The sequence below is a fragment of the Cavia porcellus genome, unplaced genomic scaffold (assembly GCF_034190915.1).
Source record: "Cavia porcellus strain 051 isolate PalLab524CR breed Dunkin Hartley unplaced genomic scaffold, mCavPor4.1 scaffold_11, whole genome shotgun sequence".
Taxonomy (NCBI): domain Eukaryota; kingdom Metazoa; phylum Chordata; class Mammalia; order Rodentia; family Caviidae; genus Cavia; species Cavia porcellus.
The window spans coordinates 37,558,213-37,702,391 of record NW_026947494.1 but is presented as its reverse complement, the minus strand read 5'-3'; the positions used below and the strand labels follow the sequence as shown (position 1 = coordinate 37,702,391).

Sequence of the window (144,179 nt, the reverse complement as noted above, 5' to 3'; positions counted from 1 at the left end):
CTATATCTACATCTGTTTACCTACAATATTTTTCCACAATACCTATGACCCTGGAGTCAGATTATCTCCATGTTAAATAATGGATAAGACATGACTCTGTTGCCTTATCTTCCCACTGCATTCTTGGAAGCTGTTTAACCTGATTGACATAACTAAAATTATGCAGATTTGCTGAGAACCAGTGTGTATATTCTATCTGATCTTAACTCAAAATGTCAATTTGTCCCCAATTTTCCCTTCATAATCTATTCTTGTGTACCAAGAGGTAGAAGTTCCTGATCCACTTTAGATGATCTCTCAGAAAATGAGATACATGTATTCTCCTTTCTAAGGAAACCTTTGGTTTCTGTAAAGAATTCTCTGGGCTTATCTCTTCCTTAAGCAGAAAGGAGTTATTACTCCCTTTGTTGAAAAGGGAAGTAGATAAAATCCTACTGCCAGGTTGCAAATCCATGAACTTTATCATGTACTGTACTCTGTATTAAGTGCTACTCCTCTGTTTATAGAGCCTGGGAGTTATCATGAGGATCAGAGTTAAACAACCAGGTCACTTTTTCTTATGCACTCAAGATGATGTCTGGCACCTCCTTAAAATGTTTTATATGACCAAGGAGATTATAGTGCCTATGAACAACTTTGGGCATTTAACTACAACCAATGCATACAACTATGTGTGTGCATATCCCCCCAACACATACATGCATGTGCACATTTTGGTATTCTTCTTATGCAAGCATAGACAAAATTCATTAATCTAACCAGAATTTAGTTTTCTCATATGGAAACAAAAATGGTTTACGGTAAGCATTTTGAAGTACAGCTATTAAAGTCACTAGGATAGATAGGGAATTATTTTGAACAAGAGGAAGAAAGGACACTTTGATCCTAACCTGTTTTCATACTAGGAACTAAGGGTAGAATTTGGTACTTTTTTTAAAGCACAAAATGCAATTTTGAGCACTGGACTATTGCTTTCATTTTAGAATGGCATTTCTGATTAAATGTAACATGCCTCCAACTGCACTGATCAAACATGTAGGTCCCCATTAGACCAATTTTAGAGCACTTCCAATTTGTGAAACCCATAGTACTTACTCTTCAGAATTTTCCATCCCCAACTACTCCTTTCACGTCACAGGAAATCTATTCCATTTAAAATAAATAAAAGGTTTTAAATTAGGTCACAAAAGATCCCGAGAACTCTAAATTCAGTCCAGTTCTTCTCTGAAACCACAACTGATGAAAAAATTTTCTTTTGCTAATTTCAGTTCATGTTACATCCTTAATTGTATTTAAATGTAGGTATTTTGTAATTTTCATTTCCTTTCCTGTATAAAAAAAGCTGTCCAAGGGAGTCATGGATAGAAAGCTTTATGAATTATATGTATCCTGAAATAGTTAGTTTATACATCATGCATTTCCTTTATGAACAAGATAGACCTGACCAGGTACAGATACTCTCTGTTTATAGCATGTAATTTTTAAAAATTTGTATGTATTGTGTTTACAAAAGAGTAAATATAAAATAATTATTTATCACATTATAAATCCTCCTTTAGGTTTTATAGAGGACAATTTTCCATTTTTGTTTTTGTCTGATTCATAAACCACACCACACACTAGAAAATAACACTTGAGAATCTGGAGGAATTTCAAGGGTCAAATGAGAGTTCATATATATCAAATGGTACCTGCTAAGTAAAAAAATACAATAAGAAGAAAAATTAGTATTTTTTAGGTTAGGCAGCTGCTTCTATTTTCTGGCTACATCTCATATTTGATTCTAATATCTGATTGCTCAAAGTTATCTTGCTGATGTTAGGTGTGGATCGAAGTCTCACAGGATGTCCAGACTTGAGAAGCCTCAAAGACTGCTTAACACAAGTCCACATTCTTTCTACTAGTTAGCTCCTGTAGCTTTAGAGGGGAAAGCAGGAAAAAACAGATATAATGACTCTATCACTTTAATCACATTTTAAGTTGGGTATCTATAATATGGTAAATTTTTCAGAGAAATTAGAAGGCAAGAATTAGCTGACTTTTATTCTATGGTATATTGACGAAGAAAATGCCTTTCTAGATAGTGTGGAAAAGAAACTTAAACAGGAAATAGAAATGTGAGAGGTTTTGAGCAGAAAAAGGGAAGTAAGAGTATTTGCAATAAAATTAAGGGGAAAATATTCCATAGAGAGAAAGGAGAAGGAAATTTGATCCATTGGAAAAATGCTTTGTTCAGAGATACATACTTTCTAAAAAAAAAAAAAAAAAAAAAGCAGGATGCTCTATTTCTTTGAAAAGAAAGAGGTTTGTTTGCAGTTAAGAAATGTAAAAATTTAGTTACTGGATCTACAAGAAAAACTAGAACAGAAAGAGCTATTTGTAAAACTGACAGTAGTTGTTCCCTCTTCCCAAAATGGTAGCCTTAATCTTCACAGAGTGTTGGCTGGGGTTACTAATTCACTGGCTTAGTACTCCATGTGTAACAAAGTAGTCAACAACAAATGTAGTCTGATGATGAAAAGGTTAACTAATATGTGCTCTGGCTCACCATCACTTACTTATGTTGAATGGAGATAAAGTATATAAATAGAAGAAATTTGGAAAACAACTCTAAAAATAAGTCCTACAGAGGAAACTGAAGGATTTATTGTAACAACATATTATCTAAGTTCCTATTTTAGAGTCGGAGATTTTGTAGATAGAGGATTAGAAAAATAATGGTTTGCTAAATAAACAGAAGTACAGAACAGGATTGAACTGCTTTACGAGGATTATTCTGCAAGATTGATGAACACCTGGAGTAAATTGCACAGAACAGTCTGGAAGCTTGCCAGATGTATAGAGTACAATCAGAATCTAGGGGAAAGGAGAGAACACTATGGATAAAATCATATGGAGATAATGACAGCTATCAGTTATTATAATAGAAAAAATTTGATAAGTGGCACAGGAGAGACAGAGAAAAAGAGAGAGGTGAGAGGGAGAGGGAGGGAGAAATTTTTAAAAGACTAAAAAAGGAAGAAAAAGGAACATCAGTAATTTTGCAATCAGGGCTGAAGATTTAGCTCAGTGGCATCAGCGCCTGTCTGACAGGTACAAGGTCATGAGTTTGATCCTTAGTACCAATAATAATAGTAATAATAATTTTGTAATCAAAACCCAGAGTACAAAAAACATTTGGAATGTAATTCAAGATAGCAAAACACTAGGAATATAATTGAAGATAATAGAACACTACAATTTGTTATTTAAAATGTGTGATCATAACAATGGAAATTTCATAACTTTTAAGTCATGTCTTGGAAAATAAATGGATTATATACACCATAAAGATAAAAATTTATGTGGAATTCTTTAATTCTGCTTTTGATAGCAGAATTAAATGGAAGAAAATAATCTCAGAAAGAAGAAAGAGAACAAAGTGAAATGACAGAATATAATATAGTATGTAGTTCAGTTACCAAAAGTTTTATTACCTCTTAGAATTACGGTGAGACTGCACTCCGGAAATACGTCCATAGATGAACCCAATCAAGATGATCAGGGCAAGGTCGTACTAGGAACAGTGTTTATCTATGGAGTTGAAGGCTGCTGAAGGAAGAGCCTCGATCTTTTAGGAAAGTATTACTGAGTGGCAGATTAAAAAATAAAGCGACAGAAAGTAGAAGTGTTCATAAGTCAGGAGGATTAAGGCCCAGCTAGTACATAATGAAAAAGTTTGTGGCAAGCAAGTCATGACTAAGGTGGTGGACAGAGAGCAAGAGGATGTTGGATCAGCCTCCTGGAGGATGTTTAATGGATATAAGATGAGCATGGCCAGGAATTGTGAAAGGTGTCAATAGCAGGAGTGTAAAGGAACCAAAAAGCCCAGGCCTGAGAGGCAGGATACATATAATGATGTTAAGTTTTCAGCTTCCCTGTAGTCTGTTAAAAATCTCATTTGTCATGGGATAAGAAAATGTAACATAGTTATATAAGGCACAGATTTTAGAGTTCAGTAGCTTTAATACAAAACCTTGCTTTGCAGGTCTATGAGTTCTTGGGAAAAAATTAAACTTTACGTTTGTTTCAAATTTCTCAGGTGTGTGATGTCTTCAGCAGCACATATACTAAAATTTCTCTTCTGTAAAACTGGAATTTTAATAGTACTACATACATCACTGCAATATTTAGATGACTAAATAAGGTGACAAACTTAAAAACTTGAAACCTGCATTTTGTAGTCTCCATATAAGTGTTAGCCTGCACTTATTAATATTCAGCTAAATGTAGTTATTATGTTTTAAGTTCTTTTTCTTGAAGTAAGTTGTTTTCTACCAGAAGTTAATCAATCATAGTATCAGAGAAGATTTTGTTATAGGACACAAATGAGGGGACCTCTGAAGAAAGTGACTATTTTGTCATCTAAAACAGTGCTTTTATAATCAATTTGCTTTTGAGGCACCTGACATCCTTTTTAACATGATCATTCTGATTTGGGTGGCCTCACATGGCTACAAGTACAGCTGGCACTCAATAAATAGTGTTGCATAAATGAATAAAATGATGCGTGAGGGTGAATATAATGGGAAGGATTTACTTGAGAAAAATCTTGCTGTTTTCCAGATGTGCAAAATTTAAAAAGTTCTTGTATATTTTATAGTTTAAAGAATTATTTATCAAAAATAAATTTAACTGAGCATTCTGTATTTCATCTGGCAACTTTATACAGAAAAACAGAAGTCTTAAGGGACAAAGTATGTAAGTTGTTAGCATTTACCTCTGGTAAAGAAAATATAAATTTTCTTCCAAGATTATATAAATAAATGTAAGACAATTATGCGTGTTAAATTTTTTTAAAAACTTGTAATTAATCAAAAGCAAAAAAGACAAATCTTTTAAAAATACAGATTGCTTTTTAAAGATCTTGCTAGACTCAGAGATGTTATGACCTATCTCACCATGTGTACATGTGGGTGTGTTTTGGGGTAAACCCTAAAGCAGCTTGTAAGTGTTTTCTATAATTTGTCCTTCTCTACTTGGAGGTCATCAGGCAAGAGTTGCTATTGGTTATAAGCACTGCTTTATGCTTTGGGTTTCACAGTAGTATTAGTAGAATTATCACATTAAAAGTAAAATAAACACCTATTAATACTGAAAACTAGTTGACAATTTTCTAATATTAAGGAAATCCTCCTAGATAAATCTTGGTGATCCTTCAAGGCTCAATTTAGCAATTAGCAAAAGCAAAATATTAGTTGTGATGTTGCATGTCTCCTTAAAGATATCACACACTACAGAACAGTGTGTAAATTGTACATGCTTTTCACTTACTCAAATATTCATTAAATGACTCAAATTTTAGGATAAGTAAAGCATAAATAGGACTATCACTATCTTTTCTTTTTGTTGGACTTTTACCTGTATACTTTTCAGCTCTTTCATCCCACCTTAATATGTATTGAATAAATTAATTAGTGAAACACTGGTTCCTTAATTTCTTCTGGTACAATGACAATAATAATATACCTCTTCCATAGTTTTGTATGAAGATTAGTTAACAGATAAGGTGATTTGGGGGCTGGGGATTTAGCTCAGCGGCATAAGCGCCTGCCTTGAAAGCAGGCAGTCGTGAGTTCGACCCCTGGTACCGATAAAAAGGAAAAAGACAAAAAAAAAAAAAAAAAAGAAAAGAAAAAAAAAACAGATAAGGTGATTAAACTAGTGTCCGGCATGTAGCAAATATTTCCATACCATTGTCATTTACAATGGCAGCATTATTTACAGATGAGTGTTTTTCCAGTCAAAGGTTCATACTGGTGCTCTTTTGTCCTTTTAGTCACTTCTTTAAGTAGAAACATGGCCTCACGTTGTATAGACAACCTGTTTCATTCCTGGGGTTGAATGCAGAGCTAGTTGAATGCAGGGCTGGAGCTACCTCCTTAGTCTATGTAATTAATTAATTTATTTATTTATAAAATTTTGATACAGGGCTCCCCTTAGTCCCTACATTGCCCAGGCTGGGCTGGAAATCACAATCCTCCTATCTCAGAGTTCTGACATTCATCCTTGCACCACCATGCCAAGCTCCCCTTTGGACTTTTAAAATAAGCACACACATCCCTACCCTGCATCTGAAAGGGCCTAGTGGAAAAAATTTCCTTAAAAACTTGCCATGCTTGTTTTACTGTGTGTATTCCTCCTCTTTTTGCTTCATTGGAATCCTCTAGTGAATGCGGATCGTAACACTTTAAATTGGTTTCATTGTGCTGTTGGGTTGTCGATGTTCCCCTTTCATTCTAAAAGACTTTTGTGATATCGTCGTATCAGCTGATTTTAATCAAAACCACTCAATTGGAAATTAAGAATGTTTCAAACCACCTTTAACAGGTGATATCTGTCCATCAAAGAATAAGATGTTTTGTACTACACTGATTATTTAACCTATCAGCTATTGCTTAGAGTCAAGTTAAGAGAAGCAAATTAGAGTTTATTATATGTGATGGGTTGGAGGATCCAGTATACAAGTTAATGCTCTTCTTTTGTATGTACAAATTGTCATCCTCAAGCATCCCGCATAATGTTTGAAGTTAGAAGACTTTCTATTGGGCTTTCTTACCTTGGCACTACTACTGGCTGACATAATCACGTTCCAAATCGGTGGGACTAGTGTTTCATTCCCTCATCGCTGCTATGTTGAACCAACGATGCTTATTTTAATAAGTCATCTTCAGGTTACTTCTTTTTAATTATCCCAAACTAGATGATTTAAACCATTGTCTCTTAATCTTGGCTCTGCAACATTTTAAAAATACAGATGTCCCAACTTACTCCCTGAATAGTTAGTGGAAATGTTTATAGGTGGATATTCTGATGCTCACTTTCGAGAGTCTTCTCATTTTATCTTATTAAGTAGCTCACAAACTAGTAATGCAATTTATGCTTTGTTTTTAGGCTGAAAACACTTATTGAAATGTATCTTTACCCACAATAAAAAAAAATCCATCAAATGTCCAGAGAAGAAAAAGGCATACATGGGGTTTTTTTTCCTTTATATAGTTTCATATCATTTTATAACTGATTAGAATATCCCCTTGAAAAATCTTTGTCTCTTGTGAAGAATGATAGTAATAATGTTGGAAAATTACCTGGGATAGTCTTGAAAATATCAATTACAGTAGAGTTTTTGGCTCTTCAAATGCCTTGTTGTTGTTGTTTTATTGTTGCTATTTTGGCTTTGTTATGTTGGTTGGTTGGTTGGTTGGTTGATTTTATTGCCTATGAATTTTGCTTGTTAAAAGGAGCTAACTAATGTATGGTCACATTATGTAAATGAAACTCTTTCAGTTAATTATTAGTAATAATTTACAATGTGATGAAAAGATGCATTCATTTGAATTTTAATGATCAGTTTTTATTTAGACACATTAAAAATAACTTGCAGCTTGAGAACAGAATATATAATTACGTTTAGAAACTTTTTCTTAATCCCAAACATATTGTATACATTTTAAATAATGTTAGACTGAAGATACCATATCATTATGCTTCAATTATGCATCTTAACTTCAATAAAAGTCAGAGAATTTACTAATCAATATGCATCGTGATTAAACAGTTAAAAATCCTAAGTAACTTTCGAGCCAAACTTTTAGAAGAAGTTAGTCTTAGTAGAGGGGAGAGAACTTTTCATGGAAAAGTTATGCTCCTAAAATTAAATAATTCTGACTTGGTCTCTGAGTCATGTAATGTACATTAAAATCTACATACCATGATGATACCTTAAGATGGAATATAGACTGCTTATTCCTAATATTTATTCAAATGTAAGCTAATAACTCAATTATACTAGGACCTACTTTCCAGTTTATGAATTATTTATTCCTTTGTTTAGAAGAGTTACAATAGTTGTCAGAGCAAAGAATAGCAAAGCTCCAAAACGTGATGATAGTGTTTATGAGGTATTTAAATGTGGAAAGAAGTTACAAGTTACAAAACCAAGTAACTTTTGTTTTAATGAAAAGCCAAGTAGAATGCCTTAGGAATTCTAAGACTCATTCTAGGCAAATTATTATTATTATTATTATTATTATTGTTAGTATTATTATTATTGCTACCGGAGATGGAATTTACTACCTAGAATTTGCCAAGCAGGCGCTGAGCTAAATCCCCAGCCCATTCTAGGTAAATGATTGAAAAACAGAAAATGAATCTTCAAAATAGGTTACTGAAATGTAAGAAACTTTTAATAGCAACAAAAATTATGATAAACCTCACAGCAGCCATAACTATCATCAAAACAAAATTTACATACATACATACACACACATATGCACACTCTATCAGGTACAGTTGTTGGTAGATATTATTAATTTAGTCTGACTTGAAGTGCATATGTTTAAGACATGTAAACAAAATTTAGTTAAAAATTATAATTAAGATTTTGTAAATTTTTGAAGGTTTTATGGATATATCTTACTGCCAGATAATAACAAATGGTCAAATGAAGAAGCTATGACATATGTAAGCGCCCAAAATTTTCAATCTTTTCCATTAAGTCATTTTATCAACATCCCTCTGAGTCTTATCAACCAGTAAGAAAGATTTATAACTACATTTGCCTAAACATGCATTTTCTTTTAGGCAATAGGACTGGCATATCCTTTATTAAAATATAATTCTATTAGATTTAACTTTCCTAATGAATGAAGAGTAAACTAATTGCTGACACGACCCTGTTTGGGAACATTCAACATCACCAAAAATCTAGGAACGTTATTGTACAACTTTGTGTGCTTAAAAGTTATTTTAAGCTATCATTTAGTACATCATATTTAATTAATCTTACCTGAGATATTTACTGACACTGTAACACCACTCTAACTCATAGAAAACATTCTTCTATTGAAACAACAATAGAACTACACAGATGACTCATGAGATGGAAATAAAGACTCAAAAACTGTCATTTACAAGCCATGTATAGCGAATTTTATTTCTTGGACCAATTTAAGCCTTGAGAACGTTTGTGACAAATGCAGCCTGAACTACTCATAAAGTGCTTGCTTTTTAAAAATCTTTATTTTAGCAATACTTCTTTTAAATATTCTGTAGACTGAATTTAGAGATGGTTTTTGCCTTTTTTATAGTTCTATTGTCTGAACAAATATAATGCTTAAAATCAAAAATTGGCTTTTATGAAAAAAAAAAACCTTTTTAAATAAAATGTCAATGACATCATTGCTCAAATACCACTTTCTGGACATTGTTACTGCAGCACTTAAGTGAAAAATTACATTGTGTCTATAAAGTTGAAGGTGTTTTTTCTTCTAAATTCCAAGTGAACATAGACATTTTTAGGAAGGAATTATAATGTCCTTATAACTGAGAAGCATCAAATAGAAAACTAAGCTATTTAAGTGCCAACAAGAAAAACTCATATACATTTAAAAACACTCAAACCATCTCAATTTCATTTCTCTGGTCTTCTAACCCTTGAAGAGAACAATTGTTTTTATCATTCAGATTCTTCTAAAGTGGTTAAAATAAATGTTCTTTTTAATGTTCCTCTACTCAAGTTGGAATGTACTAATCATGAACTACCAAATACATTTCAAAACACTTATTTTCAATCCCTTTATCTTAAGTTGTAATAAATATTTGATAATAACAACTTACATTTTAAAATTTAGAGATCATGAACTTAAACACCACCAGAGAAAAGGAAGATAGTGTTAATTTGTAAAGTAACCAAGTGAAAGTAGAAAAGAGCAGGACCTATGGTGAACGGAAGTACATCAAGGCATTCCAATTCAAATTATTAAAAGTAAGCAAAAGATGTCAGAGTTATTCCAGCAAGAGAAGTAATGAGACTAGTTTCAGTTAAATTACTGCCATAGTGCAAGTACTAGGCTAGATCATGATTGGCTGTATATTATAGTCACTGGATGAAAAAAAGCAAACTGCAATTGTATATGCCTGTCCTCTTCTTCCTCAATTTAGGTTAACTGGACTAAAGTGAGCTTAGAGTATTGGGATTTTTTAACAAGTTCCCTAATACCAAAGTTGAGAGCCTCTGATCTCAAGACATAGACTTGGCTATAACACTTGCAAAGTGTTTATGTTTTTCTGTTTAGATGTTAATTACTATGGTTCAGGAACAGGCGAGTAATTTGCATACTTAAAGGAAATTTAGATACTGTTTTAAAATGTCAAGAAGCATCTCCCTCTGCACATTTATTTGTTAGACACCTGAAAGTAGTAACAGAGTTACTTGAGAACTTAACCTCTGTGTCTGTGTTAGTCAGGGTTCTCTAGAGAAACAGGACCAGGGGGCTATATGTATGTATCTGTGTGTGTAGTTGGGTGGATTATTTTAAAGAACTTGATCATGTCAAGAGAGACTGTATAGAGACTGACAAGTTAAAAATCTGCAATGTAGGCCAATAAGCTAGAAACCAAGGGTAAAACTGATTTTGTAGATTTAGTCTGAAAAGTGTTTGGCCATAGAATTCTGTTTTCCTCAAAGAATGACCTTCTTTCTTCTCTTAAATTTAACTGACTGATTTAAGCTACTCACATTTTAAAGGGTAATTTGCTTTAGTTAGTGTGTGCTGAGTTAAAATTTAATATCTCTTAGAAAATACAGCAACATATGTACAGCCAGCCACTTGATCAAATATTTGGCTATAATCATTCAGCCAATTTGGCACATAAAATTAACATCATCGGATGTCAATTATTATACACATAAGTTATAGAACCACTTGCGTTTTACACACCAAAACTCTTACTTATATTTTCTAAGTAAGTCAAACTAAAGAATTGAAAATATTTGATTTTCTTTATTTCCAGCTCCTATTGATTTCATTATATTTAACTATTTTTAGAAGCTTCTATCAAGAAAATACTTTTTATTTAGATTTAAAAATCCATTGCATTAGACTTATAATAGGATCAGGTATCAAAAATAACTTAGAGAACTATTGTATTGGAATATATGAGAGTTTGAACTATGTTAATATGAATTCGGTAGTTTTACAAAAAGGTTACAGTTCTCTCCAAACTAGTTGTAGAATCGATGTTGACTTTTAATCGAGAGGCCTTCTAACTGCTTTAACTAATAGAGTACAACAGAAATTCTGTGATGTGACTTTCAAGATTAAGTTCCAGCTACAGGAGCATTTTTATGAGTCTTGAATTTCTCAAATTTTCCCTAATACAATATTTTTACACTTACTATGTTCATGGTTTGGAATATTCCTCACAGGTGTGGGTCCTAATTTTCACATTTCTTGATAGTCTATATTGAAGAATTCTCTTTATTTCCCCTTACAATACCAATTTCAATATTTGTCATCCTACTTACTAATTTTTATGCTGTTGATTTTCACTACTGGTCTAGAGAGAGGTCTAGAGAGCAACAGAGCTGCCTTCTGTCTTAATACATCATTGGAATTAGATTGCCTAGCACCATGCCATAGCCATAACAGATGTTCCATGGGTATTTCTGCATGTTTGCGTAATTCAAGATTTGACACTTTCATTACATCTGTAAACAATAGAGTGATATGCATGCCTAGATTTAGCTAAAACATATAGTCCATTATAAACTACTGATTTAGTTAACTAGATCGTGCTCAGTAAGTGTTTTTGGTTGTCATCAGCATATATCTTGTCTATTGATTCAGTCATTTGTTCAATGCTCACATTGTGCACCATTATAGGATAACACAATTGAGTGCACATGAGCTCTCCAGCCTATGACATATCTTAGGTCACATTAATATTATCACTTGAATATTACTATTTCCAACTCTCTGGTTGTTCATTCAGAAACTCAGAAGCCTTGACCCTCCATCTCTTCAACAAGAAGGTTCTTATGTTCTCCACATGCTCTTCAGTAGTAGTTGAATTGCACCTTTCCAACTCCTGCTATTCCAGCTTCTACTTTCAATGTTATTGTTCTCTGGTTACTTCACACAGGCCTCTGAAGTCAGTAGATGCGTATTACTACCTTCATATCTGCAGCATTCATATCTCAATCTTGACAGTACCGCACTGTGTTAGCACACTTTGCTATATTTTATCCCATCATTGTTGGAGTCATTGAAGCTGAATACATGTGCAGGGCTGTGGCGTGGCCCAGGCATGGCTGAACTGAAAACAAGGAGACACCTCAGGGGGCAAGATAGGCCACAGCTGAGGCCACCAGGAGACTGTCTGCATAGTTTTCCTTAATTACCATCATCTGTTGCTCAGAGGGGTCCTTGAACCCCTCCCAAGATTCTACTCAGGCTTCTACACTTTTCACTCAATTCCTTCTTTGTTTTGAATAAATACTGGCCACCCAGAGACAGTCAGTCAACTGGCTATCAGAGTTATGAACTCTGCAGATGATTTTAGTCCTTCTGGAGCCCTAAATATCATGCCACTTGGTTCATTTATTTTGGCCTTCACTGTGCACTCATTTAGGAGACTGGAGATCTAGGCACAAACTCTGACAGCTGGCACCTGCACAGCAACTTGACAGTGGAGACATCTGCTGTGGGGGTGACTTCCCTTCACTGTGTTCCTTGGGTGGAACACAGCCCCCTGTGTGCATCTATTTCATTTTACTTCATTTTCTTCAGAAAATCCCTTTGGTAGGTAAGTCATGGGGAATTCCCTGTCTGAAGTGTAGCCTAAGGTGGGCCATGCTGCCCTTAAGCTTATTCTCAAATGGCTCAACTGACTTTAAAAGCTTGGAAAAGAATACCTGGGGCAACTCCACTCAAGATTCCTTAGTACTATTAAGCAGGAGGCCACTGAATCTTTTCTCGCCTTTATAGAGAGATTAAATAAAGCTATTGAATGCCAGGTGGACAATACAGCAGCAGCAAACTCTATTTGTTAAAACAATTGGCACATGAAAATGCAAACCAAGACTACAAAAATGCTTTAAAAGGTATTTATATGAAACCTGTTATTACCTTGGTCCAAATGATATCAGCTTGCCAAGTGTAGGCTTGTTGGCTGCTGCTTTACACACCTCCCTTACTTGTTTTAATCGTACAAAACTCAAGACATTTATGCAAAGGTTGTAAGGCAAAACATAAATATAACAGATGGGATACCCCGTGTGCCATTTGCAAAAAGGGATATCACTGGGCCAGCAATGTATTCAAAAAAGAATAAAAATAAAAATAGTAATAAACAAGATCAATCATTGGAAACCAGATGGCGGGCGCACTCCCAGCCCAAGAGCAACAGGGAACTCTTCACATCCCTTCCTTCAGCAATCCATTCATGCCATCAAGGGGAGCTCTGGCATAGCTTTACTGTTAGCTGAACCTATCAATTTGGAAATGCCTGGTACTGTTTATAAAGTTCCTACTACTTTTCATGGTCCTTTACCTCCGGGGTTCTTTTGTGATTCCTGGGATCATCGATGCTGATCATACTGGAAAATTGTGGTCTCTTTTACCCATTCAATTAAAATGTCTTGAATCTATAGCTCAACTAACTGTCTTGCCTTATGTCTCCTCTACAGCTCATGATTTTACTCATGGAAATCAAGGATTTGGCTCTACCATGGTGGCCACTGGTATTCCCTGGGAGATGAACACCCAAGCCTCTCTTTGACTATTGACGATGTTTTTCCTTTCCAGGTTTTAGTTCCTGTATTTGATGCTTTACAGGGTCACACAGATTCTGCTGATCTCTGTGATCTCGGACTCTCCTTCTGTGATCTCTGACTCTCCTTCTCTGTAGCAGGCCCTTCAGAGAACTGCTCACACACACACCACAGTTACGGTGAATCAAGTCCCAAAGGACTGCCCTCTCTCCTTACTCATTTTTCATTCATCCCTTTTGCCCACAGGAGCTCTTGCTGACATCCGGAGCAATAAGGTATTTAGTGTAACACTGTCACATTTACCCCACTCGCCTGGCAGTACTTTATTTCCCATTACTGATGTCTTTACCTTCCTAATAGGACTTGGAATTGTTCTAGTTATCCCTTTATTTTCCCCTTTGCTTGCAGAACCCCTACAGTCCTTTCCAAAATTCTTTTATATGAGATCTCTGCTAATTGGTCTCTAACAAGTCCAACCGGTTGATTCATAGTTATATTTTCTAAATTTGCAAGAAGTTATTATAATTCAATTTGTTTTAGGATGTGTTTAAGTGTACTCTGATTTTGTAGGATGTTTGTCAGTCTGCCATGTATTGGTTGTCTGTCCAGACTGTTTGTGAGCAGTTGTTGGGAGTTCCTGAGCTAGCGATCATTCACACATGTGGACAAAAAAACAAGTGCCCATGTAAGAGTCCCCAAGTGGCACAGAGCACCTGGGAAATGCCCCAAGGGCATGGGGTGCTGGAGGTGAACAGATGTTCTCGCACTGAGAGTACAGAGTGTAGGAGGTGAGCTAGTTTAGCAAATGATCATAAATATATAAGTACATAAATAGTACAAGTACACAAATAACCCGTATGGAACTTACAGGCTGTGTGCTTGCTTCCGTGTTTGAAGCTGTACAGATTGTCTGTAAGATAGTCTGTCCATGTCTATTTGTTCACTCTGTAAAGAGTTGTTCCTTTATTTTGAGCTCAATGATTTTTCTCTTTTTTCCTTTTTCTTTCACATTTTTGGATCATTTGATCAAAAATTTGTTTGGGTTATAGATTTACAAAGCATTCTTTTGCCTTGGTTGCTAGCTGATCCAAATGATGCAAAGACTGGGTATATAAATGTAAAATGGTGTTATTTATTATGGACTTGAGAGTCTCATTATTTAGAAAAAAATATTATCGAGATGAGCAAACAAAATCCCTTTGGGATGGAATTGTTGGACAAGACTCTAGTGGATGAATAGGAAAGCAGCTACCTTGCAACATTTTTTTGACCAGTTCTTGTTCATTGATTGGAGGCCCCAGTGTTCTCCATGGCCTTGTGGGAGACACTTCAGCTAAAGTTATAAAGTATATTATTTTTATATGTTCACACTGGTCATTATCAAAAGAAATGATATAATAAGATTAGGTTTGAAGATGTCTATGCAAAGGTTTCATATGACTGACAGTTGAGTGTTATTAACTTCGTGATACAGTGGTTATGTTCATGGCTCCAGATGTATAGGTTTCCCAAATTGTAAAATGGGGATTATTTATGGTAATAGACTTTTGTTTCATGTTCAGACCTCTGCTGGTACCAAAGCCTTGTGAGATTCACATTCCACTAAAGGTCAGTAAGTTGGATAGAAGTTTCTTGTGTATTAAATATGAATGGTTGACTAAAAGGGGAATTTTATGTCAAAAGAGAAATTTGGTTATTGCGAAAATGTCATAATTGTCAAGATACAATGTTATGTATGATTTTGATTCTTGATTTACTGTGTAAAATGCATAACTGTTAATACACTGTAGGTATTCAAATGTTAAAGTATCCATGGATAGTAGAGAATAATTTCATTTAATGTTTTAAAGTGCCTCATATTTAGATAAGACAGTAATGTTAAGCTTCCTGGTTCTAAAATACTGTATTGCTATCAATTTTTTCTTCTAGATATTCAACAACGGAGGTTTAGAGACCAAAAATTAGAGAGAGATGGGCTAAGAGGATAACCAATATTTTGGCCCCGTCCCTTCCAGATCAATACTGTCATTCTCTTGAATGATTTTACATTGCCTTGATATGTTTGATGCTACAGTATACAAAGTTATACTCAAAGATTTCAAGGAAAGAAACACTATGGTAACTACTTTTATGTCAGGATATCTGGTGGTGAAACACTATTTTGCTTAAATGGTTATGTTTTGACCTGTGCTGTTTCATTGTTATGTCCTTTTTTATCTCAATCTCCTTTTTTTATTATTTACTTTTTTATTTTATCTTTGTAATTAAGGGAAAAATAAAAAATAGCAGGATATATTATAGTAAACCACTTTGATTTCCTACTAACTTGATTTGAAACCCTGTATTGCTCTCACAATCTGGTTTTGACTGATTTTACTCTATTCTGTCTTGCTTGAAACTAACAAGTTCGAGAGTATAGGCAACAACTGTGAAGATAATAAGATTCATTATGACGCCCATTCTGGTTTGACTATTATCTTCTTTTGAAGTCCTGTAATGTCTCCAATATTTTGGTTTTATTGGTTTTGTTCTTTACTGTTTTTTTCAATTTTATTATAACTTATGATATAGGCAATTTTTTAAGATAGCAAGAGGCATTATGGTAACCAATGTAGATCACTTTGTATTTTGTTTTTACAGTATATATTATGTTCATCCTTTTGATTTGACTGACTCTGTTTTGTTACGTTACATTTGGTTTTATTGTCTTCAAAAAAAAGTAGTAAGAACTGTGGGAGTAATAAAACCCAAAATGTGTAATTGTCATTGTACAAAAGAGGGGAAAAGAAAGTGCTCTAAAGGATATAATTGTATGTATATTTAAGTGTATAAGATAGATAACCATATTACTGAGTTTTGTTGGATCATTGAACAGAACTGTTTGCACTCTCACTGTTTCAATGTCCACTTTGTATGCTTTGATTTTGTAACTTGAACAGCTATTTCTAAGATGACAATATGTAATCTGTTAGCTAGTGATTTCCTACTGTTTGTTTTTTCTGAGATTCTATATAACGTGTACCCTTTTTCTGTTTTTTTTTTCTTTTTCTCCTTAAATAAAATTAAAAAAAAAAAAGATCAATAAGGACCCAGGATATAAAAGAACCTCTGCTTATGTCATCCTAAGATATTCAGTGAGTACCTGGTCTTCTGATCAAGATGATGACACCACAGAGGAAAGTGATCTTAGATGTATGGTGTGCTTAAGGAGAGTCACCAGGAAAAAAAAAAATTTCCCAAGCTTTCACAGAAAGCAACTTGGTCAAGCAATGGTCATGACTCATCCAGATGGCTGACCTCTGGATAGAAGAAGCCAAGAGGTGCTATGCATGGTTCTAGGATAATTCCTGAAGAAATCTTACTGACCTTGATAGAAAATAAAAAACTGATTGTATTTCATGCAGGTAGTTAGCTTGGTCTTTAACCTCCTGCAGGAAAGAATGGCTTCAGGAGGTATAATGCAATGTAAAAGCTCAGATCACTGACATCCTCTGACAATTACTATCTATACTGGTAACTGATTATTGTTATGAACTGATGGATTGTGCAGGGTTTAAATTGTGGGAGTTCTCCTAACACAGCTTCTCCAGCTTCAGCAGGCCACCTGTCCCCTGCAACAACAAAACAAAAAAAAGAAGAATAGGTTGGAGTGGTTGCAGCTGAAAACACATGCAGGGCTGTGGCATGGCCCAAGCATGGATGAACTGAGAACATGGAGAAACCTCAGGGGACAAGACAGGCCAAGGCTGAAGCCACCTGGAGACTTTCTGCATAGCTTTCCTTAATTAGCATCATCTGTTGCTCAGAGGAGTCCTTGAACTTCTCCCAAGATCCTGCTCAGGCTTCCTGCATTTTCCACTCAGCTCCTTCCTTGTTTTGAATAAATATGGGCCACCCAGGGACAGTCAGTCAGTTGGCTATCAGAGATATGAACTCTGCAGAGGACTTTAGTCCTCCTAGAGCCTGAAAGATCATGCCGCATTCACTTGGGCCCTCACTGTGCAGTCATTTAGGAGATTGGGGATCTCGGCACAGACCTGATACACCATATTGGTAGAGAATAGGATTCCAAAGCAAAATTGGCTTGCTAATCTGACCCAATTGGAATAAATTCATTGTTTTACCAAATAGACTCAAAAGGGCATGAGGCTCATAAGGAATAAAATTCTATTTCCTGATTATCTGACAGTACTAGGTAAGAGGACAGTTGGTAGGCAACCATTTCTGAGGTTGTCTCAGAATGAAAAACATGGAGAATCATGTGGGCATTTAAGGAGCCAGGTGTGGAAGAGCACTATGTCTCCTATCATGTTCTGCTGAGTAGAGCCCTGTTACTTGATAACACCTAAAACACAAGGTGTGTTGCCCATACCATCAGACGTAATAAAAATGTTGATTCCCTATTATCTTGACTTGAAGTCCTGTATTACTTTCATTGTTCTGTTTTGATTGGATTTATTCTGTTTTGTTTTATTTGGTTTTATTCTCATTAAAATAAATAGATAAACATATAATTTTAAAAAGAAAAACACACAAGACATGGTGGGTTGTATAATACATACCTAGAATTTCAGTTTCCCTCAAAAAGTAATGAATGTTTAATACATAATTGACTGCACCTGCCACAGCAGATGAGTGTTTCAGGATATAGTAGTCTATCTTCTGCAGTTCACACGCAGAACCCATCATGTAGGCTCTTCATGTAGACAAATGTATTGGGACTGGTTTGGGGATGTAGCTCCACACCATGTCCAGAACTCCTATTTCTCTCAGTCTGTCATCCATGTTAACAAATCTGCAACTTCTATTCGAGGTTGTAATTCAACCTGCAGCTAACTGCTTTTCAGAACCTTTTATAGAAATACAAGTTATATCAGTAACATTTGGATCACGTATAGTTTTCTGCCTCCAAAGAAACATTTTTCTTAACTTTTATTTTTTATTAGTACATTTTTGTAGCACATAATGGTACATTCTTTTCAAGGAAACTGGGCTGACATCTCATCTGAACCATGCTGGGATCTTTGATAGGAATTTGAGATGAGGCTGGATATTGTTTGAAATTTATGTAGCCATGATGGCTAAAGAAGGAGTTACAGATAACAGGTAAGACTTGACAAAGATCATCAGGAATTCATTCATTCATTTGTTAAATATGTAGACACACACAAATAATAAATATATTTGTGATTATATGTGAGATTATATATATATATATATATATGATTCAAAGAAAGAAAGTGATTTTAGATTTATAAACCAAATAAAATATTCTTTATAAGCCAAATATAACATTCTTTACCAAATATAAACTGCCTTACTATATATTATTATTTTAATGACCTTCATAAAATTAATTACAAATCCTTTTTTACTAACTAAAAAAGAATAAAATAATTGAGAGTGACACTTAAGTTTTAAAATCATACTTGGAGTTTTTATATCCTGATTTCATTGATGCTGATATCTTACAGTCAGGTCATATACAAGATTAGAATAAATGTAAGTAAACTGACTGTAGTTCTTTTCAAGATGAAATCAGAAAACAACAAAAATAAGTCCAAAAATAAGAATAATACTTTTAACAATTAAAACTATAGGCAATAATCCAGTGTTTGTGAAGTTTGATCTTTAGAACATGAGTTAAATAGTGACATTTGGGAAAGTTAGCAGACAGCAACTTACCAGTCCTCCTCCTCTCTGAAGGAAACTTGGATGGCCTGGACTATCTGGCACCATTTTGAGGGGTGGCCTCAGAAGGTATAAGCACCTCTTGTTTGAATCTGTTATGTATGGTGCCAGAGTCTAAATACCAAATTATATTCCAAGAAGTGATGTTAAGAGTCAACTTGCAGAAATGGGTCCAAATGTGCTGTCAAACCAAAGAAGTTTGAGAATCAAAGACAAAAAATCTAGAGAAGACAATGCTAAAACACGGTGGCTCAGAACTTGCAACTGGTAGATAATGATATGAATCTAATGCCTTGGGCTATCGTTCTTGTAGGTGAGGTGTAAGGTAAGATAATTCAATATATTTAAACCTAGGACAGGGAAAAACAGAAAGCAAATTGACTTTTAAAAATTAGCTAGAAGTTAGTTCTGCCATAGAAGATTTATAAGAATGCAAACTAAGTGGTAATAAGTGTAACTTGAGTCTATAATAAATACAACTTGAGTCTGTAATAAATGTAACTTGAATCTAACTCTAAAATGCTAATATAGCTTGGCTTTTCCTAAACATACTCTTTGTTGATGCAATTTTCAAAGAATATGGATTTTAAAATAATAAAGTAATTGACATAAAATAAGAAAGTATTGCCTGATTTATATAACATATTAGAATTCTAACAGCACACTGATTCATTAATCCCCCTTCAAACAATATAACTAGTTGACACTCAGGGACAAAAAGCAGAGATGCTGAAAGAGTGAAGGATCTGGCGTTTACTAGTTACGGGTATTTTGCATATTACATTATTATATTATTTACAGTTTGCTTGGTTGGTTGTTTGTTTGAGACAGGGTCTCCCCATGTAGTACACTGTCATTTCTCCCTGTGTTGCCTTCACTCCTCAGTCACAGTGTCATTAACTATAATTATGCTAGTATATTTCTGATTCCTTTTAATATTCCATTTATATATCCATGTACCTCTTACCAATGCTACCTTGCTTTAATTACTATGACTTTATAGGAAATATTAAATAGGAAAAGCATCAGCCTTCTGATGTTACTGTTATCTTTCAATATTTCATTGGTTCTTCTGGGCGATTTGACTCTCCATATAAACATTAGAATCAAATTTTGAATGTTTACAAAATGCCCCCTTGGGAATTTGTTGGAATTGCCATGAAAATAAGCATCAGGTTGAGAAGAGCTGCTCTCCTTACAGTATCAAGATTAATTTTGTGTAAACATAGAGTTGCTTTCAATTTGAGTTATTTTCTTTCTTTCACTAGAGTTTTGCAGTTTCCCTCACAGAGATTTTGAACATAGTTTGCTAGTTTTACACCCGCTATTTCTTTGTGATAGATGTTAATGTAAATTAAACTGTGTTTTCACTTTCCAAATCTTATTCATGGTTTGTAGGACAGTAAGTGACTTTCATATATTAACCTTGTATCCTACGACATTGCTATAATCACATATTAGTTCCAAGGGTAATTTTATCATTTCACTTAGATTTTCTACATAGATAATAGCATCATCTAAAATAAAAATTTATTCTTTCCTTCTTGCTTTTTATTTTTATTGCTTTTTATTTTTATTTTATTGCATATTTATTTTTATCTTATTGCATTAGTGTGAACTTCCGGTATAGAGTTTAAAATTAGTGATGAGAAAAGACATCCATGCTTAATTAGGATCTAGATGAAAAAGCCTCAGATTTTTACCCTACGGTATGATGTTAAGTATAAATTATGAAGTTAACTAAGTTCCTGTTTATTCCTATTTTTGAGGAAATTTATCATGAATCAGAGGGAACTTCAACCAATGCATTTTCTGTACTTGTTGATTTGATCATGTTATTTTTCTTTGACTCATTGATATGATGGATTAGATTAATTAGTTTAAAATATTGATTAGACTTGAATATCTGGCATAAGGCTTGTTTGTGGTGTATGGTTTTACATGGTTGGATTCAACTTGCTAAATATTTTATTGAGAATATCTCTATCTGTTTAATAAGAAATATTAGTCTGTAATTTTTTTGCAATTTTCTCACTTGGTGTTAGTATTTGAATTAAATAATGCTGGTCTTAGTATGACTCAGAAAGGATCCCTAGTGCTGCTATCTTCTGCAGAGGGTTGTGAAATATTGGTAGAATTTCTTGCTTAAATGCTTGGTAGAATTTCCCAGTATATCCCAATGTATTTGATCTAAGTGTTTTCTATTTTGGAAGATTATTAGTTATTGCTTAAATTTATTTAGTAGACATAATCCTACTCAGATGGTCTGTACTTTCCTGAATCATGACAAATAATGTCTTTCAAGGATTTCAAATAATGTCTTTCATCAAATTTGATAGCTTAAATTACTAAATTTGTGGTTATAGAATTGTAATTATCCTTGTAATATTCATGAGATATAAAGCAATATTTTTTCTGATACAAATGATACATACGTTCCATCTACTCAGGCTGCCAGATATGTCCATCCGAAAACCAGTCACCAGCTAAAGTATGTATAATGTTTGGTACTGTAAATGATTCAGCCATGAAGAAGAAAGTAAGTTCATCAAATAGAGACTCTGTCACAAAAAGAAAAGCTCATAGCATGTCTTGGATAGGCATCCAATTGTTTACTACATGAACCTCTCCATTGCAGAATTCCAGGAAGCATTTCTCTATGTAAAACTAACACAGTACTTGTTATGTTCATAACATGGTGCCACTAAAATTAAATAATAGCCAATTTAATAAAACTAGAATTGATAAATTCATAAAATGAAAAAATCATTTTGTGTTTTTTTTTTTAAGCTGTGGAACCATTTAATGGGAGTAATGTCAGTATCCATTTAGAAACAGAGTTAAGAATGCTCTAAGTGGCTGGGAGTTTAGCCCAACAGCACAAGCACCTACCTGGAAAACTCAAGGTTATGAGTTTGACCGCTGGTACCAAAAAAATAAGAATAAAAGAATAATCTAAGCATGTGTATATAAAGAACAAAGAAGAAGTCTAGAAGAAAAGTATAAATGAATAGATGATTATTAAGATAAATGTAGGCAAGGAGATTCTACTAAGTTGAGGTTTTCTTTAAAAACCTACAGTAAGTTTTCAAAAAAAAAAAAACACTGTATTTGTGTTTTCCCAAGAAATAGAAACAATATGATAAATAGGTGAAAGAGAGAGAAAGAGATTGCCTCACACTGTTACGGAGGATGAGCTGCCCTAAGATTACGGTCAGAAATGTAAACAACCAAAAGAGCTTATGGTGCAATTCTATTTCAAGTCTGAACTCACACAATGGTATAAGTTTCAATATGAAAGCCATAGGTTTCCCAGGCTCTGACCGCACATGGGTTGAATCCCAGCACACGGCAAACCATGGAACTTTGCTCCCAGGTGGTAAGACCATGCCCCGCACCTGAAATCACCCTAAGAGGCAAAAGAAGTAACCAGGAAACTAATTGGGCCACACCCAGGAACTCCAAGCAGCTAGCAGGGGCCAAATTCAGTTCCAGACCCTGACCTCGTACGTGGGTTGAATTTCAACACACAGGAAAGCCTTGGAACTTCGCTCCCAGGCAGTAAGACCACTCCCTGCATCTGAAATCACCAGAGGACACATGGGAGTCCCCTCAGAGCCCAACTGGCCCACGCCCAATGAGCTCCAAGTGGCTAGCAGTTGCCAGCCGTCTGCCCAGGAGCCAAAAGTGATTCCCAGTGCAAAGGGGAAGCTTTGAAACTTCGCTCAAAAACCAGAAATATCGGAAAATGGCAAAACAAGAGCACAACACAATCTCAGCCCAACCCCAGCAAGCATAGGAGACTTGAACACAGGAGAAAATATAAGCCATACACCTGAAATTCCTGAAATGATATCAATTGAGGTAAAGAAACAACTCTGGGAAGTTATAAAAGAACTCAAATCAGAAATTGTCTCCCAGGTAAAAGAAGAAATGATAAATGTAATGAAAGAAATGCTGAACTCTAAAGAAGACATAGCTAAAAAAAATAAGAGGAACAATGCAAAAAGATGGCAATCTGAATGAACAATATAAGAAACAATGCACGAAGCAGATTCAAATAGATATATGGGAAATCAAAAATTCTGTTGAAAGTTGTCAAAACTGTCTCAATAAAAGTGAAGATAGGAACAATACCTATCAGTTATAACAATAATGTAAATGGATTCAATTCACCAATTAAAAGAAACTGAATAGCAGAATGAATCAAGAAACAAAACCCAACCATGTGCTGTATACAGAAAACCCATCTAACCCAAAAGGAAACTAATAGACTGAAAGTCAAAGAATGAAAAACAATACTCCATGCAACAGGATCCTCCAAAAAAGCAGGGGTAGCTATTTTGTCTGCAAACAATGTGAACTTCAAAACAAGAATGATCCGGAGAAATAAAGAAGGCTACTACATACTAACAAATATTAACAGAAATGAAAAATCAAATAAGCAGTAACACAATTATAAAAGGAGACCTTAACACACCATTGACACTAAGGGACTGATCAACTAAACAGAAAAACAGCAAAGAAATAACAGAACTGAATCACACCTGTGTACAAATGGATTTAGTAGATGTATACAAAGTATTCCATGCAACAACATTGGAATATACATTCTTCTCAGCAGCACACAGAACGTTCTCTAAAATAGATCATATACTAGGTCACAGAACATGCTTAAGTAAATGCAAAAGTACCCAATTATTGCATGCTTGTTATTGGATCATAGCGCCATGAAACTAGAAACTAATGACAAAAGAAACTGCAAAAACCCCACAAACACATGGAAATTGAATAATACACTCCTAAGCAATCAGTGAGTCACAGAGGAAATTAAGCAATATTTGCAGGCAAACAGAAATACAAATACAACTTACCGGAACTTGTGAGATACAATGAAAGCAGTACTCAGAGGAAAATTTATTGCAGTGAACTCCCACATCGAGAAAATAGAACAAAAAAAAAAAAAAAAAAAAAAAAAAAAAACTGATGCTACACCTCAAGCATCTAGAAAAAGAAGATCAAGTCATGCCCAAAGCCAAAAGAAGGGAGGAAATTATAAAGATCAGAGCAGAAATCAATGCAATAGAGACTAAGAAAGCAATACAAAGAATCAATGAATCAAAAATTTGGTTCTTTGAAAGAATAAATAAAATCGACAGGCCTCTAGCCAACCTTATTTTTAAAAGGAAAGAAAAAACTCAAATTCATGCAATAAGAGATGAAAAGTGTGAAATCACTACAGATGCTGTGGAAATACAGAAGATCATCAATACCTACTTTGAAAACCTCTACTCTCATAGGCTTGATAACTCAGAAGAAATGGACAGATTCCTAGAAACATATGAAGTACCAAAGGTGAGTCAAGAAGATGTGAACTGCTGAATAACCCAATTTCAATTAATGAAAATGAAAATGTAATTAAATCCCTACCAACAAAGAAAAGCCCAGGACCAGATAGATTCACTGCAGATTTCTACAAGAAATACAAAGAAGATTTAATGCCACCACTCTTCAAATTTCTCAATGAAAATTAAAGGGAAACAAATATCCCTAACTCATTCCTGGAAGCAAATACTACTGTAGTACCAAAACCTGAGAAAGACCCAACTAAAAAAGAGAACTATAGGCCAATCTTCCTAATGCACATAGATGCAAAAATTCTCAATAAAATATAGGCAAACAGGATACAGCAAATCATCAAGAAGATTATACACCATGAACAAGTGGGATTTTCCCAGGAATGCAGGGATGGTTCACCATACACAAATCAGTAAATGTAATCTACCATATCAATAGAGCCAAACATAAGAACCACATGATCATTTCTATAGATCTAGAAAAAAGCTTATGATAAGATCTAACATTTATTCATGATAAAAAGCCTTACAAAAAATTGGAATACATGGTCCTCACCTCAATATGATAAAAGCCATCTATAACAAACCAACAGCCAGCATCATATTAAATGGCCAAAACCAGAAAGCATAATACCCTAAATTCAGGCACAAGACAAAGATGTCCATTATCACCACTCCTATTCAAATAGTGCTGGAAATACTACCCAGAGCAATTAGACAACAGAGAGAAATAAAAAGATAGGAAAATAAGTTAAATTATCATTATTTGCAAACGACATGATATTCTACATAGAAGACCCCCAAAACTCCATTGAAACACTCTTAGGCATAATAAATAAATTCAGTAATGTAGCTAGATACAAAGTCAACACTCAAAAATCAATAGCATTCCTATACAATAACAACAAAACCACTGAGAAATATGAGAAGCCACACCCTTTACCAAAGCATCCAAGAAAATGAAATATTTAGGACTTAATCTAACAAAAGAAACAAAAGATCTATTCAGGGAAAATTATAATATTCTGAAAAAAAGAAATTGAAGAGGACCTCAGAAAACGGAAAGACATCCCTTCTTTATGGATAGGAAGAGCAAACATTGTGAAAATGGCCATCCTCCCAAAATTGTTATACAGATGTAATGGAATCCCAGTCAAAATGCCACTAACATACCTCACAGATCTAGAGAAATCACTCCTAAAACACATCTGGAACCAAAAGAGACCTAGAATAGCAAAGGCAATTCTAAGTAGCAAAGGCAAGGCAGGAGGCATCACAATCCCTGACTTGAAGTTTTACTTGAAGTAATAAAATCAGCATAGTACTGGAATAAAAGATCAATGCAATAGATTAGAAGATACAGCTATAACTACAAACACACTCAGCCTCCTTATCTTTGATAAAGGAGTCAAACACATCCACTGGAAAAAAGTTAGTCTCTTTAATAAATAGTGCTGGAAAAATTGGCTCTCCATATGCTGAAAACTAAAACTAGACCCATGCCTATCACCATGTACTAAAGTATTAATGAATCAAAGATCTAAATATTAAAACAAGAAAAACTAAATTTGTTGGGAGATAAAGTAGGTAGAAATCTTGAACGCATGGGGGTAGGTAGAGAATTCATGAAAATGAATCAAACTGCAAGTGAAATACTTCACAGAATCAATAACTAGGATCGCATCCTATTAAAGAGTTTTTGCATGTCAAAAGAAATCTCCTGCATAGTGAAAACAAAACCCACAAATTGGGAAAATATCCTAGTGAACTGTCCCTCAGACAAAGGACTTTTGTCTAGAACATATAAAGAATTTAAAAAAAAAAAAATCAGATCCCAAAAATTCAAAGACCCAAACCAAAAATGGGCATCTGAGATGAACACTCAGTTCTCAGATGAAGAAATACAAATGGCAAATAAATACATGAAAAAATGTTCAGCATCATTAGTCATTAGAGAAATGCAAATTAAAACAACAATGAGGTTCCATCTCACTGCAGAAAGAATGGCCAGGATCAAGAAAACTACCAACAATAAATGCTGGGGAGGCTGTGGGGAAAAAGGAACTCTCCTGCACTGTTGGTGGGAGTGTAAACTGGTGTAACCACTGTGGAGGTCAGTCTGGAGGGTCCTCAATCAGCTGAGATTGTAGATCCCATTTGACCCAGCTATTCCACTTCTGACATATTCCCAAAAGAACTGAAAACATCATACCACAGTGATATATGTGCACCTATGTTTATAGCAGCACAATTTGGAATAGCCTGATCTTGGAAACAACCTAAATGCCCATCAACTGAGGAATGGTTAAAAAAGTTGTGGTATTTTTTATACAATGGAGTATTACTCAGCTATAAAAATGATCACATTGAGATATTCATAAGTAAATGGATGCAACTTGAGACCATACTCATAAGTAAAATAAATCAAACTCAGATGTGTAAATATTTTATAGCCTCCCTAATATAAGAAATGGTAAGAGTACATAAGATACAAAAAAACTCAATAAAAACAGTGAAAGGACAAGAGTCTGTTTAAAGGGAAAAAGTAATACCACAGGGAAACTGAGGAAAAAGAAAAAGGAAGGGAAAAGAAAACTATCTAAAATTATATAAGCAAACAGGATAGCTAAGATGATGATAAGCACTACAGATTCTGTCAGTTTTTGGAACAAAGTAGTTAACATTCATAGGATTGGAATAATTGTGCATATTATTGTATGGTGATCTGAGGAACTCTTGAAACTCATTATGTAAAATAACAACCTTAGTTACACTTATACCACCTTGTTTTGAAGGCCTATATGTCAGTGTTCTGGGCTCTTTGCTATTGTTGTTTGTATGTCTTTTTCATTTCATGTTTTCTTAGGAATTTGTTTTGTTTTGTTTTTCCCTCCAATACAGAAAAAATAGGTATACATGTAAAGACTCATGCCTGGATGGAACTTCTAAACAGTTTATGAGAATCAGTTATATAACGCATGATGAAATGAACAGATACTTTGAAGAAAAAGAGACACTAAGGTACCGAGGGCTGATTTTGTAGCATCATGATGTGAAATCCAGCAATGTTATTATTAAGAGTGATCTTAGTCTATTTTGTTTTGTTTAATTTCAACATACGTGACGGTATGGCAGCTATTCTGAAGAGAATGAGAGACATTATGGCAGCCATTGTTGACTTTCCTATTATCTTGTCTTTAAGACCTAAAATGCCTTCATCATCCTGCTCTGATCAGTTTTATACTATTCTGTTTTGTATGAATTCATTGTATGCGAAGATATGGATAACTATTTGGAAGAAAATGAGATAATGTGATAGACAGTGAAGATCTCCAGTTTTCTTGCTTTGAAATCTGTGTCTCTTACATTGTTTTCTTATGATCTGTTTTTTTCTGTTTAATTTTACCCTCCTTAAATTAAAATTTTAAAAAATAAAAAAAAAGAAACCCACAGGTTTGATACCCAAGAAGATCTGATTTTCCAGTTTGGGTCTGGAAATATAAAATTATATTTCAATATAATTTTATTATAGTTTATATTATAATTGCAATATAAAATTATATTTCAATGAAAAAAATATATTGAAAATGTGAGCGGTAGAAGTGACCAATGTGAGGGCAATACCAGGCAAGATACCTTAAAAAGAACATGGAAAACAGGGGCTGGGGATTTAGCTCAGCAGCATAAGCACCTGCCTTGCAAGCAGGCGGTCGTGAGTTCAATCCCGGTACTGATTAAAAAAAAAAGAACATGGAAATTGAATCAAATAGACTCTAGATAACACAAAGAAAACAAATCTAACATTCATCAAAAATTTTTAGACATCTTAAATGTCATAAAAAGCCTGTTTACAAAAATAACAGCAGAAAACTTCCCTAATATGAAGTATTCAATCTACAGACATGTGAAACACGGAACTCCAGATAACCATGATCAGAAAAGAAGTTATCCACAACACATAATAGTCAAAATTTCAGAAGTCTGACACAAGGATGGAATCTTAAAAGCTGTTAGAAAAAAAAATAACTTAAAAAAGTAAACCCATTAAAAGTAGAGTAGACTTACCATCACAGATCTTAAAGTCAGAAGACCTTGAAGTGTTCCAAGCCCTATAGGAAACTTGCAATCCAGAATTACATGTCTTGTAAAACTATCAGCTTAGTGTTACTTTTCTCACTGCTGAGACAAAATATCCAACACCCAAGATTAAAGGAAGAAAAGTTTATTTTGGCTCACAGTGTGTGGAAGTTTCAGTTCATAGCTGGCTAGCTGTAAGGCAGATTGGCATAGCAAAGAGGCATCACAGAGGAGAAGCAGTGAATGGTGGATGGAAGGCAGCGAAGCCATAAAATAGCAAAGAAGAAGCAGAAGCAGCGAGCCAGGGCAGCAGCCTTCTTCCGTCCCTTATATTCTAACCAAACTAACCCTCTTAGGTCAGGTAACACTCATGCTCAGGGTGGGCATTCCCATTACATACACCAGAAAAGGAAAGCATCAGCGAACTAATTTAGTAATCATGCAACCTTGCATCTAGATCCAGCCAACCCTGAAAAACCGCACTTGAGACTTTATGGGAGACATCTAGTCACCAGCCATAAAAACTATGTCTCAAAATTGAAGAAGTAGTGTCTTTCCATGACAAAGAGGACCTTAAGGAAATACTTAAGAATATGTCCAAATCCAGGAGTGGTGTCACACACCTGTAATACTGGCATTCAGGAGGCTAAAGTAGGAAGATTGCCATGAATTCAAGGCCAGACTGGGCTATATAATCAAGTTTAAGGCCAGCCCAAACTACGTGGCAGGACTTGGCCAAAGAAAGGACTGGCCAAAGAAAGGAAGGAAGGAAGGAAGGAAGGAAGGAAGGAAGGAAGGGAGAGAAAGAAAGAAAAAGAAATTAGCATCAGAAAAATAATACAATGCCAAGAATAAATCAATACCTTTCTGTGATAACTGTCTATGCAAATGGTCTCAACTCCACAAAGGATACAGATAAGCATTTACAATCTAAAAACAAAATCCAGTGGTATACAAGAAACACATTTAATCTGACAAGAATTTACAAACTAAAAAATCAAGGGATGGAAAATGATATTCCATGCAACATGAGCCAAAAAATAAGTAGAAGTAGCTATTCTATTTTCAGAAGAAATGGACTTCAAACTAACACTGATTAGAAGTGGTAAAATGCCTACCATATATTAATTAAAGGAAAAATTCAACCAGATAAGAAAATAATTATAAATATATATGCACTAACACTGGTACACTAACTTCATAAAGCAAATGCTACTGGACATAGAAGACAGATAAATATCACCATAATCCTATTGGCAGTAATCAACACCCCACTGTTACAAATACATAAATAAATGATACAAAAAGTCAACTAAGAAATATCAAAGTTGAGCCACACATACAAGAAAATGGACTTAATAGATATCCACAGAGTGTTTCACCACCAACAACAGAAGAACATTCTCCTCAGCAGCATGTGGAACTATCTCCAAAATAGAGCACGTACTAGCCCTGGAAGCAGGCTAAAGTAAATCCTGAAGAAACAAAATGATTCCATGCTTACTATTGGATCACAGTACACTGAAACTAGAAATAAACAACAAAAGTAAGCACATGAAAAATGCAAACACATGCAAATTAAACAATGCATTCTTAAATGATAAATGTGTCACAGCAGAAATTGGACAGTTCCTATGATCAAATGATAAATATCATGATCACGAACTAGGACCTAAGTAATACAATGAATGTGTCATAAAAGAGGTTTATATCAGTGAATTTCCACTAGAGTAAGCTCTAATAAACATCTAATGATGTACTTGAAGATCATTGTAAATAAGAACAAAAGAAATCCAAACCTTATACAAGGAAGAAAATTATAAAGATCAGAAATTAATAGAATTGAGATGAAAGAAATCTAAAGAATCAATGAAGAGTTGGTTCTTAGAAAAAACAAACAAAATAGACAGTCACCTAGCAAATCTCATCAAGAGAAGGAAAGAAAAGACCTAAATCAACGCAATTAGAAATGAAAAAGGCAAAATCACAACAGACACTAAAAGATCCAAAATTTTGTTAGTTAACTACTTTGCACATCTGTACTGCAATAAAATGTGCAATCCAGAATAAATGAATAGAATCCTACAATCATATAAATTATAAAAATCAAATAAGAAGATACTACAGCTTTGAATAAACTAATAATTGGGAATGAAATTAAAGTGGTAATTTAAAAACCGACCAACTGTGAAAAGCCCAGGATTCTAAGGATGCACCACTGAATTCTACAAGAAATTCAATGGAGCTCCAAGGCAAATGTTCTTCAAATTCTTTAATGAAATGTAAATCAAAGGAATATTTCCAAAAGTTATTCCCAGAAGGTGTAAATAACCTGATTTCAAAACCAGACAAGTACCCAACTAGAGAATAAAACTACAGGCCCATCTCTCTAATGAGCATAGATGCAAAAAATACTCAACAAGATATTGGGAAATGAAATGCAACAAATCTCCAAAAAATTCAACAACGTAAGTAAGACTTCATCCCAGGGATACAAGGATAGTTCAACATATGCAAAACTGATACATCATGTAAATAGAAACAAGAAAAAATTTCATATGACTATCTCAATAAAAAAACCTTTGAGAAAATCCAACATCCATTCATCATAAAAATCCTGAATACACAGATATAGAAGGACCTTATCTCTATCTGATGTAAACCTTTATGACAAACTTACTACCAACATATTATTAAATGTGGAAAATCTGAAGGTATTCGCTCTAAAATCAGAAACAACACAAGGATGTCTACTGTCACCACTCCTGTTCACTATATTTCTTAAAGCATTAGCTGAAGCAATCAAGCAAGAAAAATAAAAGGGGATATATATGAATATGTGTGTACATATATATATATATATATATATATATATATACACACACACACACAACTCAAATTACCATTCTTTACTGATGACATAGCCCTTTACATAGAAGATCCTAAAAATTCCACTAAAAGACTCCTCAAATTAATAATTAAATGAGCAATGTAACAGGACATAAAATCAACATGCAAAATTCAATAGTATTTCTGTACATCAAAAATCAAGGCACTGAAAAAAAAATTAGAAAACAATACCATTCCAAATAGTATCAAGAAAAATTAAGTACTTAAAAAATTAGCATAAACAAGGAGTTGAGGACCTCCACAACAAAAACTGGTTCTCTAAAGGCCATCAAAGAGGGCATCAGAAAATAGTAAGACACCCTGTTCCCAGGAAGGCAGAACGAATATTATCAAATTTATTAAACTTTTAATACTGATATATACATCAAATGCATCCCCAATTAACATGCCAACAATGATCTTCAAAGATCTTCAAAATATCATAAAATGCATATAGAATCAGATTAGACTCAGAATAGGGAATCCTGGGCAATAAGAGCAAAGCATGAGTTATCACAATCCTTGATTTCAAGCTTTATTATAAGGCTACAGTGATTAAAAAAAAAAAAAAAAAGCATGATGTTGGCCCAAAAACAACTATGGAGAGTGTATAACATGCCACAGAAAAATGCTTAGCATCTTCAGCCACCTGATCCTTGAAAATGGGCCAAAAAAATATTTGGGAGAAAAGATTTAGCAAATAATGCTCGAGAAATGGGTATACTCATGCAGAAGGTGGAATCTAGAGTGATATCTCTCACCATGTGGTAAACTAAAATCAGAATGGATCAAAAGCCTGTTAAAATAGAAACACTCAATCTGCTGGAAGACAAAATATGTAAAACCTCAAAGACAGAGGTATAGGCAAGAATTCTGAAGTGAATCCTGATTGCATAAAAAGTAGCATCACAAATGAACAAATGGGATCATATTAAGTGAAAATACTTCTTCAGAGCAATGGAAAAACCCAACACAGTGAAGAGAACCTGTGGATTGGGAAACATTTTTGACAGTTACACCTTAGACAGAGAACTAATATCTAGAATATGTAAAGAATTCTAAAAATTATCTCAAAATAAAAAGATCAAAAAATGGACAATGAAGATATTTCTCAGAATACTAATTACAAATGCTCAACACATACATAAAAATGCTCAAAATCTTGGTCATTAGAGAAATGCAAATTAAAACAACATTAAGATTCTATCGTATGGGGCTGTGGATACAGCTCAGAGGCACAGCATCTGCTTGGCAAGCCAAAGGTCCTGACGTTGATACCTTACCAAAGAAAGAAAGAAACAAACAAACAAGAAAAAAAAATGTTTCACTTTATTCCAGAAAGAATGACCACCATCAAGAAATCAAGTATAATGAATTCCCATGAGGCTGTAGGTACAAAGAAACATTTGTACATTTTTGGTGGTGAAGTAAATTAGTAAAGCCATTATGAATGTCAGTAAAAAGATTCTTCAAAAAACTAAAACTTACAATTCCATTCCATCCAGCTATTCTCCTTCTAAACGTTTTCCCAAAACACTTAAATACATATTACAGTGTTGCATGCATACTCGTATTTATAGCAGCATAATTCATAATAGCTAAATCTTGGAAAGTGTGTAGATATTCATCAACAGATAAATGGATAAGGAGAGGTATTTATCCACAATGGACTACTACTCTGTCATAAAGAAAGACAAATTGAAGTCATTTGTAGGAAAAATGGATGCACTTTGAGACCATAATGTTAAGTGAAATAAAATGTAAAAACAAATTTAAGTATTTCATGGTTTACTTTATATGAGAAATTGATGAGCAAAAAATAAAGAGCAAAATATAAAATAGATAATAGGAAATAGGGAGATAGAACTTTTGCAAAGGAGAAGGAGACCGAGAGAGAAAGAGAGGGATAAAGTGACCAAAAAGAATTAAGATGTGATATATATCTATACCAACTTCCCAAAATGAATTTAACCATTATGTACTGCAAATATATACTAATGAAATTAATTAATAAATACATTACTAGAAAAGAATATTTTAAAAGTTGAATCACATAGTCTCTAAAAGTTCTGTCAGTAATTAAGTGGATAATTCTTGTCAGGAAATCTTTCCTTTATGGCTCAGAATTATCTCATGTGCTCCTATATGGAAAATATGAAAAGAGTTTGGCATTAGGAAGACTTTTCAATTCCATCACCCCATTATTACATTAATGTGAATAATGGGGTCAGGCTTGGCAACACAATTGTCATAGATTTTTACCATTGCCATAATACAGTGGTAATACAATACACGATTCATTACTCTCTGTCTTATAGATGAAAGAATTTTAGAGTCAAATTTATCTAATCTATTGCCTAAACATTATTGCTATGTCACACAATTAGTCACCAAAAAATACTTCATGATATAATATAACCTACATTTCCTAACTTTTAAGCATTCTTCTTTCCTCTTATTCATCTGAAAAGGTAATAATTACAAAGTACAATAAACTAATAAATATTTTATATTATTCTCTCCTCTCCATGTGAACAGAGAAAATAGCATTAGTGAAGTTAATTAAAGCACAGGTTACAAGCACTAGTCATTCTGGATAAGATTCAACATTCTTTAGTTTATGAAGTCTCACACGTGAAGATCGAAAATTATACACTTTTCTAGAAACACTTTCAGGAAATGAGTTTTCATTAGAGAAAAATTTAAAATAATATTCAACAGCAAATATAGCACATGAAATGGCTGTTGAGGCAAAAACTTATTTCAAATGTCCACTTTGTAAAACATTACCTTCACCTTCTCTACATTTAAATCATTTTATTATGAAAAGTCATAAAAAGGAATTAAAGATTATGTTACTCTCAAATAACTTACGTTATTTTTATTAATGTTAATACTATACAATAGTCCTGGGGACAAAAGATTGCAAAAAAAAATAAATAAATAACATTAACTGTTTAAGGAAAAGATTTTAGGATGCTACAGCTTTGGAAAACATACTCCTAAGAGGAGCAACCGCTCCCTTCAAATAATACTTTTACCTTAGCCCTGAGCTCTTCCATTAGAGTCTCTGTTACTCCAATAATTTTTCCTTACCGAAAAGAAAAGTGCCTGGGCTCAGGCTCTTGATCTTGCAGCTCTCAGATGAAAGGTGAGGATCTGGAGACCTCCCGCCTCTGTTTGGATGGACCCAGCCCTGGAACACGCGCCTTCCCCTCCACCTCACTTAGCTTAATGTTTTTATTTCCAGCTTTAGCTCTGTCCTAATGGAACCTACGTCCACAGAGATTTCTCTTTCTCTCCTACCAGCATAACACCACCTACAAATTTCCACTTTTCTCATAGTAATTCATCCCTTTTTCAGTGCTGTATCCTTGGAAAAATTCACTTTGGAATAAAGTCAATGTAACAAGGAGAATAAAAGAGAAAAGATTCGTTCCAAATGACAGAAGCAAATATTTCTGAAACCAAAGCAATAATGTAAATGAAACTGTCTCCCAAAACTTTATACAACAATTAATTACTTTATAAAACATTTATCTACTGTCATGTAGATATAGCCATGTGTTCTTTTCAGTAGGCCTAAAAGGGTAGTGTTTATCAATAAGATGTTCCTAAGCACCAAAACTAATTATACTTTCTATTGCTAAATCTGGAAATCGCTTTATTTAAAAAAAAATCTGAAGTTGCTGTCTTTACCAAATATGTGGCTTCCTTACTGTCTGTATTTCATTTCCTTTGCTTTTTTGCTAAAGTATAAACTACTTACTGCTTCCTCAACCCCCAGATTTGCTTATTTGTAATTTTTTCAACCTATGAGCAATTTTATTTTGGGCTTTAATGTTGAGAAATTGATTTGTGGATTATTATGTTTGCTGTGATTTAAGATTTTACTTAATTTAAAAATGCATTCACTGAAATTCAACTGACATTGAAAAAGAAAAAGATTTGAAAATAATAGCAGTATTTGCACCTAAAATCTAAGTTTCAAAAATGAGTAAATAAAAATTTATTTGCAGTCTCCTTTTCTTTTACAAAAAAAGTGAATTAGTATCATGCCTCTAATTTTTTATGGTCATATTGTGATCCTCTCTTTAATATCTTTACTGAAGGAGACTCCAAATGCTCACAAGAAAGGTCCTCAACCAGCTTAGAGTTTGTTCACACTCATGATATAGGAGCTCTGTGCATTCATCAAGCCTTACAATTCTAAGTAAATTAAATGTATCTTTTATCTTCACATGAAAGTATTCCCCTGTCCCAAGAGAAGATACAGGCACTTGACACACAGACCAGAGACCCAGCTAATAGATATAATTACCCTCTTTACTGTAACTGTAGTGACATCTATCATAGAAGGAGGTGTGTATACAGAACAAAAACTTCTGCATTTGGGAATGGAACAGAGAAACAGAGGAACTGTTTTTATTTGGGTGTACATTTAGAAGCCAAAACTTTCTGAATGAACAATAAAATCAGGCACATACATAAGAGAAAAATACAAAGACATCAGTGCAAAGTACCACAGTCCTTAACACATAACTTTCTAGGACACATACCTCCAAACTTTGCTCTCTGGCATTTCTGAGGGTCAGATTACTAAATCCACGTATCCTTTGCTTTCCTTTGCACACGATCATGTCAGAACACAGGAAAGGTTCTGGTTAGGCCACTTGGAAAAATTATTCTACCTCTACCCTATCCGTCTCTACCTTCCTTGGAAATATGCCTCTAAGGTACATGCTCATTTCTACCCCTCTGCAGACTACAGGGCTATCCTAAAAACACTTACATTTATTTGATCAAGTCAAATATTGATAGTTGCCTTCCAATTATAATGGGCTTCTTTCCTTGTTTAACTAATTTTCTGTTAGGGTTATTTCTACTTCTAACAGTCTAGAAGTGGATCTCTAAAATAGAATCATGCATTAATTTTCATAAATAGCATTTAGGAGGCATAGGTAAGTATTGAACAGTGCTAAAGTTCTTTACGTAAATTGTTTATAACAGTTCTTGAACTTTCTTATTATTTTTTAATTATCAACAATCAAGTGGCTCAATGGCTCAAAGACTCAAAATAAAATGATGCCTAGCAAGCGATCATTGAGTATTTGTGTGGGTGTAAAAGAGACAGAGAGAGAGAGAGAGAGAGAGAGAGAGAGAGAGAGAACATTCAATGTACTATGAATTAAAAATGACTTGGGAAAATTTCACACAATTACCTTTCAAATTGCAGAAATGTAAGAATAAAATATGTCTTGTACATATTTTCCTTTTGTAACCACAGAACATATTGTATAGCTGAAATGGTAAATAAGAAAAACATAACTAATAAATAAATCCAGGAAATCTTTCTTTCTAGTTCAATAAAGGAAGAAGAATGTATCTTGGTCCAAAATAATATGGGTTCAGGAGTTAAAGACAAAAGAATAATTCTCAAAAGTTACCCAGAGAACTATTTCTAAGGTTGTTCTCTGCCAATAAAATTAATATATCAAATCAAAGTGTCCTAGTCTCTACTGATAACTAAAATAAAAACATGAAAGCTAGACTTTATACCTAAAGAACAGGCAAAAAAAAGAAGGTATTTTAGGTTTCTTGAGCAGAAATGAATTGGAAAATGGCAGATTTTTAAATTGTTGGCCTTACCTAAGATTTATCAAAGATAAATTCATTAGCAAAGATTGTATCGAGATGCTCTTCTGATTTAGAGATGGCCCAGTTTTTTCTCAGCCACAAGGACGTGATCTTCTAAAGATTCTTTGGAACAAACCCTGAGACTTTTCCGAAACAACACATGCTAAATAGCCCAGAGATTCTGAAATGTTCTCTTTCTCCATCCAATTTTACAGCCTCAGAAAGTTCTGCTGTTGTTCTTGGACGTGGATTCTATCCCTGTAGTGTCTTAAGGCTGAAATTCTTGCCATATGCATGCAGCGTAGCACGTCACTGCCAGCCCTGCCAGGTGAACAGCTCATTTCACTTGTCCAGGCTTTTTTTTTTTTAAGTAAGAACTATAAGACTAAGGGAATCAAAGTTTTTTCCAACTACAAAATTGTAAAATTCTGTACTTTTTCAGGATAAGAAAGACTTTTTCAGGATAAGAAAGTGCAATGATTAGTAATAAACTCAAGGCTATATGTTTGTAGACTCTAGGCTACACTGAATTCTGTAAGAAGACAATTGTCTACGCAATTTATGTAACTGTTGGGATAGTAACCAAACTAAAATATTCTGTCTATATATTTCATCTTGAGATTTTTGGTATTATTGTGAGGTTTTATTTTTAACTGTACAATTCAGTGTCAGTTATTCTTCAGTTTGAAAGAATTGTCCTTACATGAAAAGCAAATATCCAAAGAACAGCTCTCAGGGGAACAGAAAATGCTATTGATTTTCTACAATATATAGCTAACAATTAGTAAAATATATTTTTTCACAAAAAATAATGATTTTTAAACATTAGAAAATATTTATAGTAGGAGACATTTAAATTTTTATACTAAACTAAAAATAAGTAAGCTAATTTTAGAGTTTATAATGTCTCCTATACTGAATTCCTTTTCTGAATATTATTGATGGTTTTATGAAATTATTTTTATTTACATAAAAGCATTTCATTGAACATGTAGCAATCTAAATTATTTACACTTTGATTTTTAATCTCAAAATCAGTTAAATAAAAAACTCTTGATATAACCAATCAAACTGCAATACTAGGTAATATATTCCTTGAGAGAAAATGCTATGTGTCTTTATCTTTTGTATGGTTCAAAGAATCCAGCAACTCACCAAGCTAGCATTGGATGCTTAACAATGTGCTTTGTATCAAATTTCACTTCTCTGTTATCTTGTACATGCACTAAAACCACATTATCATGCATCACTAACTGTGGAAGATGCGTACCGTGACCTACAATCAGTGTCCTTACCAGAGGAGTGGTCATCCCAGCTAAGTCCACCAGACAGATTTTAATGAAGCTACCAGTTAAAGAGACGTAAACACAATGAAAGAAAAACAAGGGACTGCTAATGGTAATCTGAAGAATAACTGTTAACACTTTTTGAGTTTAAGAGGCAAGAAGAGGAAATATAATTTTACAGACTCGTCTAATTGCTGAAGTCCTGCAGGAAGGCTGACCAGTGAGAAGTGCAGGACTGGAGGGGAACAGCTACTGTCACACAGTGACACTGAAACAAAGAGGACCAGAAATACCTCCAGTTTTCTTTCATGTGTGCTGATCTAAAGATCCCATTCTCCCATGGACAAAGCCAACTGCAAGTCATCTGTCAAAGCAACAGAAGTGAGGCACAGAGCTGAGCAGAGACTAGGAAGCAGTGGGTCTGCAGACTGGTCCAAGAAAAGCCAATATAGAAAGCACTGCTTTTACCCCAACACATTAATACATCTCTTATTAATAATTCATACAAAATATATCTTCTTTGTCAAAGTCTGTAGAATAAAACGTATCAGATAGAATAAGTACCCAGTCAAATTATTTCTGATAAAATGTGTTTTAATAATAAGTAATATGGTGGGCTGGGGAATTTTATGGAGAAGTCATTAGTCAGCTGGAAAGCATAAAATATGCATCCAGGATCTCAGAGAAGGGAAGGAGAGCAGGTCAGCTGGGTTTGACAGAAAGAACTTCACCAAAATCCCCAGACTTTAGGAGAAATCTAGAGTAAGGTATTGTGCCAAGAGTATATAACAGGGAAAGTCTTAATCCTTCATGAAGCCAATAAACAAGTGTCACAGTTTTAGCTCTCTTTGTAGAGAATACTCATTTAAAAAGTACCAGGGACTCTTTTTCCTTCTAAACAGCTCCATGTTTCTGAGTCTAACATAACCCTATTATTGCCCATCACTAGTGATTAAGTGCCTAAAATCATTCATCCACTCATGCATACATGCTCTTCACATGATAATTTATTATTGTTTTTATTTACTGGAAAACCTGGTACTACTCATAATGTCCAACTAGCACATAGTAGGTACTCAGTAAGAACTGGTTTAATGAAATCAACTAATAAATCAATGAAAAAATGAACACATTGCGAATGTCTGTTGTGGGACAATATTAGAACTTTAAGAAACACAATTTTAAAACAAAGCAATTCACAAACAAAAATAATAACAAATATTAGGTTGAAATTTTGCCACATGTGACAGGACTAAGAGACCTAATGGGTGTGAAGTAGAAGGAGAAACTACAAAAGGACAGCTAGCAACACGGAAAACAAACAAAATGCTTCAGACTTCACAACTGTGTCAAAGGAAGGTTCTGTTTACCATCAGCTGGGAGGGACAAACAGACAGCAGCTTTGTGGAAATATGCTTGTTATGTTTGGAACCAAGATACAAGGTTCAGGTTTCAGAAATTCTGGAGATTTATTTGGATATAAAGATTCTTAAATAGAAATTTTCCCCTAAGATTCTTTTTACCATCTTGGTCCTACTTCATTCTCAGTGACAAAGTCTGTTAGGGCAAGAAAATAGGAAATTTACTTTACAATTTTTGAAAAAAAGGTTTAAGCAAACACATGCTTTGCAATATTATATTGCTTTATGAAAACTTAACAGAAAGGTTAACTAAATTATAGATCCACTTTTCTAGAAAGTGTCATCAATTTCCTGGAGTAGAAGTTGAGATGAATTTTTTTTTTTAAAAAAAAAGATCCTTGGATATTTTGGAAATATGTGGCATGCATTGCTTTTTAAAACATGTTTACTTCACATAAAATAACTCCCTTTGACAAACATATATCAATATGTATTCCATTTTGCATAATCAGTTGGTACTTAATAATTTAACACTCAGCTCTTCATTATTTTTATCTGGCTAATCTATTACAGCAAAGACATGTTGTGTGAAGCCTTCTGAACCTTCTTATCACTTCCACTCTTGAATCACAGACATAATAGAGTGGTGAATTGTGAGTAATACGAAAGGCAGCTGGGGGTTTGGGTATTACAAAATATTAGGGTCACAACCTTAGGTCTATCTAGGAGTTCTAAACTCTGGTCCGCCACTTGGTGGCATCTATATTCATTCATTCATCTATAACACACGTGAGTTGGTTTCAATTATTGGTTAAACATTCATAAGCGAAAAATCCAAAATCCAAATGATCAAAACCCAAAAATTTTTCAGTGGCAACATAATGCCATACATGGAAAATTCTACACCTGATTTCATTGAATAGGTTGCAGTCAAAAGACAGGTACACTAAAACACTGAATAAAATTAACTTGAAGATATTATTATAAGGTGTATGTGGGCACAATAAACTCAACATACACATATTCTTATGCAAACATATAATTATGCAAACATGATAAATGTATACATATTTATGCAAACATATATAATATACATGCAAACATTCCCAACTTCAGAAAATATGAAATCCAAAACACTTTCAGTCACGAGTCTTTTAAGGATAGGATATTCAACCCGTACTGCTAAGATTCCTACTGGTTCTGAAATACTGCACTGCTGTCTGTGGTGTCTGAGATTTTGCTTTCAATTGAAGCCCTTACTTTAAAAATAAGATTACTAGATGTCACTACTTCATCTTCCTCAAATGTCACAGATTGTTACCATCATTTCGAGCTGTAGTTCAAGAAGAAAACAAGCCCTACACATCCCTTACGACTGCCATCTCCTATGTCTAAAAGAAAAAAATAAGGGCTGGGCATATACTCGGTAAGGGTTGCAGCACAGGCTTCACAAATAAGGCCTGTGCACGTCTAAATTGTTGAACAGCTTGGCTGACTTTTGACCTGAGATAGCATTATTTGAAGCAGCTTACCGACACTGCCAATAACATCACACATAATAGAACACACATCTTGTAACTGAACCACAGATAATACCAAGCAACATAAAGAATTCAGGAAATATATGCTCGAAATGTAAACTGCTCAAACAGAACAGCTACTGAAGGATCTGGTGGAACATACACAGATTGCTTCTTTTATGCTTAAAAGCCACATGTTAGTATTCTTCAATGGCTATTGTCATGGTCTTGTTTTAAAAGCCTTCAATAATTTCTCAAGACAGCACATTTTCTTAAAAGACCACATCTATTTCTCTCAATAAAGATTTAGAGAAATAACAATAATATTATTGAATATTTTAAGGGCATAGAAATAAAGCATGCCTTCCAGAGATTGGATAAAAGAGAAAAACAGCCTTTTAGAATTAGTAGGTACCACTCTAATCTGAAGCTTGTACTGTCCTTTTCAATACTAGCAGAGAAACAATTAATAAAGGAACCCATTAAGACCTGATTATTGCTGCTAAAAAAGGAAGGTAGAATTTCAGTCCTTTGAAGTAACTGAGAATGATTCAGGCCTCATTACAGAGATATAATCTACATTCATACATTTATGTTAGTGATTCAAATCTATTGGGAGAGATTGAATTCCGTTAAATAGTGCATCTTTCCTGTGGAACTTTTCTCAGGCTTTCTCGAGCTAACCTAAGAGGTGACCTAACAATACAAAGTAGTGGGGTATTTAGGGACTCGACTGTGCTATAAAAGAAAGGCTGTACAGAAAAGAAAAAGAAGAATGAGATATAATCTAAAAAGCTATGTCAGCTTTTCCTTTGGGCTGTTTTGTAAATGCCCTTCCTGTCATCACGCCATGCAGAAGAGCTGAGCGAGGATTCTAGAACTTTCAAACACTGCACCTGCTGTAGCCAAGGTTTTAATGTGGAAGTTTTGAAGGTGTCTTTTTCCCCATTTTAGACAAAAAGGAAATAAAACTTCTAGCTAAAAGATATGAGTAGCTTCTACTGGAGCAGAAAGTTGGTAAATGTGTGGGAGGGGGGACTCATTAGTTGGGTTTGCAGGGGTGTCTGGAGTGAGTTAAAAAAATTAAATCCAAGCTGGCATCACTAGTGTTGGTTCCCAGTGTAGACAAACCCCAAAATAATAACTTCCTGTGTTTTGTAATTTTTCACAGCAGAATGTTTATTGTATGGTTTCATCAAACCTAATTTCTAAAAAACATGTAGTTTTAATTAGTTGTCAATTCAAACATTGGATTCTTCTAAACTATTGGGCTGAAACTGAAATCCTTTAGAAACAGTATAGTCTTTCAGGCATTTGTCCTCTCAGGTATAAAACTGTGAACTAGGAAATTGAAATTAGCACTGCGGTTTCAGTTTTCAATATCCATGCTTTAATTAAACAGTAAGAATAGTTTGACGTTTGCTCTTTATTTACTTAACTTTCCAATTAATAGCTACAGAAATCAGGGCTAATTCTATTAAGCTTAAAACTCTACTGTGATGTTCACCACACTGTTTAAATCTTCTGAATAAGCATTACAACGAGTTATAAATAACGCAATTAAAATTTGATTCTGGTATTAAATGGTTCTATTTCAAAGACTTTGAATCCACCGGAACCTATAAGAGTATGTATTTAAGCCATTTTTCAAGTCGCCCAGCAATACAGTTGGATAATCACTCCAAATGCCTATCTCTAATGCTTAATTTTTAATTTCTTTGTATTTTTTCCAGTTAGGAAGATTGAGGACAAATGCACATTACAGACATTCTGACTTCTGTATGCAAGCTCTTTTGATTAGTTCCTTCCGAATTACAGTTGCAGTTGTTAAACTCTCAAATCACCTTGAAATATTTTCGCCTGGGGCCGGCAGCCCATTAGATTGAATCATATGAAACTGCCACTTTTGTAGGGAGAAAGCAGTAAAATATTGGCAATTTCATGTGCGTCAAAAAGAAAAATCCACAAAGGTCCCACTTTCCTTACATAACGATACAGGCTCAAGCATTCTTTCCAGTAAAACCTCCCCTTAGTTTACAGTGTTTTCTAAAGAAGTGCTCTTCTAGGAACCCTTCTACTGGGATTGGAATGGATTCTCACAGTGCTTTCCCCCTTCTGACTTTTACTCTGAGCAGCGGCTTTCAAGACTTAGACTTGTCTGTCTCTACCTGGACTGAGAACTAGATTCCGTGAGCAGTTGGAGGAGCTGGGGAATGCTTGTGTGTTGGTAGGGGGTGACCGTGAGAGGTCAGCTGGTAACGCAGTTACACTGTAAAATAGAGCTCAGTTAGCACTAAAGTTAAAGGTAGGAAAACGCCCTTTTATGGCAAAGTGCAAAGTAAGTTGCACTTAAAAAAAGAAAAATCAGGGTATTCAGCCAAACTGGTAAAATCTTTGCGATCTCAGTAGTCTATTCGCTTTAAAGTGCACGCGCGACTCGGTGAAGGACTCATGTTAGCAATTAGAAATCGGTCTTTAGGTTCCCTGATTTCTTTTGCGCCAAGAGAGAGGAAACTTTTAACGGTGACAATAAATCTCCCAGAGTTTAAAAGGCAGAGAGGGCCAAAGTGTGAACTTTTTACTTCAGCAACGGAAGCAAGAAATCAGCGATTCATTAAAGCGGAGACCTCCTTGGAAGCTGGCAGACGAGGAAAGGAAGCTAATTATGTCTCCCTTTTCTGTGTTCGCTCCGACTAGTTTATAATCTGCTGTTTTGGGGGTGGGGAGAGGTATCCTCAGCATCTTCTGCCTTCTCCCCAGTCCTGCCCTCTCGGGGGAGGGAGTGTGGGAGGACTCAGCCAAGCACTGGGTTCCAGGTGGCTCTCCAGCACTGCCCTGCAGGGGAGGGGGGCACGCCTGCGCTGAAAAACAAGTGAGAAAGGGGCTCCCCAGCCGGGACTGGTTCAGGCTGGAAGCAACAAACTTGGGAGAGTACGCGAACCGCCAGCGCCGGTGGTAGCGCCGCGAGCTCCGGACGCATTAGCAGCAATTAGCTCGGCCCGAGGCGCACGCGCAGCCTGCGCCCGCGGCGGGGCGAGGAAGGCACCGCAGCCCCCGAGCTCCGGCAGAGGCAGCGCGCTCCCTGCTCGCTCCGCCGCGCTCCCCCTCCCGGCCCCTTCCTCCCTCCCTCTCCCTGGCGTTCCCAGCAGCCGAGGGTTTCAGATGTCCCACCGCCGTTTGACCCCCCTCCCCCCGCCTCTCCACCCCTGCAAATGAGATTTGACCAGCAGAGGCAGAGCCCACCTCTGGCTTAGAATCACTGACATTTAGACTCCAGGCTTCAACCTGTTTACAAGCGCGCTTCCCAAAGGAACGGGAGTGGGGGAGAAGGCCAAACAAAACCCCAGCCGCTGTCCCACCCACCCCCCAACCCCAAAGGATAAGTGACTTTCTGGAGGCTTCAAATCAACAGGCACCACCAAAAAGAGAAAGGAAGAGGGGGAAGAAAACAACAGCGACCGGGCAGCTGCCTCCAGTTCTGACAACTCCAAAGGGACAGTCTTTTAGAAGTGGCCAGCGGGCTGGAGATCTGCAGAGAGGGACCAGAAGGTGCCAACCGCAGGAGGGGCGCAGATAACTCCTCCGACCCACCCCCTACCCCAAACCCACTCCCTTTGGGTTTTGTTCACCGTGCTGTCATCTGTTTTTCAGACTTTTTTTTTCTTTTCATCTAACATGGTGAAGAAGAGAACAAAGTAACTCCCAGGGGAGCCAAGAGTGCTGGTGATCACCGCCGCCGCCGCCACCAGCTCCTGCTGCTGCGGCCACCCACGTCCACCGTTCACCGGAGACTCCAGAGGCGCAGGCGGCGGATCCCAGAGCCCAGCCACGAGAGGCAGCCGGCCCTTCCGAGGAGTTATGGATGTTGGCGCATTCACTTCTGGCCAGATCCGCGCCCAGAAGGAGCTAACCAGCAGCCACCATCTCCAGCTGTTTCCTCGCGGTGCACCAGGTCTTACCCTTCCAGTATGTTCCTTCTGATGAGACAATTTCCAGTGCCGAGAGTTTCAGTACAATGTGGAAATGGATACTGACACATTGTGCCTCAGCCTTTCCCCACCTGCCCGGCTGCTGTTGCTGCTTCTTGTTGCTGTTTTTGGTGTCTTCCGTCCCTGTCACCTGCCAAGCTCTTGGTCAGGACATGGTGTCACCAGAGGCCACCAACTCTTCCTCCTCCTCTTCCTCCTCCTCTTCCTCTTCCTCCTCCTTCTCCTCTCCTTCCAGTGCGGGGAGACATGTGCGGAGCTACAATCACCTCCAAGGAGATGTGCGCTGGAGAAAGCTATTCTCTTTCACCAAGTACTTTCTCAAGATTGAGAAGAACGGCAAGGTTAGCGGTACGAAGAAGGAGAACTGCCCGTACAGTAAGTAACCAACGCGCGCTCCCGTCCTTCCAATTATCCACCCCCACCCCACACGGGGGGAAAATCTGTTCCAGATGTGGCCAGCTAAATATTTACGTCCCCAAACCCTGTAAAATGATTAAGTGGAATACTTTCACACTAAATCACCCCCCACCCCGTGTATACATTGTGCCGCCGCCGCATCCCCTCCCCTGGGCGCGCTTCCTCCGCGCCTCCCACCTCTGCCACCAGGCCAGCCCTCCCTCTGGCGCTTGTCACTCTCGGGACCACGCAGGGCTCCCGAGACAGAGCCTGGCAGCTCGTAGGTGCTCCTCTCGGTCTGCAGCGCCTTCCCCACCCCATCTGAAGGTCCTCTTTCCCTTCCTTCTGGTAATGGCTCCAGTAAACACATTTTGTTTCCTTTCGCTGGCAATCGTAAGGCTTTTGGGACAGGCTCCTCAATCTGAAAATAATTACCCACCGTCAGTTATAGGAGCTTTATGGGAATTTTATTTAGGAAAGAAAGCTCATTTCCACTCCCTTCCTACTCCCGTCCCTTTGCCCTGGCAAATCTAGATAGGAGAGAAGCACTTTTCTGGTTTTGATTGCTTTTTTCCCTTCGGATCCCCGAGGTTGGTTTGAGTGATTGTAGTCCATGAAGTTAGCTTTTCAGGCACCACCGCTGCTATTTGTCTTCCGCCTGCCTCCTCTCATGGTAACACGATGCTCATGTCTGCATTGTCAATAGCATATGCAGTGCCTTGTGGTGTGCTGTTGTACTATTTCTTATGAAGCCTCTCATATTGCAGAGCCATACTACAGCATTGTAAACATCTGGGACTGGATTCGCGCAGACCTCACACAATTTCATTGTCATCTATTTTCAAAGTAAAAGTCATAAGTCTGTTTCCATGGCTATAGTTTATCCCATAGGGTGAGGTTTTCTCTTCCCTGCAAGTTCTTCCTGGGATTTCCTTCTCTATTTTTTTTTTTTTTTTCCATTCTCTTTGCTTGCAAGGGTGTGGGCTGTATAGGGGAGGGAGAACAGGAGAGAAGGGGCGGATACTGTGTCTCTTCTTGGAATTAATCCAGTCAAGCCAGATTTTGCTGTTGGCTTCTTTTCCTAGTTACTCTCAAGTGGTGAAATTTATTCATCCTCTATTGATTGTTATTTGAAAGGATCCCAAGGCTAGGTAACGGCATACTAAAGACAGTAAACAATAACACTCAAATATATTTAATGACCATTTAGCTCTATCTCAATGGTAAATTCCAAGTCATCTTTCAAAGGGTCCTTCAATTGTCAGTTGTTTGGAAATTCCAAGAGTATATTTGGCAGCTAATTTAAATGAATGGTTCCCACATTTCAAAATTCTTGGGCCCACAAAGTGTCAGGTACTAATGAAAATGGCAATTGACCAGAATTTAGGAATTTATTTTTTAAATAAAGATGTACAAGAATTAAGATTTAGTTTTCTTAAGGACTCATGCGTGTTCAACATTAATGTCTATTGCTCCTCAGCTACTCCTACTAGTTACTAAATTTAGCAATGTGTTTTCAAGTAGTAAAACTATTTGTAGAAGTAAAGTCTTCCATTTATATTTGATGCTGGAGAGTAAATACACAATTACATATACATGTTTATATATATATATTCATTTGGATTCATAGAGTGTGACTGAAATGTTATTAATGATAATTACTTTTATTCAAAAATCATTTGTTACTTGTATTGACTAGATATTTTACGTTGCCTTTATAATTGATGATTAAATTTTTATTTGATTTTGAAACAAAATAGTGTAGTGATATCCAGTTAAAAGGATGAGGAAGAAACTGTCCAAATACTGGGCTCAGCAGAATAAGCTGGAGATTTTGAAAAACTTCCTAGGGATTGGATTTCTTTGTATTTTTAGTTCATGGGAAAATTCCAAGTGATATAATAAAGTGTCAGAGAGGAAACTTTCATCTGTTTAAAAAAAATTGATAGTAACTTGATTTTGTCGTTGATATATTTTAAATGTCTTTATGACCAACCTTCACTATTTTAGTTTACGCAACTTACTATTTTGTAAAATAATGATCACTGTGGATTATTTAGTAAGATGCTTGGAACACACTGAACTTTTTTAAAGATACAACTATCTGAAAATAGAAGGCTTATAATTTTTATTGCATAAACAATGCCAAATTTGTAAACCAACTTCTAAAAAAATTTTTTTTAAAATACTTCTGCAATGAATAAGTAGGCTTAATGCGCTCTTAATTAAGGAATGCAGTTCTTATGTTTAAAAGTGAAGGGGGAAAAGTTTCCAGTGTTAAGTGCTGTCAAATTGTAAATTTAGGCTTTTCAAGAATATCTGTGTTAAAAACTAGCAAGTGAAGAGTACAGGTTGAAAAAAGTCCTAATTTTACATGTAGCACAGCAATTAGAATGCTATTACAATGTCCAGCTGGACTGATTCAGCTGAACAACATGGTATCACTAAGATACTGTCTAAATGTTGTATAATTACATCTGAACAAAGTTTTCATGTCTACAAGGTAGCCAGACAGTAAGTCTACTAAGTGGTAGTCTGTCAAATATTAGGGTACCTAACCTCTAAAGAGTGTCAGTTCTTGTCCAAAAACCACATTTCAGTATCATTTTTTAAACAAGTCATTAATTATTCTTAATACACAAAGCTGTTCTTCTGAGGTTTGCTTATTTCAAGATTAATTTTCTTTGTTACTTTTGACACTGGTATTATTGCTGCTGTAAAACAGTAACCACTTATCTAGGAGGTTATATATTTGTGATACACTTGGTAATTAAACAACTCTTTTATTAGAATTTTGCAAGCAAAATTCTAACAAGCAAAAGGCCAGTAAGGAAATCAGCCATTCGTATTATAAACTCATATTTAACTTCTACAAAAGTAATCACCAGAAATTGGATAGTTCTAAAAATACTACATGTAGTAAGGCAGAACTCTTTTCAATTTTAATAATTACTATAATATCCCTTTTAGAGATGGGATTTTTTTTGTTTGCTGTTTGCCACTATATGAAAGTAGAATAGAGCAGAAATGAGTTATGTTTCCCTGCTAGGATTCTGAGAAAGCTTGAATAATTTAGAATAGCTGTGGTGTGTCTGTCACTAGATATCTGCAGGCTCATTTAGGGTTTGTTTTATCATTCATTACATCTAGAGCTTTGCCCTTGAAACATTACCACTCAGCTCCATTTCTGGTCTCCTAGAAAGGCTGGATACAGCTGTTAGGTACCCTTGCAACTGGAACTGGTTGACTTATTTCTGGTTGAGAGTAAAACAGCTGTGAGTGGCTATAATTATCACTTAACGAAAAGAGGAATCTGTTGAAGGTAAGACGCATTTCCAAACTTGACAACTAGGGTGGGTATACCCAAAACAGAGTCCAATATCTTATGGACCTTTCTGAGAGAAGAGCATGGAAGACAATGGAGAAATCGATATATACTAGGTATATATTTTATTTAGTAATCCTATTATCCCTAAGATATACATACAACAACCAAAGCTTTTTAAATATGAAAACCAAACCTGGAGAATTGCCCAACATCACTCAGCTAGAAATTGACAGAACTAGAATATAAGCCTAAGCCTATTTGGTTATCTTTCCTTATACTGTATATTTACCTCTCTGGTACTTTTCAGATATTGATATCTTAGAATCGTACACCCCAAATTATTTTTACAAACAAATCATCCAAAACTTTACATGCTTCTTTCTGTGAACGCGAGTAGATTTTAGAAGTAATTTGGAGCTGAAGTAAAATGACAGTGGAACAGAAACAAATTCCACCAGAGAAAATCATTGCAGGTAGCCACATGTTATCAGACTATGACAGTGTACCATGTAAGTGAAGTCTCTCTCTCTTGATATTATGTTTGGAAATATAATTGCTTATGGAAGCACACAAAGTGCATATACATCAATCTCATGTTTGTTAACAGAGGTCATTAGGAATACACAACTATTTAAGATAAACCCACGAATGTCATTGTGAATAGTAATTGTTTACAGCTGACAGCCAAATGTTTAATTATTCCCATGTGTAATAAAATCATTTGATTGTAAATACCTATGGGGAAGTGGGCTGTTGCAAAAAGTCTGATACGTAACTCTTAAAAGGAGTAACATTTTAGAGACTGAAAGCTGTATATATTAGAAATATTTTAAAATAAGCCTGCAAATCAAAAAGGAACTTTACCACATAACAATGACACATTGTCTAGGATTGAAGATACGCATTGTTACTCTTTAATCTTGGCTAGAAGTCATTGTGGTGTGTTAAGTAAATTGAGGTAAATAATTGTTGAGAAACTAAAGATTCTGGTATTACCCCCTAATAAACAATCAAGTTTCCTAAGAAAAAACTTGTAGACAATTTATGACTTCTACTTATGTCTTATTTAAATTGTGGCTGAATTTGTTGCATAATTTATAACCAGCAGCATTTAATCATGAGCACAGAGGATTTATGAAGGTGGAAGGCACTGTAGTTAATGTTTACATGACACTGTCCTATTACCTTTACTGCATTCCTACCAGCTGGACCCTCCACTTTGATGGCTTTATCATAAATCCATTCCAATGCACAATTTGAGTTTCCTCTTCATAAATCTGATTTATAACTACCTACTAGATGAAACCCAAGTGAACAATTGGCATGAATCACATGTCAGTATTGGCACAGGAGGTTCACATGCTCCACTCTGTAAGTCTGGGAGTTTCAGTAATCTATTCCCCAAAGGAATGGTTCACTTTTTAAAAGCTGTATTTTCAAAGTGATATTTAAGCACAGTATTGAGAAAGAGAAAGAAGAATGAGGAGAAGGAGATGGAGGAGGAGGACATATGATAAGGGGTACATCTTATAAAATCAAAGAAACCCCATTGGTTTCATATTTTCTTCTATCTAGTTTATAGCAAAAAGTCTTATCCCTGTACATCCCTTAGAATTTAAAGAACTTACAATAGCATGAATGAGCACTCTAAATTCCTTTACAATTACCTTCATGTTCAGAGGCAAACTCCATTTATTATCCAAATGTCTAACTTTTCATAAGCCATAATGTTGGGAAAAAGTTGACAGCTCATTTGAAATAGAACTAATGTTCCTCACATTTATGAGCTGGCTATGAATATCTACATCTTTCCTAAGCTTTAAATGCCTGTATGCTTATCCAAAATTGTAGTGCAAATGATATTTTTTATTATACTTCAGAAGGAAAAGTAATACATGTGTATTAGTTCAAAGTGATTTTAATCTATTTTAACATTATTTCTGTGAACTTTGCAGTGAAAAGTAATTCAGATGACAGTTTTAGTATTACTGGTTGAACATTTGTCAACATGAATAGTTAATGTTTGCTTAATATAAGTAAAATATTAGTTTTTTTCTACTAGAAATTAAAGAGCTCTTAATTTTGCATTAAGATTGTGCTAAGACCCATGTTTATACAATTTTAACATAGCTTTATCACTATTTAGAGATTTAATGAACTTTATTTTTCTCAAGCCTTTTATGTCTTAATCTTTCATGGTATATTGCAAAAATTTAAGACCTTTTGCATTTGTGATTTGACCAGTGGTGCTCTTTACATGTTTTAAAAATCTAAAATAGTTACTTTCAAGAGTTGGCACTCTTTTTTTCTCATTGCACATTACTTCTACCTGTGTCAGTCAACATAGCAAAGGATAACCTAGAAATTAAAGTTAATGAAAAGAAATACACCTGCATCTTTGAATGCCACCAGTGACTTTTTAAAAATGAATGAATATAACATTTTCACGTTCAACAGAATCAATTTTAACCTCAGTATTAATTTGTACAGGGTTTTTTAACAAATAGAAAGTTTCAAAATATCTAAAAGGGAGCCAGGTCACCCACAAAATAATAGCCCAAAGGTCCTCTTTGCTTTTAAATCAGATCAGTTGTGTTCTTTCTTTGAACGCTGTGTTCTAATTGGAATAATAAATCAAAGAAGACACTCAGAGTAGATTCCCATGTAAGGTGGACAACTGGACAGTGACTTTTTACTGCTGCTAACACGTGCATCCAATTACCATTTGATAGATTCACAGTGCTGGCAGTAAACCATTGCCTCATTTTATAGTTCACCTAATAATTCTTTAGTCTAAACCTGTCTACCTTTACCTATACCTAATCTGTCAGTATGTGTGTTATCACTAATGAAGAATTTTCAAAAGTTAGGCATGCTTCTTACAATAAATGATGTCATTGAAACATTAATGAATTATCTAACTAAATCTCATTGAAGGTAAAATATTGATAAAGTTGTTGTACTTCAGACTTTGAATAATTGTCAGCTAAGCAAACCTAATAATAGCCCTATAGCTGTACCAAACTCTTGATAATGTAGGGTAACTACAAAATTAAGAACTTTCAAAACATATGTTCTGTATTTTTTCTATAATTGTCACTTCCAGGGAACTTGTTAAGATGCTTTAATGATAAATACACATGCTATTTTTATCCTTAACCTTTTTTGAGGCCTTTTTGCTATGTTGAAGTTGAAATTTGACACTTTCACAAATTCTTTGCCATTTGAGTCTTAATTAATTCTTACTCATAGTTCTCTAGAAGAAGTCTGTCACAAGCCTGCTTTGGAGGCATTGTGACTTTACCATAATTTTATCATTTGTTCACCACTGTGTTATTTTCTTCTCCTTTTTTGGTCTTTTCTTTTCTCCGGCACTAAACCCATGGCATACCTTTAAGGCCAAGGAAAGTAATTCCTTAGCATTACTTAGCACCTCAGGTAACATTCAGGGCCACAGGTCTAGATATTTTTGGGTGTCTGCAATCCAAAAAGGATGCTTTATATTTTGTGCATAAAATCCTCAACACTTTACATTGAACATGTTCTCTCAGAAGCCTCTTTTCACTTGAATTTCTAATAAATTCTTCCTTATCCCATTATCAAGGCCAATGTCTTACAATGTTTGTCTCCTGTGAAGTGGATAAACTTCAGGTAAGCACTCTGTGTGAATAAAGGCTGATTCTCCTATTTGGAGATCATCATTCTGCATTTTCCCTTCCAGTTAAATTCTCTCATACCTCTTCTGCAGTCTCATTTCAAGTTTCTTTTAAAAAATTTCAGCACAAGTATGACTTACTATCAACTTTTTCATTTTCTTTACCTTTCTGCCTAATATTTGGACTCTTTGTAAATGAAAATAATTTAGGAAATAAAATAATGATTTCTCTTCTACTTCAGCAGAAGGTGAATGTTGATGGATCTTTGACATTTCCAACTTTCAGAATGTCAGGAAGATTAGCAAACTTTTTTGCTTACCTCTGCTACGTGTGAAAGTATTTTTTTTTAATTTTTAAATCAGAATCCATGTTTGTATTAATAATGATTATCAGTGGGAAAACAATGCAAAATATGCATGCAGATATAGTTCAGAATAACCAAATACAGAGATGTACGTGTCTTTATTAAGAATATTTTAAACACTGACAACAGTCAGAATCTCAATTAATACATTAGTGTGCTTCCAGGTCCTTTATTTGGGACTGATGGATACATTAAAATTATTTTTATTGTATGCAGAATCTGCCTGTTTACGTGTAAATCTATTAATGTAGAAACTAATAACACATGACTCATATTTACATAATTTGTTATTGAAAGTGAGATTTTTAATAATAGTATTAATAGTAGTAATTATTAGGTGTATTGGGCATTTTGTAGAATATCTCTGTAAAAAGGATATAATTCTATAAATTGGGCATAGAAATGCAAAGGATAGAAATCAGATACTAGTATGAAAGCCCGATGAACAGAATTGCAGAAGCATTTTAAAACTCATCAGAATATTGACGAGAGTAAAGAAAGATAGTTAAAAAGAACATGAGACGAAAATGTTAGAAACCAACAGGAAAGCAGAACAGGCACAGCCCATTCCGACACCATGCAGGCAGGAGGAGATATTTCGCTGGAGTGATGAAGGCTCGTGAACTCACAGGAACGAGATCAGGCTCATGAGTAGCCTTGTAAAAGCTGCTGACACAACAAGGAAGGTGTGAGGGGAACATAACCAAACCCTGGCCTTCAACTGGATGTTAAATTGACTGAAATGAAAACCTGTTATCTAAGGAGAAAGCCACAGAAGTCACTGCAATCAGTGCATCCGAAGTAAGGGAGGCTCAGGTCCTGCTACAGAGACCTCATAACAGAGGGATCAAAAGTGTGGGTTTTTATTCCAAGTGACTAAATGTATGAACCTAGAGAAAGGTGGGTTTTGAAGCCACAGACGTAGAGCAAACTGCTAGACAATAGTGTATAGCTTTGGGGACGTCATCATCAGTAAGGCAAAGATACTAACAATACCTACCTCTTTCCTGCATGATAACGATTAAATGAGGTCATTTATTCATTAACTCATGCAACAGTAGCAGGAGTGCCTGGTTTTTGTCAGCTGCTGTGAGGCACCGGGAAGATACGTGTGGATAAAAAATTCCTTTCCTTGCTTTCATAGAGCTTACACTCTACAGAGCATGTCAAAGATAAAATATAAAGATAAAAAAAAGACACAAACAAGTAGGTCAAATAAAAGATACGCTGTGAGATATTGAGGTAGAAGTGAGTAGAAAACAGCTACTCAGAGCAGGCTTTGGAGCAGGTGGGAGGCAGGGAGGCGAGGACAGAGCCAGGCACTTCTGCCAGGAAGCATAGGGAAGGGCCACAGGGCCTGTTGGAAATCAGAGCTGACGCATATAAACAGCTGAATGGAGCCGAGCACATGACAAGCTTCCACTGAGTGTGCATTTTATCAAAACAAGTAAAAATGATGCTTCCTCAGTGTTTTAAGAAAATGTAACTATCATTAGATGAGTTGTAATTTATCAACAATGAAATGGAGGAAAGAGACAAAAAGGAGGCCTATCCCTAGACTTTTATGTTTTTCACTAGAGAAGAAATACTTAACTACCTGAAATTTGATTTGGAATTGGAGTATTCGTAAAGTTCTGATGCTTGTATGAAAAAGCAGCAGTCTGGTCCTCTAAAACACTTGTAGCAGGTACTTGAAGATCGAAAGATGATGAGAAGAAAGAGCGAAAACAGAAAATGATGAATAATGAATAGAAGTTAATATCTTCAAGGACACAAGTTATAAGAGAACAAAAGAAAAAAAACTTAGCAACAAAATAGGTAACCGCAGAGGATCAAAGAAAGATTATAGTATAAAAGCAAAGAGGGAAATATAATTCGTAATTATTTTATTAAATACATCAAAGCATGTCTTACTATCAAGTTATGATATGATTTTGAAATAAGCTTGTCACAGATATTTAGCTCAAACGCTAGAAATTCTTGTTTCTTGTCCTCTGTCTATGACCACAGGGGTGTAGTCTGGAGCTAGAAACAGTAGATTACAACAGGACGCTGGAAAATGATGAGATAATTTATACTCAATGCCAAGGAGCAGGGCAGAAGAAAGAGCAGCCTTTAACTGAGAAAGGGATAGGTGATATCAGGAGGTATTGATGAGGAGAAGGAACTCCAGATAAACATAGATTAGAGGACAAGAGAGTAAAAATACCCGCATCGAGGCACAGAACATGTTGATAGAGAACCAGACATGAAGTTTTCAGGAAACGGTAGGCTGGCCAAGGAAAGTAATGGTTTGCTTGCAGGTGGGCACACAAAAAAGTGTATTTGAATGTGCCAGCCTCTAACAGGAGTATGCAAATATTCCTACATCTGAGGACTTAAATATCCTGGGAAAATATTACATTAACATAAATCTCATGTAAAATTGAACTTTTTTGTTTGTTTACTTTTGTAAGTATAGAAAAGGCAGAATGAAAGCAGAACAGTGTTTAAAACAGTTCATATAATATTATAATTGACAAGATAAAGATAGATTAAATAGCCAAAGTTGTAGCTTCATAAAAATCAATGGTTTTTATCATAGACACATGAAAAAGATACAGTTTTGATCCTTTACTATTCCAAGTTTACCAAATAATGATTAAAATATACCTCATGTAAAAGGTCGTTCTTATGTATATATCACTGGAAAGGGAGTCCTATAATTTCTAGTAGACTCCTAAAGGTAACTACCGAAACATCACTACACTTGCTGCAGTTGTGTATCTGTTCTTGTCATTGCTGTTCTGAATTATCTTAGACTTATTTGATTTAGATGATCAGGAAAAGAAGCAAAAGGTTATATTTAAGTATTTTTTAAACAAATTAGGAGAAGGGTACTGTTTCTATCCCTATCTCTATCTGTCTCTATCTTATACATCTCTGTACCCACTTCAATATATAGTTAGCAAAAGTAAATCAGGATTCTAATGTGGCCCAGTTCTTGCTAGGGTGCTCTTCTGTCTTGGTTGCTAGTACCAGAATATTCCTCTTGTTGTAGCATATTTATTAATAGGGCCCCATTCAGCCTCAAAGAATACTATTACAAAATCTGCCTAGTCTTTGTCAGTCTTGTCTGTGTAAGGCATCCATCTACATAAGTCAGTACTCTAGTAGATGTTTTAATGTTTTCCTAGTACCCTCAAGATAATATCTTTCTTTACATGTCACGTGTAAGGTCCCTATGATGTGTTCCAACTCACCCCTTAATCACATGTCTTACTGGATGGTCATGGATACTGAAGTTGATTTTAGCTCTTGAATGTGCCTTTTCCCCTGATGTTCAATTTTTGTGGATGCTGCAAGATTTTTCAGAATGGTAACACTGTCTCGTCGTCCCCAGCTCTTCCTTTCAGGTTTCAGTTGGGTGTCACCTCCAGAAACCTTTCTGACTATACTGTTGTCTTTGCAAAACTTGTACTCCACTCCAAAACCTCATGCCTAGAATCAGAACACAATTCTATGTTATATTAGTTGACTACACATCTGATTTTCTTGTAAACTAAAAATTCATTGAGAGAGAAGAATTTGACTCATTGGTCTTTGCATGCAAGCACTTAATTCAGTATATATAGCACATACAATGACTATAGCTCAGGTACTATAGCTCTTTTTGATTGCATGACTTTGACCAGGTCACTTAGATATTTTTGGGTTAGTCATTTGTTCTGGAAAATGCAATTAATATACTATCTACTTGAAAAGAGGTGTTTGACGTAAATGACCATTTAATGTTCTTTTGAGTTCTAAATTTGAGTTCTAAAGGCTTAGAAACTAAGTTAGCATGGCCATAATTACTTAACTAACTATGAAGTATTTAACTTCATTCAGATTTCTGAATAAAACATTGTGTGATCATGAAGTGAACTCTTTTTCCCAATTTTGTCTCCAATTTTTTATATGACTTAGATATATTCAGTAAATATTAATAATGCTTTTCCTCATCTTTAAAATTTTTGCTAGCTGTGAAATAGTTACTTCTGGTTTCAGACTTGTGTTTGGTTTTTTGATAATATGATAACAATTCAGAAATGAACAATACTTACTGATTCCTTCAGAGGGAAAGAATAATGTGTTGCAAAGAGTGGGAGGAAAGGGATATGGCTTGTAGTCTTGACCATGTCAAAACATTTACTGTGAGATTTTAAGCAGGTCATTTACTTTATCTTGGCTTCAGACACTTAATCTATGAAATGAGCACACTGTATCAAACTGATTTATTATGAAAGTGTTTTAGCTCAATACACTTATTTTATGGAATAAGGACCACATTCTGGGTGTATGCTAGAATACATATTAGAAAATATTAGAAAACAATAGTGGTAAATGCTGAGTAATGATTACTTAACAACATCAGACCTTAATGCCTATGTTCTGGGGATGTTTCTGAAAGTTTTTACAAAAGTAGTTAGGTTCAGGATCTTGAGATGAGATTACCTTGCATTATTCATATGGCCCTAAATGCTATGACAACTATCATTATATGACAGACAAAGAAAGATTAAGTATACACAGGAAGCAGAAAGTGATTTGGTGATAGAAACAGATAGAAAATTATTTAAAAATACAATGTTGTTAGCTTTGAAAATGAATAGAAGAACCATAACTGAAGAATGTGATTGTATAAGCCAGAAAAAAGCAGAATGTCTCTCTAGAACCTACCGAGGAGCTTGGCCCTGCTGATACCTTGATATCAGCCTAGGAATTGATCTGAAAATCTGGTCCCTAGAATTGTGCAATAATATATTTCTGTAAGACACATTTATGGTTATTTATTGCAGAAACATGGGAAACAGATTTTAATGATGAACAAAATAGAATACTGCTGTAATAAATAACTAAAGATGTGAAAGTGACTTCAGACAAATAATGTGCATGATGGGGAAAACAGCTTACATTTTTAAAAATGAATTTTGATGGAAATTAAAAAGCAGTGATGAGAACTTCGAAAAAGATGAGGGACACAATGTAGAAAACCTACACGATCTAGACAGTATTTACATCATCATTAACAGAATGTTGGTAGAAATGTGAATATTAAAAGTACTTTTGGTGAGGACTCAGAAAAAATGAGGGATGTATTGTTATAAATAGAATATAGGCAATCCTTGCATGGAAAGAAATTGTAAGTGATAAATTTGGGTAATTAGCTGAGAAAACTTGCAAACCAAGTGTTAAAGGATCAGCATGTCTTCTTTTTTTCTAATTATAGTGAAATTCAAGAAAAAGAAGATAAAGCTTAGAGAGAGCTAGCTGTGAAGCAAAATAGATGTACAATAGATGGTCTGATAAATTCTCAACCTATCTAGCCTTTAAAAGATTCAACAGAAAAAAAAAACTGGGATAGGGAACAGGAGAAAAGGAAGAAAAGAGAGGATTATATATCAATAGGTGTACATATATGTGTATATATAAAAGATAGATAACTGTACTTCCAATCTGTTAGTTCATCAGAAAGAATAGTTTGTGCTTTCATTGCTTGTTTGATCAGTTTTTCATTCCTAGATCTTGTAACCTGAGCAACTACATCTAAGATTACAATATATAATGTTAACTAGTGTCAGTTTCCTACATTTTTTGAAATTCTATATTGCTTCTATCTTTTTTGTTTTGCTTTTTAAAATAAAATTTAAAAAAGAGAGAGAGATACGCTGTGAGAAAAGCATTCTCCATGGAGAAGGCCAAGCGTGGCTGGATATCCTTATGCTAATGTTGCAGAGGGGAGACATTTGACCAATGGCCTTCCTTGGCCACTTCCGCAGAAGCTAGCAATAGAAATAAAATCATGCAGGAGAGATCTGTGATTTCCTTTCATGGTATGAAACCCCATAACATATACAGGAGGCCCAAAAGTTTTAGAGACTGTTACATCATTAGAAACACTGCCAGTTTGCTCTAAAACGGGACAAAAAATAGAGCAAAACGAAAGAGTACTGCCAGGTTACTTAAAATCTACAGACTGGAATAAGGTTGATAAAACTATTAAGCTGCACAAACGTAGTATCTTTAAAGAAAAAGGAAAAATAACTTCCATTCTTTAAAGAAAAAGATATTCTAGAGCCTTGTGTGCAGAGAAAGAGTAGTTACTGCACAAAGGCTCTGACCTAAGTCCTGAAGTAGCATTCTCCACCCAAAGAGGATTATTCTCAGCCCTATCAAACCTAATGAATTCATTCTGCTGAATTTTGAAATTGATTGAGACTGGTGGCCTCTTTCTTATATTTTGTTCTTTTTGGAACAAGCATATATGTAAGTGTGATAGTATGCCTATTCCTCCACCATTGTATTTTGGATACTGATAACTTATTTTCTAGTTCTACAGATTCTGTGAAAGAGAATAATTTTGCTCCAGGATGGAGTATGATCAGTTTCATCTATACATGACTTGGATTGTGATATTTAAGAATTATTTTATCTAATCATATTTAAATGTTTTTATTTTAATTCATGCAATAATGGGTAGAGATTAGAGGGTCGTTGAGGGGTAGAATGAATGCATATGCTTTTGCATATGGAACGCATATAAATTTGGGGCCATCAGTAGACAGTAAAAGGCTTATTAATATTCACTCGAAGATGTCAGATTCTAGTCCAAGAAACCTGTACATGTTACCTTATATAGTAAAGTTAATGCTATTAGATTTAAAAATCTACACATGGGATTATCCTGATTGTCCAGATGTCCCTAATGCTATTACAAATGTTCCTAAGAAAGTGAGACAGAAGAAAATTAGATATACTTGTAGGAGACAAAATGTGATTTAATAATGGAACAGAGAAGATGCTACACTTGGCTTTGAACACAGTAAATGGGCCCTGAGCCTGACCCAAAGAGTGTGGCTCTACAAGCTGAAAGAAGCGAAGAGTGGATACTGCACCAGAGAGCCTCAAAAGGGAAGGCAACTCCACTAACACTGTGAGTTTTCCCCAGTATAACTGATATTGGAATTGTAGCCCTCCATATCTTTAAGGTAATGAAATTTTGTTGTTATAAGTCACTAACTTTGTAGTAATTTGTTCTGGCAGAGCCATGAAACTAACATATTAAGCTATTTTCAACTTATGTGAACCCATTTAACAATCTTTAGAGCAGAAATGAAAAAGTGGTATTTTATGGTAGAAAACATACTCTTCCACCTCTTGATTCTGTGACTGAGATATCTGTATGCTTCTCTTTTCTCATTCGATTTGTGAGGATTAAACAAAATAATGTCTGTAGAACTATCTAATCTAACAAAGTAAGCTCATAATGGAACCTCAGATGTAGTTGGATCTAAATGAATAACAAGTTTGAATGACTACAAGTTTATAAAACTTTATTTAAAATATTTTGCCGATTTGCTCATATTGCTTTGACTGGTAAATATGGCAGTAACAAAAAGCTTTGCTTATTTGATGCAGACTTGGCTATACAGATGGTATGTTTTTCTACTGGGTTGTAAATTCACTCCACTGGATTAAAGAGTTCCTCTTGAACCTATCCAAGAGTACCTCTCTAGAAAATGTATGCTAATTCCATGAGAAACTTTTCTATTTAAAGAGTTGTCTTTATAGTTGAGTGTTAAAAGACCAATTTTAGTAAAAAAAGGATAATTAATGCAATTAAAATGTCAGGAAGTAGTGCTTTCTGAAGAAAGTTTCCCACATTTGAATAGTTTATTGAAAAGACTCCATACATACTTGTTCTTTTTGTGACTAAGACCTTGTAACATGCAGTGTAACATCTGTCCTTTCCCATTGTTCACATGGTTTCATTCATTTGACATACTATGTTTAGGCCTCCAGTCTCAAGGTGTTTTCATAATAGTATAACTTTTCTAAAAGTTATCATTATGTTTATATCACTTGAATCTTTAAGGCCTGAAAGCACAGCATGATTCTGTAACTGGCATTTCCCTTTAGCAGAAATGTGTTTCTCTCACAGTAGGGTTTATGAAGTTGTATGCAGGCCATGATATTTTGTTCTGGAGTCTTAGGATGATGCAGCTTTCACCAAGCTGCCGCTAATTGGAACAGTTCCTAGGTCAGAGTGTATGACACTTATTTCTTTTCCTTCAAAACATTCATTGTCAATTGAGGGTTGAGGCTATGGTAATTTGAGAAGAAACATAATGGTACTGATTCTGGAAAAGATGAGTGCAGTTAGGAATAGGACTCTGTGGAGCAAAGGATCTGGGTGAGACATGTAACTTGGGTTTAAGTTAAGCACAGAATTTTACTTATAGTCTCTGAGTTTAGGCAAATAGCATAGATCAATTCAAATCTCCAAGAAGTTTCTAAAATTTTCTTGGCAGTAAAATGACATCAGAGAAAACTGTGGTTTCTCATTTCAGATCCAACATGTTTTTCTCAATAAAGATAAGATTCTTCCAATAAGCACTTAGCAAAGCAATTTGGAAACAAAAGAGTGGGAGTCCAGATTGCAAATAAGTAATAATAATAATGATAAGCAGTAACTGATCTGTCTCGAACTTGGGCTTATGGACTACACAATCAACATGCTCAAAATGTAAATTCTGAGTCTTTCTCCAAAAATACTACATGGAGCAGATGAGTGGAAAAAGTCATGTGCGAAAACAGTAATTTGAACTTTAGTAAACATCCCCAAATGATTCGTAATGTGAGCAAATCTCTTAAGAAACAACAAAATTAAGAGTGACATTGAGTTAAGTATAGGTGATGGGAGAGAGGATACTCTGCAAGACTTTGCACAAAGAATTTCGTGTGCATATTCCTGTTTGCACATTTTCTGACTTTGCATTTATTCTGGAAAGGAGAAACTGCTAGTATTTTCTTTAAAAAAAGGAAGTACTTTCTAAAGTAAGTTAAAACATATGCTTAAGTTTCAATGCTTCTTGGTTGATGTAAGAGATTTTCTGATCTACCTGAGATTAGATCAGTTTTCAGCTTGCAGTTTTAAGTGTCTGTGTATGCATGAGCTAAAGCTAGTGGGAGGGCATAAAAGACACGATCCTAATCTCAAGCAGGCGGTTTTCTCACTGTGTCAGAATGCTCTGCCACTGCTATTTATGAGCAAGAGCTGGGGATGCTACACCAGATGACAATTGTGTAAACAAACTTTTAGAGATTCAGGGATCCTCCCTCCTCCTCCTTTTTTTAAGCCACAGGAATTTGTGCATACGTGCCTCTAAGACCAAAAGTGTTGGCAGCATCTAAGTCTCCAAAGTGAGTTTTGAGTTTCCAGTAGAGCTTTAAATGCTGAAGGCACACAGAAGGAATATTGATGAGATTCTATAGTTTCCTTGGGAACTATCTTAATAATTTCTTTTGCTTTCTTGGGAGGGATTCCTCTTTATCATGATGAGTTATTTCTTTTAGCTGGCTGTGGAAATTACAGTATCTGAGTTTCAGTACCCTTATCTGAGATGACTGGGATTTGTGCAATAGCAAAAGCTCTGACTATGTCTATTTGGGTGTTTCATGCATTTGCAAGTTATAGACTCACTTCTGGTTTATATCCCCTATAACTCATGGAATTTGCTTGTAAAGTTACAGAGAATATGAATCTAAAGATTATATTAATAAAGAATTGGCAACATGTCAGAGATTTCTGATGCATTTTTTTCCAAGTAGTTTTTAAAAAAGATTTCCTCTGTGCTGAAGACTCAATCAATAAGCTTAATAAGACTGTATTTGGCTGAGCTTAGCAGAAAATAACCACTGACATTGACTATAATTTATTAGTCTGAAATCGCTATTGTACTGACCCACCTAAAGTAATGCTTAGATTTCTCAAAATCCCAAAGACTTCATGAAGGGTTAAAATTATATCCTGCTGTGCTGTGGCTTATGAGGTACTTGGCCTAAAGCATTTTTGCCATAATTTTTTGAGTTCCAAAGAAGGCATAAAATTATTTCTCCTATTAAATAATCAGAAACACACACTATCAACTTTATTCTCTGGAAAAATATTATCCTTCGGCTGTTACACTGTATACTATTTCTCTTTTTCGTGATAATTATTATAAAATAAAATTATACCGTCTGTCTCCTGGACCATCACACCTCCCGATCTTCTTACTCAGTGGCTGACATTCTAATTGAACGAATAACTTTTTAGAACCTTTTAGTATCATAGCATTTTGTGATGATGGAGACCTAAGGATGAGAAAAAAAAATTAAAACTTGGAATAAGTTATGTTATTAAGTTTATTCTTATTTTACACTAAAAGTAAGTGAATAGTCCTATAATCGCTTAGATTACGTAGAAAATCATTTCCCTATGTTGATCATTTTAGAAATCTTGTTTTTTAAAATCCTTATTTTAATGTGAATTTTTATGTACTATTTTATATTTTACACTTTTATATTATATACATAATTTTATTAGATAGCACTGAGTGACTGATGCAAACCAGGTGAATGGTCTTGACTACTGATATTAGATACTCGACTACTGTTTGTAGATATTGTTTCAGATTTGTTTCTGATAAAATAATAGCCATGAGTATTGAATACTGAGTTCCATGTACTTCACATGTGGCCTCATTTCATCTTTCAAACAACTACAGAGGATCAAGGGCATCCCATTTTACAGATGGAAACTTTGAGGTTCATGAAGTTGTACATTTAATTACTCACTGGTGATATTAGGATATCAACCCAGTTGGTGTGTCTGTAATTCATGTGCACTTAAATAACTGTGCTGTTGTGCCTTTTGATAAGGTACAATTAGTAAAATTTGAAATACTTCAGTAAAGCAAATTTCTGCTGGCCACTATGGTGCATTAGCAAATCAGCCTCTATTCCTGAAACTTATGTTGTACTCTGTGTTTCCTTGACTAGATTTTGCTTACATAAAGACCAAAAAATAACTCTTTTTGACATCTACAGATTCTTTCCTGCAGCTGCAAAACTCTTGACTCTTACCTACCCATGTCTTGATACTCAGGATGGCTAAAAATGAAGCAGGTTGGGAAAATATATACACTCTTCCAGTAGTAACTTTTCCAAAGAATGATAAATTAAAAGCACTTTTAAAAGTTTTAGAGTATGGATTAATTTTTCTATCTATTCTTTTGACTGCATGTTCCTTCATATCATTTACTATCAAAGTATTTTTACCTACTCACATATGAGAAAAATATATTTATTTTGCTATTATGCAGCTGAGAAATACTTGTCTCGATGCCAAGTTGCCTGAAGACATATTCTTTGACTAAGCAAGCAAATTTTAAAAGAATTTTACTTAGAATTTCTGATATTTTCCCTTTTATTTAATTATCCCATAGTTCCCAAGTTCAAGCCTTGAAGTATTCTCTTTATTAAAGAAAGGTCATTCATATTAATTTCTAAATCTACCTGTAGCCATTTCACTGTATAAAATTAAAGATTTATTTCCTCATCTTAGCAAATAGCTTTCTTAATGAATTGCAACTAAAGTAACCTACAATCAGATTTTGGTATATTTCATGCTAATGTTAGATTTGGTTTTTGCTTTTGAAGGTGAATTGATATTCACAAATCATACGTCACAAGTCACTAAAAGTGTCAGAATCCCACAGCAGGCCCTTGGTGGCTTGTTAATCTCTCCTGTTTAAAGGAAACAGACTAATTCACTTAAATATAATGAAAGCCATGCCTGCTCCAACCCAGCCCCTCAAAAGATCATCAGCCCATGAAGTTCTGCCTTCTTTCTTCACCTCGTTCTTTCCAGCTCTGACAATTAAACATGAAACTAAGGAGCAATGATTTCCTTAACACTGCCATGCCTGAGTTATTTCAGATGTCACATGTGTAAAAATGTAGATTTTTTTTTCTGGCATCAAAAATACATACAAGGTGGTCTCTCTGGCCACCTTTCACCATTGTTTTCAACAAGCCATAAAGATAAACCAGGATGTTAAATGCAGTGGCCAGATGTATAGAGTATAACTTTTGCCCTCATTATTCTAATTAGCTTCCATTAGGAATGGGAAGGAAAAATAAAATAACATCAAATATAAATTAATTGATACAAAATAAGAGAGTAAATTTTCTATAGTGGGTTGGCTACAATCTAAGAATATTATAATGATAGTGACAGAAAAGCAGTTTCGGAGAGTTAAATAAGGGATCAACATAATGATAACAGCAGAGAGAAAAGTAATGTATCTTAATTATTGATGGCCAGCAATTGTACAACTATGGCCTATAATGTATTATTTTTGGCACTTCTCATTATGTTTACATTATGTTTGTACTCTGCATAAAGGCAAATGCTCTTATTGTCTGGACCCACACAATGATAGCTAATTATGTCTGGAGTTAGCTCTCCCCTTTCTAATACTGTATATTTTTCCCTTTCAGTAACATTAGCTATTGGTTGTTCTCCAGGCTGAAATGAACCATAATATGTTGTAAGGTTAGATCTTCCTCTCAAGTGCTTTAGTTACAAAGAAGGAACCTAATACTGGCAGGCAACAGATTCTTATTTTCGATGTATGTCTTAATCAAAGCTTGGAGCCATGAGGGTAAAAATCTGGAGTTGGGACATTAGTAGGGGGGACAGTTTTCATTGCAAGCATACTGTATGTGTTAGTCATGGCTCAGAATGGAGTAGGAATTTTATGGAGCAAGAAGGGGGAGGTGCAAGGAGAAGGTTTTCGGTTTCCTTCCAAATACATTTTTAAATAGCGTTACACAATCAGGATTTATAAATAAACAATAAAAAATGGAATTTTTTTTTAAAAAAAGCAAATTACTTGAGAATGGAATTGACCACCAGATATGAGGCATGAAAGGACGAAAGACAATTGATTTAAGTTGCCCTGAATGTGACAACATCTGGAAACCTGCAGGACAACCTGTTAAAGCCTGTTGACAGCTAATCTGGGAATGTAAAGTCTGAGTGGAAGTCTTAGTTATGGAAGGAGCTTCAGAGTTCATTTAGGTCATGCCAATCTCTTTTCATGGGTTACACTCTTTGTCATTTTAAGTATCTCCCACTCGTCTGAGATTTGACAGTATCTATAATTGGAAATTCCGTAGCCTGCCAAAATAACCGGATGGAGCTATATAATGTAGATACAAAATTTAATATGAATTTGTACAGTATATAATTTAATATAAATATATATGTACTTTCATTTTGGTTTCTTCTCAGGGAGCATAATAGTTTGGCCTAAGTAATCCATTTAAAATCTTTATCATTTTTTCTCATGTAAAAACTATTTATACAGACTACTTTATCAAACTTCTACTTTGGTTTCCTTGAATCAAAAGAAATCCTAGTGATTTATTTAACTCACTCAGATACTTTTTATTTGTTGTACAAGATAGTTTTACTAATATAATCTCAGTTTTTTGTAATAACAATTTAGTTAAGCAGGTAAGTGATTATATCTTCATTAAATGTGTGAGAAAACCAGTACTGCACTTAAACTAGAATCTTCTCTATCTGATTTCAAGTTAATAATCTTGCAACAGCTCTATTATACTTCTAGATCATTTTTAGTACTTTTGGCATTACAAATGGACAACTCTTTGTTGTGCAAAGCTGTCCTACGTATTGTGCAATGTTAGCTAGCAATATCCCTGTTACCTACCCACAAGATGCCAATCACACCATCTCCTAGCTGTGACAACCAAAAATTTTCATTGTCTTAGGTCATGGGCTGAGAGAATGACAACTTGATAATATCTGGAGGATATCTGTGTTCAAGTATGATTAAGTACATAAAATCCCCTCTAAATATAAGATGGAAATCTTCCTATTAATATACTAGAAGTGCTGAGTTTAAAATTTTTAGCATTGATTATGTCTGTCTACTCACAATGGATAAACCTCTGTATGTTTAAGGTCTTGAGTTAACAATGAAAAATAAATTTCTACCCTTCCTTTTAAAAGAGTCAGTTAACTATTATTTTCATGTTATTGTCCTCTAAGTTTAAATTGCAAAAGAAAAAAATGTAAGCGAGATTATTTCTGAGTCTTATAGTCACCTAAGCTTTGGTCTAGAGCTGGAATCTGAGCCCTGAAATTTTTTTGTTTTTAATTTTGCATCCTGAAGTTGTCAGTTTCTAAAACACATAGTTATATACAGTGCTACTGAAATATAAAAACTTATAGTTACCAATAGTTACTAATTAGTTTAGTATAGTTACTATACTAAAGTTACTAATTAGTTGCTTCTTTACCATGTGGCCGAGGGCTATTTTATTTGCATAATTAAACAGACACCAACTGCAAGGAAAACATAATTGGGATTTCCAAGAAAATAACTAGTGAAAAAATGAATAATTAAGAATTTCTATAGGCCCAAAGTGTATAAAAAGTTATGAGTGATTTCAAGTGAATATATAGTTACATTTGACAAAGTTAAAAATAAATTTCTTAATAAATAGAACAAGTGCTAGTTACTAAAAAATTATTTTATTCATATTATAAATCCATCAATGAAAAAAAGATATTGTCAGTGACTATTGAAAGTTTTAAAGTGAATGATTCCTTTATGGTCTCTTTTCAACAAATATATCTTTTCTTGGAATCTTGAAAATATAAAACAGTTCATATGAAATTTCAAATTCTGTGAAACTTAGTCTAAAGTACTCAGAAAATTTTAGAGCAGTTAAGTTTAAGAATTTTAATCTATATTTTAAAAAATTGCTATTGATTTGAAGAATGTCTAATGATTGAGTCTTTCTGGTTCACTTGTAAGTACAATCGTACTTTCTTGTGAAGCACTAACATTCCCATTTCACTAGTTCTGTATCTGTATCAAGTATCTGTATCAAGATACAGAACTAATAAAACATTTACAGAACATGTACAATTAGCCAGTAAAAGAGAACTTTGTTTGATACTCCTGGTTGCTTTAGCCGCTTTTCATTTGAGCCATTACCTTTTGTATGGAGCAAGCTGAAAACTGGTAAAATCAGTAAAATGCTGGACACACCAAGATCTGAGCCAAATATAACAAAACGTTTTAAATAACATGTAATTTTAGGTCAATTATATTCATCTGTTGTTTGTCCCAAAAATAAAATCTGAGAACGTTGAAATTAGCGAGGAACATTAGAGAAGTGACACTGCACACTTGCTCAGAAGTGCATCTATTATTCTACAATACCTACTGAGTACTTCCTACATTGCAAGCCTCTGAAATACTTTGGTGACAAAATAGTAGTTCCTGTTTTTTACATGCTGCTCACAACTAGAACCAGAGAAAAACATACAAACACTTAAATATATAGTACTAAAAATGCTTAAGTATTAAGAAAGTGCACACAAGAGTGAAAAGTTTCGCTGATACAGGCCTGAATTTTGAGACAAGAACACTCAGAGATGAATGATAGCAATTCAAGTTTTTCTCATCATTTTTTTCTGATGGAAGATCTTTTCATCAGAGGATAAAGGACACATCAAATATCTTTAAGGCATTAGGGATAGTGTGTGATTAAAGGAAGAGTGACATGTATAAGGGCCAATAGGGTTACAAGTGGCTACTAGAAAGGCAAAGAATCATTTTTCAGTGCTTGTTCTCTGACATATTACCCACTGACACTCTACATAGGGTAGAAAATATAACAAAACTCATATAACACCAGCTTCTGTCAGTCACTTTAACATTGTCAAATATGAAGAAATACAAAAGGCTCTGAGTGTTGTATGCTGGGTTATAAGAGAATTTCATCGTCCTGGTCCATTATATAGAAATAGTACGGAGCAAGTTACAATATTTCCATATTGTAGGAAATGTAAGAGCTAAGTTCTAGGACGAGTAGAGGAAGTGGGAGACCAGTGATGTCAAGCTAGGTCCATTTGAATCCAGTCATTATGGAAGATCATTTCCCTCTGACATGTTTCATCTGGTTTGGGAAGATTTTTTTGCACAGTGCAGTCTCTTTAAGAGATTGTAGGAATGGATTTAGAAGGCATAAATGCATGCTATTTATTTAGACAAAATGAACACGGGACATGTTTCTGCTGAAGGACCAGTGCTAGGAAGTGCCTTTGTATATGTGTGTAGTTGACAGACTTTTTGCAAATGCAGACAAAATGAAAAAGTGCTATCTAGGTGCTTTCAACATGGAAACTACAAAATTGCTGAGCAGACAAACCAAAAAATCAGTGAAAATTTTCAAGCCTACATAAAGAAAAAATCAAGAGCAGATTTATTAAGTGCAAAATAATAATGAGTTTGTAAGGCACAATGAATCTGTAAAAACCCAATGTTTCTAAATCTTGCCAGACTAGGCAAGACAGACTTCTCTTGCCTCCTTGGCTCAATTCCTAAACAAAGTTATTATCTGGAGAGATAATTCCAGATGCTCTGACCTCTTCCAAATTCTTATTTGATGATCCGTCATCTGGAGTGGAACTCTTCCTCCCAGTTGAGTTTTCAGAGATGCACCAAGTTTTGCTCTCCTAATTAACACTGTGGGTCATCTTCATGCACCCAGTAGTTCTTTACTAGGCTGTCAAACCCCCAAATCTATGGCTTGTCCCTGGGGAGGAGACGATGCGTGTACCCCTCAGTGGCCTTCAGATGCCTCAGTATTAAAATAGAAGGCTTTCAAGAGTGTCTGAAATATTTCAGCTGTTATTTCTCCAACTTAAAATTTTTTGAACTCAGAAAGCAATAAACTAACTACAAGCCAGGAAGACCCAAAGAGCTTCTGTGGAGCAGCAGAAGCTACTTTTAGCTGAACTAGCAAACTCTCTGATTGTCATCATTCCAATCAAGATTTCAACACTGAAGAATAATCTTAACACAGAGTTACTGCTAGAAGGCAACTCTCTCCATTTAAATATTTTTGTTATTACTTGTAAAGATACAGAGTTCCTTTTAACATAGTCATCTCTGAGCACTTTGCTTTGTGTTCTCTGTTGGGTCAATGAGAAGATGAGTAGGATATTCATTCACAAAACTTTAAAGTTGAAGTTAGGAAAATTAGGGAATTTGCCCATGTTTCCAGCAAAGGCAGACCTCCTTAGAAGATCTAAATCTAGAAATATTATTATGATAGTATTTTATAACATAAAATTACCACATTAATATTCCTTAACAGCCATTCAACTGGCATTTGGGTTGCTGGAGATTCTTTGCTTGATTTTCCAGGGTAGTGATAATAATGATTGTCACATGCATTGTAAATGTTCATTAAGTACCTGCAAGTGTAAGACCAGAGGTAGAGGACTCCAGCTGTGCTGTTTAAGAGTCTTTCAATCTGATACATGCATCAAGATAGAAAGTATAATTATTTATAAAATATTCTGATTGGGAAATACAATGGAATGGTATGGAAAATCAACACAAAAGCAGGTAGGATGAAGCCATGCAGGCAGACACTCAAGAGATGCTCTGTAAGGGAATCATACAATCTAGAGGAGAGCCTTCAGGGAATTCAAAGTGATGTCCTTGGCCTAAATTAAAAGTGTGGCTTTTATACTTAGGGATCAAGGACCAGGTACATGCATGTGGCTGATGAATGGTTGCACCAGGAAGGCAGTGTCGGAGAGTAGCAGGAAAAATTCAATTGCTGTCTGAAAGCCATCAGAAAATCTTAAATGCAAGCAAAGTAGGAAATTTTAATTATCACTTTTTGATGGCTTGTTACACAATTAAGTGATCATCTGTTACAATTAAAGATGGCTCTAATTTTGTTTAAGATGTCATTTCACAATGGTGCAATGTTTTCCAAATGAATTTTGGCCAAAATGAAAAAGGAAGAAGATGAAGATGAAGGAGAAGGAGGAGGAGGAGGAGGAGGAGGAGGAGGAGGAGGAGGAGGAGTCCCAGTACTAGGCATGGTGGCACACACCTGTAATCCGAGAATTTAGGACTGAGGCAAAAGGATCACTCTGAGTTTGAGGCCAGCCTGAGTACATAGTAAGTGCAAGGCCAGCTTGAACTACATAGCAAAACACTATCACAAAAAGAGACAAACAAAACATTCTCTGAAGTTATGTCACTATAAACCAAACATTAAATGATTACTGATTAATGCAAATGTTGTTCTGTGTCTTTCTGGATTGTGAGAATGGTAATGATTTGAGAGGCAACTCTTAAGTTCTTAAAATAATATATATATATTCCACAAAGATAATTCAGACCTGTGAAATGACATATTCTAAACAATCATATTGCTAAGACTAGATCACAAGTTTTCAAGAGGAAATTAAATTTTCCAACTCAGTCAGATTATGAAACTATTGTCATATTGTATAGCTATTACCTGACTGACACAAACTGAGGGACAAAGTAACCAACCATTAAAAAGCTTCAGCTATAGGCAAATGATTTACATGTTCTATTATGCACAGCCTTATAATGAGCCAAAAAAGAAAGCATCGTTATTGCCATCTCATGATAAGGAAAAACAAGATTTTTGAGACGCTACATCAATTTACTTCAATTATCCAGCTAATAAATTTAAGAGACTTTATCCCAATCCCAGTCTCTTTAAAATGTCCGGTGTGTAACACCCTTTTTTCAATTCAATCTGCCAAACCTGGCACAGAGAAATCTATCTAACCTACATTTCTCTTCTTGTAAATAATGTATGAATGTTTTTATGGTGCATAGATTTCCCCCCAAAAAACTGAACAATGACAGAGGCCAGGTGGAATAACTAAAGACTATGTTCCCCCTTGAGACATAGAATATATATCAGTATGTATCTTTGAACATACATCCAATGTGGCCAATTCTTCCTTACAAAAACCTGTATGCAAAAATGTATAAATTCAGTAGCAAACCTATTAGGTAGCAAACCTAATAGCAGGAAGAAAACCCTTAAGACTTCATTAGCACGTTAAGGACTCCACAAGGTGCTGTGACTGGTTCAAATAAAGTACAAGATGGCGCCCTGCTCTTACAGGGTTTAAAGCCTTGTTAGGAGGCTCTCAGTGGGGTGGGTCTAAGATTGCACATAATCAACTGCTGAAAAGTTGAGCCTTTGTACACACTGAGGTTTCAGCACGTGTATCTTGCACCATACAGAGAACAAATACAGCACAATAGAATTTTTCTTGGATACTGATATTCCACAATATTTTATTTTGAGACGCTAGTACTATTAAAATACTTAATCTGTATTTTTATGGCTTTTAAAATATATACCTCAATTTAAGATACAATGTACTGACTTTTTAGTGTTGTCATGCATAGAGCATGACCATTAAAACTGATGTATGGAGATAATATGCACCGCATGGTTTCTTACTGTCTATATATGTCTGGCTTTAATCACAGATTCTTCATGAAATGTTGCAATCCTGGGGTGTGCTAGTTGTTAGATTCTTCTGGAGTACAAGCTGGGCTGCACATTATAGGTGAAACTGCATTAAGAGGCTACTGAGGTTAATTATGTCTGAAGGTTTCCAGTACAATCCACATCAGTTGACACTGTGTGTACTATATAAACAGTCTGGAGGAAGACCTTTATTAGCAGCGCAAAAAAGAAGCTAGCTGTCTGTGTTCTATAATATCCTCTACATTGAGCTTCTAATCAGCCTCTCTGCTTAATGTGTGGTTTATCAAATACAAGGTTTTTTTCAAATACAAGTTTGCAAAACCAAATAAGAACTGAGAAGAACAAAATCTTGGCTATAAATTATCTTCATCTAGGAATAGTTCTTAAGATTATGTGTCCCAAGACAGGTGTCTTCTGAACTGCAGGAATCACATAACAACGTTTACCAAATTTTAGAAGTCATGGTACACCACCAGAAGTCATTCTAATCTCTAGAAGTTATATTTTTTAAAAAAATTAATAGTTTTGGGCTGGGGACTTAGCTCAGTGGCATAAGCACCTGCCTTGCTAGCAGGCGGTTGTGAGTTCAATCCCCGGTACCGATAAAAAATTAAAACAAACAAACAAAATTAATAGTTTAAAGATATCCATTAGTTTAAAGTACCTCTTTTCTATTATAACTTTGCCATAATGAAACATAATTTTATCTATAACATTTCTTTTTCTATTCTTAAATATAGAAAAGGCCCAAACGTATCAGAGCCAGTAATCTTACTGATCAGCGGGAAATCCATTTGTCCTCTCTCCAGCCTCTTGGGATGATATTGCTTGGTCCTTAGAGCAGGCCGCTGTATTCTTCCTCACAAAATTCCTTTTTGTCATTCTGCGAAGTGGTTCATCTGATAAAGTCTAGAGGAGACATAAGCAGTGATTGATAAGTATGATGAATGTTTAAATATAAAAATTATTACAGTAAAAGACACATTACTATTTACCCCCCTCAAAATACTCTCCCCTCACTTCAAACACATTCATCTCATCATTCTTGGCACAGTGTGAAGTAGTCCTCTTTTGTGACTGTCTTTAGTTGCACTGTCTTGTCTGCCTTGATGTCCTGTATTGTTTGAAAGTGTGTAACTTTCACGATCATTTTAACTTTGGAAACAGCGCCAGAAGTTGGACACGGCCACATTGGATAAATAAGGTTGATAAGGACACACCGTAATGTTTGTACAAGTCTATCTTTCTGTTGAATGGTGCTCAGCACCAGCTTTTAGCATACTTTTATCACACTTTGTAAAAATACTTATGAAAGAAGATCCCAGAACTGCTTCAGAAAACAAGAGAACGATGGGATAAATGTGTGTGTGTGTGTGTGTGTGTGTGTGGTGGAGGGTATTTAAGGGGTGTATATGCTGATTTTTTTTGTTGTAATAAATTTCTTTGTTTTAAATATTCACTGTATATTGTAACCACACTTCCTGAGACGGTGGTCAAAAGTCTTGGTGAAGTATCACCTGGTAAGTGTTAAACATTATAATTTGGAATTCTTAATTCTATACATTCTGGATAGAAAGTTAATGGTTATTTATTTATAGAACAACTTTTGTATTTGTAAATTCATGAGAAAAACAATCGCCTACTGACAAGATAAATCTCACCACTGACTGCACAATTACCTGACTTTGTTCTCAAGTTTCTTCTTTTGTAAAATTAGGAGGCTAAGGGTTCACTTGTATGGCTCCTTTCAGGTCTGCTACTCATCTACTCCACCTTTATTTTTGTTGTTGCTAAGCCAGAATAACTCATCATATTTGCAAATTGCATTAGAATGTGTTTTTCACAGAATCTTAGGAAACTACTATAGTGTCAGTGACCTAAACGGCATCTTTTACCTACCCATACATATATTTTCTTTGCAGCAATCTTTTTTCCCGAACAGTTTTAGCAGTTAATGCAGGGAGAAGGGAAACATTAGAGAGGTTTTTTAAAAGCAAAGTGCATTGGAAGTAAAAGGATGCAAGGTCACCCCGTTAGTCTACAGTGTGTGTAATTCTTTTCTCTCTCACCTCATTCTTGCTCTTCAGAATGGCAGTTGGGTAATTCTGCATCAGTTTGATAAGGCTTCCTTACTCTTCCTAACAGCTAAAACCATCCTAGACACCTTTTCATGGACACTCCCTCAGTTACAGCAACAGAGAACTTCAGAATTTATTCTTTAAATAGCAGATAAATTAATGGTTTTTTAAAGTAATGTTTCTCATTAGGAAAGTCTGACTTGGAAAAACAATTGAGAATGCCATAGAATGCCTTATAGTAAATACAGACATGGAGTTTTTAGAGAAGAGCCCTGGGACGCTGGTATTAGAAAAGGAACAGACACAAACTCCAATACATTTGGCTGCCAGTAAAGAGCTCATTTTGTTTACATTATTACTTTCCAAAGAAGACAAGATGAGATTGTCATTATCCAAATGTTGTCCAGGGTTTTCCAAGTCAGTTCCTGAGCCACAATGAGAGATTGCCAAAAAGCATGTTTACAACACTGAATGCATTGTGTAATAAAGTGTGAGGTAGATCAGCTAATAAAATTACTTATTTTAGACTTAAATTAAGCTGAATTTGGGTTTAATTCCCTTCCCCAGTGGAAACAAAGAGAGGTGATTTTCTGATGAACTGAAACAAACCCAACTTTTTGTTGATAATAGCGGTGAGATCCTTTATCAGGATTTTGCCCATGGGAACCATTCTTTTTTTTTAAGTGCGAAAAGTTGGCCAGCCTCAACCGAATGCTATTGGTCATCTAATTGATTTTGATTCCCCAATTTGTTCAAATGTAGTTAGCAAAGAAAAAAAAAAAAAAAGTTTTTTTTGTTTTTACTGTCCCAGTTGGCTGATTGTGAGCCAGAATGGAGCTGGTGAAAATTTAGGCGTGGAACTGCAATCAAATCCTTAGATTCTCATCTTGATTTCCTAGGGGAAATTGTAACAACTTCACCTCCCTCTCTTTCCTGACACTGAGAGTTGTATGATCAGCATTCTCTTATTAAAATATTAGTGGATCAGCATTCTCTTATTAAAATATTAGTGGATCAAGCCTATTGGGAAAAGCAGTGATATGCTTTGACTGTTTGGCTCAAAGTACCACTTAAGATAATTTATCTCACTTTATTCCAGTTATAACATGTGTACTAAGAAAACTGATTCATGTTGTTTCAAATATAAAAATACTCTGCCCTCAAAATAGCCAAGCAAAGTCATATGTTAAAATCATCCATGCAATGTTGTACTTTATTCATTTAGTATTGCTAAAGTCCAGAAAAATATGGACCACTGTATTTCCCTTGTTTCTATGATGTCTTCTGCATAACAATACTGTCTTCTTTTGTTTTGCACTGAGAAGTCTGAGTTGTTTGTTTTCTGCTTTCTTAGTAAATGGTACCATTTTAAAGAAATTAAAACTATGTAGGAGGGTATAGTGTACTCAGAGTCCTCTACAAGCTTCCTATTTTCCTGAAGCCTTTTTGTATTAGAACCTTATAAGCTGCATACTCTTTTTGTTGAATCTTTTTCATATCGTATCCATGATATAAAGGTAGTATACTTGATTTCACACACTCCACTGCAAGGTCATTTAAACACTACATTGGAGCCACACACATTAGAATGGCTTCATAAGATGAAATGTTACACATTTTGAAGGGTCCAGGAGACAGTATTAATCTTGGTAAGTCAATGGTCTTTTTTTCCTGCCCCACTTTTCTAATTAAAGATGTAAGTGAAATAAATACTCTTGTAGGTTCCATTTCCCTTTTCTACCATTTTGAATATAATTTGGAAACTAGGTATATGTAAAGAGGAAAAAAGTCACTGCTTTCTTAGGATCTGAATTTAGATTGACGTTGACTAACCAGATAGAAAGGGTAATGAATGGAAAAGGAGCTGATATTGCAACCTTAGTGAATCTTGAAAGCTAATAAAACCTGACCAAAGCTGCATCTGGGAGTAAGGCTTTAAGGAGCAGGCAGGAATGTACACTAATTATCAGACTGTTAATATGTTACATGTGTTTTGGAGAACAGATAGTGTGGCTCAGGGCAAGCAGTAGCCTAACCAGTAGCCGTGGTTTTATTCATCACAGATCTACTATTAAAACTCCAGCTGCATTATATAACAGAACAAATTCCCACACATAACCAGCTACTACAGCCAAATGCAACACCACATTTAGAAAGTTTATCATGTATTCATGGCCTGGTGTCTATTTGGACACTTTCTGAGCAAGATTAGAAGGTCACATATACCTATTAGATGATGTTTCCAGCTGTATTGTAACAATGAACAAAATTTGGAGATTCTCAAGATGTTCAGATACAATTAAAGAATAAATTATTTGACTTTTAAAAAGCAAACAGCTTTCTTTCAGTGTAAGGTAGGTAGACTCAGGGAAATGATAATATGAAATACAATGGAATATGCATTATTTTATTTTTAGTGACTTAAAAGCATTTTATTTAAAAATACACCCCCTCTTACCCAATATGAGAAGTGACATCAATTATAATATCATGAAAACATATATATTAGACTAACACATTTTACTAAGAACTAAAAGCATGAAATTTAGTATATACTATTTACTCTCCAAGTTTTCCTTGGGAGATTTAACTTAAGAATCTACTATGTCCTTTAAGTGATCTTCTATTTCTTTGTACGCTTTCAAAAAGTGGAAACTAACAGATAAGAGTGAAGGAGAGCCAACATGTTTTAATTCACACCTGAACTAAGAAGGGATCTCCAGAGGTATAGCTCATTATTATTCATCATCTTTCTACTGGGTAATCAACCTGGACCCTTTGTACTGAGTTTCATCTCTAACCTCCCTATTTAATTTGACCTTTTTTTTAAATTAAGATTTTGTTAAGTGCTCAAGTTTCCCGGCCTGGATTTGAACTTTCATTTTTTCGGACTCCACCTTCAAGCAGGCTCTACCATCAAAATTGGTGTATATGCTTTGCATCTTATTCTACACCATACTTAGTTTTATTGCTACCAATATGGAGGCAAAAGCAGGGAGCAAATCCTCAAATTACTGATAATCAATACATTTTAAATAGTTTTATTTTACTTGAGAAATGGAAGCCTTGTGCTCACTGGATGGGCCAAGTATGATGTTTCATTCAGTCTAGCAAGAAAAATGAGAACTTTTTAATGATAACTTACTGAATTTTCTGCCCCAATGATTACTTAGTAGATACTTCACTTAATCTTAAAGCTAACAGGAAGGAATGGTAGAGTCTCCATCAGTTTCCTCTCCACCAACACCTTTTGCTAAAGAAAAGTTTCTGGATCACTACAATTTTACTTAAGAGAGTCATTCCATGTAGAAGATATCTGAGAAGTCACGGTGTGATACTTAGAAAGGATATCAGGATTTATTTTATTTATTATTGTAACATCTGCCAAAGGATTTGTGGCAGTATAAAATATAAATGCAAATGCAAAACAAAACCATTAAAATGAGAACATGAGGTTTGAAGTTAAAGTGCTGTTAACTTGAAATAATTTGGAAACTAGTAGGGATTGCTACTAAGCATAACATTTAGATATGAGCTTCCTGAAATAAATAAAGCCAGAATTCATATATTTCACAACACAAAACAACTAACAATAGCAACGACAGATGCAGACACTAAAAATATATCCTGACATTTAATTCTTATGTGAATGCTGCTAAACAAGTATGGATTATGCTTACAGAGACTGACTGAAAGGAAATAATTGGTCAGACACAGTTTTATGTATTTTGTATATAAAATCTAATTAATAAAAATCACAAGATCACATGAAATGAATAGTATCTCCATAATAAAGTGGAGAGTACTGAGATTGTGGGATTTCTTTGTATCTATACGTGGTACTATGTCATATTAAGGACATTTTATAAACTTACAAACCATTGTTTTATGAGAAAGAATCTCCTAACCACTTTGAGACATCCTTAGTGAAAAATAAAGAGATTTGAAAGTCTATTTTTAATAATAACCAAAACAACTTGTTGGCATTTATTGAGCATGTACTATAATTAACTCATTCAAACCTAAGAAAAATCCTTATGTTAGGTACAATAAATTACTGATGAGGAAAAGAACCACTGAGGGACTCTGGGGTTACTTCCCAAATATCATAAAGGAAATTTCTGTTATCTTGTAAATTGGGAACTTCTTTTAGTAAAATAGGACTATACCTGGAAATTTTTTCTTCAGCAAATGTTCAAGTTCTCATAATTACAGAATCTACGTCCCAGAGTAATATCTTAAGTCATGTGCTCCTGCTGATATACGTTAACATAAAAATGGGTCTCAGCATACTGTGAAGGAAATTCATGGTATTTAAACTTCTTATCTTTTAATTTTCTCAGAGTTCTAACAGGCACTTTGTAGGAATCAAGTAGAGTTCTTGAAATGCACAGTTGCTAATTTATTACCAAAATATAAGAACCCCAAGAACTCCAAGGATCTGGCAAGGGAAATGCCACTTCTCTATTGATGTTGCCTTTTGAAGGTACAAAAGTCAGTCATGACTTGTGCTGTGGTTTTTATGTAGAAGCAACTCTTTTTAAAAATATATATGAAAAAGATTTATTAGAGGTAGATCCTAGATTCACTCAAGAATAAAGTGTGAGTGCTCAGAGGAGTGAGGCCTTATAAGCAGCAATGTGACTGAACCCTTCTTGATTTGACTCTGACAGCAGATTCAGTGACTCTCCCAATCTTGTTCTTGAAAAGCACCAGAAAGTCCCTTCAACCTGTCGTCCAGCTACCTGGGTCAGTGGGATGATTGTGTATTTGCTAAACTGTACCACAGTTGTGAATAGTGATGAATGATACACACCACTTGTCAGTATACCCCTCAAATACTCCTTTTTTGTGGACTGTGCCTCTCACGAATTTTTGGTTCTCATTCACTAATAATAGTAAAAATGATTGCACTGCGGCTATCTATTAGTTTCTAATTTTAATGTGGATCTAAATTAAAACATAGTTCCCAACTAATAGAAAACCCAAAACTCAAATATTTCAATCATGAATTGGTGAATACTTAATTCTAGATTGCATATATGTATTCCTGTGTGTGTATGTGTGTATATATGTGTGTTTAATTTGGGGAAAGAAACATTGTGCATTTTGGCACAAATTATTGCAATGAATCATAACACCCTGTCTGTATTTTTCCAAGTTTCTTTCACAAAAATGGAAACCTACATGGTGCAATCTAGTGTTTCCAAATAGCAAATGAGTAATAGTAACAAAAAAAAAGAAATAGAAACATAAGTGCAGAAGTTTGCTGTGAGTTGTCTGGGTGTCTTCCTTCTCTAAGTAGTTCCAAGTCCAGGAATGATGCTGCTTTGCAATTTATGCACATCTTGGTTGTGTAGAGAAAGTCTCCACTGTAGCACTCCTTTATTAGACATTGTTTGTGATTAATCATCCAACTAAAGTCTCATTTATATTCCTGAAATCCTCAGAGATTTTTCTGTTTTCAAATCTGGGAAAAACCACATAACTGTGAAAAAGAATTTAGTTCATTTTAAATAGGATAAATTAGAGAATGCAACCTAACTTTCCTCAAACATGGGATATTTGGGCACAACCACTAATAATTAAGAGTATGGGAATGAACCACTGACTCATTTTCTGTGTCTTCTCTATGTCTGTTTGCCTGTCCACACATAACCAGCTACTACAGTCAAATGCAACACCACATTTAGAAAGTTTATCATGTATTCATGGCCTGGTGTCTATTTGGACACTTTCTGAGCAAAGAATTATTGTTGGATGATAATTCTTTTTTGTGAGACAATCTTTTTTGTGATAAATTTGATAGACACCATCATGTCTTTAAAAGCATGTCGTATTATAGCTTATTAATATATTCAAATGACATAAATTAAAAAATCCATATGATAGTCATTTTCTCCCCAAAGGAAGAAGGTAAGAATGTTTTAAATCCAAGATAAATTCAATGTAGATTAAACTGAGTTAGCTTATTTTATTTAATTAATAACCTAAGAAGGTTAATTTCAAGTACTTGCAAAATTCATTGAGAGATACAACATAATATACAATGATTTTTGTTGGCCTTATTTAGTAAGCTGCCTAATGATGTAGATAAAAGTAAATTTTCTTAAAACAGAAATCTCCATTTAGGAGTTACTAAGCCAGGCGTGGTGTTACTGTTCCACCTGCTAGAGGGGCTGAGGTATTAGAGGACTTAAACCTGTGAATACAAGACTAGTCTGGAAAATGCAGAGTTACCTTGTCTCAAAAATTAATTCATTTTTTAAAAACTGAACTTAATCATTTTAAAAAGAATATGCAGTACCATCTGATGCATAGAACAAAACCATGAATAACCATAGTAATTTGATAATCTTTTCACTAAAGGCAGATGATCTTTTGCATGAAATAAAGCATGAATGAAATACAAAGCTTTCATTTCTAAGAATTCTTATGAGACATTTTACACTGGATATATTTCTTAAATTATACATAATATGTTACATGTAACTGACAATACACAAGTATTACATATCAAGAGCTACTATCAATGTGTATATTTAAAAATTTGTTACAGTAAAACACATTACTATACGTCCTCCTCAAAACATGCCCATCACTTCAAACACTTATTCCATCATTCTTGACAGTGTCTTTTATGGTAAGAAGCTTAAAAGAGACTTTTAATATTCACTATACTTTTTGATCACCACTTGTATACTTATATATGTATGTATGTTATATATATGTTTGTATATGTATATTTACAAACAATTTTATTGATAATAGTATTAGATGACCATTAAAATATATAAGATAAAGTGGTATTTAAATATAATTGCTTATAGCTCTACTACCTAGAGATACCTGTTGTTCTATTTTGATGAATTATCTTTATTTTTATTTATCTATGATCATGCAATCATATAAGAATTAGATACACAAAAATAGATATATATATTACATTCTCTACTCATTATTCTTGTATTTTTCTCACTGGTACTTTTATACTGCATAAAATATTCATATATGCCAATTTAAAACTTTTGTAATGTTCTGACATTATATCACAGATCAATCATTTTGTATATGTTTTACCTATCTAGGAGATACACATATTAATTATTTAAATATTCACAATAGTTTATCTTAGTATTTTTATGCCAGTTTTTTAAAATTTTTATCCCAATTTTAAAATAAATAAATAAGATTTGATTTTTTCACAGCAAAACTAAGATTTGTACCCAATTCTACATGATTCCAAAACCGGCTTGTCTTAGCCATGCAACTTCACTGTGTTCAAATGCTTTTCTAGAAGTTAAGTCAAACAAAGTATTCAAATTTTTAAATTTGAATTTTAAATTTTCTGTTTTTTTCCTAAAGATATGCAGCCACAGCAAATGGAATATCAAGCTATTTTCAAAACCAAATATGAGCTAAACTGTTATGATGTATGTACCTAAATCCAGGTTACTTTGTCTATTTCAAAATAAACTAATTTCCAACAGGAAAAATCAGATGACTCACACAAAGATGAGTAAATATATACCTTTTAGAAATGTTGATGTGTATATTATATACATATTTTATTTGTAAATATATTAACATTTATATTTCATTTCTGACACGTAAGAGAGAAGTGCTTTTGTATTTTCATAGGGTGAGTTTACACTGTTAAAAAACTAAGGTCATAGAATGATGGCGGAAATGAAATAACTGAATTACTGCTATGTTGAGTTGCAAGACAGAAGAGACTGAAGAAATAAAAGAGGAGGTGAAACATAATAGGAGACCAAAAATGGAAACAACTGAACAGTGAGAAATTCGCTAATAGTTGAAAGTGGAAAGGAGTAGGCAATGTGACCCAAGTGCTTTGGAAAATAAGCACATTTTTTATTTACTCAAATTATTCCCACTGACACAACCTATATATCCCTCCTAGTTTTAAATAGCTAAGTCAGCTTCATACATAAATTCCTTAATTGAAGTTTAGGAGAAAGCATGATAGAAAAGAAGTCCTGCTTCACAATGCAGCAAGCCCAGAAAATAAAAAGGAGATGAGCTGCGCGGCACACATAAACCCAGCTCCTGGGAGTCTGCGGTGGGAGCATAGTGACTTCCAGCCTGACCCGGGCAGTATGGCCAGACTCCTATCTCCTCAGAAAAGTAAAACAGAGTTGTGGGAAGTGAGAAGATGTCAGTGGACACATTTAGAATAAGCAAGAATTTACAACCAGAAGCAACAAAGGAGAACACAAATGACCACGTCCCAGCACCCTCCCCAAGGAGGGCTGCTACATTTTCATAGTTAAGTTCTGTCCTTAAAAAAAAAAGTCACAAATCCATTAATGCGTTATAGGCTTCTGATTAAATATGAATTTCAGACAAAGAAAAATACATTGCAGTATAAAAGTGTCCAAAGTATTACATGGAGAATATACACCCCTAAGTAAAAGTCATGTACTACTTATCTGCAATTCAAATTTAACTGGGCATTCTGCATTTTTTTCCACTAAGCCCGCCAACCTGCTCCTAAGAGCCCCAAAGACAATGTGAAGAGTAACAGGTTTCACCTTATCTGGGATGCAAGTGATAGAAACTTGCACTGAACTTTTTTATAACTCAGGGGTCTGGTGAGCACAAATATGCACAATTAGTGTCAGAATGATTATGAAATCCAGATCCCATGCTAAGTGCTCTTATTCTGTCCCTAGTTCTACTTCCATTTATGGAAAAAGTAAATTTTATTACTGTTAACTTTGTTTAATACTTATAGATTATTTTATTCTACTATTGCAGTGGTTTCATAAAAGAAAATTACATTCTTAGTAATTTAGCCCACTTTTAAATGTACAACTCTTTCGAATAGGTAGACATTTCCTTAAAGAAATGTTGTTTTAATTCCTATTAACTACCACATTCATAATATAACTACACGGCATTTAAAATCTTTGGACTTCTGTTAACAATCCTTACATTTGTCAGATATTTTCAGTCAAGCAGATTCTATTTATACTTTATGCCAAATTATGATAGTCTTAGCAAAAATGATATACTGCAGAATGATTATGTGGAAGACTCCTATATTTACCTTCTAAATTAAATAAAAATATATCTTGGTTCCAACATAATTAAAATTGTATTACCCAGAGACTAAAAAAAATAATAATAATGGAAAACTTATTTTTCTGTAGGAGCAATAAAAACCTGTTAGAACCAGTGGTTCCTAACCACCAGGACAGGGAACCTCTGCTACAAGGACACAACAGAGTTTACATAGCAGTTAGTGACTGGGCATGTGTTATGTGCTACAGCTAGACTTGCTCTACACAAAGGTCACAAAGGAAGTCACAGGCCCTATCATCAAGTATGACCTACTCATGTCAAGGTATGACAAGGGTACACACATGTACACATACACATACACAATACACAAAGTGATTTTCTGCAGGAGAGGGAGATTTGCTAGGGGAGAGTTTCCACATAAAACAATCCTTTAGGTTTTTGAAGGTTGAATCATCATTTGACAAAAAGGAGGGGGAAGTATTGTCCATTCCAATTTAAGCAGGCAAGTGTCACTTGATTTCATATGTGAATCACTCAAAATGGTTACTTTGACAGTGACATGAGAAGGTTTGAGTGAAATAGAAGTAGTCCCAGGAAGTTTACAGTGGATATATTATAATAGCCGGAAAAGAATACAAGTCTAGCTTCAATTGGAAGGATATATTTGTCTCTCTGATCACTTACTTTTATTTTCAACAAGTATTGATTGAATATCTGTTATATATTGGGGATTTTTCTATATACTGAGTGTACAGAAGCAAACAGACAAAGACATTCCCATCCTCATGGAGCTTGCACTGTAAAAAAAAAAAAAAAAAAAAAAAAGCTTTTTAAAAAGCAGGTTAATGGATTTAAAACACTAAATATACATGACTTTAAATTCCACATTTTAAATGGAAGTAAACGCTGCCCTAGATCTGTACTATTCAATATGGTAGCCATAAGCTACATGTAGCTCCTTTAAATTAACTCAATGGATGAAAATTAAATTATCAAACACTTCTGTCATTGTAAAAAGTTAGGATGGCATTAGTTTAAGATAGATTCATATCAGATTCTTTATTTATGAGGAGATGATCTTTGAATTGAGAACAGAACCCCAGGCTGGAGTAATGAAAACCAGAGAAAGAAAGCTCCGAGCACATGAGTTATGGAAGCAAAAGAAAGAGGACCACTTGGGCTGGAGAATGTTGTGTGAAGAAGAAAGTGGAGAAGTTTAAAAATCTGTACGAAGCCATCTAGTATCTAATTTAATGAGAAGCTAATAAAGGTATGCATGTAGATAAATTACAGAGTGTAATTTATGTGTTCCTAGAAAAAACCTTTGAAACTTGGGGGACAAGAGATAGGAGAGAACAAAATGATAGCATTGCAATTGAGGAAAGAGTGATGGCTCTGGATAGCACAGCGGAGCCGTGGAGAAGTTGTTACACAATTAAGACACCTTTCTGAAGGTCTCGTGTTTGACTGTGAGTGGGAATAGTTAGTGCAGAGGCAAGAGGAGGAGGAGATGGAAATGCTTTTTTCTGGAATGATAAGCACCAGCTTCTAGAGGACAAATGGGCTAATTGTGGAGATATTAAGATCACTATTAAAATTTTGAGGGCAGCTGTTAATTATTTAGAGGTTTGTGGGCTATGGGAACAGGTCGTGTCTGGAGATAGACGTGTGGACAACATCAGTGTATGTTTGGAATTTAACCTAATGCAACAGAGGTCCCTGTGGGAACAGCATAGAACATTTCAGCCTGAATCCAAAGTCAGAAAAGTGTTTCTATATGAGCAGAGCAGGGGAAAAGATAGAAAAAGGACTAAGAAGGAATGCCAGAGGGGTAGGAGAAAAGTCAGGTGTGACATATCAGAGCGTGGTGAGAACACTGTTCCAGAAGTGTAGTGGGTCAGCTCACCAAATGCCCCTGAGAAGACAAGCCAGATGAGAAAAGACCACGAATTTAACAGCATGGGATCCTGGGCGCTCGATGAAGGCAATGGGAAATCCAGTCTTACTGAACTCATGAAGAGAATTAAAAGTGAGATAACGGAGATTTCACATATTAAAAAGTTTTATGTTTCTCCGAGGAGGAAAAAAAAAAGAGAGAAACTTACCAAAAAACATGAAGTCAAAGAAAAGTTATCTTTAAGATGAAAGATACCCCAAAATGCCCAAAATATGAGCGGAAATTGATGTTGGATTAAAACACTCATTTAGGGAAAGTTAAATGGAAGTTCAATAACAATGGGAAATTTTAGCCTTGATGTTCTTAAAAACAGAAAAATAAAATATTTTTGAAATCTAATATGCTGGAGAAATTTAATTTCAACTTACTTTATTTATATTTCCCTCAAATCTCCCCTTTTCTCATTCTGTTATTCACTTACTGCAGTAAAACAGAAAATACACAGTCGGTAATTCTTAACACATTTCAAGACTATTTTTAAAGTTAACCTATTTTGCAATCTGCCACTTGCCCTCATTTGATTTGCATCATGATAAGCTAATAGGGATGCTTTAACATAAATTTTAGTATTTTATCACTAAAATTCCCCGTCTTTGAAAAATAGCATATATGTGTAAGATATGCTTATGTAAGCTATAGACCGTGTGTGAGGTGAATATTAATTCTAATAACTGAAATCTTTCAAGCATCCAATACCACAAATTGATATACACATACAATTAGAGGGGAGTTAATAAATAATTGTGCATATGATACATAGCCAGATTCAGAGAACTTCCTAAGACTATACAAGAGATTTTTATCCAAATTCAGAAAGTTATTTTTTCAAATGAAATCCTTTGAAAGTCCAAAAACTTCCTTTCCTTTGCTGACCCCTAGAAACAACTGACCCAGTACATACCATAAAATCAGAGCAATGCTGCAGCTTACTGTTATTCCTGGCAAATGTTCCACAGAAAAATCATCTTGAAGGAAACTTTGTACTTGCTCCATCCTAACTTTTGAAAGCACAAAATATTTGTCCTCCAGGCAGAAGTTATTAGGGAGCGGTTAAAAGAAAAAAAAAATTTGGCAAAATCTTAATTTTGGTAAAGAGAAAAAAACTAACTTTGCCTAAATTATAAGTCAGTTCAAAGTTGACTTTTTTACTGATGTTTAAACTGCAGAAAACAAAAACATTCATGTAATCTCATCAACAATTTTCAAACCTTATGGTTTTATAGCAAACTAGTGACAAGTACAATTGCTCCAAATTTCTAAAAGTTTGTGGTCAGACTTGGAGTCTTCATCTGCCTAAATTTGTCCCTATCCAGGTGTGAAGTTCAGTGTGCCCTAAAATTGGACTATGGCAGTGGGATGTATTAAAATACTTGGATTGGGAAAGCAGCTTGCCTCAGCCTTGGGGGTGATAGGTATTTTGTTTTCAATCTCACTAGTCTAATTATCACATATGTGTCACTTTGTTTGCTCTCTTTATCAGACAGCACAACATTGCTATCCCACTTGGTCACTGAACTATATCTGGATTCACACCTCTCTTCTTTTCTGGTTTCTTAATTGTTAATTTGCCATGCAAAAGAAAAATCTTAATTCCTGGGTTGATAAACCATCATTAGCAGTGTTTAATAACACATATCACTGCTATAAATTGTATCTACCTGAAGAATCTCACAAGTTCTTTCCTGTCTTTGTTTTCTGTTAATGGATAGGTGTGTCATGCAAATATTTCAGTCTGTCTGTCTGTCTATTTATTTGAAGGTATAAAATATTGAACCATAATGTATTACTAGTCTTTCGTTTTACTCAGTATATCTGATCTAATTAAGTAGAACTGAGTGGTGTAGATTTATTTTTTAAAATTATTACTCTTTGCAATAATCCCTTGAATACTAAATCTAACCTTTTTTTGGTCTAACCAAACATTTATTACATGCATCAAATTTCCAAGAAGACATACTCCATGCATCTGTATAATATAGGAAAGAAGGAAAATCCATTATAAAACGTTGCACTATAACAATTATTAGATTAACAAACATTCATTGATTTCACATAGAATTTATGTGAACCTAGAAATGAAGTAGACAGATGCCAAAAAATAAAAACCAAGGAAAACTTGATTAGAATATATTATCTTATTGTGTAGGAAATATATTTCAAGTCATCATGTAAACCAATCCATGGCTTGGGATGCTTCTTTTGTTAATTTCTGTGATTTACATAAGCATGTGGGTCTCCCCCACCCCCTGGGTTTGATTAACACCTTTTGAATGGAAGAGCTTTCAAGTAAAATAGAATAAATAACTAATGCTCAATCTCTCTCTCTCTGTCTCTCTTTTTCTATATCTTTCTAAGTTTATCCAAAGTGGTAAATACTAGAATCTAGAGAATTTAACTGTGAATCAAAAACAGAACAAAATTCCTAATTCCTAATTACCTCAAATTACCTCAAAATACCTAATACCTAATTACCTCAAAAGTTCCTTTTTTTTTTTTTTTCCAGAATTTTATACCTGGTAACATTCTTCAGTCTTAATGTAGAGACTGTGGAGTATCAAAAGGCTACCAAACATTGGGTGCATTTTGACAGAATAATGAAAACTAACAGTATTACAATGACAAAAAAAAGGCCATCCTGCTAAACTCTGTGTCCTGGAATTAACATTTTGTGTTCATATACTATGTTCAACAACTTTTGAACTTTTATCATGTTTCACAATATTTTGGTCTTACATTAGTACTGCATTTTTTAAGATACTAGGAAAGAATAAATCTCAAAGAATTTTTATTCTTTAAGTCATTAGCATTTAACCTTCCAAATTGTACTGATGCAAAATGTCTACTTCCTCCCCCCACTCACTGTTTTGGTGTTCTATCCTCCTGTCATTTTTATAGCCCATTCCCTTCTGTGACATCATTCTTCCTTGTGAAATGGAAAATACCACGATGACTTTGTCATTAGTGGCAGTTGATACATGAGGCAAAGATAAGACTATATTCTCAAGTTCTACCCTCCTGCTCTCCCCTAGATCCTGTATTTTTGCTTTGCTCTGCTTTGGTATTGATTTTACCATTTTCTGACTTACAAACCAAGTTCACATAGTGGAGAAAGAAATTGAAAGTTAAGGGAGATGAGGCAGGCTGTAGTTTATCTTAAGGCAGTGAGGAATAGAAACCTAAGTCTTCAGATACAGAGGTGGGTGCTGAGAGGAGCATGAATAGAATGAGAACAGATGAACCCAAGGGCTGTCCCTTTGTTTGAGACAATGAGCACCAAAGAGAGGAAGAATTTAGCCAAAAGTGGCAAGGTGAGGAGCAGAAGAGCAAAGATCAGAAAGCCTGATGTTAAAGATAGGGGTGAAATGGACAGGAAACCTTTAAGATAAGAAGACACCATTCAAAGAATCTCAAAGAGCAGAAAGTAAGTTGGGATTTCTCAGCATGAGCTGCTGGGTAACTGATTGACTGAGTGTTGACAGGAGGCTATCACTGTGCTGTAGATAATTTGCAAATACACAACAAGGAAAACTGTCTTGATCTACCAGAACGAAGCTCGCTCATACAAAGAAAATAATATACCTAATAGAATGTCTTGTGCTCAATGTTTTTAATCTTGGGTTTTATTTTTCTATTTTCCTCAATCACATCTAATAAGAGGACAATATCATCATTTGTACATTTAAATTCTAAAAACCAATGAAAATATAATAGATAATATATTTTGAGTAGCAAGTTAATCTAACTTGTGTTAGTAAATAGTGTAAGCGTTAATATTAAACCAACTTGAATTAAAGCTTCTAAAATAGCTTGACTGTTTTGGGCATCTCTTCACAGCACTGAGAACATAAGCTGTACAGATTTGAGCTAAAAAAAATCAATTTTAAAGTACCCTTTGTGATTAGATTTGTCTCTCTAGAGGCATGCAATATATTTTGGAAATTTTTATAAAATTTCCTCATTAAATCATATTCATTGTGTAATGTTCACTTTTAGAAAGAAAATTAGTAAAAGAGTTTTTTGTTTTTGTTTTTTTTTTTTTTTTTTTGGTACCAAGGATCGAACTGACGACCTCACGCTTGCACTTGCCAGGCAGGCACTTATGAGTAAAAGAGATTTTTAATTAAATATAATTGGCCCTAAATAAGTAGACAATTATATTCATTGATTTAACTTCATGTAAACATCTTACCTCCTAACAGATCTTAACATGCTGATTAGATAATCTCTATTGGTACAGTTTCTTTTTGTTCACTAATTCTCTATATTATCTTCTTACATTCTTTGCTGAATAATAATTAAATATCTCTATTGTTTTGTCTTCAATACTTGAAGCAACTATTAATCACAAACAGATAATGAAAATTAAAGGAATACTTTAACTCAGTGGTTGAAGCATTTCTGGTGAGTTATAAACTTTACATTGAAATTCAAAGCTAGGGAGAAGCTTTTGTTACAGTTTAGCCTCTTCATAGTAAATGTTTCTTTGAACTTGTGCTGTCATGAGGGAAAGCAAGGGTAAAGCTTTGCTGATCTTTTAAACACATCAAAGCCTTAGAAAGCTGACCAGGCTCTGCAGATGCTTTTGTCAACCTCACTGATAGCTGTGGTATATCTTTCAATGTAGATATGGTTTTCTCTAAAGGACAGAGAAGAGGTCCTTCACTACAGGGACTTTGAACGGAGGGGTGTGCTCAGGCTTCATAATTTTTGATTGTTCTGTGTCCCTCAACTTTGATTACTGTTATCTTTTTTGAGAATCAATTTGTGCTCTGCAAAGAGTTCTAAATACTAATTGTAGAAAATACAGATTATACCAAAAAAGAAAAAAATTAATAACAATCATTGATGTTTCAGATTACCTCTTTTTTAATATGTAAAAACTATATGTATTACCTAAGTTATAGATTGAATTATATCTCTTATAGAACTGTGATCACATAACAATATCATACTTAAAGCTTACATTATTAGCAATTCCTCAAATCATTAATATTATTTATAACAGTTTTCTAACATTTTCTATGACTTTTAGTAGACACAGAAAACTCATATGTTAGAATAATTACTTCATATATACATTTAGTTAGACATGTAAATTATTTTCAATTTATTATTAGCATACATAATGAGTCTAATGTACTTTTTAATATGTAAATTTTTTGGTATATCTGACCACTTCATTTCCTAACTGAAATTGAAAATGAGATTGGGACTAAAAAACTATTGATTTTAAAAGATCTGTATTGAACCAACTTAAAGAATTAAAAGTTCTCAGTAGATTGCGCATCGTATTTTAGTTTAGATAGCTAATGCTATCATCTAAAGGTAATAATATTATGGGTTCATCTTTTCAGTACATTCCTTCTAATTTTGTTAAATGTCACATTGCATCGACCTGAACTTTTGGTTAATGGTAATTATAAGTTCTGTCTGTATGCACACTTTACTAAACTGTAAACTGTATTTTAATTCTAGGTTTAAATTTCACTTGGTCTTAATGACATTGTCTCATAGTAAATCATTTAATTCAATCAATTAGTCTTTTAATTAGGATTCAGTAGTAGCATTTTGGAGGTTGTTTTCATCATATTTCACTATCTGCAGATCTGTGTAATATTTGCATAATAAATCGGGATCACTAATACATCATAGACTTACCAATTTTAGAAATTTTAATACCCAGAAACACCAGCTTAAATATCACATGATTCATCTTATATGAAAAATTCTCTCTTGCTATATGTTTATATGTACATACACATGTATATTTATATATACATGTATTTATATATGCACAATTTATGTGATATATATGTATATATGATATATATATATGTGTGTATACATATATATATGATAAAAGATAAAGGAAAAAAACAAGGTATTATAATCCAGTGCAGACAATGTATCTAAAAGCGTGCCTTGACTTGGTGTAATTGTATTATATATTGTATATGTTCTTTTCCTATTAGTTTGGTTTCAATCTATATATATGATAATGAACTTTATAAAGTCTTATAAATAAACTCATAAGGTCTTATAAATAAATAAATCTGGTGGGGTGAAGGAAGAGGACAAAGGAAATGTATTGAAATATATTATGTACACGTACCAAATCCCTACAGTAAATGTAATGATTACGTACTGTAAACATTTACTAATAATGTTAATTTGTCTTAACATAAAAGATATTTTAATAGCTTCTGCAAGTAAAACCATTAGATACTAGAGTCCTGCCTTTTCCTTGCCTCCCTTCTCTCAGTTAGGTAATATCTTTTTGTTTGTTTTCTGTGTCATGTTATATTGACATCATTTTCCATGGAAGATAAATGAAGAATTTTTGACCTCTGAAATATTCAAAACTAAGAGATCAGTAACTGGCATTTTACTTTCCAGTGATTATCACTGGTCTACTTCCTTTAAAGGTGTCATGTCCTTTACTTCTCACCATAACTCTAAATTCTGTTATTGTCTCATATTATTGATAAGAAACAAAACTGGACCTAAAGATAAATAACAGAGTCAGAATTTGAACTCAAGTGGTCTGAAATTTTCAAAGACAAAGTGTATAACCATTACCTGAACAGTCTCCTCCTTATTTGTATTACTTACTGGAGAAATTGTTGCTGAGGACAGTCCCCTCTTCTCCCTCTGAAAGAGAAGGGTTTTGGAAAAGAGATACTAAGACTGAAGCAAAGCAAAGAATGTGAAAATCAGTAATTTTGGTCATATCAAGTATTACTGATTCTCTCTTAATAGTATTAAACTAAAGCACAGTAAAACACAGGCTAAGCTTTCCTAACCAGAAAATCTGAAACCTAGTACTCTCCAAAAACAGAAATTCTTTGAATGCCAGCATAACACCATCAGTAGAAAATTCCACACATTATCTCATATGTCAGATTGCAGTAAGAACACAGTAGCATTAGAAATACTGTCCAAAATTATCTTCAATTGATGTACAAAATGTATGTAAAGCATAAATGAATTTTGTGTTTAGGCTTGGGTTCAGTCCACAAGCTATCTCATTGTGCATATCCAGATATTCCAAAAACCAAAATTTGAATACAAATTTCAGAAAACTTATAGTCTGATATTCAATTTGTAAAATAAGAATGCACATACAATATATATGTATTATATGTATAGGTCATATATACATATTTATTACTTATGTATGCATTTTATATATGTATGTATACACATGTATATATATGAATAATATATATGTATATATTTATTATATATATATATATATGTATGCTCTCAAATGCCATGAAAGCAATTTTGAGAGACATCATTCTTAAACTATTTAAGTAACTTTTCACATAGAAAAAATATTTAAGACATTATTACCAAAAAGATTAAATAAGTTAGAAATAAAAATGAGAGTATAAAGTACTTAAATTTATATGCAAATGACATAATACTTTGCAGCAGTGGGGGCCACACTTTGCAATGATATTAATGAAATGCACGTAAAAACTTGTCATCAAGATATGTTCACGAATATGAAATGATAAAGATGAAGAAATTACATCTTATTATTATTCTACAAATATGGTCCAATATCCACCATCAACTGTGTTCCATTTCTGTTACGTTTAAAATTTGCTTCACTTTTATTTTCTGATTTATCAAAGGTCTTAATCCACAGAATCGTGTTTTTGAGGGGAGGATGTCGATAAATCCATTTTAATTTGCTGATCAGTCATATATTTATCAGTCTCGATAAATCCATTTTAATTATTAACATTTGTAGCCAGGTGTGGTCACAAATACTTGTAATTCCAGCATTCTGGGAAGCAGAGGCAGAAGAACTACAAATTTGAGTCCCACCTGGACAATTAGTTGATTAATCTATTTATTTAGCAGTGCTGAGGATTGAAACTTGGGCCTGTCACATACTAGGTAAGTGTCCTACCACTAAGCTACATCCCTAGAACTCAGCTGCACAATTCAACAATGTAGTGAGACTCTGTCTCTAAATAAAAAATAAAATGGGTTGAGGATGTAGCTCAGTGTGAAGGTCCTAGGTTTAAGCCTTAGCGCTAAAAAAATATGTAACAATATATACTTAATATTTGTGAATTACAATATGATATTCTATTTACTCTAGAAAGTGAATGTTTATATGAGTTATAAAATGTGTGTGAATCTGGGGTGGCACTTTCCTGTCATCCCAGCATTCTGAGAAGTTGAGGTCAGGTTTTAATTTCAAGATCAGCCTGGGAAGTTCGGCAGTGGAATTAATATGTGTAATAGGTGTGATGTGTAAAGTAGCTAAATTTGTTCATAGAATTCTGGCACTATATAGAAAAGACTAAATTAAGCCAAATACAGTATGAAAGTCCTGAAACACTAATAGAAGAAAATGTTCAAATGAGAGTGATTGAAAGAAAATGAAAAGTTCTGCCATGCAAGAATTTTTCTTAGTCTTACTTATGATTTCCCCTGGCATTTATGGCCTTTATCTGTGGAGCTTTTTCTGGGTTTGGTTATAATTAGTGCCTTTACTCTCTACCTGGCTGAACAGTGGAGGAACTAACCCTGCTATTCCCCTGACACTACCATCTCCAGTGATGCTACTCAGTTTGCAAAAGCTGATGGAAAGAACATTAGACTGGATAGAAAAAAACCAAACCTAAATTTCAGCTGAGTTGACCACAAGTTGTATAAATCTAGGTGAGGCATTTAATCACTGGGGCATCTATTGTGTCCAGTGTGAATTACTGACATTCTTTTATATGACTGATCAATAAAGACAATTCCATTCATGAGTTTCAGAGCCATTTTGCAGCTCAGTTTTTCATTTCATGCTGGAGTACAGCAATTATCAAGTTGCCCTACGTGATTAAGATAAGAATGTGACATACATTTATTTACTTGTCTATTTATTTATTTAATTATTTTAGCGAACTGGGAGAGACCTTATATTGGTATTGGATTTTAAGACATCTTTGTAAAAGAGATCTCAAAAATTGCAGACACAAAGCTGTAATGTTCTAAGAAAGTACAAAAAGAAGCAATGTTTTCAAATGGATTCTTAATCTAGAATTCATGAATAATATGGTAAAGTAGAGATGAACGATCTAGAATTATAGATGTACAAATAAGGGATTATATCCTTATCCAAAAATGAGATAATTGGGATATCACAGTGTTTCAGGATGACCAAGACTTTCCTAGAAGCAGAATATAGGGAAGATAAATTTAGAATAACGTTTTTCAGTTTAGTAAAGAAATGGTGTCCTGGCTAGTTACAGCCAAAAAAGATGGCCACACTTTTTGTCTCGTGTGACCTTTTGTTTCTGAAAAGAAAGAGTATGAGGCTCAGAAAAGGTCATGGGGCAGAAAGGAAGCTCCAGTGAAGGGTTAAGATATACAACAGCCCTAAAACTCAGATGCCAGTATTAGGCTCCTGCTTGCCTCTTCCTGCTCTCTCCTTATTCTTCCTAGAGTTACCCTTCTCTCATTTGAATATGGATGAAGAGATGCTGAGGTCCAGGCAACTATCCTTTATTATTCAAACTGGTAGCTTAGGCATCCTGTACTGTCCCTACCCTGAGGGAACAGTTGTTAGGATAGATAAGTCCAACGACATGGAAGTCGGTAAGGATCCAAATGTTTGACATCATACATGAGTTTGGGCTTGACTCTAAATATATTCATTTCTAACATCCTTGTGTATATAATAATGTAAACCACAGGGTTATCTAAGTAATGGCAATAGTGTGTTTAGCATAGGGTGTAGTACCTAACACTATTATCAATCTTTCGTAAGAATAGTTAAGGCCTTAGTGTGGTGACATAGAACTTGTATAGCATGTGTGATTTTGTGTTAATCATCTGTCACTATGACAAATTATCTGAGCAACAATTTTATTTATGTATTATTATTATTATTATTGTCTTTTTGAGATAGGGCCTTACTGTGTTGTTCAGGCTGATCTTGGGCTCACTTTGTAGCCCAGGCTGGTCTCCAACTTGCAATGATCCACCTGCCTCAGCCTCCTAAATATGTGGATTACAGGAGTACATCACCATGCCTGGCTCTGAGCAGCAAGTTAAAGGATAAAAGGCTTATTTCGCCTCATAGTTTTAGAAGTTTGAGTTTGTGGTCATCCAGTTCCATTGCTTTTAGTCCTGCAGCATTCGGGAATAACATTATAGAAGGACATGTCAGAGGAAAACTTTTTATCTCATGGTAGTGGAAATCAGAGAAAAAGAGGTAAAGATATAGTCGCTAGAATTATGTCTCCAAGACCAGCTCCCTACAACTCAGTTCTATTTCCTAAATATCTATCACCTCTCAATAATTTCATCAAATTATGAATCCACCAATGGATTTATGCACTAATGAAGTTACAACTCTCATGGTCCAATCAGCTTTCAAAAGCCAGACCTTGTCATCACCCATGCAATACTAGTTTTAAGGGCATATAAAATGCAAGAGTTAGGAGATCATGAAAGCTTCCACTCACATTTCACAAAAAGGCATTGGAGACCAGGCAGCATGTCTCTGAAACGATGGTGCATGAAGCTGTGTATGAAGCCAAAAAGGAGAGCTCAGGATGTTGGAGATGACAGAACGTGAAATGTCTGCTAAGAAAAGCTGCAGGCAGTGAGTAGAGCCGGCTCACGAGGACACTAGCCGGCTACAACTAGAAGGGTTATGAGGGATGGGAAGGATTGGACAGCACAAGCTCTTTGCACTCACAACCCACCATAACCTGCCGTAGGTCTAGACAGTTCCTCCTGGACTTCAGTCTCGTTTTGGCCCCATTCCTTTCCATCTTCCTATTCACCACTTTGAGAATATGAATATTCACCAAAGTGTTTAACTGTGTTTTCAACCTTTGAGAGAGCGGGCTCACAGCTAAGAGTCTGTCTTGATTCACACAGAAACTTTGGACTTAGGCTTTGTGGCAAAGCTAATACTGTTAAGACTTTGGAGACTTAGAAATGAACTGAATACATTCTGTAAGAGATGGATGTGAATCTTTTGGGGTCCAAGGCAAAATCTTATGGTTTAGATCTAAAATGTTCCCCAATGTGTTGTACGTTTAAAAACTGCTAGGATTGTGGTGTAAATCAGATCATGGAACCTGGCCAGAGATACATCACCAGGCTCAGGACTGGGAAGGGTACCTTTTTATCGCCAGTCCTCCTTATTTTCTTTGATTCCTGGTTGCCATGAGTTAAGCAAAAGCAACTGCCTCCGTGTCATTTCCACTATGTATGAAGCAGCCTTCTCTAAGGTCTTCTACCACATCATTTCTGCCTGAAAGGCAGACAGCCAAGGGCTGAAACAGTGAATTAAACCAAATCTCTCTCGTGTTAAGTTGTGGATGCTTGACATTAGGGCATATAGTGAAAAGTGACAAAGACATACTTCTTTTTACTTACAAATTTACCAAAATATATTAAAGTTAAAAGGAATGCAATCTAGATCCTAATTTAAATGCTGTCATATTAAACCTAGTCTTAGATACTTTCTACAGATTGGCAATAACCAAACACATTGCGGTTTTGCCACGTGAGTATTTTAGTCTGGTGAATGTAATTCTATTTGTTCCACCTCTTTCTTTGCCTTCCTCCTTCTATTCTTCCTTTTTCCCTCATCCTTTTCTTCTCCTCCTCTTTGGGTTCTTTTTTTCTTTTTTCTGCTAACTGCAAATTTATATCGCATGGTGAATATGCTTCCTTCCTTATTCGAAATAATTATACAGCAAAGAACATTAATCACTTAAACTTATGAAACTCAAAATGTGTTCCGAGGACCAAGAGCACTGACATCATTAGTGAATGTGAAACACAGGAGCCAGGAGCTGAGACCTCATTCGGGGGTGATTTGTATAGTCTGAGAAGCCTGTTTTAATTCATTCGGTGGATAATCTAAAGAAGAATCGGTGTTGCCCACTAGAGGGCAGTAAGACGTGGATTGTGTCCACAACGTACAATTGGTCATTGCATTGATTTCCCACGTATAATTAAAAGTTCTTGTAAGAATCACCTGCAGTTGCCAAAAGGGATGGTGTGCTTAGTGTCTTTAAAGCAGAAACAACAAAGCCAAGCCAGGTTACATACATAAATTCAACATATGAAATTCATGAAATAAGTAGTTCCATCCATGGCGTGAACATAGCATAAAAACAGGTGCCAATTTTTAAATTGTAATTTTGGCTCTTGTTCATAGATTATAGAACTGTAAAGCTGGAAAAGGTTTTGCTACTCACTTCTGGAAAAACCTCCTTATTTTACAGATGAGAAAGGAGGTTCCGAGAGGTTAATTAGCTTTTCCAAAACCGTACGGTATACAGCTTGCCAAGTCGAAGTTGCAACTGCTATCAACCAAGTCCCCACCAAAAGAAAAGATTTTTAAACAAGATTCTACACTCCTTTTTCTATTATTCCATTGATAAAATGGGTTTCATACATATAGTTCTCATATCTCATGGATTAAAAACTTTTAGTAGTAGTTTCTGAAGAAGAGAGAAAGTAGAAAAGAATTTGTTCTTTTCCATCAACTTATTTATATTTTGCAGAACACTGCTTGGAAGTCTCCATCTCAAGCCCAAAGTGTGCACATGTAAATATCACCCAATCACTACTCTTGAGTAACCACAACATTTATGGCACTGGTTCACATTCCTTCTAGCATGATGCTAGCGTGATTTCTGCTCTTGGTGGTCTTTGATTATGTGCATTATAATAGTTTGGCTGGTAACTGCTTTCAGTACTCAATTCCACATGTTTTTATGGATCAACAGCATTGTGCCAGACCCAAAAATATAAAAAGGTGTTGAAAATGTAACTGGTGGATCCTCATTCATCTAAAAAACTGGCAAGGGTTTATAGAGAAAAGAAACTTAATTGCGTTTACAACACCCTCAGTACTATTTACTCACATGTCTTCATAGAGAATGACCTTTTCCAAGAATATTTTAAATGTCAGTGCTTTATTGTAAAACACTGAACCAAACATAGCAATTGCTTGAGAAAAATTTCGGAATTCCTAATTGAAGGTGTAAAGAGCCAAGTTTTCAGTGTCTTCTTCTTCCTCCTCCTCCTCCTCTTTCTCCTCCTTGTCCTCCTCCTCCTCCTCCTCCTCGTGCTCCTCCTCCTCCTTCTCCTCCTCTTCTCTTCTTCCTCTTCCTCTTTCTCTTCCTCTTCCTCTTCTTCTTCTTCTTCTTCTTCCCTATCAATACAGTTATCTAATGAACACTAAAATTATTTAACCTTTATGGTGCAAGCATTTGGAAGCTGATGGTATTTTGCAAGCAATTTCTAAATGTCAGAATTGGTGACCAGGGCTGCAAAATGAAATATATAATGAATATAAAGTCTTGGTAGAGTGACCCCAGTTACAGAAGAGCTCCTTAAATAAATGCATAAAGACTTGAAGGACTATCTAATCTACCTTAATTTCTACTTTAACAAAAGGAAGAGGCTTATTAGAAATGTAAATTATCTCCCAGAAAACTCTTCAACCACAGAGAAACACTTCTCATTTACCCATCTCTGCTTTTACCCCCTAGCGCTAGTTTGTTAGTGAAGTTAAAATCAATTGTTATAAATTCATCATGGGCATTTTCCCATAAACTCACTTTTGATGATCAAAAATATGATTATAATACATGTTCACCTTGACTGAGTTACCATCTAAAAGAACTTCTAAGTAATTTTTTTCTATTTTAAACTAAAATGCCAGAAATCTTTCCAAAATTATAACTCATCTGTTGGACTAATTATCCCTAATCTATAATTTGAATAGTTTAAATTTTAGGTTGATATTTTCCAAGGAACAGACAAAATATCACACTATTTATATGGTATATTTTCTTTATCATAATAATAATATATAATAACCAAGATTAAAAGCAGTAGTGTTTAATATGGTTTATTTTTAGCATTTATAAAATAAACATACAGATATTTTAGGAGAATATTACCATTTAAACTTTCCTTGCCTCTTTCATTTGATACTCCCCAACTATAATAAAAGAATAACTCTCAATCATTGTAAAAAATATTATTGTCACATTCATGTTTATATTTTATATAAAAGTACACTTTTAATTTTCTGAAACAGGGGCAAGTTCCTGTTGATATTTTAATGTTTTAAGGTAGTTAATGCTTGGCCTTGATCTTAAAATGAATATTTCCCAGATGTATGGTAGGGTGAAAGGTGGACGGCTAACAAAATCCAACTTCCTATACATGTTGGACTTACTTAGGTGAATTTAAAGTAAGGTTTAATTAGACATTGAGACCTTATGAGCAGTTAACTTCACGACTCCCAGAGATAAAAGCTGGAGGCTTGCACAGTTATAACATAAGCCATATGTGACAGGGGCAGTATCAACTGCCACTGGCCCCTCGTACCTTGTTAATGATGCTCCTTTATCCATCTTTTGAAGTTATAATACTTTTGGATATTTTGAACAATTATTTGTTAAATAATTGTTCAGCTTACAGCTTTACACAATATTAAAAACATGGTAAAATAGCCAAAATAGATCCAAAATACTTAACTCATACATAAATCAGTTGATAAATATAAAAAGACAGCTTGAAAATCACAAGAAGAAATTGCTATTACTGTGGTTGATCCCAGCATAGCTTTCTAGCTTTAGATGTGCTAAGACACTTAATTTCTATGTCTCTATCTGAGAATCCGGGTTGCCTGTTATAGGAAGAGCATTTTGTGGACTGTCAAGTCATTTACCCAGATTCAGAGAATCTAAAGATGAGTTGGAACAAGTTCTTCCCATTTATTTATTTTAAGAGTTGGGTGCTTTAATGTAGCTTAAAATTTTGCCATCTAAAAGAGCTGCTTTGTGTTAGTAACCAGATGGTAATTTTGCCTGAACTACTTAGACTGAGCCATGAATTTAAAAGCAATTGTTTCAGATACCAAGTGCATGCTTATTTGTGGTATTTTTTTTTTTCATTTAAATTATTGTGTGCATGGGTTCTGGTGCAGGTGGGAGGTATTGATGAATTACAAGACAATTCTAAGTTCACAGACTATGATCAAAACAAATCAGCCAAATTAGAGGTAACTCTGCGTTGATAAATATAGTTTAAAAAAAACTGGAGCTCGTAAATTCAAAACAAATCAGTGCAAAGAGGTGAATGAAGAACATATTCATAATTCTTCAACTATATCAACCATTTTCTAGGTAAGAATCTACTTGAAATAAATTTCCTTAGATGGTCTTTACTTTCTTAGGCTTTCAAAAATAATTTTATGAACACAGTTAAACCTATTAGTAAGGATTAATATCTCATAGATGAGAATGTAGTAAGAGTTATGGGAAATGTACAGAATCTGTCCAAATATCCTGTAAAGAAAGTATTTATATATTTTTCCATGTATAACAAAGTTACTAGCAAAATTTATGACAAAAAGATTGTGTGCATCAATATTTTGCTTCAATTTCAAAGTAAAAACATCTCTGACTTTCCCGTGTAATCTTACATAGTAGCTAGCAAGAGCATGGAAAAACTAAAACTATGAGCTTCCATTGAGTAGGACCCTCTTCACTTGACATGTGTGCTGGCAGTTTTGGAGAAGCTAATTGAATGTAAAACATCATAAGAAAGTGAAAACAAATTTCAAATAACATTGTACTGTGCACATCTCTTTAAGTTTATGAGTACGAAAATATCTAAGGAAATATCTCCAAAACTCTTTTCTGGTAATCAAGTTTATATAACTGGACAAGACATGTGGCACAAGCCTGTGCAATTAGATCACAAGCCCAGGACCACAAACATAATTATTAGCGGCTGTCTTTGTGGAGGAGCAAGTCAGAGAAACAAAACAGAACAAAAAAAGGAACTGATGATGATGAAAGAGGAAGGGTGTGAAATGATTGTTCTCATCCTAGTGGTCTTTAACACTCATCCTAAAGGAAAGACTTTGTCATCCCCTCCAGAGTGAAGTGTTGAATGACTCAGGGGGCAGAGGACTGAGAAAGCTCTTTGTTAGCTACAGGAAGAAAGATAGGATCTCCCACCATGTCAGAAAGCTGTGAAGCACTCAAGATGAAAACGCTCACAGGGTTTTAGAGCCAATAAGCAACTGTTTATATTTGGAAATTTGCAGCAGACCTCATTACCTTCACATCCTTGACTAAATTCCTGGGGCAAAGAACATTCAGAGTGAGGTCTGAGATACTGCACTTTGTGCTTAGAGATTTAAAAAAAAAAAACAAATAAACAAAACAAAACAAAAATCTTCTGAAAAGGTTTACATGACTGCACACTTGTGTAAGGAAAAGGAACAAAGTGGTCCTTGGCTTTTGGATTTTGTTAGGGTTGAAGCAAGTGGATTTAGTGGAGTAGGGTGAGGCTAGAGGGTGGCCCAGGTCACATGCTGCTCTCTTCTCCTGATACCCTGCAAAAGTTTCTGATTTTACTCTGTGAGTTGAGTTGCATGCAATTATAGAAGAAATAGCTGTCATTGGACAGTAACTTCCCTGTTCCTATAATTTTCCTTTCAACTTGAGTTTTGAGCTATGATGAACAGAAAGAGGAAAATATAGCCCTTCTTTCTAGAGGAAAATCAGCTTGCCAAGGTTTTTATGAATACTTTGCAAATGAGTTTCTTCAGGTAAATTAATTTGTTACATGAGCATTTAATGAGCACCTAACGTAGGCTGGTAGTAGAACGGAAGTGTCAGAGATAGAAGAGCCCATGGGGAGAAATAGGAACATCATGCTTTCAGTAAACTTGTGACTAAGCTGGGTTTCTTCCTATCTCCAGCCAAATCCACTCTCCTCTTTCTGCAGTACAATTCTCATTTTTGCCATGTGATCAAAGATCAGAGTTTTGAAACAACTTGAAATATGCATACCAAACATTCCTCTTTGAAATGAAAAGGTTTAGTTTTGTAACAGTGTACTAAGATGTAATTTCAGCTATATAGTAGCTGTTTATGTTTATCCTCTTTTACTGCTAATCATATTTTCCTGTTTATTCTTAAAACTTGCTTACTAGAGGTCTATTCCTGAGCTCATTTTGTGGGCCTGTCATAGTTCAAGTCTTTCAAGCTTCTTAAGGATATCTCTATTTTTATTTATGTTTTGCTTAAGTTGTCTTCAATTTTAATTTTTAAATTGTTTCCCTAATTTGTTATTTTGTATAATACAGATATGCATATATCTATTTATCAATAATTCGTTCATTTACCTACCTATCTACTGACTAACAGTGACTATGAAATCTATGAAACCATGTTCTGGGTCTTGACCTTGCATCTATTTCAGTAAAATATGCATACTTGAAATATATCTCCTTTTAAAAATTAGACTATGACATTGAATCTGACATCCATTTGGACATCATTTTACACAAAAACAAATACAGTTTATTTTGAATTTTATCCAAGAATAATCCTCATTGAAATTACATGTTTTTACTAAATTGAATTAGGTTTTGGGGATTGTTTTGTTTTGTTTCCTGATATGGTATTAACAGGAAAGCAGAAAACACTTGTAACAGAAATTATGAAGTTTGCCAGGCATGATGGAGCACTCCTGTAATCTCAGCAGTAGGGAGGCTGAGGCAAGACAATCACTGTGAATTTGTGGCCAGCTGGACCACATAGTGACTTCAAGGTTAACCTGAACTACGTAGTTGGACTCTGTCTCAAAAAAAAGAAAAAAAAAAAAAAAAGAAAGAAAGAAAAACGGAAGGAAAATAATAATAAACTATGAAACTCTTGGGTGCTGTTCACTGTTCTTTACAGATGTTACCATTAATGTATTACCCTAATGTACTAGAAAGTCAATTACTTTACCTAAAACTGTGTTTTGTCATTTTAAGTTATTATCAAATTTGTTAAATCTTTTTCAGCTTCTTTTATTCTCTTTCCTGTATCTGTTCAACAAAATTTTAATCACCAATTAATTTTATTGTTATAAATTTGTTCCTTTTTTTAATATACTAGAGATTTGAGTCTCAAGCATTCCTGCAAGAAATACAACCTCAGTCCTGCTAAATGCTTTAATATTTATGGTTGTTTGTTTGAGATAGAGTCTAAGTCATTACATTTCTTCACTGGCTGAGCTGTGATTCTCCACTACATCCAATAAAGTGCTGAGATTACAAGTATGGAACATCTCTCACAGCTAGATTTGTTCTTTCATTTCATTTGAATTTAATTATTATCCAACAGTACTTTAAAAACTAGACAACATTTAACAAATAAAATTCCCTCTTGCAATTTATCATATGTATTAAATACTGAAAGAGTATTTCTTTGCGGAAAAATACCTTCAGATTTTAACAGATAAATATAAATGAAAACATTGCCTCAAAATAAAATATTATGCACCAAGACAAGTATTAATGTCTCACTGAATGTACAGGTTTTCTCTACCTACTTAATCTACAGTTTTTTTATTTAAAGAAGATAAAAACAAGGAAAATACAACAAAATAAAACCAATCAAAACAAACCAGTGTAAGTGATGTAGGACTTCAAAACAATAAGAAATCAAGGCTAGTTATAATGCCTCTTATTGTCTTCAAAATAGCTGCAGATCTCTTCAGACATAGTAAAAAATCAAACAGAACAGAATAGAATAGAACCAATAGGAACAAAACAATGAATGCAATAAAAGACTTCAAAACAAGACAATAGGAAATTCAAAATGGCTACCATAATATATCTTGCTATCTTTGAAATAGCTGCTCATACCATCTGATACAATAAAATCAAACAATACAAAACAGAACAAAACCCAACCCAACAAAACAATGAAAATAATACAGGATTTCAAAATAAGATAATAGGAAATTAACAATGGCTACCATCTTTAGAAGGGGATGCCTCCTAGATGCCACACTGTGTACTGCTATCCTCTGAAGAGATAATCAGACCCCTGGCCCTAGACCTGCAAGGCCAGTGGAACACCAAAGCACCACAGGCATCCAATTGCATTTCACCTAAATAGCTATCTTTGTAGCCTCTGTTTCTCGGGATCAGCCAGGCGCTTATAGGGGCTGGAGGTGGGGTGCTGGCTCCTTTGCTAGTCCATGCACCTGAAGCCTCTGGGGTCTGGCTGTGCCTGTGCCAGCACCAGCCCGCTCATGGTGCTGGTTCTCAGGGAGGACTTGCTTCTTTGTGAATCCTTGTTCTCTCACCCTGCAGTCCACAAAAGGTGCTGACTCATGGGGAAAGGATAGGGTCCGGCTGTCCCCCCATGGTGGTGGCCCATGCATGGCACTGGTTCACCGAGAGGACTTGCTTCTTGATGGATCCTTGTTCTGTCCCCCTGCAGTCTGCAAATGGTGCTGACTCAGGAGGAGAGGCTGGGGTCTGGCTCTATGGATTTTTAAAACCCTCTCAAGTATCCCCATTGATTTTTTGTAGACAAGAACTACATGAAATATTCCCCTTAGCCACTGGTTTTCACTAGAAATTCAGAAACTATTAGTCTTTTTTTCTTAAAAAATGGGTAAAATTTAAGGATATTATTTTAAACTAATAGAAGCATTGAATTTCACATGAACTGTAATACTAAATTGCTTTCTTTTCTTCTATCTTGGCAAGACAGACCATAATGTGTCAAGCAGTATTCACCCACTAGAAATCTTTTTGTGACATGTTAATCTAATACTTAATGAAACAACGAAAGTATTTGATGAATAGAAAAAGAAACCTAAAATTCTGTTTCTCATAGTTTTTCAAACTCTCAACCTGGTGATTGCCAGGCAGGCACTTATGCCACTGAGCTAAATCCCCAGCCCCTTGCGGATTATTTTTAAACATCATATTTATTGGATTCTAATATCAATTCTGCATTGTATTTCACCAAAGTAGTGATACTCCTTTCTGCCTTCTAGTTAAGGTTACACTGCCTATTTTTATCTTATCTTCTCGCTCCATGTTATTTTTCTCATGTAGTCTATAATAGAATGTCTGACTCATACTTTTGAAACTTTTGTTTTTATACTTTTTCCAAATACGTCAACATGCAAATCCTTTAATCTCCATGAAAGTGCTCCCCTCAAGATAACAGTGATCAGAAGTGAATGTGTGATGCATTCTTCTAACCGCAACCTGAGTTCTGTTTTCTTTGACATCTGTGTGTTGCCCAGTGAAAGGGCATTTTCCTAGACTTTGGGGAAAATTTATCACTTCCATCTTGGTGTCCAGCAAAAACTGGCAATCTAGTCAAGAGAGCTATGACATTCCTGATTCTTGATTAATCAACTCCTTTACAGAAAAAAACAGGAGATTTTTTTTCCTCCTAATAGCATAAGTTATAAAAGTACAGTGTATGGTTGTAATTGGCAAGTACATCAGTGTTCCAGTTTGTCAAATATTGTAAATAGAAAACTGTCTTTTTGCACACTCAAATCAAAATTTATCTACCACTTAATAGTATTTGTATTTCTTAACAAATATTGTAATTACCTATATTGTAATTATAGTATTTATAATATTCTAATTACAAATATTATAATTCTCTGATTAACCATGGAAAGAGCTATAGGCTAATTATATATTATTTCTTGTATTATTCTATACCATGTGGAAAGCTCATCAAATTTACAAAAATCATGTTCAAAGTGAGCAGTGAGCTTGAATCTCTCAAATTTTTTCCACATTAAATATTTTACTACTTAAGTTTATTTATGCTTAGATAATTTATGAACACTTCAGTGTATCGTCAGATTTTTTTGTGGGAAATCCAACATCAAGATGTGATGAATTGATCCATTTTATTTTTCATTAAATTAAGGTGGAAAAACTACACTATACTATAGTGAGTTGCATTAGAAAAATTCATAAAAATTTTAGTAAATGGGGTAGACATTTACAGTATTATATTAATGGTAAATATCTATATTGAAATGGTGATCATTTATTGAAATATGCCAAGTAGTAATTTTTGCAACCATTTATGTTAGCTTTCAATTTTCTTTCCATTTTATAAATAGCAGACAGTGGTCAGACTCAAGTACACTACAATGAATTGTTTCTGTGTAATGAACAAGATAGATTAGTCTATAAAACATTAAGTAGATATAAAATCTGGGCCTGGCTGCCAGTGATTTGTAAATGTTTACAGAAGCCTCACGGGGTGGTAAAATGAACATGGGTTAAGTATTTATTTTGGGCTCTGAGTAACCTTTCTACAGGTGCTCGAGTAAGCCTTCAAACTTTCTGGATCTCACAACATGTCATCTATTTGGGAGAAAAAAGTCAAAGCATAGGAGATAATACAATTTCCTATAGTTAGGGAATTGAAAAGAGGGCACAAAAGGGGACCAGAAGCTATGTGGAAATAGGTACAAAAGGAAGTAAATGGAGAATTATTGAAAATGGTATGGAAGGAGGAGTTGAGACCATGCATTTTAGAGTTTTTGGCAGCACTATATTTTCTTAAGCAAAAACTCAGCAGGGCCCTGAAGGGTGACTTGGGACAGAAACTTTTGAGGGTGGAAGCCTCTCAACATAGTATTCAGAAAGGGAATACGTGACACACAACAGTTCATCTGTCCAATAGTCCTTTGAGGCTTCACTGTTTCACATTTTAAAAGTGAAAATATTGTTAATTTAAATATTCATAGTGCTATGATAGAAATTAGGTATTAAAAATTAGATATTTAAAAATGAATTATTTCACAGAGGTCTAGAATATGTTGGACTCCTTGAAGCTGAAGGAGTCCAATCATAACAGAATCATGTTTTGAACAAATTGAAAGATATAATAAACTAGGGGCTGAGCATTTAGCTCAGTGGCACAAGCGCTTGCATGGCAAGTGCAAGGTCTTGAGTTTGGTTCCCCCTCCCCCAAAAAAGGGGAAAAATGATATAATAAACTACCAGCTGAAACAGCAACTACTGTTGCAGTGTTTCCAAAACCAGTGCTTGTGAATCAAATTATATGCAATTAAATCATGCAAAACTTAACCAATTGTAATTTTTACAACATAGGAACAATTACTGCATTTGTTTTATCGGAAATATAAAAGCTGATTTTTTTATGTTTCCCCAGAATTACAGCAATACAATTGTGAAGTTGCTCAATCTTGGTATACACCAAGATTGTACATCTAGCTGTAAACACTAGAGTTTCCAAACCAAAGCTCATGTCCTATGCTCTGAAATGACTCTATCAGATCTTGCTTTTAATTTTCACTCAGTTCTAACAGGTTTTCAGATTAATATTCAACTTGTTTTAATCTAGGCACTCAAGTACTTCTGAGAGCTTTCTTCTTTCTCAACAGAAACAGTGATCAAAACTAATGCTGATAACCTTAATTCATCAGGAAAAACATTAAATTTTGCTTACTAATCTCTATGAAAACAACAAATGAGAAACTTTAAAGATTTAGGTTCCAAATTCCTTTTTTCAATAATAAAATCTGAGTTCTAGACAACTGTAACTAGACCTTTATGGAAGTTAATCTCTTTGTGTTCACAAAATGATATGCTTCCCTAAAACGCCTTTGAGTCTAACAATTAAGTGTTTAAGTTAAAACATGGAGAAAAGTATTTAAAATGGCAGTTGCTGTTGTCAGTTTAATTCACTAAGGCCTAATGGTAAGGAAAGAGAGGGTTTTGAACACCAAATTGATCATGTCCAAAGTGGTCATTCATCAGTTTATGTATTTCTCCGAAGTGCACTTTCAACACTTATATTATATAATGGGGGGGGGGGGTCCCTGGGGATTTAGCTCAGCGGCATAAGCGCCTGCCTTGTAAGCAGGCAGTCGTGAGTTCGATCCCCAGTAATGGTAAAAAGGAAAAAGACAAAAAAAAAAAAAAAATATGTATATATAATATATAATGGTTACTTTTGGTATACTTTGTGAAGATTACTTGCAATATTAAGGGCATTAAAAATATATGATACGAGTCACACAAGTATTATTATGCTCTCTTTCTTTAAATTTATTCTACAGCAAATGATGTTTTTCTTAATGAAGAATAAATATCATTGTAATCAAGGACCTCAAGCCCTACATACAGCCTTTTCAATCCAGTGCATGTTTCCGGCCCCATTCTCACAATCATGATGAAAAATAGACATGAGCATACAGTATTTTGACATTCACTTTTACTTCATTTTCACTTTATCTGGACATGGGGTTAATCCACTTCAAATTTTGCAAATGTGACTGTATGATCAAAAATAATCTATATTTAATAAATAGTCATATTTACCTTAGTAAGCCAGTCATCAGGCTCACTATTCATTAATCCACTTTTTTCTTTTTTTTTTTTTTTGTCTTTTGCATTTTTATCAGTACCAGGGATCGAACTCATGCTTCGATCCTGCTTTCAAGGCAGGCGCTTATGCCGCTGAGCTAAATCCCCAGCCCCTAATCCACTTTTTTCATTCAGTGATTATACAGGAGCATATGTTAATCACTGTGATTATTATGGTCCTGTGAGAAAAATGCACTATGAGGAATGTAAAACCCACAGTGAGTCTTAACAGAAGGCCAAATCCGAAAGCCACAGGGTCTCATCCTGCTGGGGGTGGCTCATAACCCATGGAGCATAGAGTGTAAATGGGATAGTAACCTGGAAGGTGCCATAGATTATCCTACACTAGGACTTAATAGATCAGTTTTGGACTTTGACAAGAAGTCATGAGGAAGAGATTTAGTTTAGAGAAGTTGGAATTCATATATTTCATTATACAAAGCATGATCTGTTTCTGAACATTGACTAAAACTATCGATTGTATTGTAATCTAATTTGAATTAAAACCTTCAGAGAAAAACAGCAGACATAACTGATTCTAAATTCATAGTTTGTGACATTTATTGAGCTGTTTCCAAGTTTAACAATAGCGCTCCTCCAACTCCCACCACCAAATCACTGGCGCTACTCAAAGAGAACCTTTAGCTGTAGCTGGAGTGACCACAAGACAGCATCCTCAAGGAAACAGAGGAATTGGCCCAAATATACGCTGAGGTCTTCCTTACCTTCATCCCCTGTGTGGCTCCTGCACTTTTCTCTGACTGGAAAGTTTCCCTAAGCGTCCCAAATGTCTACCTATTAAAATGGTACCTCTGAAAGGATCACATCAAACAATGGCTAACTTCTTCTGCAAGCCTTTTTTAGTCTTTCAATTTTTATTTTCTATTAGTACTTGTTTGCAGTATGAACTCATCACATTCCACATGGACAGTTGGTGCTATACATAACACATCGCAATGCTTTCTTCACCCTCTTCCCCTCTCCTACCTTGCCCTTAACTGCATCTCTTGGTCCCTTTCCCATATGCACAGGATCTAGATATCTTTACTATTTAAAGCCATGACAGCACATTTATCTCTCACAGAGCACTTTGTATATTTTCTTTGTATTATAGTTAATTATTTGTGTCCTCATCTTACTCAGCTTTAGACTGCTTGCATGCAAAGATTACATCATTCTGTTGCTGTTATTATGTTGTTGTTCAAAATCAAATACTTTTATTGTTAAGTGATATGGATTTAGACATTGTCATACAATCAACAACAATAACTTCTCAGGCTTAGACAAAGAATATCTATCTAGAAACTGTGCATAAAGATTGTGTCTTGTTTGTCTTTGCATCCTTCATGGTGAAAGCTAACAGCAAACCTTCACACATTTACTCACTCCCTAAAATTCTAATCTATCTTAGTATTCTGCTTATACAGAAAAAGAGCATAAGGTTTTGCGTTTATTTTTTACTACCACTCTTTTCCTGTATATATTCATCTATATTTTAAAAAGTTGTATTTAGTTTTGTTTTCCTTCCCTGCTCATGGAAAAATACTGACGAAGAAAGGGAACATCCAGGCCGATGACTGATTTGTCCTGATAGCACCAAAACTAGTCCTCTTGGCCCACCATGACTGATGGAACCAAACAAGTCAGAGGGTCCCTTCTGGAGGACAAATGGAAACTCAAAAACAGAAATCTAGAAAATACAATTTTGAATGCCAACCTCTTGCATTTATTGCCTAATTCCTCAAAATATAACCACTGCTAACAATTATATACTGATACTCTGCGAGTTAAAAAAGAAAGATGATTTACTTAGAAATTATGGGTTTTAATTTATTTGCATTTGTAGTTCAGCAAGTTGCAAAATTCTCCCCACTGCCATGGTAATGGTACCTCAGTAGGCAGCATCTGCTAAGTCTATTGATAGGAGACAATTTTGTCACTAACGCTTTTATAATGTATTGATTGTCAAATTTTATTAAGTTTTAAAACTCAAAATAAAACACAAATTGCTATCAATTACTTACATATGCTAAATATTGCTTTTTTAACGTATGCTTTATACATTTTATTATATATTTATGAATATATATTTTAAATTACATATATATTTTAATAAAGAATTTCCTATTTGTTAAAATCTGTAGAATCTGTACAGGAAGATTTCTGACCTGAGTCTGTAACTTCTAGTTTAATGTTGCACAGCTTTCTCTCCCTTGTTCCCTAATCTTGGTTAATAATCAGAATTTCCTGATTTTTCTGAAAACACCATCATGTAGCACCTTACTGGTTTTGTTCATGTCTTGCTTCCCTTTTCCTGGAGACTTTTGACTTGCCCTTAAAACTCATCTCAGCTGTCTCAGGGATGAGCCTGCCTGGGAGCCCTACCCAGCTAGGAGCTCCTTGCTTTTCTCCACAGTGCCTCTGACCTCATCTTGACTCCTCCTATCACATAGTATGTTTTATGGTGCTTCTCTCTGCATTTGTCTTTTTTCCCAGTAGAACACAGACTTTTCTAGAAAAGAGTTACAACTTATCTGGCTTTGTATTTCCAGCTCTTAAAATAATGCCCTTTTCCTACTATATCTCTCAAGTGTTTGAACTACACTGTCCAGATGCCCTTAAATAGATTTACAATACCACCTGGCATATTCATCTTTTGAGGGCTAACAAAACTGAAATGATTATAACTAAATATAAATCATAGAATTTCACTATGAGAATATGTCTTTTAATTTACAAAATATCTGAATTGGCTGAATGAGAAATATACTTTATATTCCCTTTTATTGATGCTATAATTTTCAGGTGTTACTTGTGTTTTTATATCTGAAATAATTGTAGATTGAGTCATATAAGTTACATGAAACACATGGCACTCTAGAATTACCCTCACTCCCTTTGTTCCAGGCTGCTCTTTCAGAAAGAATGGAACCTTACATCACAGTATACACAGATGAAAAATAAGCTATCGATTTAACAATTTCCAAGCAATGTAATAGCATTCACTTCCCAAAATGAGTTTATAGGCACACTTGATCATATCCATCAAAGATGCAAAATGAAAAATGGAGAATCCCCTCATGAAAATCAGAGAATCAGAGAATCCCTGTAGTATCATTACTTGAGGTCACTTTCACGCTCACAGATTTTATAATAAATGCAGTCTTTATTACTCATAAGAGCATTTCAGTTTATAATATAACTAACAGGTAGTGCACCAAAAATTGTTTTTGAATTCAAAAACATTAAATTTTGCAGATAGTCCTTTCTATTTTGAATCACTACTAAACTTTTTCAAGTTTGAGAAGACAGGCATATTTGTTCTTATGTGAACATAACAATGTACACATGTATGATATATTAAATAGTACCTCATGAATATGTACAAATCTTATATATCAATCATAAAAATAAGGAGCTTAGTAGGCAAACAAATCTTTTTGAGTTAGCCTTGTGTATAAAGTAGAAAAAATAATTGATTATTCTTTGAATACTGAGTTCCTATTTAAGAAACAGAGAAAAACTGTGAGCTAAGTAAACTTTTCCTTCCTTAATTTTGGTTGTCAGATATTTTGTCTCAGCAAGGAGAGAAAAATAACCAACACAGAATTTGGTAACAGAGAAATGGAGTCATTGCTGTGACTATACCTAGCCACGTGGTTCAAGAGCATTTTTGGCTTGTAGGGAGAGTTTGAACAAAAAGGTTTAGAAATTTCACCTGAAGGAATAGAGCTGGAATGCCTTAAGCTGTTCTGTATGGGTGATTATGGTCAGAGCTCTGAAGACTAGAAGGCTGATAGAAATCTTCCAGGTAAAGACCAGGTTCAGGAGCTTTTTGCTGAGAAAAACATCCAATAGGATGCTGGATTCCAGATAATATGGCTTGGCAGAAAGTTTTTCTGCATTTTGCTGGTATCCAGAGATTTTGCCTGAAACTGATATTAAGGTATGGCAGAGTAATTAATCAAGCAGAAAAAATTTCAAGGCAGTCAAATGTTGAAGCTGTGGCATGGCTATTGTTGGGGGCTCTTAGCCAGATCTATGTTGAGAATCAAAGCAAAGAACCCAGCAGGATGATTTAAAACATTGTGAGTTTGGCCAAGAAGGAAGTTCTAGTAATGCTGTGGACTACCAAGATAGAGCTGAGAGAATCTCCATTGCTGAGAAGGAACAGGATAAAATGAAAGATGGCCTGAGGGGATCACAAGAACCAGAAAGTCTCCACCCATTGCATCCTCAAAACTACAGCAATAAAAGGTTTTACTTTGAAGAGAAAGCCACAGAACACCATGTTCCAAAATGGCAGTGACTGTACCAGGTTTAAGAAAACAACAATTCAGCACAGAGAATTTATTCCTCAGAATCAGGTTCAGAGTGCTTAGAGATCCAGGCATTCCACTCCTACAGCTGAGAGAGAAGAAAGCCAGGCTACTGTTCCAGCTGGCTGTGGACCTTGGCATCATCTATGTGACACTGGTTTTAGGTGCATGTGGAATGCAAGCTATTAAGAAGGCTGCCATCCAGATTTCAGAAGAAGGCCTAGGAACCCAGGCAGTGTCCTCCTGGGAGTGAAATATGTGAAGCTGTAAGGGTGAATCCAAAGGTGCAGTGGAGACCCCAGAAATCTAGAGAATCCAAGAACATGAATCATCTGAGGAAACCTGCAAGGAGAAAGAAAAGTGGACCCAAGGAAGGGGTCATGGGAGCTACAATCACTAGCAGTGTCTTAGCAGTAGAGTCCCCAATCCCTTTGGCGCTCACAACTTGCCACAGAATATCTCAGATGTTGCACATGAAACTACAGGACTTAATGTTTGGCCTCCTGAATTTTGGACATGCTTTGGTCCTATTCCATTGTTTTCTTCTCTTTGTAACTTTTGAAATAGAAATGTCTGTCTTTTTCCATAGAATGTTAGAAACACTTAACTTTCTTTTCATTTGTATGGGCTTCACAGCTAAGAGTTTGCCTTAAATGTCAGGGGAGACTTGGGAGTTGGACTTTTCAGCAATGCTAAAGCTGTTAGGACTTTGGCAACTCTTTGAGATGGACTAAATGTCTTTTATATAAAGATTGTGCATGAGACTTTGGAGGGCTATGGGCAGAATGTAATGATTTATATCTGGGTGTTCCCCCAAAGATTCATGCAGGCACAGAAGGTTGCTTTTCCAAAGGAGATAACTCTAGAATTTGTGATTGATTCATTGTCTAGTGCTGTGATTATGCATAGAGTGTTGCACCCATTCTAGGTTGGGTAGCCTACAGGGTGGAAAAGTTTTCTCTCACACTTCTCCCTTTTTGCTCTTGCTGCTTTTGCTGTCTTCCACCACCATAAACAGTTGTTCATCTGCCACACCACTCTGCCTTGGAAAGAGCTGATTACAGACTGAAACCTCCACAAACTGTGACTAAATAAACTCTTCTTTAACTTTTGGTCTTAGGTATTTTGTCTCAGTAAGAAGAAAAAAATAACTAAGACACAGTATATAAATCAGTTTCAAGTCCTATGGGTTATGCCAATAGAAATTCAGGATTTACATAGCTTGTTGAAGTTCTAAAATCTAAAACTATTTGGGAATAATTTTCCTTTAATAATAATTGAGATACTACTCTCTGGGAAAATTCAAACTGTGAAGCCTCTTTTATCTTCACAGAGATTATGAGGGAGATACAATTATATTGCCTTTTACAAATGAATTTGAAACATGGAACAATTCAGTGACTTTTGTGAGCATTCATTAGTAAGGCAGTACCAGAAGTCAAAACCAGATATGCTAGATCCAGAGACCACATTGTATTTGCAATGCTACTTTCTCTACTCTGGGCAAGCTTTACTAAAAGTCATGAAAGAAGAAGTAGTTTTAGTTCCTGATATCCTAACCTGAAAAGGGAGGGCTCTACAATATTAAATGCCTCGCCTATAGCTACCTAAAACCTTTTCTGTGGAAATTATCTTTGGATACACCAATCTTAAGCCTGTGTACTAGGAGGAAAAGACCTGATCTATCAGTTACTAACTCCCTCAGTTTTCTGTTCTTTGTAGGAAAAAAATTCGTATTGATTCTATTACTTCAAAGACTTTGTGGCAGTTGGGATTAGTCTTTTGGTATGTCAGAATGTCAATGTATTTGCCAAAAATGAATTTATAAGATAACTGTAGCCAAAAGATTTAGTTTATCTAAATGTCCTGTGAATAAAAAATAGTTTACCATTGTTTTTACAGATTGAAGTAAATCTGACATTATTGACATATGCTATGGATTTAATTTAATACCATAGTACAGATGTGGGCTCTGATAAGTTTTTGTGAAATCAAGGCTAAGATGAGTAGAGTTGTTTCAATATTTATGGAGTTGAAAATGCAGAGTTAGCAAAGGAAACATTTTAATTGGAACAATATTTTTCTGTACATGCTCAGAGTAAAATGGAAGGGAATCCTTTTAAAGCCTTATTACTTGTTTCCATATATTTACTGGAAATATTTGCTAGATTTTTTAAAGCAGGTTTAGTTGAAACCCTTCCTTCGTTTTTTAACCATCTTTTTATAACCATCAGCCTATACTTAATATGTTTTTATTTCACTTTCAATTAAATCTATGACTTTTTTCCATTTACCCTTTTTTATTTTATGTTTTAGGTATCCTGGAGATAACCTCAGTGGAGATTGGAGTTGTTGCCGTCAAAGCCATTAACAGCAACTATTACTTAGCCATGAACAAGAAGGGGAAACTCTATGGCTCAGTAAGTATCTGCTTCTGTTTTCAAAACCATTGCGGTGATTTACCGCAGTTTTGGACTGTTTCCTCCCAACATGAAATAGCTTTGTTATCCTTCTCTTACTAGTAAATAGAGCCACAGTGGGCTGCTCACCAGAGTCACAAAGGCTGGCAAAGCAACGCTTCCAAAAATGTCATATCCTCTGTTGTTCACCCATCAGCCTACCACACAGGTTGTTGCTGACTTTTGTCTGTGAACATTCTGAACTGCAAACCAGTTCATCTCTCACAGAAGCATCTGGTCATATTAGCACAGGAGCTGCAGATAACTTGGAGAAGAATCATTAAAAACAAAAATCTCAAATTGAGTGGAAAATCATAATTTTTTCTCTATGCATATATGTGTGTCACAGTTGAGGATAAAACTAGGGCTGTTTCGTATTTTATTAAAATCTCAAATGGGGAAACATGAAGAAATTAATTCATGGCTTGTTCAAGGAACTTTAGAACTATATTTATCTAGATAGCAGACATTAATTCAAAGTACACCTGAATATCATTAATATATATGAAAATATTGTTCCTTGAAGTAATGTCTTTATGAAGCTGGCATTCAGTCAGTGCCACGTATATATACACATCGCACCTGTCTGTGTTCAACTAGTATTTAGTATATTGAATATCACTTCTGCCTCCATGGATCAGACTCATTTAATATCAGTCCTTTTAGACTAAGATCTCATTAAAATAATGAATAGTTACTTTAGAATAAAAATTGTAGTCATTATTATAATTAAATTACAAATGGTATAGCAATTTATCCTGTTCAGGATTTTAGGAGAGATACATCAATCATATGAGCACCTAGAATATGCCAGCTATCATTTGGCATAAGAAATACACATACAGAATGAGGCTTGACTTCAAATAACTGACAATATATCTGGAAAATGTTCATAAATAAGTAATTATATTACAGAATAAATAATTATAAAAATATAAGAAAGGCCAGGATTAAACCCAAGGTAACATACATGTCAGGCAGGAACTCTAGTGATAAGCTATACCCCTGGCCTTTTTAATTTTATTTTGAGTCAGGGTCTCACTAAGTTGTGCAGACTGCTCTTGACTTGGTGATATCCTTGGCAGCCTCCTGAGCAGCTGGAATAAGTATATGCCACTGCACCCAATGTAAGTGCATTTCAGCTGGTCTCCTGTAAGGTCATTTCATGCCTCTTAACCACAATTTGAATGATGATCGTAGTAGACCAGTTTAGGAATGTGGATGTGCTTCATTGTGTCAGGCCCAGATCTTGATCAAGGGATGCAGCATGAGTCTAATTTTAAGAGTAAAATATATTTATTTAAAAATGTCACATCAAGGAGAAATAGTTACTCATAACACTCAAATGAACTGTGGCATGGAAATATTTAATATTTTTCATCACATTTCTCCACCTTGCACTCCAATACAGCTCACGAATTGTGCTTATCTTCTCTTCTTGGGCTGTAAGCTCTGCCAATTAACTTCTTTCCATATCTTCATTTAAATTGGATGGCAAGACTTTGGTTTGTCTTGAGACAGAGTCTTGCTATGTAGACCAGGTCAGTATTACATTTGCTGTCCTCCTATCTCAGCTTTCTGAGGCTTGGGATTACAGGGGTGCATCATGGTGCCTGACTGCCAAGATGCTTTCTGGGATATCACGTGGCCTTATTCTGTTTCCTCTGCAATGCTCTTACCTGATATATCTGTCATTAATGTGTTTGTATATTAATTTCTTTTCTCAATAGCCTGTGACCTTTAGAAGCAGGATCAACCTTGTCTCTTACTATGAATTCATCACCTGAAACCTCAGAAAGTACAGAATTATATAATGCATAAACCTGACACCCTCCCTATTAGCTCAACCATTAGAAAATATACTCTCCATTCCCTTCCAGCCTGACTTAGAAGAAAAACATTCTGTAACTAAAGGGTTCCTCTTTTGTGATTTTCATCACTACTAGGAGTAATGAAAAATTATGATGTGTTTAATTAAAAGAAAGATGTACGAAAATTGAATGTCCTGCTGAGAATGGAACAGCATTAACAATTCTGTATCTAAACATCTCTGTCAGTAACTCTGTATATCACATGACAACTTGTGTTATTCCTGTCTTCATTCCTTTCCTGTAATTCCCATTGATTTCATAAGCCTTTCTGGAAAATATCAATTAGACAAACACTCAGAATGACTGATTAAATGCTTATATTTCTTCTCTTTTGAATAGTTTCCTCTGTTCTTTTCTTAAAAATGTATAATTTTCCCATATTTTCCATAGCCATTCTTCAGACAATGCTTCTATTGTATTCTGATTTCTTCTTGACTGATACATTTAAATAAATTATAAAACTGAATCAAGTGGGACAGACTTTCATAGAGAATAGTAGAGTACCAGATAAATTTCATATAATTGGAGAAAGTCAAAAAAAATTTTCTAACTTCCAAAATCCTACTTTGGAACATTGCTGTAACCTAATTAAAAAAAAAACTTTAGTAATTAAGGTTTATCTACATTCTGTGAGCAAAATAGATTTCTACACCCCTCCTTCAGAGATTAAAGTTATGACACATTTGAATTATGGCCTAAATGTTAAAAACATATAAGATGAGGAGACTGATTCAAATGCACTTCATCTTAAGAGACATTGCTCAATAATTCACTTCTAGGGAGGAAAAGTAATTAAGCATACACTCATACTGTTCTATACAGTGTCATCACCAATGTAAAATTACTTAAAATATTCCCAATCCTTTTATAGTCTCTAAATTGTGACCCTTTCAAAATTTTTATATCTGTCAATGTAAAAAAATTCTGCTTTGAAAACCATATGGCTTTTAGACAGTGAAATGAATTTAAAAATCCATATTAGTTGTTTAAATTTCTTTTTTGAATATTTATTTATTTGTTAAACTCATGATCTTAATTTATCTTGTGTTCTAACTTTTAATCAACTTAGTCATCATTTGAATGTTATATTTAATTATCACTTTTTAAAAAGAGGAGCTCATAGGACTAAAAACTTTGGGAATGGAAGTTTAAATTGGTAATAGCCCATAGAAACTTGAATAAATGCCATCCGGGATTCTTAAATGTTCTAAGTTAAAGTAAATGAGCCAATAAAATCCTAAACCAAAATAAACTACAGTACCTTTGATTTGCATGGGAAAAAATGGGATCAGAAGGGCAAGAGTCCCAATTCCTCAGCTTCCTAACTACTTCAGTTTGAATATTAGGGAAGAAATATATTTCTGAAGGCAGAGTTTTGAGACAATTGAGCTTCTCTTTTGTTAATGACTCTAGAGTAAGATTCTGGAGTGAATGAGAATGAGACTTGGAACTGAACTTCCAAAAACTATTTGATAACCCGAGACAAAGCCAAAAAGCTCTGGATGTAGAATACAACTTCCCATAGTCAAAATCTCCAGGCTTAAACACTGGAGTCATTGTTACTTGCCATGTTTATAATTTCTTTGACAAAACAGTTCACAAATGAAACATTTTTCATGTCCTACTTTTCAAGCATTTTTGAGTGTAGAACAAAATCTATTAAATCTATTCCAGGTCATAGCAAGCTATAAATAATTTTTTAAAGTTGGGAAATTTGTTATTTAGAAAAGAGGAAGGCTTTCCCCCTTTTTAGTTACATAGTATTATCATGGTTTTCCTGGTAATGCAATGTGTCTTTGCCTTTTGAGCTACCAACTTCATGAAGAATATCATTATTCCAGTATGTGTTTACTTATTATAGACCTATAGACAGATAAATACCAAATTTCATAAGCTCATATTTCCTACAATTCCGTATTTCCTATATGAACCCTTGTCACTGTGGAAGAAAGGATATGACACTGTTCTCTATCACCAATATTGTTAATAGAATGTATGCTTCCTTTTTTTTTTGTACTGGGAATAAAACTCATGACCTCTTGCTTACCAATCAGGTGCTGTGCCACTGAGCTCTATCCCTGGTGTATATATACTTCATAACAATCATTATAGGCACTTAAACCATGATATATTCAAAGCAGACCCTTTAGAAAGATCTAAGTGAATATGATGGTTAATTAAAGTGATTCATGTGCTTTCAAGCAAAGAATATGTTTTGTACTTATAAGTTTTATTTTTCTATTGTTGACATTTGCTTTAAGTGCACAACTTTTGTGAAAATGGCAGTTGCCAACAAAACCATTGACTGGAGTTCTGTAGATGTCCTTTTTGTCTAATAGAATCAAGTGTTATCATAGAATAAAAGATTATTTTTTTCTTTGCAGAAAGAATTTAACAATGACTGTAAGCTGAAGGAAAGGATAGAAGAAAATGGATACAATACTTATGCATCCTTTAACTGGCAGCACAATGGCAGGCAGATGTATGTCGCATTGAATGGAAAAGGAGCTCCCAGAAGAGGACAAAAAACCCGAAGGAAAAACACCTCGGCTCACTTTCTTCCAATGGTGGTACACTCATAGAAGACAGCATGTTCACGGATGCAATAGAACCAAAGGCTTTTGACCAGGAATAATGATATTCTTCCTGAAGATGGTAGCTCAAAAGGCAAAGACACATTGCAGATGTCTGCTTGCTTAAAAGAAAGAAAACCTTTGGAAGTTTTGTGTACTTGTGGCTGACATATGCTATTCTTTTCACTAGCTCTGTGTCATGCATTATAACCAAGATATAGGCAGATGAAGTGGGATGGAAGTTATTCCCAAGAGAAGAGCATTGTGGCTGGGCTTCTTAAATTTTTTTGTTTTTGAACCTCTGAGATAGAACTCAAAGGACATGGAACAATCTGTTGAGTGATCTTCGGGAAAGTTATTTATGGAACACGTACTCATATCAAAGACTTTCATTGCTCATTCAAACCTAATGATTCAATGAGCAATAAGACACGCAAGCATTTACTGGAAAGCACTTGGGTCAGATCATATGTGCAACCAAAGGAGCATTGAGTGTGGCACATGGAAGAATTGGATAGGATTTAAAAACATAAACATGTTAGTATGAGACTGTTCTAACAATACAAATAGTATGATATGCTTGTGCATTCTTCCTTCATCCTTTTCTATTTCTTTCTAAGTTATTTATTTAATAGGATGTTAAATATCTTTTGGGGTTTAAAAGAGTATCGCCAGCAACTTCCTTCTGATTTACATTCTCTTTTTCTTGAGCACACCACATGCATGTTCATGACAAAGTGTTTTTGAAACTTGGCAAACACTTCAAAACTAGGAGATGAGATTGGGGAAGCAGTATGAGTGCCCCATGTGCTATCAGCTGATTTATTTGCACTTGTGCGATGAGAACCATCAGTAATGAATAAGGCAGTAGTCTGCCATGGCTTGAGAGATGTCTGCCATCATTTAAAAACATATATTACTCCTGAGGCTTCCTTTCCTATGAAATAGACCAGAAAGCCAAATTCTTCTCTTTGAATACATTAAATCATTTCCAGGAATATGCAAAAAGAAGAAAAATTAATTGTTAAGTAGCCTAGCCTTGTTATTTACTAATCATTTCTTACCCTATGTCACAGTGCTTAAATGATTAAAGGCTGTCTGCATACATTCTGTATAAGAACCCTTTGTAAGTCCCCTAAAGGAATCATCACTAATTAGATATGAAGTGCAACTCTCCTAGGGGCTTAGAGCAAATATGTCCTGGTATATGTGTAATCATATATTGAGACCTGTTCAAGCTATTATGATCTAGTCTTTTCAAAACCAAATAAACCTTATTTTCTGTAAATTTAAAGAGCTTTAGAATGTTCCATGATGTAAGCATTTCAAAATTGATTTTGTTAGAGCAGGTATAAAAATAGTACATACAAAGTAAGTTTACCAGTCATCAACACATTGTAATCCACTAAATACATACGTAAGTCTTATTTGCAGTGTCTGTAGTGATTATAAAAATGTAGAAAAATATTTTTGTTCTAAATACTTTAAGTAATGAGACTATATCGATGCTGCAGTTTTATCTTCATATTTCTTGTTTTGAAAAAGTCTGTTTATTTTTCTTGTTTGAGCACAGTGTTTTGGTATAAGGAAAAGACAAACCACTGTGTCCTTTTATTGAAGTTTAAACTCTGGAAAGGATGGTGTTTTTTGATTCTCTTATAACTTATTCGTGTTGATGCTTAAACAGAACTTCCAGTTGATCTGTAATTTAAAAATTTGTCTTATTAAGACTAGTTCCCATAAAATAATCCAATAAATGATCACATTTCATGATTCCTTTAAAAAGTTGGCATTTCAAAAGAAATACATGTGAGACACAGTTGTTTGGCTTATGGCTAAATTTGTATTTCATAACACTTTGCTTTCAACTTTTTTGACAAATAGGTTTCTAAAAATGTTTAATTTTCTGTGGTTGAAATATGTACCTTAAATTTTAATTGGTAACTGAATCTGAGAGCTATAATGTAATGCATTCCTTTGAAAACCAGATATCTTTTTTCTTTTCTTTTAATATAATAATTGTACCTGACACATGAACATAGACCACCCACAACCAAAATTAAATGTTTGGTGAGACAAATATGGTATTAGATGACCACAGTAACGGCAAATAGGGCACAAACTGGGTTCTTATTTCACATAGCCTCTTAGATTACCAAAGAGACTATGTGTAAACAGTCATCATTACAGTACTCAAGACACTAAAACAGCTTCTAGCAAAATGTATCAGAGCTTGCAGAATCCAAAAATAGAAAGCATCTCTTCCCCTCCTCCATGTCCCTCCTCCGTACACATCCTAGTAGCGATTAAGACAGACACAGTTTGGTAAGGAGTAACGAGTTTCTTCTGTATTTTAAAAAAGGCCTTTTGGCTGACTATTGATATAGAATTCTGGTCCCCTTTGCAACTACTGAAGGAAAAGAAGTTTCATTTCTGAATGTTGTAGGCTTAAAAAAGTAGAGATTTCGGAGGTTTTGCCTCTGTGGGAAGTATAAGCTCTGGCTCACAACGTTAAGATGCATCAGCCACAAATACATGTCCCTGAGTGCTGGTTCTGAGGAGACTCCTCCTAAAGATGCAGAATCACTCCCTCCTCCTACCTCCCGAAAGGCTGAACAGTGTATAGTATGTTACATTTAAATAAAAACAATAAAAATGCTGGGTAAAGAAAATAAAACTATTGTCCTTGTTTGTTTTATTAGCCTAAAACTCTACCTGGTATTAAAGAGAAAAGCTGGAGGGCTGTATGCATGGCAGGATGTGGTTAAATACCCCACAGCCCCAAACAACAACAGAAAAAAAAAAAATTACTCAAACATTTATAAGGTTTCTTTAATGTTTTACATGTGTGAGTCGGCTATCCTTACTCTAATAACAACCAAATGCTTTCTATTTTCCTAAGTATTCAGGTCCACCTAGTTTACACAGTGGATAAAAAAGAATGAATTGAAAACAAGGATGGCTTGTGAAACAATGAAAGACTTCTGGAGGAAAGCCAGGAGGCTGCAAAATTTGATTTCAAGGAGATGGAATAGGCCAATGAATTTGATTTGAAAAGTAGGGAGAAAAAAGTACATAATAATGCAAGTTGGTTCCAGGGCTTCAAGCAAGCTCATGGGCACAATTTAAATTCTAGTAGTTTGAATGCTTTTAATTCAGGATTTATGACTATTCAATAAAGTAACATAAATGTTTTCCTATCAGTAAGTCTTCAGCTGGTCCAAACTTGTTTTAATAAAGAAATATGCAGGAAGTTTGAAATACTGAAGAGAAGATATCTGGTACATTAGCATACCACAAATACATGCAAGCAAATACCATATTAAGCAAATACCATATTAAATAAAAGTTTTATTGTTGTTTCACTAGACAGGATTTTTGCAGTTTAAACTGTGCTGTAAGAAGAAAAAAAGACATTATTGTGAAAAATTGCTAGGGGGTGGGGAGCTTGGAGACAACTCTTGAGTTCTACCAGAAATGAAAAATGAAAAAACTAAAACCTGTTTCCTCTCAGATTCTCATATCCTCTTATCTCAGATTGACTTTACACCTGCCAACCCGAAATGCCATTTCTTTCTCAAGAGTTGAAAATGAGAGAATACTAGGTGTGGCTCTTACTGATCAGGTTTGGGTGACACACTAACCACTAGACCCACCGGTATGACAAGGGGCTTCAGCACATAAAGAGTCAGCCTTCACTCACACGGCCACAAAGATTCAGGGTGTAGAATTTGCCAATGATATAGTTGGAAATAGTTAAGAACTGTGCATCAAAGGAAAAGATTAGTGACAAATAAAAGATGGAATGATTGTTAGCTATATTCCAGAGAGATAATGACATTTTTCAGCCCTATTTTTTACCAGTTCCAATGATTCTTCATCTTTGTCCAAATCACAGAAATTTTAATAGCTCGTTCTTTCATGCATTTAGAATAAAACATTATACTTATTTTATTTTGTATAAAGCCAAAGTAAGACCATAAATATAGGCAGCCTTACCGTTGCACTCCAAAACTGATAGAATGATTGTTGGGATACAGACCAAATTTTCATGGAAGAACAGCTGACTATCTACCAAACACAAACTTGTACTGCAGCTTGATGTTCTAAATATTTCTTATCCCAGGAATATGTGCTAGCATTTTCAAGTATACCAACATGTAGAAAAAACTGAAACCCTAATGCCATTCACTTTTAACTGTAAAATAAAAAGAAAAGAAAAAATGAGCTTTATGTCTTTATGATATGAAACAAAAGCAAAATTCAAAATCTGCATTTCTCTTTCCTTGGAAGTGAATAATCTACTGAAAACACATTTATAAACACCATTTAAAATGGAATAATCATGATCAAACTAATGAAATCAAAGGTCTCACTCCCAAGTGGATAATAATAAGTATTTCCATGAGCCTGCACCATGATAGCAGCTAAGGGCGATGTTTTCATACTCAGAGAAAAGCCATATGCCAACCACACATGCATGTGGTGCATATTATTTTACACATTTTATTATGCTCCACAAAAAAGCCTATGTTCATTTTTAAATGTAAGCAATTGCATCCTGTAGAGATGAGCACAGAAAATTAAGAATCAAAATACCCCATGTTCCTCATTACAACTTTAAATTGAACATATGCCTTTGTGCAATTCAGGCAGTGACCCCAGCTGTATAGTAAGGAACTACAGTGTGGCCTAAGCACTCCTAAAGTTTGGTTTTAATTACCTTATACACATCTTAAATGTCTAAGTCATCTTACAATTTTCTAAATTATTCAGTTATCATTTCTGTGGTCAATTTAAGCTGCTGACAATGCAAATATTCTCAGAAAGGTCTTTCAAGGAAAAGTAAATTAAAGCCAGGGTTTCATGAGGTATTACACATTTTGAAAAGTATGCTTTTTATGGCTGTAGTAAGCATCAGAGTTAAGGGTTGCATCAATTGATTCAATATTAAAAATATTTTACTATCTGGTATGTAAATACCAGACTTTTTTTTTCAGTGAAATAAAACAATATGTTAAGACTTCAGACTCATTTAAACCAGCATCAGTGGAAATTATATAAGAAACCTATCTGTAGGGAATTTTCCAACTGAGAAGTGCTGAAAGATGGCATTACAATTAGGTGTGTTGGTGCACAACTGTTATTGTAGCACTTGGGACACTGAGGCAGGAGGATTACTGCAAATTCAAAATCATCCTGGGCTACAAAATGAGCTCAAGGCCAGCCTTAATTGCATAGATAGACCCTGTCTAAAAAGACAGAAAAAAATGGCATTACATGTAGGTAACTATACAAATAGCATCTTAGCTTGTTCCTGATAAATGGAATACTGTATATGAAATGCATCTTGTCGCTTGATTTTGCTCTCACATAGGAAATGAATGAAACCAAGTAGGATTTTTTGACATTGTTGAAGGTGTTTCTCTACTGAGAACTGCCATTACTGTTACATGATCCTTTCCAGTTTTTTTATTCTGTTTCTCTCCACATATATAGACATTCACTAGTGATAAAATTAATGTTTTTGATAGTTTGAACTATTCAATACTACTTAAAATCTACACAATCAGCTGGGCAAGTGGTGTACACCTGTAATCCCAGCACTTGGGAGGCTAAGTTAGGAGGATCATTACAAGTTCAAGACCAGTCTGTGATACATAGTGAGGTCAAGGCCAGCCTGAACTGCATAGTGTGACCCTGTCTCAAAAAAACAAAAATACATAGAACTTAAGCATGGGAACTGCAATGAGTTGAAGTATCTTCAACTGTGACTTTAGAAACAGGACCACTGCAGATGCAGAGTTAAAATGAGGTCAGACTAGATAGAGTAGGGTAAACTTTTAGTCCCAAATAGCTGGTGTCCTTATAAAAAAGAAATTAGATAGAGACATGCATGCAAGAAAACCTGTCTCAGTCCATTAAGGCTGCTATAGTAAAATTCCATAAATTGGGTGGCTTTTATAAATGGCAGAGAACTTTTTCATAGTTCTAGAGGATGAAAGTCTGAGTCCAAGATATCAGCATAATTGAATTCTATTGAGGACCTGCTTCATGGGTCACCTTCTCACAAGTCACACATGGAAAGATAATTACATTAGGAAGAATATTTGAACCTACAAATTTCTAATACATAAAAACATTGTTTCTGGAAATACTTCATGACAGTTCCTCTTTGTCATGGAAGCATCTTGTTTCTCCATGAATTGTGAGAGACAGTTTTGCAGAGTACATCAATCTGCGTTGGAGGTTATTTTCTTTCAGGGTTTGGAATACTTTACTCCAAGTTCTTGATTTGATGGCTTGTGTTGAGAAGTTTGTTGTGATTCTGATGGGTTTGCCTTTATAGGTGATCTGTTTATTTTCTCTGAAAAATTTTAATATTCTGTTCTTGTGTTGAATTTCTGGGATCTTGATTATTATGTGCCTGGGTGTAGATCTATTTTGGTTATAGCTGGCTGGAGTTCTGTAAGCCTCATATATCTGAATATCATTTCCTTTTCTTATGCTTGGGAAGTTTTCTTTAATTATTTCTGTAAATAGCCTTTGTATTTCATTTGTGTTTACCCCTGCTTCTTCACTCACATTTTTTATTCTTAAGTTATAGATCCTCTTGTCATCTTCCAGCCTTTGTATTGTTACTTCCTGGCTCCTTGTTATTTTTAAGAGATCTTTCCTTTCATGATCACACATTGCAAACCTGTCTTCAAGGTTTGATAGTCTATCTTTATTTTCTTTCCGCAGTTTTGCCAGCTTTTAATGTAGTTTTTAATTTATGATAACCTCTTTGAATATGTTTCATGTATTCTAGATTTTTTTATATTCCACATCAAAAGTTTCCCTCCTTTTTCTGTGCTCCTCCATTCTTTCATCTGTGTCCTCTTGAGAAGTGCTTAACATTTCCTTTATTATTTTTTTCATATCTTCCTGAACTTGTACGAATATTTCTGTTTTAAGTTCTTTTATAATTTCTCATAGATACTTCTTTAAGTCCAATGCTGCCTCTTCAGAAACTGCAGGTGGGCAACCCCCAATCTCTTCCAAGTCCACCTTTTCTGGACCAGAACTGTTTGGGTTAGAGGCTGGAGATTTCCTTTAGTTTCTTCCTCTTGTCATGTTTCTGGTTTCTTCCAGACAAGTGGATAGTGGGAGTCCCTGGCACTTCCATAAACCAGTGCAGATCTCTGGTCCATTGCTCCTCTACTTGACCGGGTCTTCCCACTGCGGCCCTTTGGCTTGCCAACCCCCAACTTCACCACAACCACACATCTTTGGATCCCAGCAGCACCTTGCACACTGTGGGACTAGCTCTGGTGAAAGCCTGTCTGGCTACAGCCTTCTGTCTATGATTTTCTTTTCTTTTTTTCACTTTAGTTTCTTCCTGGGTTGAGAGGATCCATCTCCTTCCATCTGGTCTTCTCCAGAATGCTATATTCCAGCATCTGAACTGTTTCTCTCAGAGAGGCTTTTTACTTTGCTGCTTATTGATCTGCCATCTTACCAGCTTCCCAAAAACTTAATTTTAATTGACACATACTAATTGTTGTATTTATGGTGTACAGTGTGAGATTTCAATACATTTATACAATGAATAATGATCATATTAGGACTATTGGTAGATCTATCAATTTAAACATTAAAAATTCAAAATCCTTTATACTAATATGAAGTATTCAACTAATTGTTGTTGATCAAAGCTATCCTACAGTACTATAAACATTAGAAGCTATTCCTTCAATCAGCCTGTGTTCATTAATTGGGATTTCAAAACAAGATAATAGGAATTTAAAAATGATTGTTATGTTGCACAGTGTTATCCTCAAAGTAATTTCTCAGGCTACCAGATACAGGCATGAAAGAGTGATCAAATGATTTAATTTTTCTTTGAGCAGTTTCTTTCCCTTTTACTATATCTATTGCAACTTTCAGTTCTTACTCTTTCAGTTTGTTACAGTAGTGAAACACTGTGTTCTTTACACATTACAGTCTAATTTATTTCACTTATGAGTATAATTTCTAGTTGCATCCATTTATCTACAAAAACTTTGAGTTTATTGTTTTTATAGCCAAGTATATTCCATTATCACATCCTTTTTATCCATTGTTCAGTTGATGGGCTTTTGGGTTGTTTCCAAGAATTAGCTATTACAAATTGTGCTGCTGTAAACAGAGTGCACATATATCATTGTGCATGATTGTCTTCAGTTCTTCTGGGAAAATATTCATAAGGGAAATGGCTGGGTCAGATAGAACCTCTTATCCTAGTTTTTGATACTCTCTATACTGATTTCTATAGTGGCTGTGACAGTCTACACTCCCCCAACAATGGAGAAGTATGCCTTTTCCCCTTCAACACCACCAGAAACTGTTTCTGTTTTAATATTTAGATCTTTGTTCCATTTTGATGTTAGTTTAGTGCATGGTGATAGGCATGGGTCTAGAGTAACCCTTCAGCATGTAGAAAGCCAATTTTACATTATTTATTATAGTAGCTGTCTTTCTTCCAGTGTACCTGTTTGGCCCTTTTTCAAAGATAAGTTGTCTGAGTGCATTTGTAGTTGTGTCTGTATCTTATGTTTTGTTCCATGGATCCTCAGGTCTGTTTTTTGTTTGTTTATTTGTTTGCTTTTTGCCAGTATCATGATGATTTTATTACAGCCGCTTTGTAGGATAATTTCAAGTCTGAAATTGTGATACCTACTGCCTTGCATTTGTTGTCCAGGATTGCCATTGGTTTCATATGAATTTTAGAAATATTTTCTGTAGACCTGTGAGGTATGCTAACGGTATTTGATTGGGATTGCGTTAAACCTATATAACAATTTTGGGAGTGTGGCCATTTTAACAATGTTGTTTTGTCCTATCTATGAGCAAGGGACATCTTCCTTTTTTTTTTTTTTTTTTTTTTTTTGTCTTTTTCCTTTTTATCAACTCACGACTGCCTGATTGCAAGGCAGGCGCTTATGCTGCTGAGCTAAATCCCTAGCTTCCATCTTCCCATTTTTTGAATTCCTCTTCAGTTTCTTTTTTACAAAGTACTATAATTTTCAATGCATAAATCTTTTTAATTCCTTTGTTAGACTGACTCCTAATTGTTTTATTTTTTTGATGTTATTGTGAAGGCTGTGGTGGTTTGTTGTTTGTGTAGAAGAATGCTATTGACTTTTAGTATAGATTTTGTACTCAGCAACACTACTGAATTTGCTCTTAAATCAAGAAGTCGGTTGGTGGAATTTTTGGTGTCTTCTATGCAGAGTATCATATCATCTGCAAACAATAATAGTTTAACTTCTTCCTTTCCTATCTTTGTTTCTTTTATCTCTCTCTCTTGTCTAATTGCTCTGGCTAAAGTTTCCAGAACCAGATTGAATAGGAGAGATGATAGTGGACAACCTTATCTTGTTCCTGATTTCAGAGTGAAAGCTTTCAGTTTTTGACCATTTAGTATCATGTTGGCTTTGGTTGCTTATAGATGACTTTTATCAGATTGAGGTAAAAACTATCTATTCCAATTTTAATCTAGGGTTTTTTCCATGAATGAATATTGGACTTCATCAAAAGCTTTTTCTGCATCTATTGAGATGATCATGTGATTTTTGTCATTTGCCCTGTTACCATAGTATATTATATTTATTAATTTGCATATGTCAAACCATCCTTGCATTCCTGGGGTAAACCCCACTTGGTCATGGTGTATGACCTTCTTGATGATTTTGTGCATTCTGTTTGCTAGTATTTTCTTAAGGACTTTCACATCTCTGTTCATTAGAGAGATTAGCCTGTAATTTACTTTTTGATTGAGACGTTCTCTCATTTTGGTATCAGGGTATAATTTTCTTCCCAGAATGAGTTAGTTCCATTTCAATTTCATTAAAGATTTTGAGGAGTATTGATATTATATTATCTCTAAATTTCTTATATAATTCAGCTAGGAATCCGTCAGGGCCTGGCTTTTTTTGGTGTTGATAAAATTTTAATTGCATTTTCAATCTCATTAACTGATATTTGGTCATTCAGAAGTTGTATATCTTCTTGATCCAACTTTGATGATACAAATGTTTCAGGGAATCTGTCCATTTCTTCTGTGTTATCAAACTTATGAGAGTAAACATTTTCAAAGTAGGTATTGATGATTTGTATTTTCGCAGAATCTGTAGTTATTTCACCTTTTCATTCTTTATTGCATGAATTGGAGTTTTTCTCTCTTTTTTGTAAGATTAGCTAGGGTTTTATCAATTTTATTTATTCTTTCAAAGAACCAACTTTTCAATTCATTAATTCTTTGTACTGTTTTCTTAGTCTCAATTGCATTGATTTCTTCTCTGATCTTCATAATTTCCTCTCCTCTTTGGGCTTGATTTATTATTCTTTTATTTAGAAGTTTGTGGTGCATAATTAGGTTGCTTATTGGTGCTCATTCTGTTTTTCTGATATGAGAATTCACCACTATAAATTTCCCTCTGTGGACTGTTTTCATTCTGTACCTTCACAGGTTCTGATAAGTTGTATTGACATTTTCATTTGCTTGTATATATTGTTTAATTTCTTCTTTAATTACTTCTATGACCCATTGGTGTTCATTAGGATGCTATTTAATTTTCATGTGTTTATGGAGCCTTTGCAGTTTCCTTTGTCATTAATTTCCAATTTCATTGCCCTTTCATCTGCTAATATACATAGGATATTTTCAGTTGCTTTGCATTTACTTAAACATGTTCTATTGGATAGTATATGGTCTATATAGAGAACCTCTCATGTGTATCTGAGAATGTGTATTCTGATGTTGGTGGGTGAAACACTCTGTACATTTCTACTAAGTCCCTTTGTTCACAAGTTTGATTCAGTTCTGTTATTTCTTTACTGATTTTTTGTCATAATAATAATAATAATAATTGTATTACTGCTCATTTGACATTTTATGTCTATTAGTATTTGTCATATAATTAGGTGCTCCCATATTTGGTACATATATATATTTATGATTGTTATTGCTTCCTCTTGAATTTTTCCCTTAACAAGTATGCAGTGATCTTCTTTATCTCTTTTAAACATTCTTGGTTTGAAGTTCACATTGTTAACAAACAATAACTACCCAACTTTTTTCTGGCTCCTGTCACATAGAATATTGTTTTCCACCTTTTGACTTTCAGTCTTATGATTTTCTTTTTAGTTAAATATGTTTCTTGTATACAACATATTGTTAGATTTTGTTTCTTGATGCACTATGTTTCTTTTGATTGGTGAACTGAGGCCATTTCTATTAGTGGTTATAGCTGAGATGTATTGGCTTGTCTTTGTCATGTAACTTTCTATTGTTGGTTCCTTACTTTTCCCCTCTAACTGCTTGTCCTGCTTGCCAGTTTATTTCTGTGGTTCTTGAAATTGTGATTGTTTTTATCTCTTTCCAGAATGTCTTTCAATACTCTTTGTAGGGTTGATTGAGTGGTTCTGAAGTTCTTTCATTGTTCTTTGTTGTAGAAGTATCTTATTTCTCTATTGATTTTGAAAGATAGTTTTTCAGGATACATCAATCTGTGTTGGAAATCATTTTCTTTCAGTACTAGAAATACTTCACTCCATGCTCTTCTTGACTTGATACTTTGTTTTGAGAAATCTGTCATGATTCTAATAGACTTTCCTTTATAGGTGATCTGTTTCTTTTCTCTAGCAGCTTTTAATAGTTTGTTCTTATGCTGAATGTCTGGGACCTGATTATAATATGTCAATGTATAGATTTAGTTTGATTATGACTAATTGGAGTTCTATCACATATCTGTATACACGTTTTTTTCCCACATTTGGACATTTTTCTGCTGTTACTTCTGCAATAGTCTTATTATATCATTCATATTGTCTCCTTTTTCATTGACACCTATCAGCCTTATACTATTTCTCTTTGTATTAACTGGAAAATGTTAAATTATTATTTTCTGATTCCCTGCTATTCTTAAAAGATCTTTCCTTTCATATTCACTAGCTACAATCCTATCTTCAAGGTCTGGGACTCTATCTTCAATTTCATTTATGTGGTTTGCTAGCTTTCAATGGAATTTTTGATTCCCTGGGTATCTCTTTGAGTCTGTTTCATGTATTCTAATTGTTTCTTATGTTGTTCATTCCAGGTTTCCATCATTTTCCTATTCTCCTCTATTAGTATTTGTCTTATATAATTATATAATTATATAATTAGGTGCTCCCATATTTGGTACATGTCTTCTTTGGATACAGTCACCAGTTCTTTCCTTATGTTTATCATTTCTGTTTTTACCTGAGCTATTATTTCTGATCTGATTTCCTTTATAGTTTCCTGGAGTTGTTTCTTTACTTCTGTTGGTATCATTTCAGAAATTTCAGCTATTTGATTTCCAAATTTATCCATGTCTATGTCTTCTTCACTTGATCTGGATGAGCTGGAAGTTTAAGATAGTGTTTTGTTCTTTTGCTTTGGCATTTTCCTGTATTCCTCTGAATCAGCCAAATGTTAAGTCCTAGTTGTTTCCTACACTGGTTGCCTGTCCAATAACAGGACTCACTGAGGGTCTCTGGGTCCAGACTCCCAGTCCTTATGACCTTTGACCTAAAGAGATGGTTCCCAGGTGTGGGCAGGTCAGTAAAAGAAGCTTCCCAGGCCTCACGAGCCTCACCTATGGTTCCTGGATGTGGGCAGGTTACTGGGTACAGCTTTCCATTCCCTGTGATCCTCACTATTGGTTCCCAGATTATTGAAAGAGATCTGCCCCTGTTTTCCTTTCTACCTATCCTTTATCATTTTCTTTGTATTTGATTCATTCAAATGAGAGATGTTATATGATATTTAAGTATGTGCTTCTGGTTTCATTCAATATTGTATTTTCCAAGTACATCCATTGTTCTACAAATGTCTCAAGTCCCAGATTACTGTCCTGATGGACTTCAAAGGTGGTTTCTGGGTGTGGATGTGGACTCCAAACCCCACAATCTTCAGTGAAGGTTCCTAGATAACTACAGGTCTCTGGGCACAGAGTCCTGGTTCCCATGGGTCTCAGAGATGGTTCCCAGATGTGGATGGGTTGTGACTGCAGACTTCAAATTCCTGCAGTCCTCAGCAAGGGTTCCCTGATGACTGCAGGTCACTGGGCACAGTCTTCCAGTCCCCATGGTCCTCAGAGATGGTTCAAGATATTTTTCATTAGCACAAGTTTACAATCATCTTGTGAGTGGTTACGTGTACATGTTACAGCTTCTTTCATTTTTTAAAAATCTTCTTCTCCTTCCCTCCCCAGCCCTCTGCTTCTCTGGTTCCCCTATCTCCTTTTCTATGCCTGTTATTATTTGTCTTAGCTCATGTTATAGCATATAATGCTCACATTAATTGGTATAATTATGTTCCTATGCATGGCATAGCTTTATTCTTCTTATTTCTCCTTTCTTGCCTCCTCATCCCTTGTCCTTGTTCCCTTGGGCCACTACACTATTGAAAGAGATCTGCCCCCTTTTTCCTTTCTATCTATCCTTTATCACTTTTTTGGTATTAGATTCACTCAAATGACAGATGTCATATGGTATTTAAGTATGTGCATCTGGTTTCACTCAACATTGTGTTTTCCAAGTACATCCATTGTCCTATAAATGTCTCAAAAGTGTTGCTCTTTATAGCTTAATACTATTCCAGTATGTAAAGACTCCACATTTTCTTTGTCCAAACATCTGTTGATGGATATACAGGCTGCTTCCAGCATCTAGTTATTACAAGTTGTGCTGTTGTAAACATTGTATGATATGTATCTCTGTAATGCAATGACTTAAACTCTTTAAGGGTGATACCTGGCAGAGTAATAGCTGTATCATATGGAATTTCTAATTTCAATTCTTTGTGAAACCTTCCAATTCTGATTTTCGTAACAAGTGTACTAGTTTACATTCTCACCAACAATGCAGGAACCACACCAGCATTTGTTATTTGATTTACTAATCAATTGCCATTTTTTTCTGGAGTGAGATAGAATCTTACCATAGTTTTAATCTCTGTTTCTCTAAAACTCAAAATGTTGAACATCTTTTCAGACATCTATTGATCATTTGTATTTCTTCCTCTGTGAAGTGTCTATTCATGTCTCTTTCCATTTCTTGACTATGTTTGCTTTTAGATGATTTAAATTTTTTGAGTTTTTTGAATATTCTAGATATTAGTCTTCTGAGGAGTAGTTGGCAAAAAATTTTCTTACTCTGTAGTTTGCCACTTCACTCTACCGGTTAGTTTATTTACTGTATGAAAGTTTTTAAATCTAATATCCATTTTTTCTTATTCTTGCTGCTGTTTCTTGTGTGATAAGGGTTCTGTTGAGAAGGGCCTTTATACACCTCTATTTTCACATGTTTTAGGTGTTTCAGAAGTTCAATGCTTCTGTTTTGATGTTTAGATCTTTGATCCGTTTTTATTTTAATTTAATATGTGGTGTGGCAAAAGGATCCAGTTTCATTCTTCTGCAAACAGATAACCAGTTTCCCCAATAGCGCTTGTTGAATAGATGATCTTTCTTCCAACCTGTGCTTTTGCCTGCTTTGTCAAAGATCAAATAATTGAAAGGTCTGGAGAGGCTGCTGTGTCCACAATTCTGTTCCACTGACCCACATGTCTGCTTTTATTCCAGGACCATGCCATTGGGATCACTATTATTTTGTAGTATAGCTTTAAGTCAGGTATTGCTATGCTGCCTGACCCCAAATATTTTTATATTGAATGAAGACATTATTAATTAATATGGAAAACAAACATATAACATAGTCATTTTACTCATAAACTAGATTTTAGTATATATTTATTTATGTATGTATATAGGTCTATCTTTTGATTTTTTGGTTTCTTTAATTAAAACTTTTCATATATTCTGTTTGCAGTACACACAATTTCTATGGCTAAAGGTCTAATATTCCAAATAGCTTTAGGTCACTTCTAACAAAACACTGTATAGTCTGAAAACATTTAAGGCTTGGACTGGAAACTGACCTTTGCAGTATGCATTGAGAAAGTTTAGTATTCATATTGTCCCCCAAATGCCCACAATTTCCAAGAAAAGAGAAGAATAAGAAACTATTTAATCACTGCCAGATTAGGAAAAATTAGAAAATTTGATAAAGCCAAGTGTTGGGGAAAATTTGTTGAGATGGAAAATCACATGTATTGCTGGCATCTTGGCAGAAAGAAGGAAAAGGTCACTGGCTTTACTCCTTCATCACCAACAATATTTCAGGTGCTTCCCGGGCCTTTTCTAGGCCCCAAGACTTTTCAAATCAGCATATCTTGTTCTACTAAAAAATTTATTGTTAATCTGGGTGATTTTTCTGCTCTGCATTGGCTATGCAGAGCAACTCAAGAGAGAGTTCTTCACAATGCCACAGCCAACTCTTTTAGAAGACAACTGATGAATTTAAATTATCAGTAATCTTGCATCACTGTACCCAGTTAAACATGTTAGAGGATGCTTGGTCCCATGGAAACCTTACCAGAAATATAATAGGGCTGCACATTTTGAAGGACGGAGTTAATTGCGTTCTGGTGCCTCTAGCATGCCAATGCTTATACAGTATTTTAAATTAAATGTATAATCTGAAATACCTACAGATTTGCACACTGTTTTAAGAAATAATACAGAGAACTCTAGTGTACCCTGTACCTAATTTCTCCCCACAGCAACATTTTGAAAAACTACAGTAAAATGTCACAAATAGCATATAGGAATTAACAGAGCCAAATATAAAACATTTTCATGATGGTAAAAATTTCTTACATTGTCCTGTTGAAGCCACACCCACTTCTATTAGTTGCTAATCTTATACTTTTATTAGTTCAAAATGTTGTACAAATCAGATCATATAGCATGTAACATTTATGGAGGGAAAAGGAAAAGAAGGGAAGAAAGCCAAAAGTAGCAGAAAGATAAGAAGACAAGGGAAAGGAAGAAAAAGAAAAGAGCCATAGAAAGTATAGTTTTGGGATTTTGGTTGAATTATTTGAAATGCATAGTTTAATTGAAGGAGAATTAATTTTTTCCAATTTCCTGCTTCTAAAAAAATGAAGTTTCTACCTATTGTTGTATGCCATTTTATTTTTTTTATTTAAAGAGAAAAAAAGAAAGGAAATAAAATTAGAAAAACAAAGCAGTAAAAGGATACAAATAATACAGAATTTCAAGGAAAAAAAATACAGTAAGATATCACTAGTTAATAGGTTACATATTGTCATCTTTGAAATAGTTGTCCAAATTATAAAATTAAAGCATGTAAAGTGAACATTCATACAATGAGATTGCAGACAGTGCCGATCAATGATCCAACAACAATTCAGTAATATGGATTTCCATCCTACACACTCAAACCTACATGCAGTTATATCCCTTAGACCACCTCCCTTTCCTCTCTTTTTAATAACAATTACACTTTTTGGGTTTTTTTATTCCCACAATTCTTATTATTTTTTTGGAGGGAATAAAACCTAACATAGCTAAACAAAACAGAGTCGGTTAGAACAAAAGGATGCGCATAGTACATGATGTAAAAATAGAATATCAGGTGATCTAAAATGTTACCATTCTGCCTCTTGCTATTTTTTTTTAAAAATTGCCTATATCGTCAGATATAATAGAATTGATCAAAACAGTACAGAACAAGACCAATAAAACCTACACTGGAGAGCTTACAGATTTCAAAAGAAGATAATAGTTAAACCATAATGGGCACCTTAGTGAATCTTATTGCCTTCAAAGTGGTTGCCTATACCCTCAACAAAATAGAATATAGTAAAATCTGACAGAACAAGATGGGGAGAGCAATACTGGGGATCATATCAGGTTAATAGGAAAACAAAAAAGTTACTATAATATATCCCGTTATTTTTAATGTAGTTTTCCCTTAATTGAAAAAAATGTAAGAAAAAAATAGATTAATTTTTTTAAAAGGTGGGATTAAAGTAAAAGAGGACGTTGTATTAGAACAACACAGGTCAGAACCGAACAATTTAAGCATCATTGTGTTTCACTCCCAGATAATCTAACGTAATAGTAGTCACCGTAGTGCCTCCTTCCTTGAATTATTTGAGATAACTTCATATACTATAGCATCAAGCATATCAAGTCAGTCTGAAGCTATTCAAGAGAATGAAGAAACTACAGGGTATTTAAACCAGTTAACAGAAAACAAACAATGGTTTCTATATTATCTCTTTGCCTATAAAAAATTTTGTTTATACTATCGCATATAGTAAAATATAGTAAGATACCACATGTTAAAATCAGTGGAAACAGGTGTACAACAGCTTGATGGGACTTCAAAACAAGATGATATTAAATCAGCACTAGCTTTTATGATGTGTTGTTTTCTTCAGAATAGCTATTCGTGCTATCACCGATACTAAAATCGAACAACCCAGGTTAAAACCATTGCAATTAATGAGTGGTAATATTATATGAATTCACACCAATATGATTGGGAATCATGATTACTACATACTTTTATGTATTCTTATCATTTCTTACACTAGGGAAACTTGTATGCCATTTTAAAAAATCACATCACTTCCAATTGCCTTGACAAATTTAATAAGTATAAATTACAACTCTAAACCCAGGTAACAGAATCCTTTCAGTTGCAGTCTATCATAAATGGTGGTATAATAGCAACTATTTCAGTGAGTGTGCTGTATACTACTTCTACACACAAGCCTGTACACTGGACTCTGGAATTGTGTGTGGTTTTGCTGAATTCTATGTAGGTATTTTATTAACCTCTCCTATGCTCAGTCCTCTCTTGTCACACTGCTTTCATTATTATTTCTTAGACTGGGGCACAAGACACGTCAAGACTTTTGTACATGCTGACCCTAATATTTGGTATATCATTCCCAGGTTATCTGTATTTCTCACTCACTTAACAGACTTCTGCTTAAGTGTAATTTTAAAGTAAGATAAATCCTGAAACTTTCTATAGAAAATCTCTTCTTACACAGATGAATTTTCTTTGTGTTGCCACCACAGTCTACATTATTCAAGTTTGTTTGCTTGTTTGCTACTGGAATTTAAGATTCATAAAAGTAGGTAGATTTGTTCACTATCATAAAACTTAGACTAGTTCCTGGCAGGTAGTTAACTAACAAATACTTGTTGGAAGAAGGGAAGGAGGAAGAAAGGGAGGAAAATATTTTGTACTTTCTGCTTTGTAGCTCTGGTGACTGAGAATGGTCAAATCATTTTGTTAGGTATTTTCAAAGTGGAAATACTCAGACGAAATATTTGAAAACAACCACTGAATTAATGGCAAAGCAAAGGAAAGAACTCAGGCCTCCAGACTGAGTTCAATACTCTATATTTTCCCAGGAAATAACCCCCAATTCTATACTATTTCCTAAATTTTCTTTTAGTATCTGAATGTCTTGCATCTTTTCAACTCATTCACAAGCAATGATTTTTAACACGATATTTACAGCAACATTTTGCTTCCTCAAAGCAAGTCTAAATTACTGCAAGAATAAGCCTTCCCTATAGTATTTTGGCATTTCCCCTCCTGGCTCCAATTATATCCCAAAAGCCTAAAGGTGCTCCAAAACAAAAAGAAACAGGAAGGAAAAATTAACCAAACTCATAGAGCTTCCAAAATGATTGGTTTCAGGTTGCATTTGCATTTTTGTGTGGATTAGTCATAAGAGGTGAAGGGGAGGGTGGTGATTTAACTCAACCTAAAGGTCCAGGTTTGAGATGTATCTCTTTGTTCAGCTTTTCTTGGAGTTTCTTTGTTTGTTTAAATCTCTCCAGTTTCTTGCTGACAACTCAGTTTTAACAATTTCTCCTTCATGTATATTTAGAGAATTTTAACGGGAGCCAGAACACATTTAACATAATCACGATGGACCTAATTAAATAGAGGACAGATGGCGATCTTTCCATAATACATGGAAATCTTGTAAGATTTCTTTTTAATTGAGCATGAAATACACAACAGATTTATTGCCACCTAGGTAGAATTACAGACTCAAGAGTAAATATACATGATGGTGTACACATACATAAAAGTTTTCAATCAAGAAAATAAAAATAAACACCTGTGGAAAATATGTACACTACATTCTCTGCATTCAGCCTAGAAGTTTGAGAAGAGGGGTTATCTTACATCTCTTCCAGTAATATTAGAGCATAATGTACAATATTTCTTGTTTTTTTTCTAGTTATTTCTCTAAACCCAAGTTAAAGTAATGTAGTACATTTTTCATAATTTATTTCACAGGTCCATTGAAAATAATCTCACTGTTGTGGAAAAAATATGGAAACACCTGCATTCAAATCTGACTCTGTCATTAATCAACTAAATTGAAGGTCAGCTAATTTATTGTAGAATAGACACTATAATTCATCCTCAGGGATCTTTAAAAGGATTTCCAGAAATGAATGTAAAGTTCCTATCACGATTCTTGCCTTATGGAAAATGAAAAAACTAGTTGGACTCTGAAAACACTAAAAGATCTCTTACTGGTATTTGTTTGAAATGAAAAACTGATTTATTCCCTAAATTTTCCACCTGCATATACTTTGTGCAATGTGAAAGTTGAAAGAGCTCTTAGAGATCAGCTAGTTCTGCAGGCTCAGTTCAGAAACAGTGAAACACAAGGCCTGTTAAAAACTCATGCTTAATTTTGACATAATATAATTTTCTAAGTTTTCTAAATTAATGCCCAAAAGTCCATAAACATAAAATTCATAAATCTATGACCTATTGTTTTCATTTTTACAATATTGTATATCCTCTGCCCATTGTAGTTACAACAATACATTTAAGATAAATTAATTCATAGGATCTGAAGAGTGAGGTATACAAAATCACAAAATAATCTTTATTCTGAATGAAAACTTTGATATATATTTTAACTGAAAAAGCAAATCAGAAATTGAGCTTTCCTGATGTGTCCCAGATACACATTGTTGATCCACTGCCCAGCGGTTGTGAGTAAGCACAGCAGGAAAGATGTTCTATGGGAAGGGACAGGGGAACTTGGGACCCTCCAAATTTATTTGCTTTTAGTACACAGTGGAGTTTACAGTGGTCCATCTAGTGGATTCATAAATTTATATAATCGTTTTAATCAAAATAATCCTACCAAGGTGATATGTGGCTTGAAGAGATTTTTATAAACATTGAGAATGAAAATCATTAATAGAATGAGAAGAAAAATTCAAAATCGTAGAATTGGCAACTGTACTCCTAGAACAAACTCTTGGCTGCTTTTGGGGATTTTAACTTTTTTTTATTATTTTAAAACAAAAAAAGGATAAAAACAATGATACAGAATTTCAAAACAAAATAATAAGGATTACCAATGGTTAATATGTAATGCATTGTTACCTTCAAAGTAGTTGCTCAGATTATAAGATATAGTCATGAAAAAATGATCAAACAACAAAAGCACAATTTCTTCAAAATAGATTTTTTTCAAGGATCTTGAAAGTACAACCTAAAAAAAATCATATTTATTATGTGTTAAGAATGATTTTAAAGTAGAGGTTTGAAAGTATTTTATTGTTACGTGATTTTATGTCAATATTATGTGTTTTTATTTTTTAAAAGAAGTCTAAAGACTGTACATATACGTTCACCTTGTGCACACACACATTACATCTGATGAAACCTCTTTCTAAATTTTCCTGTCATTATTTGATTTTCATAACTTGGTTTTTAGAACAATTCCTTACTTTATATTTTATTAAAACTTTTAAAATACAAATAAAACAAAGTTTTTTTCTATAATATAACCTTCTTATAAGGTTTGACTAGGGATAATAATAAACTGGCTTTCAGTTGAAATACAGTCCCGTAAAAGGTATGAGCACTTCTATATGCTAGATACTTCACTAAAGGCTGTGAGATTGAGAAAATTAAAATCCTATGATCTCCACTTCTGAGGTAGCTGCAATATAAATATAATCACAGAACAGATTAAACAATCTTGTACAAAGTATGATGTGATAAATACTGTACTAAAATCATATTGCAGAAAAAGATGACAATCAGAGAAAGAGCAATTTTAATTTTTCTGTTAGAAAATGGATACAGTTTGAGTGGTGACCATTAAATGAGATAAAGGAGAGGAGAGACAAAAATCAAAATAGATAATACCATCAAAAGAATGACGAGTAGCATATTAAGAAGAAAGAATATTGTAAAGATAAATACCTTATTTTTCATAGATTTATCATATCATATCAGACAACAATTTATTGAGTAGCTTACTTTGTTTTTCAACTTTATATACAAGGGAATCAGGCTATATGGATTTTCTTTCACTTTTTGCCCCCAAAACTGGATTTGAAATCCATCTGTATTGATGATTTTGGCTGCAATTAAATTCACTTTCCATCACTGCATAGTTTTCTAAAGATGTTACTAATCATTTTTTTATTCAACTACTAAGTGATCCAAGTCTTGTTTGTTATTTCAGTTTATTTGTTTGTTTGTTTGTTTCTTTGAGGCAGGATCTGGCTTTGCACTTCAGACCGGCTTGAACTTGCTATTTAGTCCAGCTGGCCTCAAATTCCAATTAAAGTAATGCTGAGATAAAATCAGCTTGTCATTAAATTTTTAAGCTGGTCAATAGGCAGCTTAAGTTAGATTAATCATTATTTAACCTGTATAAAGGGTGATCACAAACTACAGTGAACATTTAATGAAAAAGTCATTATGGAAAAAGATACTTTTAGACTACTCCTATAAAATACTCAAAATACTTTTGTTTTGTTTTGAATACACTTATCCTATTGTTTTCAACAATGTATCTTCTACTGTAAGAAGGTTTTTAAAATTTAAACATTCACCATAGTTTTCTATCACTCCTTGTATGCTGTTATAAATTACATGCCTATTCATAAGTCATTACCTTAGAACCCTTGTAATTATTTACTTTATAGCCACTATAGAAATGTTTAGAGTGTTTTGTGAAGTCAAACATAACTTTCAGCCATACTGTATTTCATCCAGATTTTTAAAAGTGGCATGACTTTTATTGCCTCTGGGTCCTTAAATATGCAATTCTTTCTGTTCTTAAACTCCCAATACAGCTTTCAGATTCTTGGCCTGTGCATTTCTTAGACTCCACATATCAAACCATTATTTCTTCAACAATGACACAAATTACCATGACAAACCACTGCAATTGCTTTCTTCTCTCTTTCACACAATCACATTCTGCTTTATCACCTGTTTCTCTTGACTCTTTGAACAGGTAGAAGTCATATAGAAAGCTATTATTTTAAAACTATATTTTAAGCATAATGTCATGTTTTGACATCCTCTGTAGAGTCTATGAAACGAGTGAATATTTTGCTTAGTGATGACATTTTAAAGATTATTTTAATAGTGTACTCATGTGAACGCTTATTGTTGTTTACATTTTTAAGATTTGAGGAGAGCTATATTCTTGCTGCTACAAATTATATATTTTTTAAAATGTTTTTTAAAAGAGAAAAAAAAAAACCAAAACAGTATAAGGGTAGAAGTAGTACAGAATTTCAAAAAAAACAGTAAGAAATCACTAGTTAATAGATTACATATTGTCATCTTAGAAATAGTTGTTCAAGTTACAGGATTAAAGCATACAAAGTGGGCATTCAAACAGTGAGACTGCAAACAGTTGTGTTCAGTGATCCAACAAAAACTTAGTAATATGGTCATTTATCTTACACAGCTAAACACACTTGCAGTTGTGTCCTTTAACAAATTTTATATTTTTGAGAAAGTCTGTTTTAATAAATAACATTCACTATTTGAATTACATATTTTAAATATATATTCACTATTTAAAGTTTTCTGCTGTACTATAGTTTAAATGAAGGAGATGTTTAATTTCACTGTACCAGTGAAAGTAGTATAAATATAAGTTTTCAGAAAAAAATCAAGTTAATGGAATTATGCTGACACCAAATTAAATATTTGTGCTAATCTAAGTATGGTCATATCATTCTTTATGCAAATGAAGTTTAGTTTTGAGGTCCAAATGATCTTCGCTTGAAATTATTTTTTGTTCATTTGTTTTTATTTTTTGAGACAAGGTCTCACTATATAGCTCAGGTTGGCTGTTAACTCACTTTGTAGCATACAGTGGACCAAGCTTTAAGAGAACTTCTTGCCTCAGCTTCCAGAGTGCTGGGATTACTGGTAAATACTACTATATACTTAGCACTTAAATTTTTGAATACTACAACTAATGCTACATATGAAATTGTTTACTGATTTTATTACATATTTGGAAATATGTATGTAGGTATTGAAGAAGAAACAGCACTCTATGTTTTTATATTTTGTCAATACTTCCTTCTAGAATGCATTCTGTTACTTTACCATTTGATCTTTCCGTGTATGTGTAAATTAATTCTGCAAAATACTATTATGTAAAACATAACCTTCTCTGTGTTAAATAAAATTATAATTCATTTCTGTACAAATAAAGTACTTTTTTGCTGCTTGTTTATTATAGTTTAAGATTTTTGTTTCACTTTGTTGGCACATTTCTAATCTATAAAAAGTTTCATTAATATTTTTTCAGGTTACTAAACAACTTCTATAGTTACAAAATGCTTTTTAATTTTTAGTTTTGTTTCTGTGTTGGATAACCTTTATCATGCACTAGTGGCCTCTGAACTGAACTTGAGAATCTCTCAATATAAACCTTCCCAGCTTAACATTGATTAGTGGATCCCAGGGCAAAAAGGTGTTGGGATTTAACTGTAGCACAATAACTTGCAGAATAGTTAGGGACTCTGAAGGCCTTGGAATTTCACTGCATAGAGTCCATCAGTGGAAGTGAACAATTTCATTTGCCTCACACTATGGTATATGGTGAAAAGAATGACCAGTAATTAAGACATCCCACTATTCTGAGGAACATGACAGTTGAGCATTACTGTGTACTTGATTCTCTAAAGTATTTTCTTCTTATTACCAATCAGCTTCTCTATTGAGAGTGTTTTCAGCTATTTCTATTTAGGAATATGTCTAAGGAGTTCCAGAGGCTGGATGGCCTGGAGTGATGCCCCTGCAGCATCCCCAAGCCCAGGGAGTTTAAGATCCTTGCTCCAGCCAGGAAAATTTCATGGCTTCCTGCTGCACTGGACCAGGTCAGCAGGTCAGTGGGTCTTGAGCCTGCCTGCACCAATTGCCACACTTCCTACTGTGCTTGGCAGACTCTGGGAATTTGGGCCTGCCTGGGCCCTAAATTCTGGAAACTGGGTGTTCTA

At 34.6% G+C, this 144,179-nt stretch overlaps 1 protein-coding gene across 1 annotated transcript; it reads left to right on the top strand.

The window, feature by feature from the left end:
* The first annotated feature begins 44,427 nt into the window (after positions 1-44,427).
* Positions 44,428-122,608, top strand: Fgf10 (fibroblast growth factor 10). The gene is made up of 4 exons (XM_003470193.5): positions 44,428-44,961; positions 45,097-45,776; positions 115,345-115,448; positions 119,743-122,608. The coding sequence occupies exons 2-4, from the start codon at positions 45,428-45,430 to the stop codon at positions 119,938-119,940; spliced, it is 651 nt and encodes a 216-aa protein (XP_003470241.1). The 5' UTR covers positions 44,428-44,961; positions 45,097-45,427; the 3' UTR covers positions 119,941-122,608.
* The last annotated feature ends 21,571 nt before the right edge of the window (positions 122,609-144,179 follow it).

Bases quoted from the DNA above. Each gene is read 5' to 3' on its own strand.
- Fgf10 (XM_003470193.5), top strand. From the start codon at position 45,428: ATGTGGAAATGGATACTGACACATTGTGCCTCAGCCTTTCCCCACCTG. The intron at 45,777-115,344 runs GTAAGTAACCAA...TTTATGTTTTAG, and splicing joins GAAGGAGAACTGCCCGTACA to GTATCCTGGAGATAACCTCA. The intron at 115,449-119,742 runs GTAAGTATCTGC...TTTTCTTTGCAG, and splicing joins AGGGGAAACTCTATGGCTCA to AAAGAATTTAACAATGACTG.